General features: G+C 51.4%; 1 protein-coding gene and 2 long non-coding RNA genes across 9 annotated transcripts; 1 reads left to right on the forward strand and 2 right to left on the reverse strand.

The window, feature by feature from the left end:
- Nucleotides 1-29,196: 29,196 nt before the first annotated feature.
- LOC132646309 (uncharacterized) lies at nt 29,197-42,058 on the reverse strand. 3 transcript variants are annotated; one of them, XR_009584461.1, is made up of 3 exons: nt 41,906-42,058; nt 40,062-40,330; nt 29,197-38,805 (listed from the first exon to the last, which is right to left on the reverse strand). It is a non-coding gene; the product is annotated as an uncharacterized LOC132646309 (long non-coding RNA). The 3 variants fall into 3 exon arrangements; XR_009584460.1 differs by having other exon boundaries at nt 29,197-38,809; XR_009584459.1 differs by having other exon boundaries at nt 29,197-40,330.
- A 22,371-nt stretch (nt 42,059-64,429) lies between these two features.
- LOC132646310 (uncharacterized) lies at nt 64,430-72,930 on the reverse strand. Of its 3 annotated transcripts, XR_009584462.1 has the most exons (4): nt 72,793-72,930; nt 68,726-68,872; nt 66,113-68,555; nt 64,430-65,916 (listed from the first exon to the last, which is right to left on the reverse strand). It is a non-coding gene; the product is annotated as an uncharacterized LOC132646310 (long non-coding RNA). The 3 variants fall into 3 exon arrangements; XR_009584463.1 differs by lacking the exons at nt 64,430-65,916; nt 72,793-72,930 and adding an exon at nt 70,608-70,670 and having other exon boundaries at nt 67,615-68,555; XR_009584464.1 differs by lacking the exons at nt 64,430-65,916; nt 72,793-72,930 and adding an exon at nt 70,454-70,587 and having other exon boundaries at nt 67,615-68,555.
- On the forward strand, nt 69,379-118,045 carry Jade2 (jade family PHD finger 2). 3 transcript variants are annotated; one of them, XM_060363742.1, is made up of 12 exons: nt 69,379-69,508; nt 79,154-79,211; nt 81,707-81,801; nt 95,042-95,199; nt 99,341-99,501; nt 100,104-100,315; nt 101,618-101,785; nt 103,021-103,137; nt 104,321-104,785; nt 109,619-109,736; nt 112,426-112,557; nt 113,460-118,045. In XM_060363742.1, exons 2-12 carry the CDS (start codon nt 79,154-79,156, stop codon nt 114,281-114,283), a joined length of 2,508 nt encoding a protein of 835 aa, XP_060219725.1. In that variant the 5' UTR covers nt 69,379-69,508; the 3' UTR covers nt 114,284-118,045. The 3 variants fall into 3 exon arrangements, with proteins under 3 accessions (XP_060219725.1, XP_060219724.1, XP_060219726.1); XM_060363741.1 differs by lacking the exon at nt 69,379-69,508 and adding an exon at nt 70,807-71,184; XM_060363743.1 differs by lacking the exon at nt 69,379-69,508 and adding an exon at nt 71,837-71,958.
- The last annotated feature ends 6,874 nt before the right edge of the window (nt 118,046-124,919 follow it).

Genomic DNA, 124,919 nt, shown 5'->3' on the forward strand with positions numbered 1-124,919 from the left:
TATCTCCCCTTCCCCACCACTGGGATTTCAAGTACACGCAACCACTCCTGGCTTGTTATGTGGGCTCCAGGGCTGGACATGGGCCCCATGCTTGTGTTGACTGAGCTAGGCACTAATTCTTATTTATTTGTTTGTTTGTTTATTCAGTTATTTGTTGTCTTCCCCCTGCAGAGATCTCCCATATTCACCCGGGACCCTGGATTCCAACTGTTCTCTGTTGTCGCCCGCTGTCTCACCTACCAGGTTTTCCCGGCCATCCTCTGCCCTCTGAACCCATGGCCTAAGGGCTGGAGCTTTTTATTGGATTCGAATCTTTAATTACAGGAGCCACACATGCTTGTAAAAACATTCCCACATTACAGATGTGTGCTCAGCGAGGAGAGTATGTCATCCCGACCTCCTTCCCTAGAACTCACTGTGGGTCGGTGGATGGGCGCACGGGTACTGGTGGGCTCTTTGGGACCTTCCCTAGCTACTTGAGGTGGGGTGGCGAATTAGGGGTGGGAATGAACACTCAGTGGAAGCTTCCAGAGTGTGGTGAGATGAGGACTTAGAAGCCAACCCCCCGAGGTCAGTCTGTGGGACCTCTTGATTTCTTTTACAAGACAGTTCAAAGCGCAGAGCCCCAGGGAAGCATTCCTAGCTCATGTGGGAATAAGCATTCTAACTCACCCAAGAGCCAGAAACTCAAGTTCAAAAGGCACACAGGCCTCCAGAGAATACCCTTGGCCTAGCATAGCCAGCCAGAACAAGCCTAGGCAGAGCTGAGTCCAAGACTGGCCGCTTTCTCATTGTGGTCACTTGGTGAGGAGGAGAAGGGCAGGGTGTGTAGCCTGGCCTTTCTTCCTCCAGGCTGGTCCCCTGCCCGGGAGGCCCTTGACCCCCAAACTACGGATCCATCATAAACCTTAAGAATCGTAAGAATTGTAGCTGTGCTGACATGTCCTTCTCCAGGGGAGAAGGAACTGAGGTGTGTTAAGACCATGTTAGGTCACCCTACCCCAACTTAGAGATGGCATGGAAGGGCCAACCAAGGTGTTAGCATTCTAACTAAGACTCAAAAGAGAAACAAGCAGAGTGGCCAAGAAGAGGGGAAGGTAGCATCCCCTCAAGAGTGGCCACAGATGATGGAGGAGCTGACAGTTGAGGATGTGATGGAGCCGAGCCAACTATTGGGGTAAGCAGACCCTCTCTGCTGGGCCAAAATTTTGATCAGGCCTCTGTCCCAGTGATCAAGACGACTTAAGGAAAGCTTGACAGGTTAAGAGGAAGTGAATGCCTTTAGGTGAATGATAATGGTGGTCGGGACCAGGTTCCCAGCTTAGAGTTTGATATAGCATGCCAGGGGATGGAGAAAAATGAGGAGGATTCAGGCTTGACAGTCAAGGATGTGTACCCTATAACACACACACAAGCATTAAGCATTGCGGCTGTCAAGTGGGCTAGACCCACCGTGGGGAGCTAAGGGCCCTTCCTCAAATGAAGGCCATTGGAAGTGTTAAGGCCTGATGTGGCCATCTCATCTGCTGAAAACAGTGAACACCTGCCGCAGACTTCCATTTGGGCATATCATGTTTTGAGACGCTGCTAGACACCACAGCCTTGTTGCCCTAGGCACAGAGCTAGTCTCTTCCAGCCTTTATCCAAGCCGTAGGGTCCTGCCGGTCAGGAGCTCGAGGGGCCTTCAACATATGTGGACTCATTCAAGTTCGTATCTGAGCTCTCTGGGGTCTCTGAGGGTTCAATGGTGGCCCAGTAGGGTTCTGGGATGCTGTCTGAGGCCATGAAAATTAGGGCTCTGTGCAGTGGGCACATGCATTTGGAACCCAAAGTCTCCGATTCTCTAGTTCCCTGAGTGACTTCGACATGGCTTCCCTCTCTAGGCCTCCCTACCTGCAGGCCCAGGGCTGTGGCTCCCACTGTCCGAGTCTTCCTCCTTTTTTCTCCAGTCTGCCTGCTCACCCTTGCCTTTTGTGTTTTTCTGAGAAAGATATCACCAGCTTCCCAGGTCAGCCTGTGAGTAGAGTCCCTCCCGAATTCTATTCTATAGAACAGAAGTATTCTGTTCCTTCTTCCCATTCACCAAGGGTGTCCGTTGGTCTGTTACCTCCTCAGACTGTGGCCCACTCGACTCTGTATCCCCAGCACCTGCCCAGGGGCTCTGTCTGTGGTTTGGATGCTGAATGAATAAATGAGTAAATGAATGAGCAGATGGACAGATTGCCTTTGAGGAAACAAAAAGCTCGGGCCAACAAGGCGGCTCAGCAGGTAAAGGCACGTGCTGCCAAGCTTGAAGACCCGAGTTCAATCCTCGGAATCCACCCGGTGAAAGAAGAGAACTTAAGTTTTCCTCTGACGGAGCACAGTGGTGCGCGCCACTAAACCCAGCATTCAAGAGGCAGAGGCAGGTGGATCTCTGAGTCGGAGGCCAGCCTGATCTACAAAGGGAGTTCCAGGACCAGCCAGGACTACAGGAAGAAACCCTGTTTCATAAAACAAAAACAAAAACAAGTCATCTTCTGCCCTTCACAGATTTGCTCTGGCGTACGCTTGCCACTCTGCCTGGTGGGGGGAAGGGGAAAGCATTGCGCTCATGAAGTCACAGAAGTTGTGGCTACATAATTCCTACACAAGGTCAAGTCAGGGGAGCCCTAAGCACAGAGGAAGAAGGGGTTCGCAGGCCCCACCCCTGGCCATGAAGTAATGGCTATGGCCTCTGAGGGAGGAAGTGTCTGTTTGAGGATGTGGCCCCCTCGTAGGCCCAGCACACTCCAGTGGATGCCCCGCTCTGAGGAGGATATGGGCGGGACAAGCTGGACTCGACGGGTTATCTTAAAATAGAGGATACGAAGCTGGGGGTCGGGTGGGGACGTGGGGGCGGATCAATCAGGAAGGAGTTCGGGTGACTATGACAAAAATACACCGCAATGAAATTCTCAAAGACTTAATTAAAATATGTTAAAAAGAGGAAGAGGAGGAGGTTGGGCTTGGTGTGCACCACATTAATCTCAGCAGTGGAGAGGCGAGGCAGATGGATTTCTGTGAGTCTACGCAGTGGATTCCAGGCCAGCCAAGGCTCCATACAGAGATTATACCTCAATTCCAAAAAAAAAAAAGGAAAAAAAAGGAGAAAGAGGGGAGAGAAGAGGAAGAAGAAGGATGAAGAGAAACAGGAAGCTCGACTAGGTTTCTTCTTGTCTTCACTCTGAGACAAGGAGAGGGTTTGACACTGCGTCTACTTCTGTGTCTAAAGTGGCTGGAAACCCGGTCCTCACAGCCTAGGCAAGCACTCCACCACTGAGCTACACCCCAGCCTGTGGGTCTGTGACAAGCCTCACATCTCTTAAGTGCGCAGCTGTGGTGCAGCCTTTCTGAGGCTGAGCCAGAGGTCTAGCTTAGGGCCTGGTGAGTCATCTCCCAAGAGTATAGGGTGCACAAGGCCACCTATGGCAACCTCTGCTTTCACTACCGCAGGTAAGCCTCACCTAGTGAGAGCCTTCAAGAGTTCAAGAAGAGAGAATGCCTAGCAAGTGTGAGGCCCAGGGTTGCAGCCCTAGCCTGTTCGCATGCACACACACACACACACACACACACACACACACACACCACGCTACAATTACCAATCTGATTCTTCAGCAGGTAACTCTTTCTGGCTCTGTCAGGGTTAGGAGGTGACAGGGCTCCGTGTGTGTGTGTGTGTGTGTGTGTGTGTGTGTGTGTGTATCCATCCAGTGTTGGGGACGGAACCCAGGACCCCTTACAGGTAAGATCAAACTTTCTCTTATTGAGGGACAGCCCAGCCTCCTCCATCATCTTGCGGAGACACCACGCAGGGCAGCTGGCTCGTGGCAGGAATGATTTATCTAAAGATAGGAAGTATCACAAGATGTCCACCCGCTTCCAGCACACCACTAGTGTCCCTGCTGTGATCTGAGTGTGAAGCGTTGCCCACAGGTTCACCTGTTTGAACACTTGGTCCCCGCTGGTTGTCCTGCATTCGGAGGCTGCGGGACCTTTGGAGGATGAGGCATGGAGGTGGACCACTAGGGGTAGGATTTTGAAGCTTATGATCCAACCTGTCTCCAGCAAATGCTCTGGTTCCTGGTTCGTCACCCACGAGGGGCCTATGTCACACACTCTCCCTGTCACAAGCTCTGCTGTGCCTTCCCTACCATGGTGGACTATCCCCTCTTAAGTCACGAATCCAAATAAACCCTCTCTCTCTTCAGTTGCTTCTGCCGGGCATTCTGTCACAGTTCTGAGGAAACGGCTGCTCCTATGAGCTAGCTGGGATGCTCTCCTTCCAATCAAGCAATAAAGACACGGAGAGCTGAAGACCCGGATGAGGGGAGGAAAAGGATAAGCATACAAGGTTCACTATACTGTGACAATGTCCTGGTCGCCTCCCACCCCTAGTCCTCTTTCTGAGGGCAGAAGTCTTGCAAACCTTGAAGGTTTGGGTACCCTGAAGGACAGCTCTTTGCTAGCCTTGATGTACCTACCAACTGCTCAGCCCACAATTCATCCTCATTGCCCTCATGGTTGCTCAGTACCTTGGGGTACCTTAGCTGCTCCAGACCCTCCTTAAAATTGAATGGGTGATGCCAGGCAATGGTAGTGCATGCCTCTAATTCCAGCACATGGGAGGCAGAAGCAGGCAGATCTTTAGGAGTTAGAGGCCACCCTGGTCTACAGAGCTAGTTCCAGGACAGCCAGAGTTACACAGAGAAACCTTGCCTCAAAAAGCCAAAACAACTGCAAAAATGTCCTCTTTTGGCCCCACAGACACCAGGCATGAACATGGTGCTCAAACAAACATGCAGGCAAAACACCCACACACATAAAACATACATTTAAGACAAATTTTAGATTCGTATAATATTTCAAGAGATACTATTTTAGTTTCATTTTTCTTGCTGTAATGAAATACCCTGACAAATAAACAACTTCAGGGATTTTGTTTCATCTCACAATCCCTGATTTTAGTCCATTATTGTGGGGGAAGTCAAGGCAGGAACTTTAAACAGCTAGTCATATGTCACCCTCAGTCAAGAGCAGAGAGAAATGAACACACACACACACACACACACACATTTTGTGCTCCACTCCATTTCTCCACTCTTAGGTCAAGATCCTTTCTCTAGGGGGTGGTGCGACCCATGGTGGGCTGTGTCTTTTCCATCCCAATTATCAGTATCACACAGACAAGCCCACAGACTAACCCAACATAGATCATTCCTTCTAGAGACTTTCTTCTTAGGTGATTCTAGGCCAAGTTGACAGTGAGAGCTGACCATCCATCTCAGCGGCCTCCACAGCCAAAGAAGTCTTGAAAACAAGTAATGTTGTAGCTTCCCGTTCCTGACTTCAAAAACTGCAAAACGACATGAATCAAAACAAAAGGCTGTTGGTGTAAAGACCAGCATGACAGACCAGCACGAAACAGAGCTCAAGAGGAACCCACATACACGGTTTTAGTGAGAAATATCCTCCGTAGGTCCTCCATAGACTCATGTATGTGACAGTTGGAGGGTTACAGGACCTTTAGGGGTGCAGACTTGCTGGAGGAAGCACATCACTGTAGGCGAGCTTTGAGGGTTAGTCTTCTTCTTGTGAATGAAATGTGATCAACCAGCTTCCTGCGCCTGCTGCCGTTTTCACTCTAGCCAGCCAAAATAATAAGCTGTGTTTCTCAAGCTACGGCTGGTTAGGGCGTTTTAACACAGCGATAGGAAAGCACCTGGTGCAGGGCTTTGCTGTGTGTTGTCGTTGTTGTTATTTTTAGCAGTCTTGCTCTAGACCAGGTTCTACTGACCCTCCCACCTCAGCCATCCAATGTTGGGAGTGTGAGCCATTACACCCTGGTACTAAACGATTCTTGATAAGAATGACAAGATCTCTCAGTGAAGAAGGGGCAGTCTTTCCAACAGACAAAGCAAAATTGGACCCTTGGACCATGGGCAAGTATTAACACAAAATGGATCAAAGGCGTAAACACAGCCTGGAGAGAAGGCTCCATGCTTGAAAACATTTTCTGCTTTCAGGGATAGAGTTCTGCTCCCAGCACCTACACCCAGTAGCTCAAAGTCACCGGCAGCTTAAGGTCTAGGGAATCTCATGATCTGACTTCCATGGACATCTACATTCACACAGCACACTCACAAACAAACAGACACACACACACACGTGAAGAAGAATATTTAAATAAATATTTCTTAAGGTGAAAATTGTCCTGGGGAGATGGCTCAGTAGGTAAAGGCTCTTTTGCTGCCAAGTCTCATGACCTGAGTTCAGTCATGGTTCAGTCATGGTGGGAGGAGAAAACCAGCTCCCAGAAATTGTCTTGTGATTGTCACTGTGTGCATGCAAAATAAATAAATAAATAAATAAATAAATAAATATTGATGGTAATTTTCACTTTATGTATATTTTGCCACACAAACCTGGTCACAAGGAACCTAAATCCTTAAGCGCCCTTCAAAGGGACTTTACTCCACTTCCTTAGAGACCATGGGGACAGGCAGGAGACTGCCAACAGTCTGAGGACTGTCATTTCCACACTGGACCACAACCACCTCTTATATTTATCCCTAAGCTGCCCTCCCATCTTTCATAGTCCAGCCGTGGTCCTCTCCTGCTTCCCCAGAATGGGCGTCCAGCCCTCCCTGCTCCTACCCTTCACACTGGGGTCCCCATTCCCTCCTGCTTCAATAAGCTTGCTCTCTTGACCTGAACTCTTTCCTCAAGGGACTCAAGCCTCTGCTGGAAAGGAAGCAGAAACTGACAGCAGGTTCTCAGCCCATCATCTGTAAGACAGGCTTCATTGTTTGTTGAGAGAGGTCTCACCACGTCTCTCTCCTGGTGTTTGCAGTAAGTGTTGGCTAAGCAAAATTGTGGGGATGAAGTACGCTTTCGTGCAATTATTGGTGCCAGGGCTCCTACGAAGCTTCAAGGTGTGTGGATTATGACAGCCGTAATGGCTGCTGCTGTGTGGCTTACTGAAGAGCAAGCGACTCGTGATTTTAGAACTATTTGTCTAATGGAAATCCATATTATTCTGTAACCCCATCGTTTTAATAAGGTAACTGCTAGAACTATAGAGCCACTATGTAGACCAGGCTGACCTTGAGCTCACAGGGATCTGCCTACCTCTCCCCTGGGAGGTCTACTTTTTTGTGTGTTTTTGTTTTTTGTTTGTTTGTTTTTTGAGACAGAGTTTCTCTGTGTCCTGCACTCACTTTGTAGAAGAGGCTGGCCTCAAACGAACGCTGAGAGATCGGCCTGCCTCTGCCTCCCAGGGTGCTGGGATTTAAGGCCTGCACCACCACCCCCTAGGGAGGTCTGCTTCTAACGGTCTGAGATGTCTGGCAGAAAGCTCTCCAGCACAAAGGAGGATGCACAGTAGGCACTCAGTAGTTACCGTGTTGCTGTGACTACCTTCCTTCGTAGGAGCCTGACCTGCCCCTATGCTCTCATTTACCCTCACCCCTTGAGATGCAGCTGCACCCTTCCCTACCACAAAACCTTCTTGTCCACTTCAGGTCCTGCTGACCTTCCCCATGGAGCATCAGAGAATTTAAGAAAAACCTCAAGGGCGGGGATGTAGCTCAGTTGGTAGAGTGTTTGCCTAGAGTGCACGCGGCCCTGGGTTCTGCCCCTTGCAGACAAGAAGATTGAGGTCAAGATCATTCTTTGCTACGTTGAGAGTTTGAGATCTGGCTGGGCTACGTAAGGTATGGTCGCAAAGAAAAGAAGGGAGCTGGAGAGATGGCTCAGCTCCTACAGAAGCTGCTCTTACAGGGTTCAAGTCCCAGCACCCATGTGGCAGCTCACAACCACCTGTAACTCCAGTTCCAGGGGATCCGATGCTCCATGCCACCCTCTATGGGCACTGCATGGACATGATGCGCAGACCTACATCCAGCCAAACGCTAATACACAATTTTTTGTTTGTTTTTTGGTTTGCTTGAAACAGGATTTCTCTATGTAGTCCTGGCTGTCCTGAAATTCCTGTAGACCAGACTGGCCTCGGACTCAGAGCTCTACCTTGCTTCTGTCTCCTGAGTGCTGGGATTAAAGGCTCGAGTCACCAAGCCCTGCTACAATATTTTTTTTAATCTCAAACACAACAAAACAAATGAAAAAGAAGACAAAGCAGCAGCAGGAGAAGAAGAAGGGGAAGGAAAGGGGCAGGGCAGGAAACACTTAATTCCATGGGGGTACATGGAGGAAAAATAATTTAGTTAATTTATATCTCAGGAGAGGGCCAGGCCTATAAAACCTGCTTGGTAAGAGGAGCAACAATGGGCAACAGTGATTTGACAATGATAACAATGACGATGAAGATAGGCTGCAGTTATTTCACAAGTCTGTGCTATATGCGCAGTCTTTTCTTATTTGTTGCTTTGTTTGTTTGCTTGTTTCATTGATGAGGACTGAACCCAGGGCATCATGAATGCTAAGCAAGCATTCTACCTCTGGGCTGAAATTGTGACCCTATATTTACTATTCATTCATTTGTTTATTTAGGGACAGGGTCTTACCCAGCTCAGGCTAACATCTCCAACTTGCTTTGTAGCTGAGGATGACCTTGAAATTCTGATCTTCCTCCTGCCTTCATGTCCTGGGATGATAGGTGTTCAGCATGACTGTTTTGTTTTTTTGTTTTTTTTTTTTCAAGACAGAGTTTCTCTGTGTGGCCTTGGCTGTCCTAGAACTTGCTCTGTAGACCCAGGCTGGCCTATGAACTCAGATCTCTGCTTGTCTCTGCCTCTTGAGTTCATCATTTAATTCTTGGGATTAAAGACTTGTACCAGCACTGCCCAGCTCACCATTACTGCTTTTGTATGATGCTGGGGATCAAAACACAGGACTTTTTTTTATGTGCATGGGTATTTCCCCTACATATATGTATGTTTGTGTGCCATATGGGTGTCTAGTGCCCACAGAGGCCAGAAGAGAGCATCAGATGCCCTGAAAGCAGAGTTATATATATTTGTGAGCTGCCATGTGGGTGTTTGGAATTGAACCCCAAACTCAGGACTTTATGCAGGCTAAGTGAGTCTTCTACTAACAAAGCCACATCCCTATATTGTACTGATGGTGACTATTAGCCTCATAGAAAGACTTGTAATAAAGAATATGAGGATGTAGAGAGATGGCTCAGCAGGTAAGAGTGCTTTCTGTGTAATTATGAGAACCAGAGTCTGATCTCAGCATCTGGGTAGCAAGTTTGCTTGCCTAGAACCTCGGAGACAAGGGGCTAGAGACAAGAGGGTCACCAGGACTTGCTGGCTTCCAGTCTATCTAAAAAAAGCCAAATCCTACTTCAGAGAGAGACCCTGCCTCAAGATAATAAATGGAGAAGTACAGAGGAGGACACCCAACACAGTCGATAGGTGTGAGTGCACACTCACACAGATGCACACATATTATCTTAGTTACTGTTGTGTTGCTGTGAAGGAATAGAATACGTATATTCTATTTTATAAGGAAACTAACAAAAGAAAGCATTTAACTGGGGACTTGCTTACAGCTTCAGAGAGTTAGTCTATTATCATCATGGCAGAGAGTGCGGCAGCAGGCATGGAGGCTTGGTGCTGAAGAAGTAGCTGAGAGCTGCATCCTGACCTACAGGAAGCAGGAAGAGAGACAGAGACAGGGAGACAGAGACAGACTGGGCCTGGCATGGGATTTTGAAACCTCAAGGCCCACCCCCAGTGATACACCTCCTCCAACAAGGCCACACCTCCTATTTCCTTCTAATCCTTCTCAAACATTTCCACTCCTTGGCGCCTAAGCATTCAAACAGATGAGCCTTTGGGAGGCATTCGCATTCAGATCACCACATAGACCATACATACATATATATATTCATACATAGATTTAAAAAAAAATAGAAATGTAAGGAGCTGGGTAAGAGTGGTTACTGCACAAGCATGCAGCCCTGAGCTTGGATCCCGAGCACCCACACAGAAAGCCGAGTTGGGTCCTGTGGGTGGAGAGGAGATAGAGAGGAAAGGCAGAGACAGGAGGGTCTCTGGGGCCCATCTAGCTGCCAGCTAGATGAAAAATAGCTCCCACGTCAGGGAGAGATCCTGACTCAAGGGAATAAGATGGAGAACCACAGAGGGAGACACATGATGTCCTCTGGTCTCAGCATACACGTGGCACGTGCAACACACACACACACACACACACACAGAAATATGAAAGTGGGAAGTAGTGGCACATGCCTGCCGTGCCAATGCTCATGCTGGGGCAGGAGGATCATGAATTCATGGCCAACCTGAGGCAGAGAGTAAGAATAAAATCACATCCTTACTCATTTTTTTAATCTACACATAAACACATTCCCCCTCCCCACCCCACCTCCCACACAATATGACAATAAAAGGCGGCAGATGCCAGGGGATGGATTTAGCAGAGGAGCTCAGAACCCTGGAAAAGTCGATACATTTGAACCTTCTTCCTCGTATATTTACTTGTTTGTTTGTTTGCTTGCTTATTAAGACAGGGTTTCACTATGTAGCTCTGGCTGTCCTGGAACTCACAAAGATGTACCTACTTCCACTTTCCAAATGCTGGGATTAAAGGCTTGAGGCAACATGTCAGACTGTATTTATGTTTGAGATGGGGTCTCTCTATGTAGTTCCTGGCACTCACTCTGTAGACCAGATTCACCACATAGACTTCACGGAGATCCACCTGCCTATTCCTTCTGGGTGCCAGGATCAAAGCCCAGCTCACTATGCTCAGCTTGCAATTTGTTAAAAAAAAAAAAAAAACAACAACAACAACAAAAAACTTTAGTGCAAAAAACTTTGCCAATAAATAAAAACATTACGCACCAAAATTAGCCAGATCCGAAGTCTATACAACTTAGTGAACCTATGCGCAGTTAGCACTGACATTTGCAGTGGAAGCTGGGAAGCTTTAAATTAAATTCTACATTGTCAGGGTTGACAATATGTGATGCATTTACCCACCACCCAAAACAAAAAGCCCATGACAGAACCAGAACTAGAAAAACAATTAGTTTCATGTAGTTATTCATACCCTCAAACACATTCAATAATCATAACCAAATGGTATGTTTAAAAGAATCTGGGGTCACAGAGAATGAGCTCTGTGTCTGGGTGTAGCGCCTACAGGCACTAGGACTCGAGCTGGGGGCAGGGACGTTAGCCAAGGAGGGACGCAGAAACCGGAGGTTTCCAGCAGCAGAGAGACCACCACACTTCCACTTTGAGAAGCTTACTCTGGCTGTCAGGCCAAGAAGGAACATAGAGGGATTGAGAGATGGCTTAGCACATTAGAGCAGTGACTGCTCCTTCAGAGGACCGGGATTCAATTCCCAGCACCCACATGGCACCTCACAACTGTCTGTAATTTTGGTTCCAGGGGATCTGATGTCCTCAGACAGACAGACATGCAGGCAAAACACCAATGCATATAAAATAAAAGAAATTAATATGTGTATAATAACATATCTTTTATATAGATGTGTGTGTGTGTGTGTGTGTGTGTGTGTGTGTGTGTGTGTGTATGAACATTGAGGAAGATGGGTAGGAGTATGTAGCCAGGGAAGAGGCCACTGCAGAGTCCAGAGACAGGGAGCTGGCAGTGAAAGTGCAGGCAGATGTAGAGAAGGAAGGAGCCAAAGGCTGCAGCCAAAATGGCCATGGCCAAAGGCCTTGCTATACAGGGATCATGGATGCATGGGAATGGGGTGATACCAGCTCCTGACACCGGCCCAGAAGAACAGCACGAAGAGAAATGACTCTAGGGTCTGAAGAACTGGGTTGCTTTCCCCGCTCTCTCCATCTCCACGTGGTTGCCTACTATTGTCAGAAAGCTTCCTGAGGGCTTGGGTTGTGGCTCAGCTGGTAAAGCACTTGCCCAGCCCACGCAAAGTCCTAGATTTGGTCTCCTGTTACAGCATAACCTAAACACAGTGGTGCACACCTATAGCTCCAGGACTCAGGAGGTGAAGGGAGAAGAATCAGAAGTCCAAGGTCATCCTTGGCTACACAGGGAGTTTGAGGCCAGCCTGTGCTACATGAGACTCTATGTTAAACAAAACAGAAGAGAGAGAGAGCCCTGTGAGAAGTTCCAGCTGTAACTGGAGCTCTGTTGCACACCGCCTTGTCTGCCCAGAGCTGAGGAAATCATGGCATGAGAGATGGGCTGAGGCCAAGGGCCTGAATGGCAGTCATGCCTCTTGCATGACCGCTATCAAGCGAGCCAACTCCTGGTGCCCAACAGACTCAGAACCAGACAGCTCGTGCCAGGGTGCGTGGGCCGGGGCAGTCAGCACAGAAGCTTCCTGCCCCAGGCACGTCAGGTCTGTACAGGTCTTCCGTCCCACCTCTGGAGAATGCTCTCACATCAGAGCACCCCCCCCCTCCCCGGATCCCTACCATGGGCTCAATAGGCTTTTCCTCTGATTCTTTCAGAGGTGGGAGGCAGAGGGCAGAAGCTGTGATCCTCACACCAGACACAAACCCTGGGAAATTACTCACCCCGGAGGCAAAGTTTCAGAAATCCTGGCCAGGGACCCAAGCCCCATGGACAGTAAGAATGTCTAGTCAGCAGGGGCTCTGGTGTTGGAGTGGGGGTGGGGACCTCTAAACTTGGGTAAGAAACTGGAGGTTGATCCATGGGCTGACTCACCCTTGACAAGGAATTTGTACCTCTCCTGATCAGTTTGGAACTCTGAAAGCCCTCAGTCTTACCAAATTGACCTTATTTTATTTTTCTATTTTTACTTTTTTTTTTTTTTTTGACAGGGTCTTATGTATCATAGGCTGGCCCCAAAATTGCTATGTAGCCATGGGTGACCCAAGGATGACCTTGGAACTTCCTCCTGCTTTCACTTCCTGAATGCTTGGATTACGGGGATGAGCCATCATGTTCCGTTTATGAGAAGCTGAGGCTTCATACATGAGAACACGCCATCTACCAGCTAAGCCACATCCTTAAGACTTAAGACTGAGTTTACATGTACTTGGGGTCCTATTAGTGGCTTCCTGATTTATGGCCTCCATCTTGCCCCCCTGGAAAATGCCAATTGGTGGTGTGTTGGCCTCTGTTCTAATGCCTGCTCCCCAGCACCCCTTAGGAAATTTCCCAGTCTTGGCTTCTCATGGGCTCCTCTGTCCCCAGGAAGCAGGATCTCATGACTAGTCTGCTCAAGTTCCCTTCTCCACTTTCTTCAGAAAGACAGAAACCTCTGTGCTCTGCACACTCAGCTTTCGTGGGCCTGGCTCACAGCCACGTGTGCTACAGTCACTGCCTGCCAGAGAGTAAATGGAATCAGGTGGCCTAGGTTCCAGCTGCTGGGTGGAGGGAGGCCAGGAAGAATGATGACCCACGGAGAGGAGGAGGCCCTCAGAAAACAAGAGATCGTCAGGAAGGAGTCCCCAGAACCTGCAGTTGTTGGGGGACAGACAGGTAGTGTTCCTTGGAGTCTGAGGGGACAGCATTCTCATGACAGAGCTTGAGTTTTGCTGAGCCTTGCAGGGTCAGGCTAGCCAGAACCTGAGAGACCCTCTCACACATTGAGAACCTCCCCCAAGGTCTGAGACCTTGGGTCTCGGTCTCACTTTGGCCCCTTGTCAAAGCTGTGTGGGTCACCCACCTTGTTTCAAAATGATAGTTTCCACCTCTGTAAAAAGCATGTCATGATTCCAAGAGTGCCAATGGAGTCCGTTTTATTCCCAACTATCTCTTGTTCTCTACTTGTCACTCTCTCCAAAGCTCCCCTTCTTCTGTAAGAACAGCAACTCTGTCACTCAGAAGGTAGCTGCGGGGTCTGGAGCTGGAGAGACAAAGGCTCAGCAGTAAAGAGCGCCAGCTGTCCTTGTAAAGGACCTGGGTTCAGTTCTCAGCACCCACATGGAGCCTCACAACCATCCAGAACTGTAACACCTTCTTCTGACCTCCACAGGCCTGTGGGTGGTGTCTCCGCGAAAGCAAAATCCACGTAAGGAAACCTTTTTAAATTTACTTTACATATCCTACTGGTATTTATTATTGTTAGAATTTTAAAAATAAATACATAAAAGAAGGCAGCGGAGGCTCCATCATGCTGCCTATCTCCCAAGCCCCCAGATCTTTCCATAGGAGCCTTACACACAGGGACCTCCAGACAGTTTCTTCACTGTGTTATTCCCACGCTATTTCCAGGTGGTTCCATTTCACTGGTCCCTAAAGACATCAACACAAATGCTCCTTTGCTAACACAAGACTGGGCTGTCACAGGTCCAAGCAGTGCCACTCAGGTCCGCTGCCGCTAAGCCACGCCATCCTGTATTTCATGTGACACCTGTTCCCTCTCCCTGCACACCAGACCTGTTGATTGACTCAGAAGAAGGGTGTAGACAGAAAGAAGCGCTAGCCAGTTTGTGCCTGACCACTAAGAATCTCACTAGCAGGTTTGCCAAGTGCATGGCCACTAAGGATGTCACTCTGGCCAGTGGCATTTATGCAGAAATGGTCTGAGGCTCAGCTCCATAAAACTTCTCGAGGAGGGAACTCCCTCCAGGTCCAAGGGAGACAGAGAGGGATTACACAGGTCTGTAGGCCTTAATGAGATAAAGGCTGAAGGCCTCTCACGTTTAAGGGAAATAGACTGTTGGGTTTCCTATCAGACCCAGAAGCCAGGAGCTGGTAATAAATCAAGACCAGAAAAGTGATGTTAGTACTTCAAACGAAATTTCCAAGCCCGGGAAACAATTGAGCATTAAAATCCATCGAAGGGAAAAAAAATCTATTAAAACTTCAAGAGAAATGCTTTGCTATAAATTAGGTTTCTCTGCCAACTGGGATAATTCAATAATTTCCCCTTGACATTCTCAAGATTGCTCTTTTGGGGGGGGGGGGGAATTATGATTCGTTGAAGTCGGGAGCAATTTGTTTCCGAAGACAAAGGTGGTGCGAGCCTGTAACCCCAGTGCAAGGAAGCTGGCGGAAGCTGGGGCAGCAGCTCAGGTGGTAGGCTCACCCAACAGGCACAGAACCTGGGGTCCGGTCCCCAGCGTAAGCCAGGCATATGCCTTAAGTCCTGTTACTGAGGAGACAGAAGCCAGGGGATCAGAAGTTCAAGGTCGTTCTCGTTCATTGATGAGTTTGAAGCCAGGCTGAGGTACATGAAACTGTGCAAAATAACAATAAAATAATAATAATAGATGGTGATGATAGACAGACTGACTGACAGACAGTTAGATGTTAGATATAGCTAGTTAGCTAACTAGCTAGCTAGATAGATAGATAGACTGACAGACAGACAGACTCAACAAGGAGCGGAGGTGGCAGGAGACTTAGACTCCCATGGGTGACTTAGTCCAGGGAATTGATGTTCCACAGTGGAGAGATGTGTGTCACCTCAGTTGGAAGCTGGCTAAGGGCCACGTTTTTGACAGCAGAACAAGTGAGGGGCTGAGGCAAGTCCTTGGGGTCTCCCAGAGTCTTCTAATCCCCTAAGGTTTAGAGTTTCCCAACTCTGGAACCTTATGGACCCAGATCCGGCCCCAGGTCATAGCATGCCTGAGATACCTTCTTTAATTTTAGGGGTGAGGGGCTGTGGGCCCTCCCAATTTGCTTTTGCTATGCAAAGCCCCCTCCTGAAACACACTCGCAAGTCTCTTATCCATTGGGGGCCTCCATTCCGGCACTTAGGGATTCTGGTCTCTCTGCACAAGATCCAGCAGAGCTGTGGTGCCATCCTGTTGGCTAGAGCTGCTCTGGCTGATCAGGTTGGCTGAAAGAGGAGGGAAGGAAGGTGCCCCAGGCAAGGCAGGGATCTTTGAGACCTAGGCACAATGAGCCTGGCCATCCAGGATCTGCAAAGCACAGGGCTCTGGAGACCCTCCCCCGCCAATGGAAAGTCCCAGGGCCATGCCCTGTGCACAGAAGCTGGCTCTAGCAGTGTCTGTCTTTAGGACACAGGTTTCCTGAGCCTCTCTTAATCCTGGAAACCCACCCTGCTCAGGTTCCCTTCTCTCTTCTCTCCTCTTCGTAGCCTTGGGAACTGGCTCTCTCCAGGAATATCTGGGAAGGATGCAGTTTGCCTGCAAAGCTAGGCCAGCAGATGGGCTCCAACCCTCATCATGCTTGGTCACAAGAGTCATTCAGTGCTGTGGCCTTCCCAGGAAGAACGCTCGGTATTCAGATTCCCTCATCTTGCAGAGACCCTGAGAGGTAAAGTGATTTTTCTTTCCTAAGGTCGTCATGCTTTTCTGAGAAGTCCTCTGAACCTAGGCAGGGGACCAGTTCAGACCATCTCAACCACAGAGTAGGGTCCAATCTCAAGGTTTCCTCTTCCCTCCCCTCCTCAGATGTTCCCATGAACCTCCCAGAGCCACAAACACCGCAAAAACTTGGTCACTGAGACCAAGGGGACACACCGCGGCAGAGACACACAGCAGAGACATGCAGTGAGTTCTCTTTCCAGCTACTCTGTCTCCAGAAGTTAAGATCACAGGGCTCAAAGGGGAAGGAAGCGGGAGAGCCTGGGAAAGTTTCGTCCACACAGCTGTCAGAACCAGCCTTGAGGCGGACACTGCTTGGCTGATAGCACAGAGCTGGGGCCTGACAGGTCATCTCATCTGATCCCTGCCCCTTTGAGTTGCTTCTTCCAAGGACACTGCCCACTCCCTCACAGGGCTTCCCATTGGTGTTTTCTGTTTGGTTTGTTGTTATTTGATATGGGCTCTCACTGGGTAGCTTTGAGTGGCCTGGGATTCTCTATGTAGACCAGGCCAGCCTTGAACTCAAAGAGATCTGCCTGCCTCAGCCTCCCAAGGGCTGGGATTACAGGTGTGTGCCACCATGCCCTCCTACCCTACCGCATTGGTTTTTGCTTCTTGATCTTTTGGAATTCAGTCTCTCTCTCATCTCGTCTCACTATGTAGACCAGGCTAGCCTCAAAGTCACCTGCTTCTGCCCACCGGGTGCTGGGATGAAAGGCCTGGACTAACCCGCCTGGCAGTGCCTTTCTGTAGCACTGCCCTGGTCTTGCTCCCACACCTGAAAGAGACAGCTAATGGCCGCAGAATGGCAGGGGCCTGCTGCCGGCCCGTGTCATTTGAGACCCATGTCTCAGGTCTCAAAGACTTATCTATGAGCAACACAGATCTGGGCACCAGGGGACCCAACCTTGCACGGAGGAGTTTCCTGTAGAGAGAGGAGTCCGGGTTGGGTTTTAGTTGCTTGGAAGCTGCAGTCCAGTCACTCATTAGCTTGGCCTCTCTGTGCCTCAGTTTCCCATCTTTAAAAGGAAGGTAAGTTATCACCACAGAGTGCTCTTGGTAAGTGCCAGCCTTTGTCAGTAACTTGACACAGAAGGGAAAACCCTTGGGAAACGCAGGCTCTTCTGAAAAGCTGGGCGTGGTGGGCCGGCCTTCCCGGAGCGGGGGGCGGAGCGTCCAGACACCCTCACCCCTACCCCCACCCCTACCCCCACCCCTACCCCCACCCCTACCCCCACCCCTACCCCCACCGCCGTCCTTACTGCCGGCGGGAGCTGAGTCACCGTGCGGGCTCGCCTGGTATCCTCGTCTCTGGACTTCGTAGTCCTGAAAGCCCTGACTCTATCCTCTAGGCTACATCCAACTTGCGCCAGGTGCCTCCAGGAATTCTGGAAATGCTCCTGGGGGCCCAAGGAGTTTGGGGTGTGGAGGAAGCAGAAAGCCTCATTCTCGTCGTTCTAGAGAATTCCAGGAAGCCCTTGGGAATCTCCCTGGCACCGCTGGGCACCGAGCCTATCTTTGCGCCTCTTATCTCTGCTTCCCTGGGGGGCAAGCTCTGTCTCTACAGAACCCCCTGGAAATGCACCTGCCCCAGGGTTGAAGGGCCGCTCCAAGCTTAGAGAAGGACGCCAGAAGAAAGGATGCTGGAGGCAGAGGACTATCCGAGCCTGGATGGGGAGACGGGCGGCTAGGGCTCCCAAGCGCCCCGCCTGTCTTCTCCCAGCCCCCAGGACTCCAGGGGAAGTGGCGGGTGGGGGAGGGGAACCAGGCTGACAGATTCTGTAAACAGAGCCGGTTTGGGCCTCAGCCAAGGACTGGGTGTCCTGGCCCAGGCTGGGTGTGAGGCCCATCCGTGGCTCTCCAGGACACCCCGCCCTGCCCAGCTGCCCGGGGGTGCCCGGCCCACGGCCAGCTCCAGCCAGGATGTGCCTGAGTTTTGGGAAATAGCCAGTTCCCTTCTGGGGAATGTGCCGTGACTGAGCACTCCAGGAGAGGTGCGGTGGGAGGGGTCTTCTCTCTAAGAACCGCCGTTCATCTTTCGTTTACACAGTATAAAGTTCAGGGACCCAGGCAGCCTCGGTTCCCGGTTCTCCCAACACGCCAGTGCTGGGTTGTAGCCACACCCCTGTTCCATCCTTCAGTCCCCAACTCGAACCCCCTCTTCCTCTCTGTCAGAGGCAGAGTCCTAGGTAGTGAAGCTGACCAATGGATCTCCGGTTCTGAGAGAGCCCTTCAAGACATGGTCCCGCCCCCGGAGGTTCTTGCCAGATGTGGTCTGCGGTGCCCATGACCTCAGAGAGGCAGAGAAAGCCCTGGAGAGGGAGGCTGGGGGAAAGGCATGCTTTCGGGGTGACTCAAGCTACAATGTCAGGAATTGGAGGGGAGGAGGTCCCTAGCGGTTATTTATAGATCTTCTGTACCCCAGCAGGTGGAGGCCGCAGGGGGCCTTACCTCGTCTAATGAGGAGAGGAGTGGGTGTATCCACCGCCCACTCACACCCACCGTACCCACAGTGGGAGGAGAGGAGGGGGTGGCCAAGGGCTGGGGGCGGGAATGGCTGCTAGGGGATCCTACAGAAAAATGACCTAACAGCCGGGGATGTACCTCAGATGGTAGGATGCTTACCTCTGGAGAAACTGGGTTCAATCCTAACATAAACGGGGCAGCAATCTCAGCGTCTCGTAGAGGCTGAGGGTCAGAAGTTCAAACTTATCCCGGAACTACATCTTGCTACTTGGGGAGTTTGAGGCCAGCACCGGCTATGGACTCCATCTCAAAAGAAAAAACTAGTCAGAGATTGGCATGGGAGGTAGGGGAAGACGGGTCTCTGTGTGTTCAAGGACAGCCTGGGCCACACAGAGGGTTCCAGTCCAGCCAGGGAAACACAAATAAATCAAAACAAAACAAATGACTCCCTCCAACAACAGGCCATTTGCTGTGGGCTTTCTCAGAGCCTTTGTTTCAGTCACTAACATCTTTGCTCGTAGAAGGTCCTTGTGCTAATTTTTGTCACTTTACTACAACCTAGACTCAAGTGGGAAGAAGGAATCCCAACTGAGGAATTGCCTCCATCAGAATGGCCCCGGGGTCATGTCTGTGGAGCATTTTTCGGGATTACCAGTGGGGAAGGGCCCTGCCCACTGTGGGCGGTACCACTCCTCATGCGGCAAGGCCTTTCCCACTGCGGGCGGTGTCATCCCTCGCGTGAAGGGTCCTGCCCACTGTGGGCGGTGTCATTCCTCCACAGGTGGCAGGTGGGCCTGTGCTGTATAAGAAAAGTAGCTGAGCAAGCGAGGTGGGAAGCAAGCTAGAGCAGCTCTCCTCCACCGTCTCTGCTCTTGCTCCTGCCTTCGGGTTCCTCCAGCCTGGGTTTCCTTTGATGATGGACTGTAACAGGTAAGATTGAAATAAACCCTTCCCCGCAGCAAGCTCCTTTCTGTCACTGTTTCATCACAGCGACAGGAAAGCGAACTGGAATAGCCTCCTCCCACCTCAATCCCTCAGAACTTGTTTGAGACCCGGTTTGTAAATAATTCTTACTTGCTGGCTCTGACCCAGATGGAATGAATGAGTATGTAGATGTAGGCACCTAGAAAGTCAGACTCAAATGGCTACCTCCTCCAAAGCCAGTGAACTTGGCTACCTAGTGAACTTGAGGCCAACTTAGGTTACATGAGACCCTGTCTTAAAAAAAAAAAAAAAAGAAAAAAAGTTTGGCAGACTCAGAGAAGTTCTAGGTTCTAGACCCCAGTCAGTTGCCTTCCTAGACCCAGTCTCCAATTCAGCATCTGAGCCTCTCAGTTTCTTGCTTGTTGGGAAACTGGTGGCAGCCTGAACAGATCACATACTCCTCAGAGGTAGTAGGTTATGGCAGGGGCTGCGGCTTGAGGCTGAATTTAGAGTTTATTCTCCCACCAAGACATAGCCTGAGTTCGGCCCTACAAGGCTACACACCTGAATCCATAAAACGCACCGGCCAATGCAGGCCTCTAATAACGAGCTCTCGTCACCACAACAGTACGACAGCCTGGGCCGCACTGCCCAGCGATCCCTTAACAAGGTGGAGTAACACCAGGAGGACCTGCGCCTCTGCTAGGGGGCAGAGGGTAGCTAAAAGAGCTAGCTGCAGAGGAAAGAGAGTGGAGACTTGAGGTGGTGCTCCCCATGTCCCCTCAGCATCCCTCGGGGCTTCCGATAATCCCCAGAGCGCTAGGCCAGGGGCTGCAGGTTTGACATTTTAGCAGGTAGTAAGTGTGTGTATGTGGGGATGGTCAGACTTCAGTGTCAACTTGACTAGGTTTGGAATGGCCTTGGGTATCTCTCTGAGGCAATTTCTAGAAAGGTTTAACCAATGAGAAAAGACCATCTGAGGTGGTTGGAATGGGAATGGCCCCCATAGGTTCAAATATTTGAATGCTTGTGTGCCCCCCCACCTCTGCAGTTGATGGATATGTTTGGGAAGGATTAGAAGGTGTGGCTTTGTTGGAGGAGTGTCACTGGGAGTGGGCTTTGAGGTTTCAAAAGCCCAGATCATTCCCAGTAGGCCTCTGGGTCACACACACACACACACACACATCCTGAGTGTGGGCAGTACCCTATCATGGGCTGAATAAGGGGTGAAGATGGAGAGAGTGAGGGAGGCACTGGCATGCATCTCTTGCTGCCTTCTGCCTTTGGAAGCAATGTGACCAGCTGCCTTGCCCTATTGCCCTCCATCATCCCCTCCACCTGTGAGCTGGGATAAACCCTTACCCCCTTAGAAAGCTTTTGGTAGGTGTTTTCAACTAGAGGAAAGTAATGAGGGACATGAGGCAAATGGGCTGTGGTCCTGCTGGGTCCCCTCCCCTCACAGGCTTCAGAAGCAGGGAGAGTGCCCTTCACCCCTGCCGAACTTGCAAGTTGCTCCGGGAATCTGAGAGCTTCAATGTGGCAATGCTCCCTTGCCCTGAGAAGAAAGTGGTCAGCGGGAGTGGACATCATGAGGGAAGGGGTTCAAGGTCAGGCTGGATGTGGTTTCCCAGGTGGCTACACTTCAGTGGCAGGCGACTGGCCTGGCCTGTCTGACCAATGTCAGGGAAAAGGGCTGGTGAGGCAGGCTGGAGAATGGCACAGTGTCTTACGGCAGAGTAAACGCCCGGCTCTCACCCGTCCCCACCTGCCTTCATGGCCGGCACAGCCTCCAGAGCTCTCTCTGTGTGCCCTCCTTTCATCTTTGCCTGCCACTTCCCATCAGCCAGGTGTAGCTTTGACTGAGATCACAAGAAACGTGGCTCAATTGCCTTGTTGTGGTAGTTTGGGGGCTCGTGAGACAGGATAGCACTCTGTTGCCCTGGCTGGCCTCAAACTCACTGTGTAGACTAGGCTGGCCTGAGACTTGCAAGGATCCTCTTGTTTCTTCCTCAAGTGCCGGGTTTAAAGGCATACACCAGGGCTGGAGAGATGGCTCAGCGCTTAAGAGCACTGCCTGCTCTTCCAGTGGACCAGGGTTCGATTCCCAGCACCCACATGGCAGCTTACTACTGTCTGTGATTCCAGCATCCACCCTCACACAGTCATACATGCAGGCAACCACCGATGTGCATAAAATAAAAATAAATAAAAATTGTTAAAAAGGTGTACACCACCTCATCTGGCATAGTTTTCCAGCCTTGAGTGCTAGACAACTGGCTCAGGAGCTAAGAGGACCCCAGGAGGCTCACAACCATCCAGGACTTTGGAACCTCTGGAACTGGTGTCACAGGCAATGGTGAGCCACCATGTGGGTACTGGGAATGGAACCCAAGTCCTCCACAAAAGCAACAAGTGCTCTCAAGTACCCTGAGCCATCTCTCCATCACCAAAGAACACACATCTTTTAAAATAAAAATAAATGAAGTAAAATTCTCAAAAGTTACAGTGGTGTGTGCTTGCTGGTCAGAGTGCCAGCCTGAACCCCATGGCAAGACACCACCTCAGAACTTTGTTCTGGAAAGGAAAGAAAAATGATACTTACATTCTGTTATGCAGCTATACCATTCATCAGTTCACGGGCTTTTGGGATTTTTTTTAATGCTTTTTTGATATTATCACCATGGCTGCTATGCACCCTCACGGGTAAATTGCTGGGTGGACACGTTTTCACTTCCCTATAACATGTGTCTGGGAGTCGCCTGCAGGATCATACAGGAACCCAGTGTTAACTGTTTGTGGTTAACCTCTGTTAATTGCCTTCCAGGGCAGCTAGGCCGCTTTCCACTCCTGCAGCCGTAAACCAGGGCTCTAATTTCTCCACGTCCTTGCCAACACTTGTTACTGTCTGTCCTTCTGAGCACAGCACCGTAGTGTGTGAAGCCATACCTCATTACGGTTTGTGTTTCCCTGATGACTAGTGATGTTTTTGTGTGCTCAGTCTCATGTGGGCTGGGAGTTGAACCCAGACCTCCCGTACAGCAGTATCTGCAAACCTCGTTCGCTGTTTTTATATCTTCTTTGGAGAAATGCCAGCCTCTCTCTTTAGCCCGGGCTGGCCTCGGACTTGAGGCCATCCTCCTGCCATAGCTTCCCAAGTGCTGGGAAGAGAACAGGCAATCACTGCAGCCTTCAGGACGACTCTCTCGCCAGGGGTACACTTTGTGAGCATTTTCTGGTTGCCTTGTGTCTTCCTTTTCAGTTTTTAAGTGTGTTTTTCCTGCGTGTACGTCTGTGTACCCTGGGTGTTCCAGGTGCCCTCAGGGGCCAGAGGAAGGTGTCAAATCCTTTAAATCTAGGGTTATAAATGGTTGTGAGCCACCTTGTGGGTGCTGGGACTTGAAGCCAGGTATTCTCTGAAAGAGCAGCTGGTGTGCTTAACCACTGGGCCATCTCTCCAGCTCCAACTGCCCTTTTTCTTTTTTTTTGTTCAGTGTGTGTGTGTGTGTGTGTGTGTGTGTGTGTGTGTGTGTGATGTGTATTCACATGCATATGGGCACACGCATGTGTAAGTACGTATGAACCACAAATTCCAATGCTTTAAAGGTTCAAAGTCTCTTGACTGTGGGCTCCTGTAAAATACAACAGACTTCATGCTTATTACAAAACAGAAGAGTCAGTGCATAGGAGCAATCAGATCAAAACTGCTACGGTTAATCTTGACTGTCAAGTTGGTTGGGTCTGAAATCACCCGAGAGATACGCTGCTGGGTGGGTCTGTGAGGACACTTCCTGGAAGGGTTAACTGAAGGGGAGAGTCCCCTGAATACACAGAGGTCTGAGGGGAAAGCCGTGCTTCTGTTCCCTGCACACATTCACTCCTTGCTGGTGAGTGGATCTACACTGTCCTTGCTGCTGCTGCTGCCCGTCCCTAACAGAACCCCTCCTTCAGCCTTCCAACATGGACGGAAGTCCAGTTGCTCTCCAGGAATCCAGGGCCTTCAGCGCCCGATGGAGACTACCGAGTCCTCCAGCCTCGTGTGCTGTGCAGCTGACGACATGCAGGCCAGCATTGAGCAAGTCAAGAAATTTGCATCTCGTGGGTTCAACTGTAAAGGGTTTACCTTAGCTGGGCTCACTGAGGGCTGGATAGGGTCACAAGACTCTCACCTGAGTGTCTAGACGCTAGCCTGCCACATGCTGTACGGAACTCTGCCTCAACTGCACGTGGCCTCAGTGATGGGGCTAGAGTATACTAGGCGGGGAAGAGGAGCAGGGCTCCGTCTGTGCTGCTGCCGGGCGGCGCTCATCCCTGCTGGGTAAAGGCGTTCCTGCAGCCTGTTCCCTCATCCCCGGATGTAACCCCTCACCTGTGCTTCCTAAGAAAGCTCATTGGTTCAGCGGAACCGGGTCTCAGTTTGTCGGTGGGACCTGTCTTAGTTACTTTTTCACTGCCAGGATAAAATAACACGGCCAGGGCAACGCTTGGAAGAGGTGCCTGGGGGCTTGGAGCCTCAGAAAGCCGGGGGAGGGGGAGGATGGAGGGGCTGAGAGCTCACCTGTGTGAGAGAGAGAGACAGGGGCAGACAACTGAGAGGAGCCTGGGCTTCTGAAACCTTAAAGCGCCCCTCCACCCCAATCCCCACCTACGATATCCCCGCTCTAACAAGACCACACCTCCTAATCTTCTCCAAAGGGTTCCCCCGCTGAGGATCAAGTATTCAAACTGTGAACCTATGGAGGCCACTGCCATTCAGACCACCCTAGGACCTCAGGAGGAGGGTCAACGCAGTCTTCACCTCCCCCGGAAAAGGGTCTAAGCAGCCCCTGCCCATGCCCTTGACTCCTCCTCACAGCTCTGTTCCTCTAGAGATCCAACACGGCAAGAGACTGGCCAGGGAGCCTTTCTCGGCTTGACTTCACTGATCAGTGTGTCTCAGCCTCCTGCCAGGAGCACACAGGCCTGGTTGATGTCACTTTGAGTCAGTTTTGAAATGAAAACTTGATTTTCTTTTCTTTTTTCTTTTTTTTTTTTTACTTCATTTTGAAAAATCCTGATTTTATTTTTTTGCATATCCATACAAATATTAGGATCAGTTTTCACCAGTTTTTGAAAATAAGTCAAGTTGGAATTTGATATGATTGCAACGAACCTGTGAATCAACTTAGAAAACACTGTATGTAATCAGGGCTGGAGTGACGGCTCAGTAGTTAAGAGCACTGTTTGCTCTTCCAAAGGGCCCAGGTTCAAATCTAGAACCCACATGGCAGCTCACAACTGTCTATAACTCCAGTTCCAGGTGATTTGACACCCTCACACCAATGCACATAAAATAAAATTAAATAAATTAAAAAAAAGAAAACACTGTAATTGCAACATTAAATCCTTTTTGTAAGTGTATATATTTTATTTATGTGTGTGTATGTGTGTGTGGATGCAGTTGTCCACAGAGGCTGAAGGGGACGGAGGATTCCCTAGGGCTAGATTTACAGGTGGTTTTAAGTCATGAATTCTGGGACCAGAACTAAGGTCCTCCACCAGAACAGCAAGTGTTCTTAACCACTGAGCTCTCTCTTCAGCCCCCTTAAATCTCTCTCTCTTTAAGCAGAGTCTCGCTAGGTAGTCTCAGTTAGCCTGGACTCACCGTGTAGCCAAGGCTAGCCTCAGACTCACAGAGATCCACCTGTCTCTGCCTCCTGAGTGTCGAGACAGAAAAGTGTGCACCACCTCACCCAGGTAAGTGTTTCTTCTTCTTTGACAGTTTCATACCTTTACACGTGTAAGGTTGTATCCAGCTACCACACCTTCTCCAGCTCTCTCTAGCTGCCCTCACCTCGCCTTCCTCCCAGCTCCACGCCCCCTTCCTTTCATTGTCACTAACAACCTGAGGAATCCAGTTGGCACTGCCCATATGCCCCTAGGTATGTGGCCATCTACTGGGGTATGTCCGCAGAGGAGAGCAACCCTTCCTTCTCCAACAGCTGATAGCTCCTCCAGCAGGGACGGGACTTCCCTTCTCCCCGTCTACACTGGAATTTTGACTGCCTTGACCTTTGCGCAGGCAACCTCAGCTGCCGTGAGCTGATACATGCAAGAGCCGCAGTGTGCCCAGACGTCAGCTTTCCACGGCTCTCCACAACCACCAGGCCACTATGGCTCCAGTGAGTACAAACTGCCAGCAGGTCAGCGCCGCAGCATGCGGGGTCCAGGGCCTGGCTTATGCAAAGGCTCAAAGCTAGTTAGAGAAAAACAGACTCTGAGAGCTCAACGGTGTTGGGCCCATGTGTCTCAAACTCCACCATCCAAGAAACTCTGTGGAAGAGCTTCAGGCCCAGGGTGGGGAGGAGAGGGAGCAGAGAAAGTGTAGTTAAAATTGAAAACCCACCCAGTTATACTACAGAAAGGTAATCACCGCTCATATCTGGGTATATTGCCTGTTTTCTTTTTTTTTTTTCTTCTGTCCTTATGTGCTTGTTAAAATACTACATTGGCCCCATAAGAGGTATAGTATGCTCGCTTGCTTTTAACATTCCGTTTGCAGTCTACAATGGGAGATCATTCCTCTATTAATGTACAAAGAATGGGGGCCAGGGGTTGATCTGGGAGGAAGAGGGTCAATGATTCAAATACATTGTGTATATGTATAACGCTCTCAGAGCGTTAATCAAGATACTATATTTTTAAAAATATGGGGTGAGGAGGGATGGAGAGGTGACTCCAGAGGAAGCCGTGGGCTCCACCCCCAGCACCTCAGAGGGCAGGAGCGGTGGTGTGTGCCTATGATCCTGACGATACTCTGGAAACTGGGGCAGGAGGGCTACGTTCAATACCATCCTCACATGTCCATCAGGCTCAGGTACAGCCTAGGACACAGGAGACCCTATACTATTTCAGCTACCTATTCATTAACACAAGATTTAAAAAAAGTGAAACTTGCACCAAGAAGTTCATATTACCTTGGCATACAGACAGACAAAAATACCACACAGAGAACAAACCAAAGACTAATGTCTCACGGCAAAATCAACATTGAGGCTATCAGCACGGGTCCGAGACAGTTCAGAGCGTGAAGGCGCTTGCTCCCAAGACTCTCATTCTGAGTTCAATCCCCGATACCTACACGGAAGGAGAGACCCACTCCTGCAAGTTGACCTCTGACCTCGCCCTGTGTGCCATGATGAACACACACCTGCCCCACCCCCACAATAAAAAAAATTAAGGTAAAATGTTTTTTCAAATCCTCAACCAAATTCAAGAAACCAAATCAGTTTTGTTAGACAGCTTTCACTTGCAAGGATGATTCATGGTGAGCACCATTCTGTGATTTAGAGATGGTTTAAATAGGATTTGAAAAAATATATTGTGAGATTTTAAGATTATGATACGTACCCATTTCCTCGTGGCGAATTGAAATAATAGCTGAGGCTTATGTGCACAGCTCAGGGTCACGTGGTAACTTCCCGATGGTTATGGGGCTTTTCGCTGATCATAATGTCTTGTTTTACTGTATGTCTAACTCACCTAAAATTTATTATTATTATGTATTACGCTCTAATGACTATCCATTTCAATTGTTTCTTAGAAGTGACTCATTATTTCCCGAGAATCATTTCCTTAAGATTGATTCCTAGAAGTGAGTGATTGGGTCAAAGGGGAGATGTCAGTGTTGGCAAGGTTCACTGAGACCGGGTGACGCGGTCTCAGTGATAGGTTTGCAGCACGGACATGAGGGCCTCTGGCACCCATGCAAAAGCCATGTGTGGTCGTCTGCTTGGCACCCCCTGTGCCTGCAGCCTCAGATCTAACGTTGTGGTGTCAGAGTGAAAACAGTACCTGTGGGATTGCTGGGATTTGCTGCCAGCCTAGCCGAAAGGGAGGGAGCTGCAGATTCAGTGACTCTCTCCCGAGGGAGCAAGGCGGACAGAGGGTACCCAGTGTCTGCACACGCATTCCCCACTCCTTCAGACCCCACAGGCACCCACGTGCACACATAAAGACACACACTTCTTCAAGTACACTTCCAATTTTCCCCTACTGCTTCAGCGACACTGTGAATAATTATGTTGAAAGAAATTCTTGTTGGGACAGGCCCACCAAAAAAAGTAAGGTTTTTTGAGTACATGCCTTTAATCCCAACACGCAGGAAGCAGAGGCAGGTAGATCTCTGAGTTTGAGGCCAGCCTCGTCGACAGAGGGAGTTCTACGACAGCCAAGACTACACAGAGAAACCCTGTCTCAAAAAACAAAACGAAACAAAAGCCAAAATCAAGTTAAGTTTTTGGAAAATCCCATAGGAGGCCTGGTTGTGTGGTGAGATGGAAGAGTGTTTGCCTAGGACACATGAGCGTGAGGCCCTGGGCTGAGTCACTTACACCAATAAAACACCAAAACCAGGGAGAGGACCATTAAACTAAACATATATGATACACACACACACACACACACACACACACACACACAGGCTAGGGGTGTAAGAGTGCTGGGATTCTGGAAAAAACGTAAAAAAGAATACATAAATAGTAAAATTAAGGACTGGAGTGTCAGCTCAGTGATAGAGCACTGGCCCTGAATTTGGTCCTTAACACTGAAAAACAAATTAACACGTTCCCTTCGTCAAAGTGTCCTTAGAACGTTGGCATAAAGCCAAACAAAGTGGTGTGCATCTGTCGTGTCAGAGGAGGCTCAAGGTCAGCCTTAAACACATCATGAGTTTCAGGCTAGCCTGGGCTACATGAGACCCTGTCTCATAAGAGGACGTACCTGCACCACATAATTAGTAGAGAAGCTCTATTGCTTTATCTGCTGACCCCATAACAGTAAAAATCTTACCAAAAAAAAAAAAAAGTATGTGCTGGGTATGGTGTCTTGCCTATGTTATACTAACACGTTGGAAGCTGAGGTTGGAGGATTGCTGCACGTTTAAGGCCAGCTTGGGTTTTATAGAGAATAGCAGGTCAACCAGGATTGTATAATAAGATTCTATCCCAACTACCCCCCCCAGATAAATAAACATCCATGGGTAGAGCTAAAATATAACTGAAAGAAAAAAACCGTAGCATGCTTAAAAGTCCCAAAGCGGAGATGCATTTCAGGGAGTTTCACTCAAATAAACTAGAATGACGAAAGAATGAATGTGAGAGGAGTGGGGTTTGCCATTGTCATCTCGAGACAGAGTCTCCAGGAGCTCGTGTAGCTCAGGCTGGCTTTGACCTTGCTAAACTGTCAAGACTGACTTTGAGCGTCCGGTCCTCCCCCCTCCACGGGCAGAGTGCTGGGATTGGGGGTGTGCCCCACTGTACCCAGGCTGTGCAGTGCCGGGGATGGAAGCCCTAGCTTTGTGCATTTGAGGCAAGCACCCCAGTCACTGAGCTCCAGCCTTTTTATTTCCGAGACAGGGTCTGTTGGAACCCAAACAGACGCTCAAACTTGCTACGTGGCCAAACGTGGCTTTGAACCCTGTCTTTCTACTGCCACCTCCCAAGTGCATGAACACAGGCATCAGCCGCCAAGCCTGGCTGCACAAGAGAAAAAAATAATTAACTACAAGTCAAGTATATAATAGAGAGAATTTTTTTTTTATTACTATACTTTGATCATCAATTTAAAAAGATTAGTAGAGCCGGGTGTGGTGGTGCATGCCTGTGATCCCAGAGGAAGGTGAATCTCTGAGTTCGAGGCCAGCCTGGTCTACAAAGTGAGTCCAGGACAGCCAAGGCTACACAGAGAAGCCCTATCTCAGAAAAAAACAAAAAAGAAGAAAAAAATCAGTGCTGAGAACTGAAACCTACAACCTTGGGAGTACTGAAATCAGTGTGCTCTTTCACAGAATGTGATGGCTTGTGCCTGTGATCCCAAGGGAGTTTGAGGCCAGCCAGATCATCATGAGGTGCAGGCCAGCCTGGAAAACTAGAGTGAGACTTTGTTTTAAAAAACGAACAAACAAACAAACAAACAAACAAAAAAAAAAAAAACACCTACTGGACCACAAAATTAACCCCCAGCAAGACTTCAGAATGAGAAAACTCTGATGAGACTATTAACTAAAAACAAATAACTAAGCCAGGAATGGTGGCTCGCACCTTTAATCCCCACACTCAGGAGGCACAGGCAGGCAGATTTCCGACAGACTGAGCTAGTTCCAGGACAGCCAGGGGTACACAGAGAAACCCTGTCTCTTAAAAACAACAACAGCAACAACCACAAAGAACAAATCACTGAGGACTGAAGGAGAGCTCACTCCAGGAGCTTCCATGTACATCTTAAAGTTGCTGAGTGGAGCTGTCGGGGGAACGTGCTCGCCTGGAAGCACTGAGCTGAGCTGGGACCCCAGCACCAATGACGGCTGGATCGGGAAGTGCAGGGTTTAATGAAAGGACTTGTCCCAAAAGATAAGGTGTAGAATGAAAGGAAGACACCCAATGTTGACCTCCGGATTTCCACATGCATGTGCACACATGCTCATTCTCACAAATGCACACACGTGCAGGCATGAACACACGCATACCATCCAGACAGCGTAAGCAAAATAAAGCCAAGATACCAAGAGGATGTGATGCGTAGCTTAATGTCAACAGCTCTGAAAGGCTCAGATGAAATGGAAAATTCCTAGAAATAACGAATTATCAAATGACTCATGAAGACATGGAAAACCACAATATCCTATAAATCCTGTAGATTCAAACAGCAATTATGAATCTGCAGTCAGCTGGGTTTGGTGGTGCTCACACGTAATCCCAGCATGTGAGAATGTGGGAGATAAACTCCAGAGGATCAAAGGCTCAAGGCCAGAGCCTTTAAGATGGCTCAGTGTGAGCGGTGCTCACCTGTAAGCCTGGATCCGACCTCTGGGCCTCTCGTGGTGGGAAGAGGGAGAGGGGTTAGACTTTCCTACAGGCTGTCCTCTGGTGTGTGCACTGCGTTACACATGCACTAAATAACTACGTGATTTCTTTCAAATTCAAGGCCAGTCTCAGCTACATAGAAAGTTTGAGACCAGCCTGGACTACTTTAGAGTCCATCTCAAAAAAGAAAGAAAAGAAAAGAAAGAGAAGAGGGAAAAGGTAGAAGGGAAGGAAGGGAGGATGGGAGGGGAGGAGAGAGGGAGAAAGGAAGAAAGAGAGACAAGAGAGGAAAGTTAGATAGCTCAAAGGTGGTAGAGTGCTTTGCTTGACTTGTATGGGGCCGTGGGTTCGATTCTCAGCACTGCATAAAACAGGCCTGGTGGCACACACCTGCAACCCCAGCCTCTGGAGGGGGAGGCAGGAGGATCAGAAGTTCAAGGTTTTCATTGGCTTGGCAGCAAGTTTTAAGCCAGCCTTAGCTACATGAAACCCATTTTTTAAAATAAAAAGTCTTCCCAGGAAGAAAACTACAAATTCAGATAGCTTTATCTTTGGGTTGTGTTGAATGTTCAAGGGGAAAAAAAATATCCCATGATTACACTTCCGAAAGCTTAGGCATTTCCATCTGAGGAACAGAAGGCATTCTTAAGTCACCTTATGGAGGTCAGCATTGACCCTGACCTCCAATCTGAAAATCAATAAGAGAATTAAAGGCCAGTTTTATTTATGAACACAGCTATGAAATCCCCAAATAAGTTTAATGAACAGAATTTGCCAGACATACAGGCATAAGAGGAATGACCACCAACTTATATTCCAGTCTAGGAATGTAAGGTTTGGTTGATGTTCAGAAAGCAGTCTGTGTAACTGATCAGGACAGACTTCAAAGGGAGAAAACTCGGCTGGTTATCTCAATGGAGGCAGAGAAAGCACCCGCTACAACCCAGCACTGATTGGATTAAATGGGTGAGTAATTTAAAAAGTCTTTTGCCAAACCAGAAGTGGAAAAAAACTTCCCTAATCATATAAAGACTGTCTTTAGGGGCTGGAGAGATGGCTCAGAGGGAGAGAGGGAGGGAGAGAGGGAGAGGGAGGAGAGAGAGAGGGAAAGAGAGAAAAAAGGAGGAGAGGGAGGGAGAGAGAGGGAGGAAGACAGAGAGGCAGAGAGAGAGAATGAATTCCAGGCTGCTATAATAGTTTCTGAATATTGATTTTTTAATATTTATTTATTCTTTTTTGTTTTGTTTTGTTTGAGATAGAGTCTCTGTAGCCCTGGTTGCCCTGGAACTCACTATGTAGACCAGGCTTACTTCAAATCAAACTCACAGAGATCCATCCATCTCTGCCTCTTGAGTGCTGGGCTCCCATGTCACCATGCCCAGTCCTTTTAATCCTTTTTTTTTTTTTTTAAGTGTGTGTTTGTACCTGAGTGGACCACATGCATACCTGGTACCTAGGAAGGTCAGAAGAGGGCATCTCATCTCCTGGGTGATTCTTAAATATTTTGCATTTATTTACTCTCGGGGCAGGAGGTTGGTGAGTTCGTCACACCCTAAATGTGGAAGTCAGAGGACAGCATGCAGAACTTGGTTGTCTCATTGCCCAGCGAATGTCCTGGGGACCAAACCCTGGCCACCAGGTTTGATGCCAAGTGTCTTGACCCTCTGAGTCATTGCGTCAGCCCGGTTTTTAATTCTGATGAAATCCAGCCCATCGGTTCTTCTGGTTTGTGTTCTTAGCATTTTATTTAAGAAGATTGACGGTTTCGGTTCATAAACGGAGGTTGGTGGCTGGTCTGGAGCTTGTGGGTTGGAAGAGAGCGGGTCAATTGTACTCCAAGCTGAGAAACCGCCCTGGCATCGTTCGTGAGCAAGGTCAGCCCACGGTTTAGCAGCTTCTGCTGAAAGTCAATGGGCTGCCTATGAACGGCTCTCTACAGCATTCCCACATGCTTTGTGGAATTTTATTTATACCTGTGTTTTGCCAGCGTGTGTGTATGTACACCGCGTGCATGCCTGGTGAAGCCAGAAGAGGGCGCCAGGTCCCCTGGAGCTGGAGCTGCAAGCTGGTCTGAGCGTGGATGCTGGGATTGAAAACTGTTCCTCTGCAAGGGCCGACGCTCTTGACTGATGCCGGGCCATCCCTCCAGCCCCTGTTTTTGATTGTGAGACAGAGTCTCACATAGCCCAGGCTGACCTCACACTTGCTGCGTTCTTAAGGATGACCTTGAACTCATTCTCCTCCCTCTACCTCCCAAGTGCTGAGATTATATAGCACCACACCTGGTTTTACACAGTGATGAGAATCCATCCCAGGGCTTTGAGCATGCAGGTCAAGGGTTCTACCAGCTGATCCGCATCCTCATCTGAACACTAGCTTTTAATCCACCTGCTCTATCTGTCCCAAATTGTACCCTTTACCTCTAGATTTTGAGGGCAAACTCCGTTTGTACGCAGATAAAGCAAGATCGTATCGTGTCAGGACAATTCTCTTTCGCTGTGGTGAGTTTAGAAGTAGAACATGGGATTAGCATAGCTCTGGGTTCATTCCCAGCCACCCTCACCCCACACACCCCAAAATAAATAAATTCCCTATCTGAGCCACATCTGCTCTTAGGAAGATCCATCTGAGACCCCACACCTTCATCCACAAGCTAAGGAAATCCCTCCTCTCTGCTCAGCCCCCATCCTGCGCCTCTGGCCCTTGTATTTTGTCCTGGCCATATCCATCCCCACACAGTACTCAAAACCTCTGTCCTCAGCCCCGGCATGGTGGTGCACACCTATAATCCAGCACTTAGGGAGGCAGAGGCAGGCAGATTTTTGTGAGTTTGAAGCCAGCCTGGTCTACAAAGTGAATCCAGGACAGCCAGGGATATACAGAGAAACCCTGTCTCGAAAGAAAGAAAGAAAGAAAGAAAGAAAGAAAGAAAGAAAGAAAGAAAGAAAGAAAGAAAGAAAGAAATCTCTGTCCTCTATCAGCCCAGGGACTCACTGCCCTTCTCTGACTTCATTTCTCATCACCACCCCCTTTTCGTGGCTCTCTGAATCTCAGACGACTCCCGTTCCCATATTGTCACCCCCATTTCTGATTCTCCCCATCACTTTCCTGCTCCAACATGAAACTGCCTTTAAGGACATCTGTTCCCCTTTGGTAGCCCATGTGGCCCTTGGGTCTAGGTTTGGGGAAGTTCAATTATGAGGATTTTCTTTTTCCACAAAGGGAGGTACCAGCATGTTGTGAAATCAGTGGTTTCAGGGTTTTGTTTTGTTTTAATTTGAGACATGGTCTCATTATCTAATGCAAGCTTGCATGAGAGCCTCCTGCCTCAGGGTCCCCAGGACTGCCATTACAGGCAGAGGCCACCGGGTCCAGCTCACTGCTTTCTTGTGTCACTTCCTGTTTCTCCTCCTGCTTAGAGAGATCAGCAGATAATAGCGTCTGTGTGAGTGCGTTCAGTCCTGGGGGCCATCTGGGACAGGAGATTCCTCAGAAGCTAACAGGCCTGCCAGCCTCAGGGCAGCAACAAAAGGTGGAAGGTGAGAAAACCATCTTCAGAAAGTTGCCCTCTGACCTCACTCAGTGGCACGTAAGCACCTGCACTCCCACACATACATAACTAATTAAAAGATAGCGATGCCAGGAGCAGGGGCTAGCTCACTGGTAAGGGGGTGATGAGGTTGACTCATGTGCTCGAAGCCCTGAGTTTGATCCCCAGAAAGAGTGAGAAAGATCAATGGTTGAATGTCATCAGTGGTTGAATACAGTGGTTCTCTTAGCCCAGGCTAGCCTCAAATTTACTCTGTGGCTGAGAGTAGCCTTAAAGCCCTGATCCTCTTGACCACCCCCTACCCCACAGCTCGTCCCTCCTTGCGTGGTCCCCCCTCCCCCATCCCACTGCTGGGACTACAGGTATGTGAGCCTGTACAGCCTGTACCGGGGTACGACTGTTGTTGTGATTGTTTGTTTTGGTTTTTTTTGGTTTTGAAACAGGGTCTTAGTATTAGTCCTAGCTGGCTTGGGAGTCACTATATGGATCAGACTGGCCTGTAACTCAACAGAGATCCGCCTGCCTCTGCCTCCTGAGTGCTGGAATTAAAGGCATGTGCCACCACTACCTTCAATTTTTGATTCCAGCATTCAGGTATACAAACAGCTCTCTCTGTCTCTCTCTCTCTTTCTCTCTCTTTCTCTCTCAGTCTCTCTGTCTCTGTCTCTGTCTCTGTCTCTTTCTCCCTCCCTCATTCCTCACCCTCCCTCCCTGCCCTTGTCTCCTCTTCACTCTTCTCCCCTCCTACAGCCAGGCTTCCAAGGAGTGCTTATCAGTCAGCGATCCCTCCACCTCTCATGAATCTCGCTCTCCCATGGACATCTCCCTTCTCTGCAGCCCACCCTGCCCCGGTACCCCAACTCAACCCTTCCCCCTGAAATCCATTGATTAGAGCAAATATCTGTTACCCTCACCTGCCCAGGGTGCGACTTCACTCCTGCCCCAGCCTGGCGGCTGTGTCCTAACATTACCTATTGATCTTGCTACGGTACACTGTCACCTGGCAAAGGCACAGCCCTAGTAAATTCAGCCCCGGATCCCCGCACGGGTCCCACGGGGGACCAGAGCTGAAGGTGAAACTCCTACCTCGCCTACCAGCCTCCATTCCCTCATTGCTTATTTGTTTTGCAGACCTAGAGGCGTAGATGCCTCAGCATGCTCTCCCCCCACCCCACCCCCTGCCCCAGCTGCAGGCTCAGCCCCCAGGCCCCCTCAGAGGACCACAACTGCCCAGCCACCACTCCATCCCTCAAGTCTATTCACACCCGCTCTCCTAGACGACTGCTTCACACCTCCTCCTCCAGCTCACTCTCAGCTGACAACCTCTTCCGATTTTGCTAAGAAAATAGAAGCCCTTGGCGCAGAAGTTCTCCTGGCTCTGCTGCTCCCCACCCACCTGCATCTGTGCCCATCCGCTCTGCCTTTCCTCCCACTGAGGCAGCACCCACCCCTGTCCCACGGCAGGGCAGCCCTGTTTCTTGTTTCCTTCTCTCTCTCTCTCTCTCTCTCTTTCTCTTTGTTGTTGTTTTTAGGTGGTGGTGGTGGTGGTGGTCTCATGCAGCCCAGGCTAGCCTTGAAGTTGCTATGAAGCCAAGGCTAACCTTGAACTCCTGATTCTCCCCCTGCGCTCTTTCTTCCGAGCTCTGGGATGACAGGCGTGTGCCACTCCGGTTGGGTGCCAGATACGAACACCACCTGCCTCTCCAGGGCTCCATGCCAACACTCACCCTCTCCTCACCATACTTCCCTGTCTCTCTGATTATTTCCACCAACACAGAAAAAGCCTGTGATTTTTTTTTTCCTGAAAGGAAAAGTTCCTCATGACCTTAGGCTGTCAAATACCTTCCTTCTTTCCTCGCCCCTCTGTGACAGGACTCCTGGAAGGGCTAACCCTTTGGACCTCCTTCAAGCCCTCCCCTTCTCCCTTCCCTACTGTATCTACTCCTATCTGGCCCTCCACCCCTCACTAGTCCAAAAAATGCCACCAAAGTATCCTCTCTCCATATCCTTAAATTCCGTGGTCGATCGTTGGACTTACCCTTCCTTCTGTCTCTTTAGCACACAAGAGTTCATCTTGGGCCAGCAGGACGGCGCTTGAGGCCAAGTTTGATGGTCTAAGTTCAATCCCTGGAACCCGTGTGGTGGATAGGGAAACCCAACCTCACAGGCTGTCCTCTGACCTCCAAACGCATCACACACACACACACACACACACACACACAAGTAAATAAATGTTTCTTCAAGAGAAAAAGAGTTCTCATCTTTCATTGGGGCGTGGTGGGTGGCTGACACAAGAGGGTCTTGAGTTCAAGGGCACTCTGATCTGAGAGTGAGCTCCATGCCTGTCTGTGCTGCAGAGTGAGACTCTGTCTCAAAAACAAATATGGGGGGGGGAGGCATCCATTTTTCCACCTTGGCTCTGCTAGCAATCCACCCTTCTCCTCCCCTTTTGCCCACATCCGTTCTTTTTCAAGGCACAGCCCTTGGATATCTCGCCTCTACCTACTGTCTCCATCCCAATAACCTCCTCCTGGCTTTAAGCATCACTTAGCTGTTAGTAACTTCCAGATATATACGTGTGTATATATCCCACATCGCAGCCCGAACCTTTTTCTGAATTTCATTTCCATTGTCTCCTGAGGCTGACTCACAGCCACCCCTAACAATCAGGCTCAGCTTGCCAAATCTCCCAGTCCAGAGCTGGCCCACTTTCCCACAGACATTCTCAAGCTCTCTGTTCCACATCCAGAATGCAACAGCAGCTCACCCAACATGGCTGCCAGTGGGCCCTCCCCGCCCTGGGCTGGCCCAGTAGGCTTGGTGTGAGGTTCTCCAGGATTGGGGGCCACAGCAGCTGCACCTCTCATCCGGTAGGTAGGTCTCACAGACACAGGTGTGTTCGTATTGACACTTGCACACCCACATCTCACCTCCTGCTTCCTCCCCAGATGTGGGGTGTGATGGCATGCCAGGAGGACATTGCTGAGGGCTTAGTCCTGAAGACATGGCCATTCCATCTTGTGGCTTCCGTGTCATGCTGATGTGAACTCTTTTCTGAGTTTCTTTGTTTTTAGGACCCATGAAAGTCCTGGTGGAGACCTCTGGCTCCGGACCTACCAGATTTCTGTTTGTTTGATGGCTTCACCTGTCTTATTTTTAATTTTTTTAAGTAAATTTATTTATCTAATGTATTTATTTTGAGACAGGGCCTCATTCTGTAGTTCTGGCTGGCCTAGACCTCTTTATATAAACCAGGCTGGCTTGGAACTCATAGAAATCCACCTGCCTCTGTCACTGAGTGTTAGAAGTAAAGGCATGTAGCAATACATTTAGCCTTTTTTTTTTTTTTTCTTTTTGAGACAAGAACTCTCATATCCCAGGCTAACCCTGGGTTTCACGTATAGCTGAGGATGACCCTGAATTCCTGATCTTCCTGCCTCTACCTCCCAAGTGCTGAGACTACAGGCATGTGCCACAACCCCCCCCCCCCATTTTATGGAGTGTTGGGGGTGAACCCAGCGTTGTGTGTACATTAGACAAACATTCTGCCAGCTGAACCACACCCCCAGATCTACAACCTGACTTTCAAGGAAGGTGTACCCCCCTGGCCCAGGACTCAGAAAAGGGAGCTGTCTGTCCCTGAGTGGGCTTCTCAGCAGCAAATGGCAACACAGGCTAACTTCCCCTCCCAGCACAACCCATAGCTACAATTTACAGACCAAGAATTAAGGCCTGGAACACTCAACGCCCTGCGGTCTCCCAGAGTGGGAGGGAGGCCCCTGCAGCCCTCAGAAGCCAGGCACTCCGGCAGCAGCTACCCCGGGGTGAAGAGGCATTCTCCGGGTCATGCTAATCTGCTGTTTCCTCGGAGTGTCTGGCTGAGGGTAAATTGAATTATTTATCTAGTCCTGTGTGCCCGTGTCACTTCCCCAGACAACCAGGTTATTCATGACTCTACACTCTCCATTTCAACATGCAATTCGCAATGAAATTTGACGGATCAGCAATACCGTAATTAGTTGCAAATGTCTGTGCTTGTATTTGTCTGGTCTAGGGGCTATTTCATTAAAGTGACGGAGGCCAATAGTCTTTGCCCTGGGACATGGGATGAGCAGCAGTTGTGTCATGGGGCAGGCCCAGGCCCAGGCCAGGCTGTAAGAGATGGAAAGGACTCAGAGCTGTGGCACCAGAGACGTGGTTCTGCCTCCCGGGTTTCTGTCGTTGGTTCTTTATCCCTCTGTATGTGTATTTGTTTAAGTCTTCTTATACTTATTTATTTACTTGTTGTGTGCACAAGTGTGCACACATGTAGAGACCAGAGGACAACTTGAAGTAGATTCTCTCCTCCCACCCCATAAGCCCCGTGGATTAAACTCTGATTGTCATGCTTGGCACTAGGCATTTTTCCCACTGAGCTGTCTTGCTGGCCCTATTGATTCGCTTGCTGATACAAGGCTCCTGTAGCCCAGGCTAGCCTCAGACTTATTATGTAGTGGAGGCTGATCGTCCAAAGGCGGCCTCCCCAGTGCTGGGATGGCAGGTGTGCATCGCCACACCCTGCATTTGGTTTTCACCCGAAGCTGCTTATTGGGGTCTCCCAGGGTTGAGTAGATGCCACCAGAAGGAACGGGAGCCATCCTGAAAGCCTCTTCTGCCTGCCTCCCCGGATCTGCTCACGTGCCTCCAGTGACAGACACTTCCAGCCTGAGGTAGCTCCGCTTGCGAGTACATTCTCCTCGCCGAGACTCCCAGCGGTGGGTTCCCAACCTTGCTCCTGTCTCGATTCAGAAAATAAATTGCATAGGCTCAGAGCTAGGCGCTAAGCCTGAGCTGAGAGCAGAGGGTCTGCTCAGCCATCCTTCCTTGGGACTGTAACAGTCAGTGCTCCTAGCTTCATGTCACCCGACCCAGGGATTTGAGCGTGCGAGGGACGTGCTCTGCCACTGACCTATGCTCCGAGTCCTGAAAAATGCCTCTTAATTAAGTAGACTGACAGCAAGCATGAAAACAATAAGACAACCAAGAAACTCGGAGAGTCTCTGGGTAGGGCTGACCATGGCTCCAGGTCGGATTGCAGATCAGGCTCTGTCAGGAACTTGATAGCGCCTTCCATGGAGGACTCTCTGCGGTCCTGGCTTTTGTGGCCTGCCAGCTCATGTGCCAGCCCTTGGGTTTGACTGGCAGAGCCTGTCCTATGCCCTTCTCTGTGATAAGTGACAGGACACAGCAATTCTGGCCTCCCAGGAAGAAGGCTGCGATTCTGAGCGGCCAAAAGGAAAACGAAGGAACAAACCAAACCCAGTGCTGAGGTGGCCTGAAAGGTACAGCACTCTAAACGCCTGCAGACAATTCACTTCCTCGAAGCAAGTATTTCTGCAATACCAGAGGGGCCAGAGCTGTGGTCCCTTGCCCTCGAGACATGGTGCACTCAGAGGCCAGGCAGTTGACTCTGAGGGAATCTGGGAACCCAGATTACATGGTAATAACAGGACATTAGGTCCTGGAGGAGTGAGCTAAGGGTGGGTGCTGCTGAGGAAACGCCTACTTCCTTGGTGTTGGGCAGCAGCACCTGGATGCCTTAACCCAGAGCCAGACCAGAGGAATCCGTTGGCGTCCACCTGTCCCCTATTGATGGCATAGTTTCCCTGCTCCGTCTCCAATCCCCCTTTTAAGAAAGATCCCTTCTCACTCCTTTTTTAATTGTGGGTGTAGGTGTGCACATAACAGCAGATATCCACGGAGGAGTTACAGGTGGTTGTGAGCTGCTGGGCACTGAACTCGGGTCCTCTGCCAGGAGCAGTTCATGCCCCCTCTAGTCAATCCCCAGCAGCCCACTCTTTACCTGGGCAGCTATTACACCCCTGGCTTCCAGCTCCCGTGCTTCAGGTGGGGTTAACTCCCTGCCATGAGAGTCACTCCTGAGCCATGCCTCGCCGGGCGGAGCTAGATCTCGCCTACAGACAGAGCTATGGGGCATCTTACCGGTCTCGGCTCACCCTGTGCCGGGTGCCGAGATGCAGAGAGCCTTACCCACAGGCAGAGCCGTGCAGCGCCTTTTTCAGAGTACGAAACCGCCGAGTGCTTTGTGCTTGGCGCAGAGCTCCACAGTGTCTTCCGGATGGTGCAGGGTGGGTTAGGGTCAACTCGGGGCTTCGGGACACCTTCTGAGCTGCGCAGAGCTGCACCGTGGCTGGTTTGGAGACGTCCATGATCCCAGGCCAAACCGAGCGGTCCACACGGAGCCAATCGTGATGTTCTCCATTCACCTGGGCACGTCGGTGCTGCTGCTACCACAGCGTCTAAGAGAGGAGAGACGGCTCAGCAGGTCACAGCGCTAGCCACACCAGACCCGCCACACCAGACCGGCCACCAACCTGGAGCTCGGACCCAGAGGAGGTTAGTGCAAATGTGAGGCTGGCCTGGTCTAGCCAAACCCTGTCGAAAACAAACAAGAAAGACAGCCACCACCAAAAAAATAAACCGTTTAGAGCTGGGGAGCTGGCTCAGTTGGCGAGGTGCTTGCCAGTTTGAGGCCCTAGCATCCACGGAAAAGCTGGGTGAGGCGCTACCCGTTTGTCCTCCAGCACTGAGGTGGAGACAGGTGGGTCCTGGGTTCGGCGAAAAGAAAAATACCGTCTCAAAAACGAACGAGGAGGGCTGGTGAGAGGGCCGAGTGGGCAGAGGAACCTGCCACCAAGCCTGATGCTTGAGTTTGATTCCCAGTGAGGGTGAGGGAGAGAACCCACTTCTATCGAGTGGGTTCAGGGGAACAACTTCAGATTATCAGGTTTGTCAGCAAGGGCTTTTACATTGTGTGTGTGTGTTTAATAGAATGCTCAGCCGAGCTGCCTGTATAGAGTTGAGAAAACTAACCTAGTTCTATTTTAACATCTATTAGAAAACTCTTCCTGGAGCCTGGAATGGGCTCATGGCTCAACCCTGTAACCTCAGCACTAAAGTGGCCGAGGCAGGATGACTTGAGGACAACATAAGTTGCATAGCGAGAGCCCGAGATTCCGTCTGGGTGTGGAGAAGGAGAAGAAAAGGAGGAGAGGAAGAGGAGGAAGAGGAAAGAAACGGCCAAGGGCTGGGCTGCCAAGTCTCATGAGTTTGCTTAGTTCTGTCTCCAGGACCCACACTGAGGAGAGAGGGAACCAACCCCCACAAGTTGTCCTCTAACCTCCAGACACAACAAGCGTGTACACACACCCATGCATGCACACACACTCATTCACACACAATAAGAAACTTAATAAATGATTTTTAAAGGAGGCGGGGCTGAGAGTGTAACTCAGTGGTAGAGGGATTACCTAGCGTGTGCAAGGCCCTGGATTCAGTTTCCAGCATCAATTCCCCACACACAAAGACCATATACACACTTACACATCACACTCACACTCACACTCACACATAGGCACATTCACACACACTCACACATACACACACACATACACACCACACATATTCCACACAAACACACACCAAACACATACACACCACACACACGACACAGACACATACCACACAGACACACACCAAACACATATATACCACACAGACACACACGACACAGACACACACCACACAAACACATACACAGACACACACCACACACAGGCATGCACACACTCACACACACACACACACACCACACTCCTAGAATCATGGTGCTACTTGGCCCAAGTCCCACCAAAGTCAGGCTGCGTGCAGGCAGCAGGCAGTAATAACCGCAGTGGCCCCATGGGCTAGGACAGAAGATCATTTGAGTCTAGGAGGTAGAAGCCAGAAGCTCGGCACAGCACATCTGTAAACAGACCAGCAAACCAAGGAAAAAGTAAAAAGACGGACCCCATGGGGCTGGAGAGGTGACTCACCGGTCAGGAGCACTGGCTGCTCTTCCAGAGGACTGGGGTTCAATCCTAAGTGCTCACACGGCAGCTCGCAAGTGTCTGTAACTGCAGTCCCAGGGGACCTGATGTTCCCTTCTGGCCTCCACAGGTACCAAGCATGCACATGGCGCACTCACATACCCACAGACAAAATACCCATGCACCTAAAATTAATAATTAACTAACTGAAAAGAAACTTGGGTAGTCTCCAGCGCCTCTCACCAATGGTCCAGAACCTAAAGAGGTCAAGGCAGGCTGCTGACCTCTGTCACTGTCCCCAGAACAGTAGCATGGTGCCAGCCTTCGAGCCCAGACCCTCACCCTAAGAGATGACTCCACCTAAACCTTTAGAGAATCCTTTCCCGAGCAAGATTCCCTAGCCCCTAGCCAGGAGCAGTGGCCCACACCTTTAGTCCCAGCACTCGGGAGGCAGAGGCAAGTGGATCTCTGTGAGTTCCAGGACAGCCAGAGCTACATAATGAGGTCCTTGTCTTGAAAAAAAAAATTTCCCTCAAAACAAACAAACAAACAAACAAACAAAGTGATTTGGGATAGGTAGGGAAGCCCCTTTTCTCCTGACAGCTTTATGTGACAGTATTAAGGTGCCCGACCCTATGTGTGCTCACCCACAGTCAAAAAACTAGGCTTCCAGGGACAGCCTAGCCTAAATGTCCTGACTCCATCCATGTTCTGATCTCGGCTGGCCCTCCATGCCACCTGAGTGGGCTCAGTGGCCTCCCCTCTAGGACTAAGGTCTTCGAAATTATTTGCATGAGGTTCCTGGCACCCAGTAGACCTGAGCTCTAGAGTTTATTTATAGGGTCAGCCCACTCCCATCTCATAGAACATCATCTTGGAGCCCTGTTTGGGAGCTGGCATATACAGGTTTTCCCTTAGGCAGGCCTGACTGCCCCCTTACCATCACAGAGCAAATACCTTTGGCTCCATAGTCATGGCAACAGAAAAAAGTACAGGTGACTGCTGTTTCTGGACCCCAGAGGAGAGGGGGATTCCTCCCACCACTCTCTCTGCTTCTTAGCTGTGCTTGATCTTGGGGAGGTGCTAGAGTATATAGGAAGTAGAAAGTTAACTGAAGACAGATGCAGCTTTGTGAAGCCAGGATGGGACTTTTCGTGACTGTTTTTGAGTCGTCCAACCCCTCACCCAGGCCCCTATACGTAAGCCCAATAAACCCATTGATTCACAGAGTCGGGCTCCAGTGAAGCAGCTTATTTGGTTTGTGGGTGGTGCCTGATCTAAGACCGCTGTTCACGTCTTCAGAGGAGAGGTCTCATGACGCTTTGGCCAGTATTTGCCAAAACTGAAAAGCCGAAAAGGGTGGGACTGATCGTGGTAGCACACACCTTTAATCCCAGCACTCGGGAGGCAGAGGCAGGCGGATCTCTGTGAGTCTGAGGCCAGCCTGGTCTACAGAGTGAGTCCCAGAGAGCCAGAGCTACATAGACCCTGTTTCAATAAACAAACAAACAAATAAATACGTGATCTGTGGATGTAGTTGCCTAGCGTGCACACGGCTTTGGGTTAGATTCCCACCATTGAATAAACGGGGATGGTGGCCATAAAAAGCTAGGATCGGGAATTCAAGGTCATCTTCAGCTACGTAGCAAATTCAGGATCAACAAACCTTGTCTTTAAAGGAGGGAGGAAAGAAGGAAGAAATAGGTTGAGAAGCTGCCTCTCTGCTAACACAAACCACTCTAATGACCTCACCTGCAGTTTCAGCCTATCATAAAAGCAATGAGCTGACCCCATCCCCACCCTGTGTAAAATATTTAGCCCTCACCTCCAATGTTAAACGCAGGGAACCCCCTTTCCCCAACAGTTCATTCCTAACTATGTATGTCTGGCAGAGAGGCACACTGTCATAACCCCTCCCCCGCAAAAAAAAAAAAAAAAAAAAAAAAAAAAAAAAAACATGTACAATGTGTCACAGCCTAAGCTGGCAGCAACCCAGGATCCCATCAGCCCTGGAATGAATAAATAGTGATATAGTCATAAAAACAGAATATAGCAGGAGGCTGGGCGAAGCGTTTTATCCTCCACAACACGAGTGAAGAGAAGCCGGGCATAAAAATAGCCCGTACTATAAGGTTCCATTGACAAAGTTCAAAAATAGACGGAGCTTCTCTGTGGTGGCCGAGTCCGAAACAATGGCCGCCCTTGGGATGTGACTGGAAGAGAGCACAGGAGCCTTGGGCCGCAGGCATTGTTTCCGCTCCTACGGGAGAGGTGGCAGGATTGCAGCATTTTGCGCGTTTTCTGTGTGTATTTATACTTCAATTAAAAAGTGCACTTAAGAGGCCTGGAGAGACGGCTCAGAGGGTAAGAGCACTTGTTCTGGCAGAGAACCTGGGTTCAATTCCTGGCACTGACATGGCAGCCCACAAGTGGAGGCCGTGCCAGTTCCAGGGGCTCCAACAACCTTTCCCGACCTCTTGGGGCACCAGGCATGCACACAGGGCACGCGAACAAAACATTCAGACACGGAAATAAATTCTGTTTTGGTTTGGTTTATTTGTTTTTGCAAGATAGGGTTTCACTATGTATGTCTGACTGTCCTGGAACTAGGTAGACCAGGCTAGCCTCAAATTCACAAAGATCTGCCTGTCTCTGCCTCCCCAGGGCTGGGACTAAAGGCCTGCCCCACTATGGCTGGCTCAAAAAATAATTTTTCTTTCATTTTTAAATTTCATCTAAGCTGGGTGTGAGGGCACACCCGTGTAGTGTGAACATGAGATACTGTCTTCAAACACACACACACACACACACACACACACACACACACACACACATCTATCTATCTATCTATCTATCTATCTATCTATCTATCTATCTATCTGTTCAGAGCACTAGGTGCTCTTCCAGATGACCTGGGTTCCATTTCCAGCACCTACATGGCAGCTCACAACCATCTTTGACTCCAGTCCCAAGGGATTCACTGTCGTCTTCTGACTTCCTCTGTCAGGCAGGCATGCAGGTTGTTCGCAAAACACTCGTACACATAAAATAAGTAAATCTCTCTCTCTCTCTCTCTCTCTCTCTCTCTCTCTCTCTCTCTCTCTCACACACACACACACACTCACACACACACACACACAGAGCCTCTGTTGCCCAAGCCACTTCATGCAGGAATTCCAGGGACAACCCAGCATTAGGGCAATGCAGTTCAACCTGTGTCAACCTCTGTTGTCCTTGATTCTCTCAAGCACTCAAACCTGAGGTCAGGAAGCAGAGTTCTGGGACACAGGAAAAGAGAGAGGTGACCTAGGTCACAGTCCTAGGGGAATACAGAAGCATCTGAAGAGGGCTTGTCCTGGCACTAAGGAGGCTCAGCAGAGGTTGGCTCCCCATAGGCCTTTCAATGCTCTGGAAAAGCATTTTGGAGGCCAAAGGAGCATATGTTCACAGTTGTGCCAGACAACTTGTTCTAGGATAGCTTGGACTACGTAGTAAGACTGTCTAAAGAAAGGAGGAAGGGAGAGAGACTGAGATGGGGGTGGGGAGAGATAAAGAGAGAGTGCACCTGTGGTAGAGTGAAGGCAGGATGGGTGGAGGGGTTGGCCTTGGCCTTGAGCCCAGTCTCTCTCTGCTGTTTGAACTCTCAAAGCTTGTCTACTTCCTGCTGGCTCAGCTCTGCTTGCCGGCACTCAGGGCAGGCAGTCTGGGCACCTGACAGGTTTCCAGGGATGGGGGAGGAGGTGCTGGACTGTGGCCCATCTACACCTGCTTTCAGGGCGAATACTCCCATCCCCGTGACCAGATACAACAGAAAGAGGGAGCCTTGGAAGCTTCCAACAGCAGGAGGCCCTAAGGATGTCAAGTGCGCCATGAATTCTTCGGGATCCCTGAGGGACGTCTGAATGGGATGAAGTTTCTGCTCTCAAGCCCTATAGACAGCCACCCAATGGGATGAAGAGATCCAGGGTTGTGTCCTGATCGGTCCCACAGCCGTCCCTGTATGTGGATGGTTGGTTGGAGAGGAGAGGCATGTCTGCCTAGAAGTCTAGACCATGAAACCGGAGAGGACGGCTTCCTACTGCTCTCCCTTCAGTCCATTGTATGGACAGGCAAGTTGAGTCACAGAGGAGACTGCTGCCTGGGTCCTGCATTGCAGCTCATGCACGACCTTGGCCGCTCTAGGTGCCAGCACAACTGCAGCAGTTCTCCTGCCCAGCTTGGAGTGTTCTAAGTTACACTGCCTTCTCTCTCTCACACACACACCTCTGCCCTGATCTAGAACCAGGGTTCTAGAGCAGAAAGGGTGAGCCGGGGAGTCACGCTGGCTTTGTAGCTCATGAGTCCTGACGGTTGACCTGTGGGGACTCAGTCACGTGAGTGGAAGCAGCAGAGACCATATGCAAATGACTAGCATAACTAGGTCTCCTATTCATGTGTGCTGAATCCGAAATTTGAATTTCATGTAACTTTTTCAAAAAATATGTTTATTTTTATTTTACATGTTTGAGTGCTTTGATTGCAGATATGTCTGTGTTCCATACACATGCTTGACGCCTGAGGAGGCCAGAAGAGGGCGTCACATGGAACTGAAGTTACCATGATTCCCACCACCATGTGGGTGTGGGAACTGACCCTGGGTCCTCTGCAAGGGCAGTCAGCACTTTTTCTGTTGTTTTTGTTTTTGTTTTGAGACAGTCTCACTATGCAGCCCTGGCTGACCCGGAACTTGCTTGGTAGACCAGGCTAGCCTCAGACTCACAACAGAGACGTGCCTGCCTCTGCCTCCCCAGTGCTGGGATTGAAGGTGAGTGCTACCACACCCAGCTGCAGTAAGCATTCTTATTTTTATGTTGTGTGTATGGGTGTTTCGCCTGCATGCATTTCTGTGTCTATTGTGCGTGTCTGTTACCACTGGAAGGCAGAATGGAGCCTCAGGTCCCTTGGGAGTGGACTTACAGGTGGTTGAGAGCCGCCATCTGGGTAGTGGGAACCAAACCAGGATCCTTTGGAAGAGCAGCTAATGCTCTTAACCACTGGGCCATCTCTCCAGTCCATCAAACAGGGAAGCCGAGGTAGGAACTCAAGGCAGAAGCTGAGGCAGATGCTGTGGAGAAGCATTGGTAACTGGCTTGTTCTCCATGTCTTGCTCAACTTGCTTTCTTATACAACCAGGACCATCCGCTCAGAGCCTGCGCACCCCACAGTGGTCTGGGCCCATCCAACAGACATGCCCACAGGTCAATCTGATGGGGGCAATTCTTCAACTGAGATTCTCTCTTCCCGGGTGACTCCAGTTTGTGCTAACAAAAACTAACCAACACAGGTAGAAAGAGCAGAAGTTCAAGGTCATCCTGGGCTATAATGAGTTCCAAACCAGCCTAGGTTACAAGAGATCTAGTCTTCAAAACAAAACAGTGAAAACTGCTCCTAGATTATGGGCTATAAAAATAAATGCATAAATAAATAAATAAATGCCCTGGGGTAGGCCAAATGTGGTCTTCGGGCCATAGTTTGTCAGTTCTCTATTCTAGAATGCTCTGTCATGGGGTTTAGAGTGCCAATCACCACAGCCCATAAGTCATGGGTGGTGATACAGTGGCCAGTAGCTGCGGTTGGCCCCGGACAGATGATTTCCTAGGAGTTGGGATTTTAGGTGTTAAAGCCAGGGCAGTACCAGGCAGAGCAGACAGCTGGTCACCCTATTTGGTAGTTGTTAACTCAGAGGAACCAGGCGTCAGGAGACAGCCAGGTCTCTAGTATGGCCCTCTGGGGTCTGCCCACACACTGCCAGTTCCTTGGGTCCTTGAGTTGTGTGGTGGGGCCTTGTCCCATCACAGCTTGCCCTCCGCAGGGAGCTGCCCTCTCTTCCCAGCAAGGAAACCTCTGTGGTCAGGGCCCTCTCAATAGGCAGGAAGTTGAATCATCAGCTTCGGTAAGGTTTCTGTGGCGTGTGGGTCGGCCCCAGAGCCCAGGCTTCGGGCCCAGTGTCTGGCTCCAAACTTTGTTTTCTGTTTTCTCCAGAAAGGAAAGCTCCAGAGTGAGAGTGTCTGATAAAGCAAGAGCCACGGGGTCATGCACGTGTGAGGAGTGGGTTGATGTGTCCCCAGCTGTGTGGCTTTCGGTGACTCCCTCACCCTCTCTGTCTCTAAGCTTTGGCTGCTAACACAGAATTCTGATTCTCAAAATTTTGTCAAGAGTGAAAATATGAGCAAAGTGAGAGGGTACTGGATTCCAGGAGACTCCCAAGTTTAGCCGAGACAAAGCATGCTTTTGCAAACATCCTTGTCCCCAGCTTCGGGACAGAAGCTGAGCAGGTACTCCAGTACAGACTGAGGAGGCTCAGGAAAGATAGTGTCAGGAGGTTGGGGGGTGGGGTGGAGCATGAAGGGAGAGGCCCTGGAGGGGCAGGCTTAAAGCACCTCCTCCCAGCAATAACAGTAATAGCACCTGTTGCTTCTATCGTCTTACTTATTTATGCACACATGTGGTGATCACAAGACACCTTCAGGGGTCCATTCTCCCTTTCAACGTGTGGGTCCCAGGAATCAAACTCAAGTCCTTGGGCTTGGCTGCAAGCACCTTTTCTGACTGAGCCATCTTACCAACACCAACCTGTTGTGGGCTGAGGATAGAGTGTCTGCACAGCATGGAGGCCCTGAGTTCCATCCCCAGCATGGGGGGAGGGGAGGGGAGGGGTGGAAGGACAGGGACTTGCAATATTCCCAGCCCCTGGGTGATAGCCTTTGATTCTCACAATGACTTTTAAGATACCGGTGGTCATTACTTCCAGAGAGTTAGGTACCTGAGGAATGTCACTCACACAGCTACCCAGGTGGGGCCACCATTGACTCCAGGGTCAGAATGCAGTTTTACAGCAGGATTAAGAGAAGGCATGAGCTTCTGAGGGAAAGCAAGCTTAGGGATTGGAAGGAGTGTCCTCTTCAAAGGACATCAGAGAGTATTAAGAAGTTAGGAAGTGAGCTGGAGAAATGGCTCCGTTAAAAGCACTTGCTGCTCTTGCAGAGAACCCAGGTTCAGTTTCCAGCACTCATAACCACTTGGAACTCCCTTTCCAGAGGGTCTGACACCCTCTACAGGCCTCAGGGGTGTCCACAGGCATATACCCAGAAAGTAATTAAAAAGGTGGCTTAGGGGGCTGAGGCCTTGGCTTGGTGTACAGCTATGAGGCCCTGAGGTCAACACTCATAAAGTTGGACGTGGCAGCACAAATCTGTAATTGCAGCTCTCCTGCCATCGAGGGGAGTTCACCTGTGCCCCTGCAACAGATCACCCCCACTGAGCTTGCCGGAGGGGGTGGGGAGGGTCAGGAGATCCTCACTTGAGTATCCAGCTCCCTGTTCCCAGTTGTGTATGCAAATCTATCCTAATCACAGTAATCATAGCACCTGTTGCTTCTATCGTCTTATTTATTTATGCACACATGCTGATCACAAGACACCTTCAGGGGTCCATTCTCCCTTTCAATGTGTGGGTCCCAGGAATCAAACTCAAGTCCTTGGGCTTGGCTGCAAGCACCTTTTCTGACTGAGCCATCTTACCAACACCAACCTGTTGTGGGCTGAGGATAGAGTGGCCAGGGATAGGAGCTAGAGTATATAGTTCTGGAAAAAACGGGGGCGGGGGAGGGGCTCATTCCTGCTGGGCAAAAGCTTTTCAGGTGATGCCTGCAGCAGGGAGGAGCACCCACAGCCCTTTCAGTAAGAAAAGCCCAAAATACCTCATGGATTCCACAGAGAGAACTTTGGCTGTCTGTCATTGGGACCTTTAGAGAAGGAGCAGACCTTGTTTGCCAGGAAGATGCCGGAAATCTTCCCAAGGGAAGGAATTGTAATAACGGAGGCAGAAACACAGAGACAGGAGAATCCCTGGAAGGTAGACCAGATAGCCCAGGAGGACTGCCACCCACAATTGTCCTCTGACAAATAGACACCATACACATACACACAATGGCGCAGCACAACACAGGCACACCCGCACTCAACACGCATGAGTGTGCACACACATTACACACACGAGGAATACAAATGTTTTAGTGTCTGGGTGACTGTGGATATGGGTCAATTGGTAGGCTGCTTGCTTGGGTTCAGTCCTCAGTCCATTAACCAGGCATGGTGACACACCCCTGGAATCCCAGCATTCAAGATGCTACATAGGGCGTTAAGAAGAGGTCAGGTTTGCTGGGCTGGGGTATTAATACCAATACAATGCCAAGCAAGCAGCCCCTCCCGTTTCAAGGGTGTGCCTTGGCTGTCCCTGTATGTGTTTCACGCTTAGCATGGATGCCATACTCAAGATGGACCACAAACTCCAGGCACAGGGGGAGGAGATAATAAAGGCACAACAGGGCTTACCGTCTTTAGTAGAGGACCAAGCCCACCAGGGGCTGGTTAGTCCGCTCCATGCCATTGGGAGACAGCCAAACCCAGCTGAGATTGATACCATCTGAGGAGCTGAATTCAAGGTCTCGGAAGCCAGGCCTGGCCTAAGGCCAGGAGAAGGCTGCAAGAAACGGATGGGTTCAAAAGCTTCCCTCTGGGCCCTGTGTGGTAAAGTAAATGGCCCTAAAGTAGAGTGCTTCCTAGGAGAAGGGCAAGATGGACGATGCTGAAGAAAGAAGTCAACCCAAATGTCTCAGCTTGGTCTCCTGAACAGGCTCCTGCCAGGTGCAGAGATGGCTTGTCCATCTGAGCAGCAGGTTCAAAGCCCTGGGAACTCATTCTCTCCTAGGAACCACGAAGCCTCCTACAAAGCCATTCATCTAGGAAGCATTTTGCTTGTGGCAGCTGTGTGATTGTTACCTAGAAGCTGTTAGCAGAGATGTTCCAGAGGCATCCACAGCCTCAGGACATCTAGGTGGCTGAGCAAGCCAAGCCTTAGATTGGAGAAGGGGAAGAAATGGGGAGCAGGGGCCGAGGCTAACCTCTGACACCCCACTTAGGACTGTACCAAACATCAGGAGCCTTGGGACCCTAACCATTCCTGAAGACACTAGTTTCTACTAACTGTCTATTTTGGGCATCCCCAGACTAGACTAGCGGTTCAGCCCTGAAATAGTTCTGTATTGGACATGGCTGGCTCACCCTCCTAAATGAGACTTTGAGCCCCTGGGGCATCTAGTGGTGAGCATGCCTCACTGTGTTCCACTCCAGAGACGCAGGAGTAGCCGGGGCCTCCACCCAGAGGCCAAACTCCACAGCCCCACACGCGTGGGCTGAGGGCAAGTGGCCACATGGTGCCTGCAGCCAGGTCTGTCCTGTGCTCTGTCCCTGCCCAAACCTCCTCCAGGCCCAGCTCTGAGCTCCACCTCCCGGCAAGAGAAGCTGGAACAGGATTGGCTGGTTGAAGTCCCCGTGGGACTGCCCTGTGGGTGCTGCAGAGAGCCTCTCCCAGACTGCCAGCCTGGCATGGGGCCCCGTGAGCTGTATCTTCCCCAGTCCAAAGGCCACCAACAGCCAGAGGCTCGGAGTGCACCTAGGGCTGATCTCCAGCCAGGATGGTGCATATGAGGAGAGAGGGCTGGAGGGAGGGAGAGCCCCAGAGATGCAGGCATCCACAAGGAGGTTTGAGACCTCTCCAGTTGCCAGGCCAGGCTTCCCTCACCTCAGAGCCTGCCGACTCTGGACAAAGCCCCACAGACTAGCCCATCCCTAGCTTGGGTGGCAGTTCTCCTGTAAAACTTGAACCTGCTGTCAATAGTCTGTTGAGCTCCTGAAGGGGAAATGCCTAGCTACTCCCAGGGCATAAGCCTTTGTGGGGTGACAGAGACAGGCAGGTAAGGGAGATGGTTGGGTCAGGGCTCCTTCAGCTGGCTTGTAATCCACTGTAGCCCTGGTCAAGGTGGGGCCCAAGGGGACTCTGTGGGGCTCTAATTGGCTGGAGGGAAACCATAGGAGGGATCCAGAACACAAAAGCCCACCCAGCAATCAGGAGCTGCTGAGTCCTGGATAGCTTTGCCTCGGTGTGCACCCTCTGGTGACAACATCCCAGACCAGGTGGGAAGTTGGGCAGGGACGGTGAAAGGTAATTAGAATCTGACCAAGGGGCCAGATGCAAGGCTTCTAAGGCCAGGCTTGACACGGGATTCTAGGAGGATGCAAGGAACTATGGGGAAAATGCATACCTGCGCACAGTGCAGTGGATGAAGTGGACCTTCACTCGAGGCAGGCACCCACATAGCCATGTTAGCATCAGAGGGGTTCCCTGGAGACCTAGGTTGCCAACTGTCTTAGTTAGAGTTCTATTGCTGTGAAGAGACACCATGCCCATGGCAACCCTTATTAAAGGAAACCACTGAACTGGGGCTGGCTTGCAGCTCCAGAGGGTTAAAATTGTCATCATGGCAGGAAGCATGGCAGTGTGCAGGCAGACTTGGTGCTGGAGACAACCGAGAGTTCTACAACTCTACTGGCAGGCAGCAGGAATAGCAAGTGAGCCAACCAACCTGGCTTGAGCTTCTGAGACCCCAAAGCCCACCGCCTAGAGATATGCTTCCTCCAACAAAGCCACACCTACTCCAAGGCCACAACTCCTAATAGTGCCACTCCCTATGGGCCTATGGGGGCCATTTTTATTCAAACCACTACACCAACTGAGAAAGGAAAGCTGCTGAGCTAGATAGGATGATGAATGCCAGAAGGCTGAGGCAGGAGGATGGTGAGTGTGAGGCCATCTGGGATACATTTTTTTTAAGTTGTGCATGAAAAGGAAATAGCCAGTCATCTGGCCTGAGCTCTATCCTTCGGGCCTTTGCTCACTGTTTTTGCTCCGTTGTGTCCCAGTGTGCCACCCTGTAAGGGGATGTACTGAAGTCCTAATCACTGGTACCTGTAAGGACTGTGGAAGCAGGGTCTTTGCCAACTTAATAATTAAGTGAGATCGCTGGAGTAGAGTGGGCTCCTATCTCATATGACGAGTATCTTTATAAAAACAGGAAAATTTGAAGCTGAGGGTAGCGGTGCAGTGGACCTGTTATCCCAGCACTCAGAAGTCTGAGGCAGGAGGATTGTGAGTCTGAGGGCAATCTGGGCTAAACAATATATGCAGTAAGTTCAAGGCCAGCTTGGGTTACAGGGTGAGATACAGTCTACTGGAAAAGAAAGAAAGAAAGAAAACAAGAAGAAGGGGGAGTGGGGAGGAAGAGATGAAGAGGGGAGGAGGAGGGAGAAAGAGATGAAAGTGATGAGGAGGATGACTGGGTATATACAGATAAAGGAGAAGGAAACACATAAGCACGAAGAAAAGACAGCCATGTGGTGATGAAGGCAGAAACCACAGAGATGTGGCCACAAGCCAACGAATGCTTGAAGCAACCAGAAGCTGGAAGAGACAGAAGCATCCTCCCCTGACTCAGGCATTAGAAGGAAGAGGCCTTGTCAACACTGATTTCTGGCTTCCAGATTCCAGAGAGAATGAATGTCTGTGACTAACTCGTCCTTTTGGTGGTACTTCATTACGGCAGCCTGAAGGAGGTAACACACCCAAGCTGGCTCTGCTCCCTGTGGTGCGCCCTTACCCTGCCTCTTAGGGCCCACCATCACCTGCCCCCCCATCCTTCCCTATGTACCTCAACTCTGAGCCCTTCCCTCCTCAGTAAATCTGTAGACTTGGCAGGTAAGTTGGCCTCCCTGCACAGTCTGCAGGCCTTTGGAGGGTGGTCTGACCTGCAGTGAGACACGTGATAGCTAGCAGGTAGCGGGTGGCTAAATGGATAGTGAGACCACCGTAAGTGCTGGGTATACCTGCATAGCCTGCTCAAGCATGGATTAGGGACACAGCAGTCTTCAGAGAGCATTCAGCATTGTCTACGAAGCATTGTCTATGGAATACCACCCTCTGGTTCCCTCCCGGACCTGTGTGATTCTGAGCAGCCTGGGGAAATTCCTAACCTCTCCTTTCAGCTGAGCCCTTGGCTCTTGGAGCTAGCCACAACATAACTAGTCAGGTCTCTCCAACAAGGGGACTGTGTCTGTGGCCGATGACTCATGCACTCTGCTCCATCCCGCAACCTTGGGCGGGACTTGAGCTGGGGAGGGTGCCAGCCAGCTCAGGCTAGGAGCTTGCATCCTGTTGCCCCAACCCAGTCCTGCAGAACAGAGTGTACTCAAAGCTCCAGGACAAAACTCTGGAAGCAGAGAGCCGGCTCTCGTTTGGACTGAGATCCGAGTGATGAAAAGAGCAGGCAGGGGAAACAGCAAGTTCAAAGTTCCCGAGGTAGGAATGCACTTGGCACAGTCAAGAATTGAATAGAGCAACGGGGGAGTCAGGAGAAGCGTTACAAGGGAGGTCAGGATAGGCGTGGGACTAGAAGGGTCTCACCTGAGCAGTCCAGACCAGTCACCCATGTTAAGCTCCTTAATTTTTTTTTCCCGAAACAGGGTTTCTCTGTGTACCCCGGCTGTCCTCAAACTCACTCTGTAGACCAGGCTGACCTCAAGCTCACAGAGAGCTGCCTGCCTCTGCCTCTAGAGTGCTGGGAGTAAAGGTATTGGCCACCAGGCCCGGCCTAACTAAGCTCCTTAGCCTTTTAAGACTTACTTTTTCATTTCATTTATGTGTATGTGTAGGGATGCCCAAGTGAGTGGGGTACATGTGGGAGCAGAGAAGGGTGCCAGATGCCTGGAGCCGGGGTTACAGTTGTGGACCACCCAGCCTGGGTGTTGGGAATTGAGCTTCGGTCCTCTGCAAGAGGCGCAGTGGCCTTAACTGCCAAGCCATCTCTCCAGACCCAATGTCCTTATTTTAATCATCTCTGCAGAATCTGGAACATATTCCCAGGTTCTGGGGCACACAGTGACGTCGATGGGGTAGGCATTGTGTCTCTTCTTACTTCCTTTGCTTCTCCCATCCTTTGTCTATTCCCTCTGTTGTTAAGAGCACTGGCTGCTCTTGCAGAGGACCTGTATTTAGCTCCCGACACCCACACAGTGGCTCACACTCATCTGTAACTCCAGTTTAGGGGGTCCAGTACCATCTTCGGACCTCCTTGCCTACCCGGGACACACGTGGTGCATGTCAAATAAAAATTAAATCTTTAAAAAAAAGGGGGGGGCTTTACCTCCTGAACCTCTTGCTGACCACAGGGCCCCTTTTCATACTGTCATCACCAACCCACGCATGTGTAAGCTGTGCAGTCATCCTGCCTCGACCTCCTAAGCACTGGGATTATAGAGACGCCCCACCAACTCTGGCAGGACCATTCTCCTATAGACTTACTCCAGGCTGCCTGGGCCGCCACTGTGCATAAATAATGCAGACTCACTTGAACTGGATGTTGATCTTAGATTAAAATGTGGGTAGAAAAGTGTATCTGCTGGGCAAGCATCCTGCGCATCAGATCACAAATCCTTAGATGGAAATTATTTTTAGGTTGTCTGGGAAAATAGCTCCAGAGACGGGGGCTCCAGAGACGTGGCCTTAGGCTTGTGTGGGCACGTGCAGATAAAAGGGCAGACACAGATGCATATGTACGAGTACCCCCTCCTTTCCATCAGCCTCCACATGAGCATCTCCTTCCTGGCTTCCCTTCCCTTCCCCTCCCCTCCCCGCCCCTCACATGAACAGACGAATGCAGGCAGCAACTTAGGTCCTACTACATCTTGTGTCCTGTTTCCCTCTTTCTTCCTCTCTTCTAAATAAACGGGGAGGGGCACACTGGACAAGCATGCCAAGACATGTATGTGGAGGACAACTTGAGCGAACTAGCTCTCTCCTATCACGTAGGTCATGGGATTTGAACTCAGGTCATCGGGCTTCGCAGGAGGTTCCTCTACCTGCTGAGCCATCCTCCGGTGACTGCTTCCCATAAGGAATGCCTGTCTGTGGGGGAGTGGACACAAATACCTACTGGCTTTTGTTTAAGCTCCAGGAGCAGTTGGGGATAAGGGACATAAGAAATGGAGTGTCTAGGGACAGAACCTCTCCGGGGTAGAATGCACTGCAGGTGCAGTGCTCTCTGTCTGTCCCCACCCTCTCTCTGAGGCTCTGGATGGACCTCCAGTGCCTCTTGCCACAGCCACAGGTCCTAAACATCCAGGAAGCAATGCCCAAAGGAAGAACATTTGCCCCTCAGTCCCACAAGAAGATTTCAAAGCAGCCACCGTATATGCTGGAGCACTCCCCTCGGCAGGAGGTTGGTCAAAAGCAGGACTAAAGGCCAGGAGGCCATTCGTGAAGACTTGACTGGAGTGAGGCATCTCAGGACCTGGTGGGACTTACTGCTTAGTGGCCACACTGAGCCCTGATTCCATCCTTGTGCCTGCTGTGGTTTGCCCTTCTTCCCTTCGGGAGTACAGGGGCCTAACCAGCCACCTCCCTATAACCTAATGCCTAGTGGAGGGTAGGCCTAGAACAGCAGATTCGAACCTGAGCACATCCCACACCAGGATCCACCAGCTCAGGGCCCAAACCCTGGCCTCCTCTTCACATTCCTCGCCACCACCCAGGCTGGACATGAACTTGGTCTGTGGCCCAGGATGACCTTGAATTTCTTATTAAAGTTTTCCTTCTATGACATTTGTTTCTCTGGGTGTGGGTGTGGGTGTAGGTACGTCTTCATGGATCATGGAGTGCACGTGGGGATCAGAGAACAACTTAATTAAGTCACTTAAGTCAGCTCTCTCCTTCCATCACCTGTATCCCAGGGATGCAACTCAGGTCATCAGGCTTGGTGGTAAGTGCCTTTATCAGCTAAGCCATCTCAGCCTCCAACTTCTGATTCTCCAGCTTGCACCTCCTGAGGACTGGAGTTTACAGGTGTGTGCCACCACGTTCAGTTGATTTTGGTGCTGGGGGCTGAACATGGGCCTTTGTATGCTAGGCAAACACTCTATTACCCAAAGAACACCCCAGCCCTGAGTGGGTTCTTAGCAACTGTTCAGGCAATGAATTATGCCCACCTTTGTCACCCCAGGGGCCGGATATATTTCACCTAAATATACGGGGAAGAAATAGAACCTTACCTGCCAAAGGAGGGAGCGTCTTCTGGAGGCCAACCTTCTCAGCAGTGGCTTCACTCCACCTGATCCCCCAGTCCCAGACCCACCTAGCTGACCAAGGCCCTCAGAGCATAGAGAAATGGGGTTTTCTTTGTCCCTGCTGGGGCTCAGACTCCATGGGAAGGCTCTAGAAGGAAGATAGTCTCTGAAGCTGGTCTACCTGGAGCAGCCCAGAGTGAGACTGTGATTCTAGGTACCAAAGAAAGCCAAACAGGCCCAGGCTACACAGATCACAACACTTGAGGCAGGTGGGTGGGGCAGGACAGTCCATCCCAAGTGTCTTGAAGTTAGTACCATTGTCCCTTAGCTGAAGGTCTCTTCCTCAGAAATAGCCCTACTCCATGACCAGCTCACTCCTTCCCATCTCCCAATCCTTACCAAAGGCAAAAATCATCTTGATCTGTATTTCCCTGTTTCTCTGTGTGTGTCTTCCCTTTTTTTTCTAGACAGCAAAGACTGTTACACAGGCTGGCCTTGAACTCACAGAGATCCTCCAGCCTCTGCCTCTAAATTTCACTTTTAGATAGGGTCTCATGGAACCCAGGGTAGCCTCAGACTCACTACAGAACTGAAGATGACCTTGGACTTCTGAGCTTCCTGCTTCTATCTCTCAAGTTCTGGGATTTCAAGTGTGTTCCAGTGAGACTGGAGAGACGGCTCAGGAGTTAAGAACACTGCTCTTACAGAGGACCTGGATTTGGTTTCCAGCACCCACATAGGAACTTTTGACTGCCTGTAACTCCAGTTCCAAGGGCTCTGATGCCCTCTTCTGACGTATTGGACTCCTGCACACATCTGGTATACATAAACTCATGCAAGCACACGCACATACAGATAAATATAATAATTAAACCTTTAAAAAGCACAAAGCAAGCTAGCACACGCCTGTAGTCCCAGCACTCTGGGAGGCAGAGGCAGGCAAAGGTCGAGGCCAGCCTGGTCTACAAAGTGAGTCCAGGACAGCCGAGGCTACACGGAGAAAAACTGTCTCAAACAAACAAACAAACACACTCACACACACAAACACCACAAAGCAAAGCCAGACCTAACGGTACATGCCTTTAACCCCTGCACTCAGGAGGCAGAGGCAGGTGGATCTCTGTGAGTTTGTGGCCAGCCTGGTCTACATAGAGAGTTCCAGAACAGCCAGCTGGGGATGCTGTGGAACTGCTGATCCTCGCTCTTCTGTCTCCCATGAGTTGGTATTACAGGAGCAGACTTCTGGGCGTAATTGTTTTTCTGAGGTGTTGAGATAAAAGGCTGGCTCTCAGGCTGGGGTGCAGCTTACGGCAGAGAGTTACTCAGACTCGGCATGCTCCAGACACTCGTGACCAAACCAAAACTAAACAAAAAAGGAGGACTCGTTAGGCAGGCATTTTGCTTTATTGTGAATGAGGTGGTATGGTACCGCGTATCCTGAGGCTTGCTTGCCACCTGAGGCTTTTTTTTTTTTTTTTAATGTGTATGTGTGTTTTGCCTTCGTGTATGTCTGTATAGCACTTGTGTGTCTGGGACCCATACTAGTCAAGGAGGGCATTCTAGCTTCCTGAAACTGGAGTGAGAAATGGTTATGAGCCGCCATGTGGATGCTAGGACTTGGACCTTGGTCCTCTGCAAGAGCAGCCAGTGCTCTTTACCACTGAGTCCTCTGTCTCACACAAGGGTGCTCCTTCCTTGGCATCTTGTTCACTTTGCCTTGTGCTCTGTTTAGTTCACCCTCCCAGGAAGGTCTCCTGTGCTCGTGTCAGAAGTCTCCCCAGAGGAGAGTAAAATTGTGTATTTTCTCCTCCTCCCTGAAGACCGGCTGTTCCCAGCTTCACCTCAGAGGGCTCCTGATACGTTCTTCCTGAACGAAGGACACTTTGTCCATGGGAGAGTCCCCGAAAGACTAACCTGTCTGGTTCCCTGCTACTGGCCTCTCTGGACCATCTTTCCCCAACCCTATCCCATCTGACTTGACATCTGCTATGGTTTACAAGTGGCACATCCCCCGAGGATTCATGGGTAGGAAGCTTAGTCCCTGGTGTGCTGCTGTGGGAGGTGATGGAACTTGAACAAGATTGGGCCTGGCGGGAGGTGTTTGGGCCACTGGGGAACCTGTCCTCCTAAGGGAACGCTGGTCGCTCAAAGCAAGTGTGCTGCCGTACAGTCCTGAGCTTTGCCTGAAACCCTTCCCTGCTTCCAGCATACGATCTGTCTTTCACAGAATTCCTATCACTGTGAGGGCTGTCAGACATGAGGTTCCCACCGGAGCCATGCTGAGGCCAGCACCATGCCCTTGAGCTCCCAAAACAAGGACTGTGTAAACTTGTAGGGAACTGTTTTGTTTTGTTTCTTGCGAGGCCAGGGCTAGCTCCTAGGGCCTTGGGTACACTAGGCAAGCAATCCACCAGCAGGGTTACCTCCCCAAGCTAAGGTGTGCTTTGTCACAGAAATGAAGAATGGAGGGGCACTCCATCTAGATATTCTTCTCATGAAACTCTCTTGGGCTGGGTGTGGTGGCACCTACCTCTGATCCCAGCACCCCAAGGGCAGAAACAAAAGATCTTTGCGAGTTCAAGGCCAGACTGGTCTTCACAGCGAATTCCAGGACAGAAAGTGCCACATAATGAGACCTGTCTCAAAAAGAAGAAGAAGAAGAAGAAAAAAATTTTTTTTGACCATTTAAACCCTATTTTCCTGAGGCATTTTAGCATTTCTATTTGTTTGCTTGTTTGTTTAAGACAGGGTCTCAACCTGGAGATCACTACGTAGTTGAGGGTGGCCTTGAATTCCTCCTGCCTCTACATCTCAAGTGCGGGGATTACAGACGTTCCCCTCCATGCCTGGTTTATGTGGTAGTAGGGATCAAGGTCAGGGCTTTGTGCATGTCGGGCAAACACTGTACCAACCAGCTGTATCCCCAGCCCGTGAGCTTTTTGAAAGGTGAGCTATTTCTAAGGCCAGTCCCTGCCCTTGTGACTGAGTATGGGGACAGTCTGGAAGTCTGGCACTGGGGAGAGGCTTGCTCTGATTTATCAGAGACCCCAGGGGAGGTGAAGGACCTCTGCTTGCACAACTCAGTTTCATTTCGAACCAGTACTCTGGGTTCCTGGTGGCTCATGAAGGGGGCTGATTCCCTTAGCCCAGAGTGGGGTATCTCACACTTGGACTGCCGTTGGCCGCTGATCTGACAGGAGTTACTGGCTGCTGCCAGGTTCTGGAGAGGTGGCTGGAGGCCCCAGGGATCTCCACTGCCTTCTGCCATCTGTGGCCAACGGGCTAGGTCTGAGAAGATGAAAGGGGACAGGTGGCCTGGCTGGCACATTATCCAGACATCTCCTGGGACTGGTCAGGACCATCTCTGAACTGGCTGACTGTGGCTGCGGAGGGGCACCGCTCTCAGCCACGCACTGTCGTACACCCAGGCACAGCTAAGCTCAGATCTTGCCAAGGCAGAATCTTTAGCCACAGGCTGCCTTGAGTGGCTTTTCACTCTGTTCCAAGTCCCAGCTGTAGTTTCTCGGTGGCGTCCAGGAGGCTTAAACTCTGGCTCTGTTTTCTTCTGAAGGTTTGTTTGGCACACAGTAGGTACTCAGCAGCTACTTATTGAATAAACAATGGACTGATAATCACCCTTCAGATAAAGCCACACCATACTGCCCACTCTAGACAGAAGAGAAAGAATTCTAGAAATATTGATAAAGGGAAATATGAGGGCTGGGAATGCAATTCAGTTGGCAGAGTCCCTGCCTATCATGCACAAGCCTCTGGGCTGGCTCCCCAGCACCACATAAAAGCAGGCATAGTGTCACACACCTAGAATCCCAGCACCTGGGAACCTGGAAAGTAGAAACAGGAGGATCGGAAGTTCAAAGTCATCTTTGGCATCCTCAACTACACAGAGAGTTCAGAACCAGCCTAGGATACATGATACCCTGCCTCAAAAAAAAAAAAAAAAAAAAAAAAAAAAAAAAATTAAAAATTAAAAAAGACAGCCAGAGGTGACAGGCTCTGCCTTTATTCCAGTGGTTCGGAAGCCATCTGTGACTTTGAAGTTAGACAGGGCTACATAGTGAGACTGTCTTAAAAAGAAACAAAAGGAAGGAAGGAAGAAGGAAAGAGAACAAAGCTTATTTGTGTCCTTACAAGCATCTTTCCAGATTCCTGTCCCCACAGGGAGATTTCTTTCCCCACAGGACTCCCACAAATTCTTCAGGAGCCCTAAGGTAAGAGCAGGGCTCCGATCTGGCGTACTAACCTCCATGCCCTTTCTATTTTCAAGGGTGACCGCTGCTGCCTTTGGGGGAGCTTATGAGAAATACAGAACTCTGAAGCTCCACCCCAGGCTTCCTGAAGCAGAACCTTCCCTTGGAGAAGCTCCTGGTCATCCGTGGACTTGTTATCTTTGACCAGACACTGCCCTGAGCACCAAGTGAGTGAGTGTCAGCCCGGAGCCTGCATAAGGACTTCTCAGCCCACCCCATCCTCGGAGGCAGGCTGCTGGCAGCTGCGGCTGGCACATCTGGTGCTCCTGCCTACCTTGATGACTCAGACAAATGACTGAGTCAGATCGTTTGTCTCTCCAGCCCTTGAATGTTGCCTGGAACATAACAGGCACTCAATAAATATTCAATGCATGAATGCTGAGCAAATCTTATGCTATTTTTTTCAATTAAAGCACTTAGGGTACCAGGGACCTCTGCTTCGGTACATAAATCGCAAGTTATTTTAAAGGATTTTTGTGCTCTCAGTAAAGACTCCTGGAAAAACATCTATTGTCTAATGGGCAATTACTGACCTCCAGGCCAGTGTCTGACACCCACGTTCACAAACTCCATGTTTTATAAAGGATGGTTCCTAGGCAAGAACTTCAAGAATGACCAGGTAAGGAAACTGGAGAGATGGCTCAATGGCTAAGAACACCCGATGCTCAGGCAGAGTCCCTGGGTTCAGTCCTCAGTACCCCACAATGTCTTACAACCACAGGAAACTCAATTTCCAGGGGATTTGAAACCTTCCCCTGGCTTCGGTGGGCACCAGGCATGCCTGTGGTGTGGTGTACATAAATACATGCATGCCAAATACTCAGAAACATAAAATAAGTGAATCTAAGAAAAAAGAATGGCCAAGCAAAGGGGGTCTGGGGGTAGTGTGGTTCAGAATTAGGGTGCTTACCTAGTATGTATATTACCCTGGGTTCAATTCCCGGCCCTGTGTGGTGGTACATATCTGTAATCCCTGCAAAGGTAGAGGCAGGAGGTTCAGAAGTCAAAGGGCAAGCTAGAGAGATGGCTGAGAGGTTAAGAGCACTGGCTGTTCTTCCAAAGGTCCTGAGATCAATTCCCAGCAACCACATGGTGGCTCACAACCATCTATAGTAAGATCTGGTGCCTTCTTCTGCACAGGCACACATGCAGTAAAATAAAGAAATAAACAAACTTTTAAAAAGTCAAAGGGCAAGTCATATAAGAATTGTTTTTAAAAATGATAAATAAAGTTCAGGGTCATCCTCAGCTACAGATCAAGTTCACAACCACTAAGATCCTGTATCAGCCAGGCCAGGTGGTGTGCACCTGTGATCCCAGCACTCAGGGATGCAGAAGCAGGCAGACCTCTGTGAGTTCAAGGCCAGCCTTGTCTGCAGAGTGAGCTCCAGGACAGCCAGGGCTACCCAAAGAAACCCTGTCTCAAAAAACCAAAAATAAATATAATAAAATGAAGAGATAAAAAGAAAATAATAACCATCAAGTAAGGCAAGCATGGTGACTTGAGCCTATAATCCTTGTATGTGAGAGACTGAGGCAGGAGGATTACTGCAAATTCAAGTATATCATGGGTTGCATAGTGAATTCTAGGGCAACCTGGACTACAGTGTAAGACTCTATCTCAAAAAATAGCAAGAACAACTAGGTGATTGTTGAAGATGTAGATCTATAGATCCCTGGGCCTTATTCTAAATCTGCCTATTGAAAACCTGTGGGCAGCCAGGTGTGGTAGAACACTTCAATCCCAGCACTCGGGAGGCAGAGGCAGGCAGATCTCTGTGAGTTCGAGGCCAGCCAGGTCTACAGAGTGAGTCCAGGACAGTCAGGGCTGTTACACAGTGAAAGCCTGTCTTTAAAAACAAAAACACAAAAACAAAAGGAGGAAGAGAAGAAGGAGAGAAAAAAACAAACAAACAAAAAAAACCTGTGGTATCAGGCTAGAACTATGCCTGTCTGTCTGTCTGTCTCTGTGTGTATGCCGGAGATCAAGCCCAGGCTGTTGAAATCTTTGAGACAGTCTCATTTAACCCTTGAACTTTCTGTACGATTGAGTCTGACTGAACTTCTGATCCTCTCTGGCATTCACGAAGTCATGCTTCCCACCAGTCCCTACCACTCTTTCTTGACACCAGTCAAGTTATTGCTTACTTCCCTTTACTGCTGTCAACGGTGACTTCCATGCTTCTGAACCTTGAGATTCTTATTTTTATTAATTACAGTTTATTCACTTTGTATCCCACCTGTAGCTCCATCCCTACTCCCCTCCATGTCTTGATTTTTTTAAGACAAGGTTTCTCTATGTAGCCTTGGCTCTTATGGAACTCTGTTTAGACCAGGCTGGCCTCAAACTCAGAAACGTGCCTGCTTCTGCCTCCCCAGGGCTGATGTTAAAGATGAGGGCCGCCATGCTTGGCTTTTTTTTTTTTATTATTATTTTTATTATTAAACAGGGTCTCCCCATGTAGCTAAAGCTGGGGCGGAACTCCCTACGTAGATCAGACTGGCTTCAGCCATGTACTGACTTACCGGTGTTAAAGGCCCGTACCACCATGCCCAGCTTCGCAGTAAAATATTACCTGATCCTTCAGCAATTTGGGGCAGTACGTGTTCACAACTTTCCTCCCATCTGTTTGGATGCTTCTTGAACTGTTTAGTTTCTAGATTTATTTTTAATTCTGACTCAGGATCTCATGTAGCCCAGGTTGTCCTCAAACTCAGTATGTAGCTGAAGATGACCAGAACTTTTGATTCTCTGTCTCCACCTCTCAAGTGTTGGTACTGTAGCCACTCGCTACCGCATTGCTTTACAGGAAGCTAGACATGGAATCCAGGGCTTTGTGTGTGCCAGGCAAGCCCCCTACCAACTGAGATACATCCTCAGCCCCTTCTTTCTCTCATTCTTAATGATACCTTTGCTGAGCCCGCCTCCTCCAGATCTTAGTCTTTGCAGTGTCCAAGGGCATCATCCTCGGACATGCTCCACTTTCCACCCTTCTTTGATGCTCTCATAAAGCCCCACAGCTTAAAACATCACCCATCAGCCCCACTCTGCCCATGTTGAAACTACCATGTCCAGCTGCCTACAAGAAGCCTAAAGACAGGCGTTCAATAGGCACCTCAGACTTAATATGCCCACAGAGGAAGACCCTTCTCCTCCTCAAACCTCCTCCTTCCTCTTTCCCCATCTTAGGTACTAGCAACTCCATCTTCCCATTGGCCCAAGACAAAACTCTTACAGCTGTTCCTTTATTTAAAACAAAATCCAAGTTATATTGTATTTGTTTGTATGTATGAGGGTGTGTGGGGGTATGCATAGGCTTACACATGCTACATCATGTGTGTGAAAGTCAGAGGACAACATGCAGGAGCTGATTCTCTCACTCCTCCGGGTAATTTGGGAAATTAAGCTTGGGTAGTAGGAGTTAGTGGAAAGTGCCTGCTATGGGGTCTCACCAGGCCTTCTGATTTTTTCAACTCCCCTCTCTCTCTCTTCAATCAGCAAATTCTGTTAAAATACATACAGAACTTGTAGCACATATATTTTAAAATCTATTTTATTTGGGTTCTTATTCTTCATTCTCCCCCCCCAACAATAGAGGGGGAAGGAGGGACTCAGTTCTCTTTAGCTACTTCCTGCTGGTTAGGGTCGTTGGGTTCTTTGGGGAAAGTCCAATCTTCATTTCAGGATCTCTCCAACTTCTTCTCAAGAAACTGTAACAACAGCAGCCAGGAGCAGCAGAGGAGAAACAGCAGCTTCTACTTCTTTTTTGGAGGCCCCTGTCTCTCTCCTGGCTCTGGCATTTATTCCCCCCCGCCTCAAGGTCCCTCCCCAGAATTAAACTATCTGCAGCTGGCAGAGATCACGCCCTTTTCAGAGCCTGCTTCAGTCAAATAGTCTGCTGTTGTGGACAATGTAGGGCAGCCCAATATCCCACACCTGGGATTAAACCAAAACCATGTTTATGTAACATAACTGAGTTTTTAAAGACACCAAAACTTCCATTACAAGAACCTGGCCACTTTGGCCATTCTCACTGCTACTACTCTGGTCCATGGCAGCATCCTCCATCCTAAACGCTGCTCCTGCTTCAGCCTACTCTCCCATGTGACAGCCGAGTGACCTGTAAAACCTAGTGTCAGATCATGACCCTCTTCTGCTCAAAAGCCCCATCTCACTCCAGCAAATGCCAGATCCCTTACAAGGTCCTACAAGGCCCTACACATTTCATCCTTTACAGAGAGGACGCTATGAAGAGCACCTTCCTGCCTGCTAGCCCTTTAATTTTGTTTGTGCCACGGACTCAAGTACTCTGATACCTATGAATTCCTCTGGAGGCTAACAGCTTTACTATTTTTGCAGTGGGATGCTGAGAGTTGAATCCAGGACCTTAGGCAGCCTAGGCTGACCTCAAATTTGCTATGTAGTCAAGGATGACCTTGAACTCCTGCTCCTCCTCCATCAGCCCAACAGGTGGTAGGGATAGTTGGTATGAGCCACCATCCTGCAGCCCTGGGAATAGGTTCTATGGATTGTGAAGAATCCTAATTATATTGAAATGTGGAGATCAAGATATTTTCAAAACCTATAACACAGTAATGTGTGCTTTATTAAGTCACAAGAACAGCATAATTTGAGGTAGTGATGTGTAATGGTATTTTAGGCTATTAGTAACAGCTGTAACGGAGTATGAAAATACCTGTGATTTCCACCAGCAACCATGTCACAGGTGCGGTTATTAGTAGAGACTTCCTGTCCCTATTTGTAATTGAGAAACAAGCCACATTTTAGTGATGGAAATGAAGACGTGAACTTTCTTCCCATCAAGTCAAGAACCCTGAATTCTACCCACAGGACCTAAGACCCCTGAATTCTACCCACACACCTATGAAGAAGAGTGTCCCTGAATATCAGGTTAAGAAGCCTGGTTTTAGAATGCTCCCCCTTCACCTACCGGCTCACTCCTAACTTCCATCTTCTCAGACCATCCAATTTAAAACTGCACCCCCTCGATCTGACACCTCCTTCTCACCTCCGCAGGCACTGCGCATACATGAAATAGACATAGATGCAGGCAAGACATCCATACATATAAATTAAGAATAAATCTATTAAAAATAAAATTGTACCCCTAATACTGTTCTGATTTCCAATTATTATTATTATTATTTTTTACCTTAGCACTTAATTATCTTCAAACATACCTGCAACCCCAGCATTTGAGAGTCTGAGACATAAGGGTTGCAGAGAATTTGAGGCCAGCCTGGGCTACACAGTAGAGTCTGAGGCTAGTCTGGGCTCACACTTGATTATTTAGTGAGTTCCTACCTTAAAAAAAGGTTTGCTTTTTTTTTTTTCAGTGTCAGAGAGATGGCTCAGCAGTTAAGAGCGCATATTGCTCTTGTAGAGGACGGGAGTTCTGGCATTTCAGTCAAGCGGCTGACAAAGCCTGTAACCAGCTCTGGAGCATCTCTCTCCTCTTCCGGTCTCCACAGGCACCTTGCACACACACACATATCCACACACAGGCACACTCATATACCTAATTAAAACTAAGATACAATTAAAATTTTTCTTCTTTCTCCTTTCCCATTTTTTTTTTTTTTTTTTTTTTTTTTTTTTTTGCGGGGATGGGTGGGTGGAGAGTAATTCCACTCAGTCTGTAGTCTCATTTTGCTGTCTTGGCTGAGTTGAATTTACTCTGAAGTCCAGGCTAATTTTTTAAACTCTTGGTAATTCTCCTGCCTCAGCTTCCCAAGTGCTGAGATTATAGGTGTGAACCATATGCCTGGCTAAATGAACTGCATATTTGTTTAATTAAGCTGTGTATCTCTGTCCTTCAGAAAATAGGTACCAAGCGACTGGACATTTATGACTCTTTCATTTGAGCTGTGTCCACAGCACCTAGACTGGCCATTACCATGAGGCCTTCAACAAATAGAACAACAACAAACAACATTATTACAACAACAACAAATGGGGCCTTCTCCACAGCCCTTTCTCATTTTTTTTCCCAGCAAGAAAGTTAATGAGTGGTTTGTGAGACTTTTTAATAATGATTAAGGAATTAAAATCAGCTTCACAATTATCATTTTGTTAATACTTTCAAGGTTAGCCTTAGACAGTAACACAAAACTAGGGGAAACCCAAGGACTAGTGGGGATTTTGGTCCTAAAAGGATGGTGTTTTCTAAGAACTCTTTAGGAGGCCCTGGTCTGGCCCCAAGTTAGAGAACTATGTCAAGGACTAAATAGAGCAGTCATTCTTGCTAGGATCAATCATTATGAGACTATATAATAACTACTTTTTTTTTTTCTGTTGTGTAGCAAGAGGCAATTAGAGTGATGCCAAGGTCACTGGGACTTAAGTGTCCATATACCACTGCTGGCTGTGGGATTACTGTCAAGTTACTAAAACCTTTCTGAACAGGATTTGTGGGCTTTTATGTTGTTGTTGTTTTGTTTGGTTTTTTGAGACAAGATTTCTCTGTGTAGCCCTGGCTGTCCTGGAACTCAGTCTGTAGACCAGGCTTTGAACTTAGAGATCCACCTGCCTCTGCTTCCCAAGTGCTAGGATTAAAGGCATGTGCCACCACTGCCCGGTGTCTCTGGATTATTTTATAGTTCCTTGCCAAGACATTTCCCCTTTCCAGTTCATGGGCTCCCGATGGCCAAGAGAAACAGCCTGTCCTGTCCTCTCCTGCAGAGACACTCCAGGGAAAAGACCAAGCCTGTGGGTCCCTGCAGACTCTGTCTCTATGTATTGTGTCTCTACCTACATCCCATCTACCTACATGGCTGACACTGTTGTCAGGACCTTGACCATGAAGCCCACTGTTTCCGTCCACACTGCATGCATCTTCAGAGTTAAAATAGAGAGCATTGTCCTCTTGCTCTTGCCTAGCATGGGGAAAGCCCTGGGTTAATCCTAAACAACAACAGCAAAAAGAAACGCAAGGGCTGGGGAGATGGTTCAGTGGTTAAGCGCACTTGCTGCCCTTCCAAAGGACCAGAGTTCAGATCTCAGGACACACATTAGGTAGCTCACAACCATCTGTAACTTCAGCTACAGGGCATCCCACGCCTCTGGCCTGCTTCACCTGCATTCCTATGCACCTGCCCACATACAGACACATAATTAAAACTAGGTGCACACACACCTACACATAACTAAAAATAGTTTTAGAAAAGTAAATAGTTCTATAAGAAAGACAACACCGGTCCAGCACTCCTGGTGGACTGTGCATTCTTAGCCAGGTCTCGATTTACTCCTACAGGGTGGAAATTTACATATTCATACACACGGGTGCGCACGCGTGTGGACTCTGGAATCCTCAGCTCACCCAGGTGAGAACAGATCCAGAGAGATTCCTTCACTGGCCTGCTTCACACAGCCACCTGAAAAGGAAAGCCAGGATTAGAAGCCTTTTAGCAAGCTGTTAGAGGCTCCCAGGCTGCCAACACCTGTTAGCAGACATTGACCTTGGCCTGGGAAAAATCTTCTCAGTGGACCACTGAGAACCAGAGCCAGGGCTAACTAGGAGGTGGTAACGAGCCCCTCCTCTTACCAGACAAGCCTCTTCAAACTTTGTGAATGAAGGCCAGAGAAGAGAAATTCTGCTGGTGGCTCCCTTTGAGTTCATATTTCTTTCTTGTTGCAAAAAGCGCTTATTTCAGCATCCATCATGCCCCTCTTTGTTGCATGGACAACCTCCCTGTCAGAGGATTTGAGCTGTTATGAGTTTGTTTATTATTAGATTTATTTCTCCTATAAGCAAATGTGTTCACAACATTCCATCGGGGAATCTTCTTAATTGTCACATAAATGTCATCTTATGTAAATTGAATATTTATCTTTCCATGCAAGGGGGGGTTGGGGTGAGGGGGAAAGGAAAAATAAACAACCTTCAGTCTTGGAGAAGGAAAGGGATTTAAAAACTCATCCACCTGCCTTCAAAAACAAAGATGAGTTGGGGGGTGGGGGTGAATCATTTGATTATCTCGGAGGAGGCAGAAAACGTTGACAAAGATAAGATGCCTTAGGGATGCTGGGCCAGGCTTCCCCAAACCTCGGCCCAAAAGCAGCCAACCTCCGCTGCTGAAGTATCCCCAGGAGGCAGGAGGTTGCCCCCCACACGCCTACCCATCCAGGAGGCCTGCCCTTTTCCTTCCTAGAGAGAAGGTGAGCTCCCCGGGCGCAGCGGGTTGGGTGGGTGTGGCCCGCAGCTCAGGGAACAGACCCAAGGCTCCGCCACTGCCGGCTAGCCGCCCGACAGCCCGCCCGCCTGGCGAGCGCAGGCTCTTCTTCCAGAAACTGCGAGGATTGGAGAGCACTGTTTGTGCACCACAAGGTCAAGTCGGGAAGTGGAGTCGGAGGAGGAGGGGCGAGGAGGAGAGGGAGGGGAGAGGGGCGCCCCACTTCTCCGCCAAGTACCAGCCCTGGGAAGTTGCCCCCTCGGTTTTTAACCCTTTGCGGTTAGGAAAAGGCACGAGGCCGGAGGAAGAGGGTGCCAGGGTGCAAACTCCTTCTGAGGCTAGGATATGTTGCCTCCCTGCTAGCCACCCACCCGTCACAGCGCGCCTCACCCCCCCCCCCGGAAATGCAGGGCAGCACCGGGCGCCAGGAGGCACCCGCGAGGGGGAGGGGACAACGAGTCCAAGAAGGGACCCCCCCCCACGGACAGCCCCTCTCTTCCGGAGGTCGCTCACAATTTCAAGTTTCCCTGCCTGGGATGCTAGTTTGCATTTGGTGTGGGTGGGGGAGGAGGACCGCGCCCCCTCCCCCAGCCCCGTGCGCGCGCCCCTCCCCTGCACTCCTGCCAGCACTTTCTGCTCACTTCTGGCGCTGCAAAAAAAAAAAAAAAGAAAGAAAGAAAAAAAAAAAACGCCACGCGATTTCTCCGATTCCGATTTTAAAAACCAGCGATTCCGAAACCGGGTGGAGGGCGAGGGTCTTCCAGCCCCGGAGTCCCGGGGGGTGGGGCGGGCGGGCGGGCGGGGTACCCCGTGCAAGCCTCGTTTCCTCCGCGAGTGTCGCCTCCAGGCTGCTATTTGCAAAGAAACGTCTTTTTGACGCAGGGAGAAATGGCAAATTTTAAGTACGTCATTAATATGGCGCCAAAAGATTTTTTTTTTTAAGTATAAGCTTGCCCTTTTTTTTTTTTTTTTAAGGTTGCGGGGGGCTCCGCCTGGGTCCGGGGCGCGAAGGGGGCGGGGTGTGAGCAGAAAGTGCGAGTGTGCGAGCGGAGGGGCGGGGTGTGTGTGTGTGTGTGTGAGTGTGTGAAGTGTGAGCCGACCTGATGGGACTTGCACGGGCTCCGCCGGCGCTCAGGCCCGGCCCTGGGGACAGGGCGGGCTGGGGGCGCCCCGGAGTCCACGAGGAGTCCGGGCCCGCGTGCAGGCGGTTGGGGGACCTGCAGGGCGCCCCCCCCCCGGGGCCCGCAACGCTACCTGGGACTGTCGCCGGAGCCAAACAACTGGGCGGGGAGGGGGGGGACACGGAGGGGGGTGCCGGGAGCATAGATCTGAGTGAATTAGAAAAAAAAAGTGGCTACTCCCCCTCCCTCTCCTCTTGCCCGCCCCCACCCCACCCCCACCCCAACACATTTTTTTTTTTCCCCTCAAAAGAGATCACAAGGAAGTCTTGGTTTAAAAAGAAACAGAAACATACACAGGGGGTTGGTGAATGGTGCCGACCGCGGCCATCGCAGTTGGAGGCTATTTTTTTTTTTTTTTTGGAGGTGGGGGGGTTGAGTAGCGTTCATGGAGTTACTTTGCGCCCACTCCTAGAGGCACCAGCTCGGGGCTGAAGGGCTGACTGTCTTCCCAGCAGGGGTGCGGGGCTGGGGGGGGGGGGGACGCCGCGGCCCGGTCGCCTCCCTCGCCACGACCCCGGATGGATGCGCGCCCCCCGCCCTCCCGCGCCGGCCCCAGGAGCTCCTGGCTTCGGGAGCATCCTTCCCGCGCCGGCCCCCGCCGCGGCGCGTAGCCGAGGGCAGCGCCCCTCGAGAGGGCACCGCGGAGCAAGGTAAGAGCCAGCCTCCGGCGGATGGGCCCTACGCATCTCCACGGCATTATTTTGTGGGTTTTTTTTTTTTAACAGATCTGCCAGTGCTCCTCGATCCTTCTCTCTCTCTCTCTCTCTTGCTCGCTCGCTCCCTCTCTCTCTTGCTGGCTGCCTGTTCTAGGAAGCCAGCGCGCGCGGGGGGTGGGGGGGGTGGACGCACAGCACCGGGGAGAGAGATTGCGCATGTTGGTCAGCCGTGTTTTAAAGAGTACGGTGCGGGGAGGCTGAGCGGGGCGCATGCAACAACTTTTGGAAGGGTGAGCCTGGCGACCTTTATTAATGACTGCGGCAAAGCGCCCCTGGGCCGGCGAGGGGACGCGGGCGGGTGGGGGCGCTGGGGCTGCAACTTGCCTCGCGGGCTCCGGCCGGCCCGAGGGGCTACGGCGCGACTGGGGTGCGGGGTAAGGGAGGCCGAGCGGCGGGGCACGGGGAACCCGGAGCTATCTGCCCTTCTGCCTCCCCGAGTTTCATTTTGTTGATAACGCAGCACGTCTGGGGTGCCGAACCGGGCTGAGCCGATGCACATGACCCCGTGCTGGGCTCACGTGCAGCTTGGTCCAGTCCTAGACACCTTCCGGGGGCCACCGCCTCCGCCCTGCGCCCCCTTTCCAGGCTGGGTGCACGCGGGCGCTGCACGCGGGGGCAGCATGCTCCGTGCCTGGGCTCAGAGGCATTGCACAAATTAGTTTTTTTTTTTCTTCTTCCTCTTTAAGGGGCGGGGGACAACCTTCCCAGGTGAGTGCAGGGTGCGCAGCCCAGGCAGGCAGGGTGCGTACCCGGGTAGGGGACAGCAGCCCTCCGGGGCTGCGCGGGAGTCCGGCGGGGGAAGAGGCGCTGCGAGAGTGGAAATGTACCGGCGGCGGCGGCCGGAGCGGCGGGTGCGCGCTCGCGGGGCGACGGCAGGGGGCGTGGCCCTTGTTTACCTTCTCCCAACTCTGCTGGTTCGCGTCCCGCTTCGGGGACGACTCTGCAGCCCTCCCCCTCCCCCGCCCTCCACCCTTACACTCTGGGTGGTACCTGGGAGCAGCGGGCAAGTGGCGGGCCCTGCCTAAGACACACGCACCTGACCCCCAAAATGAGTGACATTGCAGCCCCCGCCCCCACCAAGCGCTGCTGCAGTCCCTCTGCCGGATCCCCAGCCCCGCCCCGCCCCCGGCAGTGGCATCTTCCCGGCTCACCTCCTTCCTCCTCCTCCCTCCCTCCTTCCCACCCACTTGCCTGCGCCTGCGGAGCGGCTCTTGCTCGCCCACTCCCCGCCTGGGTGCAGACTTGTGGTTCCCCACGGTCCCTTCCCGCCCATCCCTGGGTCCTGAGACACCCCCTTCTCCGGGCAAGGGCTGATCCTGGGTCAGCTTGGCGACTGGTAGCTGTTCTGCCGGAGGGTGAGGACGTCTGCAAAACCGGCTTGGAGGCTTCCCTCTACCTTCCAGAGAGGCCCAGCCAGCCCAGCCCGGTCCCCTTGCTGCACACCTCTGCTCCGCTCAGCACCCCCGCCCCCACCCGGGGCTCAGCTGCCCTTCCCGGAGTCCCCTAGACCCCTCCCCCGCCCTGGGCGCCAAGCCCACCCACCTCCTGGCACCGCCCCCGGCCCGAACCGCCTCTTGCCCTTCCTACGCCTGGGCCGGAGCCCCCCGCAGCCACCTCCGGCTCCTCCTCCCGGCTCCCGCGGTCGGAATCACGCCGGCGCGCCTCCAGCCTGCGTGCCCTCTGCCTGCCGCCAGGGGCAGGCTGGAGGCGCACAACCCTCTTCTAATCCCCTTAGCCACTGCAGCCGGCCTGGGCACTTTTTTTTTTTTTTAAACCAGCTTGTTCTCAGGCCTCCTGCTGGGGGTGCGGGGGAGGGGCGCCGGATTTCTTTATGCCCGAGGGTGCATTGCACTAGCTATCCTGGGTCTCTGCAGATTTCCAAACCTCACCCTTACCCCTAGCATCCCCCCCCCATCTGCAGGATTCCGAGGTACAAAGTTTTACCCAGAGGCAGTTTGCAAGAGGTCAATGGGAGGAATTATGATTGTTTTCAGAGAAGTGACAGGGAGGTTAGGGAGGGGCGGGTACCCCCCATTTTGAAATGAAGAGTTCTGAGCTTGGAGGAACTGTTAGGATACCCCTTTAATGTTTTTATTTGCAAACAGACCCGAGTTTAGGAGGTGGGTTCTCTTCCCAGAGTGGCTCTGTCTCCCTCCTCTCACTGGTAAAATTCCCAGTAGGACATTTGGCAGAAGAGCCAGTCATAGGACTGCCAACCGGGCCTGGCCCTGTTTCCTGGGTTCCTAGGGTGCCGACTTCTTTTTTCCCCTTAGGGCCCCTAGTGAACCACACCAGCCCTCCAGGCCCTCTTGTCCCATCTTCCTTGGGCGGGTTGGAACTTGCAGAGCAATCTATTGAGCAGCGGAGGAAAATAACAGAATAAACTGTAAGGGGGGGAAGGAATGAGTAATAAAACTGACCCAGTCAAGGAGGAGGGCTTTCATGTTTAGGCTGCGCTGTTTGCTTTTTAGGTCACAGGCTGCAAAAACAGGCTTTGATCCGAAGTAGGCGAATAATTTATTGAGAAAGTTTTCTTGAGGGGGGGATGCTTGTTTGATCTGGAGCCCTCTCCTCGGTTGTTCCAAGTGCTGTTGGCTGCTGTTTTGAGTGGAAAAGCATTTGGTTCCACAGCAAATGCCTTTTAGAGGGAAGTCCTCACCCTACGCAGCAGGACTTAACAGTGAATGTTGGTTTTGAAACTGTTTGGCCAAGGGTCCCCCCAACACTCTTAGAGATGAAGTGTTTAAGGACAGGCTTGTTTGGGCTTTGGATACAGCAAATGTTTCCAGAATGTTTTCCCAATCCAACATGCTTTTCCTTTCCCTAAGTTGCCTGGCAAAATGGCCAGTGACTCCTATCCAAGAGGCTGTCAAAGATCTCAGCCACTTAGCTCTCATTGACAGCATATGTGGGGGTCCCCAGGTCCCTGTTGTACCTTAATATCTAAGATAAGCCTTTGACACTGACTCCCCTGCCTTTGATGTTTGTGTTTGTATTAGACTAGAAGGTGGTTGGTTGTCTTACGCCCCCATCGAACGCTTCACTGCATGTGCAGCAGGCTGTCTGGAGATCTCCCGGGTGTTTAGGTTGCATGGGAGGAGGCCAGGCCACAGTTGGGTGGAGGATAACTTTGACTCGCCATACACTCCCCCCACCCCCCACATGGGACCTGTATCACATGCCTTAAACAGTTAAATGGTCTCAGCTCAAAGCTTTGGCACCAAGGGAAGTTGGTTCTGGAGCCGTAGGCAATCTCTTAGCTTCCCCTCAGAAATCTCACTGGCGTTTGGAAAACTTCCATCCGTACTGGGAACTGTGGTAAGCCTTCCTACAGACTTGAGCCCCTTGACAACAGAGTCAGCTAGCCCTGGGTTCAAATGTAGTTTCCAGCTGTGGGAAAGGCCTGTAGGTCTCAGTTTTCAACCAGCAGGACTGATGGTAATTCTTATCTATGATCAAAGGAAGGAATAGGATGTATTAAGGACTAAACCTGGGGCTGAGCATGTAGTTGACGGCCGAGCACCTGTTGAGCAAGCACAAGGCCCTGGGTTCAATCCCCAGCCCTACTATGAAAAGGGAAGGGGGAAAAAAAGGCAAAGCCCACAGTGAGGCGAGTGGTAGCGCCCACACAGTATTAGCCACTATTACTCTGTTAATGAACCGAGGCAAGCCAGTTTATTGTATGCACTGTGGCCTCCGATCTGTCAGTCCGCAGGCCAGAAAGCCATCTCCTCTGCAGAAGAGACGGGAGGCATCTAACAGGTGCCCATGTGGGCAGCTGGATTTAGAAACCATCCGCTGAGTTTTGCCCTGCGGGGGAAGAATAGGGTCGGGGAAGTACCAAATGATAAATTAGACAGAACCCATCACGCTCTTGGGATCTCCCTGGTTGGGTCTTAGAGCTAGGGCAGTGGAGTAGCAGGTAGGCAGTGATGTGGTAGGAGGAGAGGGCCCAGGCTCCCCTCCCAGCTTGGAGAAGTCACGGGCGGCAGCCTTCTGCCCTGTGTGCACGGGATCATTTTTTTTGTATCTACAATTATTGTCCCTGAGAAGGCATTAAAGTTAATGAGAGATGGGAAAAGAGTGGGGCTGTGACCCCCGTTTGAAGCAGTTTAAGAGTGTGCGAGCTCTTGTTTTCTGAATGTCTGGCCTTCCCTGCACAAGGAGGCTCTGAGGACAGGTTTTCCAGCCGAAATATCATTAAATTGTATTAGCATCTTATTACACACACGCCTTCGCGGTCTGCCTCAGACAGGGAGAGTTTTTGTTTCTTTCTGAGAGATTGTGTCTGGAATGGTAAATTGCCTGCTTGAAGGTCCCCCCCCCCTTTTTTTTTAAGGAGGATGGAATCCTGCTGTGTGTGTGAGAGTAGGCCTGGTAGCCTCTGGAGAGGAGAGACCTGGAGGCCAGGTTTGGGGTGTTTTAACTGCCCCAGGGAGTGGCTGCAGTAGCTGGCCTGAAAGCCCCACTGTTCCCAGGGTCAGCTGGGAGGGCGTTAATGGAAGCCCAGGGTGTTTATTTGAATTTATTTGCAGAGACATCTTTAAAAGAGACTGGCACTGGGCAGTGGCGTTCCAGGGCTAGAACTTTAGTTGGGGCTAAGGCTGATGGCCCGTGCTGCCAAGAAAACATCTGCCACCAAATTGCTGCCCTATTACTGAGTTGACATTGGTCATTAGCCAGGAGCCCAACCAAATAAAGCTGCCTGGAAAATGTGTAGGGTCAAGACAGGGAAGGAGGACTGTGAAAACAGGAGGGAATCTTGGGCTGGGGTGTTGGTTTCTGCCAGCAGCAGGCCGGCCAGCTGGGCTGTGTGGTCCTGACACTCCAAGAGGGGAGGGGAGGGGAGGGGAGGGGCGGGAGCATGTTCAGGACTCATTATACTGGGTGCACTGTGAGAGTCCCTGGCGTTCACACAGGGATCTAGCCAGACATGCTCCTTACTCACTCCCCCGAAGGACAGTTGGCAAGTACCTCGACACACTGATGGGTGCTCTGAAGACAGAGAAACGGGGAGGCTAATTTCTCTAAATAGGGTAATGGTCAAAAAACGGACACTGGCAGCTGCTGCAACTTGTGCCCGGGTCTGGAAGCATGGAGAAACTTCAGCTTGGGAGAGGGAACAGAAAAAGAGGCCAGGGGCTATGACTGTAGCTCAGTGGGAGAGTTCTCTCCTTGCGTGCATGAGTGAGAGCCTAGGTCCGGTCCTGCTATTGCTGCTGTGCTGAGATGGAGTGAGCTCTGGGTCCAGATTGTTGTAGGCTCCTGCCGGGATATGGAGAGCTAGCCATGGATCAGCTGGAAGCCTGTAAAAAGAGTTTAGGGGGTGGTGGGGAGCGTGACAGGATTTAAGCTTTGAAGGTCTCTTTGGGTGCTGTGTGGAGTTCGGGGTCCATGAAATCGTGGGAGTGAACACAGATGGGCCAGGTGAGAGGTGAGGTGGGCATGGGGCAGTGGGGAGAGTGGGTGTGTTGGGGGCTTTCCAGAGGTCAACTGTGGCTCAAAGGTGGCACGGGGGCCTTGGGCCGCCGCTCCACTGAGGGCACCCTGGTCTCCCATAGTGTAAAGGAGAGCTTCCCGTGTGTGCTCCTATCTGGGGAGGTATGGGAAAAGTGCAGCGGACCCAGAAGAATGGCAAAAACAGATCTTTCTTGCTCAGACTCTCCTTCACAGATAGGACTTCAGGAGCACTTCTCGTCCCTCAGCATCGAGTGCCGTGCACCTCTGAAGTCCTCTGTCAGGGCAGACCATGACTGGGAAGAGCTGGGAGGGCTTGTTAGAGAGGGAAAGCCGGAGGCCTGGTTGACTGAGCAGCTACCCCACCCACCCCCACCTATTGGCTGACTTAGCAGTGTCCGTCCCTTTTCTGACCAGCGGGCGGGCCAGGTGTTCTGTGGGACAGAGGGCCTCCTCATCGAGGTGGCTGGGTGTGCAAGCTGACAGGTCACCTGTTGGTTTCTGGGCAAGGACCCGGGACTGTAAGGAGGGTGTGGACAGCCACAGTCACTGCCTGTTCTTTCCAGGGGGCTGGCCCCGGTAGGGCTATCCATTCTGGCCCGAGGCAGCCAGGCATTTACTAGCTAGCATCCCTGTGGCGCTGCAGCCGCCCCACTCACTGTATTGAGAGTTCTTCACACTCATTTAGTCTCGCCAGCTGATTCTAGCCAACAGACGTGTTTAGTTTGGCCCTTTCAGGGTGTTCTTCAAATTCTGAGTTAGTTGCCAGCATTTTAAATTCAGGAGATATATGGGGAAATCAGATCCAGTTTACCTCCTGGGGGAAGTATGTCTTTGCCAAGACCTCTGGCCTTGTGAGGGGTGGGGTGAGGATTTGAACCCAGCACTCCTAAATCCATAGCCTCCCCCCCCCCCCCCGCACCTCTTCTTCCTGGCCTGGAGGTCACACCTGGGGGGGGGGGGGGACTCGTGCATTCTAAACACGTGGCTGGCTACTACCGAGTGCTATCCTCGGCCCCTAGCCAGCTGTTAGTGCTACAGGAGATCCTGGTTTGGAAGTACCGTTACTCTCCGCTGAAAGTGAGAGAGAATTCCATTGTAGAAGGAATTGGACAGGTGACACCCCAGTGACATCGAGGCTAGGCCAAGTTTGGGCTTAAAGCCACAGTTCTTTTTAGAGTCAGTCTTCCTCACATCCTGAATGTCACGGAGCGCGATGGCTTTGGTTCTGGGCTCCCTCTGCTGCAAAGAGGCCCCGAAGTCTGACAGTCAGGGGTTGGCTCTTCTGAGTCCATCACAAACACTGTCACCTTAGTTAAGTCACTTGACCCCTGAGCCTGAGTCTCTTAGACTTAAGTTAGAGGGAGGAAGTTGTCATACCTACCAAGGGCCATTCTGGGAGCCCCGTAGGGGTCCTTGAGTGCTAGGGGACATCCTGCCTGCTGTAAGGGGCTAGGCCTTCATTACTGGCCCTGCCTCTTGGCTTGCCTGCACTGCCAGGTGCCCCATCAGGCACCCTCCCATTCTGTGTGTGGGGGGGGATTGTGGGTAGGAGGCTTCTAACTGAGGTTAAGGGTAAAACAGGAAAGCTCAGAGGTCTGGGTATTCGTCTTCCCCGCTTAGTGAGTGGGTATTTCAGGGTCTGTGTGGCACCGCAGGTAGAGACCAGTGGGTGTTGAAGGGCAGATTCTTTGTACAAAGGGAGCTCAGGATAACCTCAGGAATCAGACCGCAGACTCCAGGGCTCAGGGCTCATCTCCATTCAGCCAGTTAGCAGCAGAATGGGGCAAGCTTCCTCTGTAATCGGGCCTGAAGCTTACAGCTCACCAAGCTGTTAGGAGCTCCGCGCTGTGAATGAGGCTGTGAGGGAGCTGCCCTTAGTGTCTCAAAAGTTAGATGGCGTACAGGTGAGGTAAAGCAGGTTGTATTTTTATCTGAGGATGGACAAACGATGTCCCATTTCTGCTCTCCAGAAGCCACCATGCTCGGGATTGGGCCGCAGTGATGGTTTGTGGCTTACCTTGACAGTATGGTCCTGGAAGAATCATTCTTTTTTTTTCTCTTCTCCCTCCTCCCTGTAGGGGGCGCTCGGGAGGTATCTGCTGTGGGTCACTCTGGTCTGCTTATTTCATTGAATGGGAACCGGGACTTGAGTGGTCATTGTCACCTTTTGGTTTGTGCCCGCTGGCCTCCCTTGCAGTCTTTTTTACACCACAGGGCAGACTTCTGTTCAGACTTCTGAGTTCCTTGGGGCCTCCTTTCCCAATCTCTGGCCCGGTGGGTGGCTACGGAGAGGATGGAGCTGGAGGAGAGGCAGGGACCTTATACTTTCTCCGCATGGAAGTGTGGGTTGAGGACGTAGGTGACGGGGTGTTTTCCAGAAAAATTGAGGATTTCCCCCCAGGTGTCTGTGAAGATTATGACCCTTCTTGCCCTTTTGTTGCAGATGGAAGAGAAGAGGCGAAAGTACTCCGTCAGCAGCGACAACTCCGACACCACTGACAGTAAGGCCCTCCCCCCTGGCTCTACAGGGACAGTGGTTAAGTAACACTGGCAGGAGGCTGGCTCTCCGTTCAGCTCAGCCCAGGGCCACATGGGTGAAACCAAGTCGGGTCAGGATCCTCTGGCCCTGGGGTGGTCAGTCCCTCCCTTCCCAGGGGCCTCCCCTTTTTTCTACCGCCCTGCCCTCTAGGTAGGCCTTCCTCTGATTGGAATAGATTGACTCCTCTGAGGGCATTTGCTGCTGGCTGATGGTAGGGGAAAATGAATCCTTTGGCTTTCTCTCCAGTCGGGACCCTTTTAGAAGTCTCTACAAAACACACACGAAACCCTGTTGCCCTTTGTTCTGATCAGTTAATTATTATGATAAGTAGCTTCCTAACCAGTGGAAGACTCTGATCAGAGGATTCCTGTCATGTTCACCGCTCTGCTACCAGCTGTAATCCGACACACAGTAGGTGTTCTATAAATGTGGGCTGAAGAAATTAACGAAGAAGCCCAGCCTTCATGGAATCCTGGCAGTAGGTTTTCAGAGGTTGACTTAGGTAAGGGGTGAGGGTGTCAGGTGTCCAGGAGTGGAGGAAAGGCCCCGTTGTCAAAGGGCAAATGACATGTTGGGAGCAGAGGGGGAGGTTTGTGTATAGTAAGAGCTTCCCCTCCTGGGTGGTGACAAAAGGTATTCATTCTCCGATGGCCCAGGAAGCCAGGCCTTCCAAGCCTGTTGGATTAAGGAGTTCCGTCTTCATGGGTTAGAAGATGCCGGAACTACTTCTTAAGGAGGAAGCCACACTGCTGGGAGGCTGAGCCCGGATCTCTAGACCGGGTGAAGTAATGGCATCTACAAGGCCCTTCTAGTTCCAAACCCCCATACTCCCTAGCAACCAGGGGATGGATAATACCCAGCCCTTCCTGCCTCCAGGCCTTCTCCACTGCCCTGTGAGTCTGGCCCTGGCTGTAATCTGCTCCTCCACTCCACCCCTCCTGCTGAGGGAACAGCTTGATCATGGACTTGGAGCCACTCCCTCGATGTCGGTTCCCGCCACTGTGCCCACCCGTGGCCACTGATTCCCATGTTCATCAAAACACTTGGATCTTGAATTTGTTGTGGCGGTCCACTTCTTTAATCCCAGCACTCGGGAGGCTGAGGCAGGTGGGACTTTATGATAAGAGGTCAAGGCTGGCCTGGTCTCTATAGCAAGTTCCAGGCCTGGCTGAGGAAGACCCCTGGGTCTTCCTGGTCCTTCTGGCTGAGTCCATTGCCCTGTTGTCTAGCAAGGGCCTGTGACTCTACAGTCATGGCTAATTGAGGAATCCCTTTGGACCATCCTAAGGCTATAGATATGGTATCCTTTGACTAGCCTTTAGAGGAGAGTTCATCTCTTCTCCCGTTATTCATGTTGCTCTCATGAATACTACAAGGTTATTAACTTACAAAAGGAAAGGTTCTGAAAAGCCACACCACCTCCCATCAGCATAGTCCCAAGGACAAGGTCTTTTGAGGCACTCGTATCTGAATCATCACAACTCATATTAGAGGCCAGCAAGAATCCCAGCACCGAGGAGGCTGAGGAAGGAGGAGCGTGAGTTCGAGGCCAGCCTATCTTAGTCTCTTTCTGTTGCTGTGACGAAGTCCCCTGACAGGAACAGCTTAAGGAAGGGTTTATTTTGGCTCACAGTTCGAGAGTCCAGCCCGTCGTGGCGGCAAGAACTTGATGCACTGCAGTTGGGAAGAAGAGAGATGAATTTGCTGTAACTCAGCTTTCTTCATTTTATACATTCCAGGACCCATGCTTGGGGTGGAGATGGGGGGGTGCAGCCCACTTTTCGTATAGGATCCTTCCCACCTCAGTCAACCCAGTCAAAATAGTCCCTCCGAGGCTTAGGCAGAGGGTAACTGACCCCTCCCAGGTGTGCTGAGGCTTATCTGCTAGATGATTCCTTATCAAGTTGGCATTGACACTTCATTATGGCACACCCACCCACCTCTTCCAGGCCTGCAGAGATCAAATCATTTGCCTGAGGTGACCAGTAAGTAGGAGGCTGACTTGGGTCTAGCCTGGCAGTCTACTGGTCTGTTCAGATTCTTACTTCCCTATGCCCTCCCCCCCTATGCCCTCCCCTGCTTCTGCAACCCACTGGGGCATCCAGGACTGCCATGGGGCATCTAAGCTGGGGCATACTGGAGACAGGGCCTGGAGTGTTCCAACATTCCTTGACCAAGTAGGAAGCAGAACCTCAGAGAGGGCCGGGGACTTCTCTGGAGCCACAGAAGCAGCTGGTAACTGCCTTTCATTTCTTAAGGCCCGTTTTCAGTGGTTGAGCGAAGGAGCCTTTGCATTTCCATTGGTCTTTGGAAAGATTGGGGCCCAGAGCAGGTACCAGTGCCTCCCATCTTCTGATCCGACAAGCCAGGACTCTCCTTGAGACTTTGGTCCTCTGTGTGGTTGGGGTGCCGCTTCTGACTCTTCAGGACCCCTCATGGCCTGTGTGCTCTCTGCAGGTCACGTGATATCCACATCAGCATCAAGATGTTCCAAATTGCCCAGCAGTACCAAGTCGGGCTGGCCCCGGCAGAACGAAAAGAAGCCCTCAGAGGTAGGTAGCAGTGCTGGGGAAGGTTCCGGGAAGGATGAGGCTGGGGCGGGGAGGTGACTAGAGTGATACCTGTGGGGAGTAAGAGAACGAACTGAGGAGATGCACGGAAGGCCATGTGTTCTCGACAGAGGGCCCACGGCCAGTATGGCAGGATGGAATGAATGGGGGAAACCAGTTAAGTCCAAGCCGTGGTTCCCAACCCGTGGGTTGCGACCCCTTGTGGGGGGGATTGAATGACCCCTTCCCAGGGGTCACATATCAGGTGTCCTGCATTTCAGTTATTTACATTATCATTCATAACAGTAGGAATGGTACAATTATGAAGTAGCAATGAAATAATTAGATGGTTGGGGGAGAGTCCCCACAACATGAGGAACTGTATTAAAGGGTCACAGCATTGGGACGATTGAGAACCGCTGGCCTAAGCCTTTCCTCTTGACCTGAGAGAATGTTTTGTGTGTTCCTAAGTGGGGCAGTGACACAGTCTGGTGCATTTGTTGTTGTGAGACCAGGTCTCTCTTGGGTAGCCCTGGCTGGCTTGGAACATGCTGTGTAGGCCAGGCTGGCCTCAAACTCAGAAAGAGGGGTTTCCTGGTCTGCAAGTAGAGAGAGGTGTTTCTGGCTTCTGTGGAGGGGGGGGTCCCTGGCACATGAACCAACAGCAAGCCCCTTCCTGTAGCCGATGGAAACCTGCATGCAGTCCTGCTTGGGACTTTGCCAGCAGGGCACTGGGCAGAAAAGAGGCTCTTGGTGTAAATATGGCTGTGGGAGTGTGGAGGGCTGTGCATTTTCACCCCTGTACTTTTCACATGCAGCTGTTTTGCAGTTGGGGTGGGGTCCAGGACCATGTCTTTTCCCAAGCCACCCCCTCTTTTCTCCTGCTCCTACTCCGCTGGGATCATCTGGTGTCAATTTTTACCAGCCCCTAAATGTGTAATTTGGGGTGGTCTTCCTGTATGCACGTAGGTGCTCTTCCCCAGAGCTTTGTATTTAAAAAAAAAAAAAAAAAAGACTCCTTGAATCCCAAAATGCCCTGCTTTAGGCCCTTCCCCTTGGGAGGTGGGCTTGGGACCCTGTGAGAGGGTTCTCGCAGCCCTGATAACTTTCGAACTTGGGTTGGGTAGAAGTGTATGGAGGTATTTTTGGGGGTGTTGTGAACGAGGGAGTTGGAAGCTGGGGCTCTTCTGTACCCTCCTCCTTAGCTGGCTACATGGGAGGACAGTGTACCAAATACAGTTTGGGAAGCAAATACAGGATGGGATCTTGGCAGGCTCTGCCTCTTCATGAATGAGTAAATGGTGTGATCGGTTTTGTTTGTTTGTTTGTTTTTGGCTCTCCTGGTCCTCCGAGGCAGGAACTGCCATCCTCATTTATTGGGGATGTTGCCTCTGAGAATCCAGCCTTTCTTCAACTTCCCCGTGGTTCTTGAGTATTGGCATGAGGTGGGAAACTTCTGAGGGAACCATCTCTTCTGCTGCCCCGCCCCCTCTAAGCTAGCAGGGCAGGAGAGGTGGGGGGGGGATTGTCTTCTACACTGGCTGGGATCAACCTTGGGAGGAAACAGGTGTGTCAGCAAGGCTGAGAAGAAAGAACAATTTGCATGGGGCAGAAAATTCCCCTGCCTCTTGGGTTTTCCAGCCCAGAGGCTTTGTACCTAAAAATAGACTTGAACCTCTGTAAGGTGCCTCCTGGGGACTAGCTGTGAATGGCCGGGTCCCAGCCCAGGAGCCCCTGCAGGTGGCTGTGATGTCCACCCAGGAGGACTGAAGAGTCTTCCCTGCCTTGAACTGCAGCCAAACCTTTCCTCCCGCAGCAGGTTGGAGAGCAGCCTGAGAGCTTTTTCCTTATCCCCTGAGTGAGAGGGTTGAGCCGTGGCCGGTATAAATTCCAAGTTATGGCGGGGCAGAGAAGAAAGCATGAATGAAAGCTTCCAAATGATTTGGCTCATAAGAGGGTGGAGAGAAAAAGCTAGGACTTGGCTGCAAGCGTGTGCACAGGCTCTGATGAATGACCTGGAAGCAGAGGGCCTTGCTGGTGAGCCTGGGTTAGGAGGCAGAGGCTCCAGGCACCCTAACAAAAGGGGTTCTGGGGAGCCCTGTCTGCCCAGGGCCCTATGGGATAGTTGCCAGGCTGGTCATACTATGCACTCTTACTGTGGCAGTATGGTGCAGAACTCCCCCCTACCCCTGGTGGCTGCAGAGCTGAGGAAGCTACGGTTCCTTCCCTGTTTTTATTCCTAAGCGTGTCCAGTAGTGGAGAAGAGAACTTAAGGACCTGTGATGCTTAGCTTTGCATACAGCAAACTGTAAAATGGCAGAGGGGTAGGTTTAGGAAAAAACAGAAAAATACCCTTCCTTGCCTGTCTATGGGGTGCTCGTCCCACTTACATCCTATTGCTTACATCCTATTGCTGAGGGTGTACATCCTTACATCCTATTGCTGAGGGTGTTTTCACTTTCTTGGCCAGATCCAGTGCCTGAGGGCAGGGAGCTAGGCATCGGGAAAGGGCTTCTGTAGAATGTACAAGAGCCCAATTCTCTCCTCTAGAGACACTCATTCCTCAGCAGAACCTACAGAAGCCGGACTGTAGGGTCCCAACTCCTACGTTCCCCATTCTGGGATCATTCGAAGTGGCCAACTTCTCCTGACATCTACCCATCCCACTCTCTTCTTTGGCCTGGGGCCAAAGAGCACTGACCAAGAGTCAGGACCCTGGACAGGGCTGAAGTGAGCTTTCCCATATGGCTTTTCACCCAGGCTCCTCCCTGAGCAGAAGGGAAAGGGAGGGTGGGTTAGGAGTCTGCTTTTTCCTGGTAGAAGGAAAGGGGGCGACCAAGCCAAGGTCTCAGGCTTCTTCTCTTAGGCCTTTTTGTGGGACTCCCACAAAGCTGAAATCTGCCCCTTGGACCTTAGATTCGGAAAGAGGGGCACCCCGTCTGAGGAACTGGTACTGTGTAAACTCTGCTGGAGCCTTGGAGTTCTGGCTTGGGCTGCCTTGCCCAGTACTGTTGGCATCTTACCGCTTCATCCCCATGGGTCATGGCTTCATAGACTCTGAAGTTGAGTTGCAGTCTGAGGTCATCTTTGCTATTCCAGCTCCAGCCATCTACCCCCAGGTAGAGGCCAGTACTTAGGTAGGTAAGAGCCTTCTTTCTGGGGAAAAAGTTGAGAGGTCGGCTTTAATTGCCCCAAGTGGGGCTTCAGGCTTCTTGCCTCCAGCAAGCTTCCTAAGTGGCAAACAGTATCTTAAATGAGGCCAATAGAAGGGGCTTCTCACCCATTCCCCCCTGGCTGTTGTCATGCTGTCCCCATGAGAGACACACACACACCCTTGCAATGGACAGGTTTCTTCTGAGCCAGAGGGCTACCTGGGGGTGCTAAGGACGGTTCTGAAAGAGACCTGGAGACCTGCCCTGTGGTTGGTGCTACAGGCTGCGTTGAGCCTAAGACTGAAGGACGGGCCAAGCAGTGGGGATTTCCCCTAGGCCACCTATCTAGAGGCAGGACTCTGTGTGTCAGGGAGCCTCTGCTCCTTAGTAAGGTCAGCCAGCACAGAGGGTGCCTGGGAGGCCTGGCTAGGTGTGGGTGTGGGTGTGGATGTTAGGGAATTCTTCTACTGGGAGAAGTCTAGCCTGCTTTGCCTCTGAGGAGTTTTGGGATGCTTGGCAAGGGACTCCTCTCTCTCTCTGTCACTCGCTCTCTCTCTCTGAGCCTTGAGATCAACATCTGGAGACCCTTGTTCTAGGGATATGGCTGCCTTTTCCTGATAGCCATGGAACCCATGGGAGGCTGTCTTTGTTATTATTCTACTACTTGAACAGACACTGTGACCAAGGTGACTTATAAAACATCTAATTGGGGGCTTGCTTTATAGTTTCTGAGGGTTAATCCGTGATCATCATGGCAGGAAACTTAATGGCTGGCAGGCAGGCAGGCAGCATCAGAGCAGCAGCTGAGAGCTCATATCTGACGTGCAAGCATGTGGCAGAGAATCTGGGCCTGCTGTGGGCTTTTGAAACCTCCAAGCCCACCCCTAGTGATATACCTCCTTCAACAAGGCCACGCCTCCTAATCCTTCTAAACAGTTCCACCAACTAGGGACCAGGCATTCAAATATATGAGGCCGTGGAGGCCGTTTTCATTTAAACCACCAGAGATGAAGGTTCCAGAAGAGAGTGGGATGGGTAGATGTCAGGAGAAGTTGGCCACTTCGAATGGTCCCAGAATGGGGAACGTAGGAGTTGGGACCCTACAGTCCGGCTTCTGTAGGTTCTGCTGAGGAATGAGTGTCTCTAGAGGAGAGAATTGGGCTCTTGTACATTCTACAGAAGCCCTTTCCCGATGCCCAGCTCCCTGCCCTCAGGTACTGGATCTGGCCAAGAAAGTGAAAACACCCTCAGCAATAGGATGTCCCTAGGTGTGTCCTAAAAAGCTGTGTGAGGAGACTCACTGTCCAAGCCTTGCGGCTCTACTTAAAACAATAAATAACTACCAAAAGTTAAGATACACCCTGAGAGAAAGATGATACAGCCGGTCTGTTAGGTCAGAAACCAGGAAATAATCCTGGAGGCACAGGGATGACGCCTGGATGCCTGGAATAAGATAGTCTCTGTCAAAACAGCAGTGAGGGCTGGGACTGCAGCTCAGTTGGTGTGATGCCTTCCTGGTGTGCATGAGGTCCCGGGTTCGATCCCCAGCACTGCACAAATGTCCTGAGGGCAGGGAGATTTCATGTTGGGCCATCAGAAAGGCTCAGTCCGAGCAGGTCAAAATGGCTGCCAAGCAAACCCGGCCACCTGGGCTGAGTCCCTGGAACTCAACAGATGGCAGGAGAGAATTAAGCCCAAAAAGTTGTCCTCTGGCCTTTCTAAGTGCTGTGGCACACCCCTTACACACACACACACACACACACACAGCATACACACAAATACGTGAGAGATTCAAAGTCCTTCCTGACCACACACAAGCTCGAAGCTAGTCTGGGTTACGTGAGACCCCGCCTAAAAACAGGTAAACAGACCGATGATGGCTGGGAGCACACACTAAACCTTAGGTTTAGTCCCCCAGCACTGAATACACCAGGCATGGTGGTGCGTGCCTGTAATCCCTGCATTCAGGAGGTGGAGGCAGGAGGATCAGATGTTCGAGGTCATGTCCACTATGTAGCAAATAGAGGCCTGTCTGGGCTAGCCACCCTGACTCCAAACAGACAGACGGACAAAGGAAATCGATATGGCATCCTGTGTCATCGCATGCAGAATGCTCACACACTTAAATAAAAGAGGAGAACCCCCCCCCCCAGGAAGTTCCCTGCTTGTCCCTGTTAGAACTAGCTTTCTAGCCAGTTGGGTGGGGGTGGGGTACACGCTTTTCTTCCAGGGTGAGGCACTTGTTCTCCGAGACTTCACCGGGGTGGGGTGGGGTGGGGTGGGTGTGGGGTTGTTGGGGATGGTGAGGGCCACGTCCACTCCACATCTTAAGTAGAGTCAGAGACGGAGCTCTTCCCCCCGCCAGCTGGAAAAACCTCCCGGCCTCTGGGACTTGTCTTGCAAAGGAAATGTGTGTCGTAAATTCTCTTTAAGAGCAGGAAGCGCTGTTATCCTCATGAAAATAAGAGCAGGAGATGTTGAGTGGTTTTCCAATTTTTTTTTTTTTTTTTGAGCGCCAGTGGTAGCTTGAAGCTGGAGCTGCATGAGGGTCACTATTCCCCTCAACCCGTCTGGGATTGCATACCTAATATGTAATGTGAATTTTCTCTTGGCTGAAAAACTGTATCAGGTTCCAGCCCAGAAAAGATTGCTTGAAAGTTGAAATAAATATCTGGCTGGCTGGGGGTGGGGGTGGTAAGTACTGGGGGGGGGGGGCGGGACAGGGCTGAAGAAAGACCCGTAGCAAGTAGTTTGTTCATGCCCGAGTTTTAGTCTTCACTCTGTGAAATAAGGGGACCAGGCATGAGGGTGGGCCGCGCAGGGAAACTGTTTGGCAGGTGCACTTGTGCCTTAGCATCACAAAATGTTACTTCTGACAAGACGGGGCACCCGGGAAACAACTGTGATTTAAAGGAAGGTTCCTGGGGTTGGAGAGATGGCTCAGCGAGTAACAGTGCTGCTCTTGCTGAGGACTGGAGCCTGGTTCTTAGCACTCAAGTTGAGTGGCTCACAAGCACCCCAAACCCCAGGCCAGGGCATCCAGCACTCTTCTAGCCTCCATGGGTCCCCGCTCCCAAAGGGCATACGCACACTCACAAGATTAAATCTCAAGGAAATGAATTTCAGAGAATGCCGAAGTAACTCCGTGGGTAGGAGGCCTAGCGTGTGTGAAGCCCTGGGTTGGTTTCCCATAAAAATATGGTGTGTATATGTAATCCCCAGGGGGGTGAGGAGACAAGGGGCTAGACAGTTCAGTTGCCCAGCCTGGGCTACCTAAGGCCTCATCTTAAAAAAAAAAAAAAGAAAAGAAAAAAGTAAATAAAAAAGCAAAGTTCAGGACAGATCCCCAAAGCTTCCTTGGGCAGAAAGGATAGAAGTAAAGAGACGCAGGTCCTCGCCAAAGCCATTTATATTGGCTTTGGGACAGCGGTCAGGACCCATTTCTGGGTTCTCCCTCCATCCAGTCCTACATGCATACAAACATTGTGCCTGGTAGGAACTTTCCAGTTAGCTGTATTTCTGGGGAGGGGGAGGGGAGGTTGTTGTTTTGTTTGTTTTGTATTTATTTACCCACTCATTCCACAAGCTTTTCCTCAGGAGTTACTACACGCTGAGGATGGTGCTACAGAATAGACACAGGAAAGACTGGACATACAGGCCACGTGCAGTGCCTGTCTTACGTGGCTTATTGAAGGAGATTGTCATCGGCAGCGTGTGTGTCTGTGTGTGTCTGCGTCTGCATGGGTATGTGATTTAGTTTACATTGAAACTGGGTGGCCTCATACTCACTGGATAGCTGTGGACAAGTCTTGAACTCATGATTCCCCTGCCTCTGCCTCTCGTGCTGGGGATTCAGGCATGCACAGGCTTCCTGCATGCTGAGCAAGCGCTGCATGGACTGGTCTACACCCCCAGCTCCTGTGTAACAGCATTCGGTGCTCTTTCATAAGTAACCAGACTTCCCCAGTCGTCCAGCATCGGAGAAAAGGAAGCAGAGAACCTAGCTTCCGTGGTGAAGAGTTTCAGGCTGATCACACCCGGCCCCTTGACGTTCTCTGTGTCTCCTGGCCTAGTGTCAGCGTACTTTGAAAGCTGCCCAGTGTCATTATTGGAGTGACGCAGGTCACTCCAATTCCACAGATACTCCCTCAGAGCCAGTTTTCAGCCCTTTCTGGGCAGCAGGTACAGAAAACAAGTAGCCTATGGTCTTGGGGAAAGGAAGTGTAGGGCAGGGCCGTGTCCTGAGCTCCCGGGTAACGTCCTCACATGTGGGAAGAGAGGGGTCTTTGCACCCCAGGCACGTGGGTTGGTTGGTAGAGTTTGAAGCCTTTGAGGAACCTTCGTTTGGTTAGAGAAAGCTACAGTTAATATCCCCAGCAGCTCAGCAGAAGTTGGTTGCTAGGCAGCGGACCTTTAAAGACAACCAAAAGAGAGAAAACTAGTAAACATTCATATCCTAAGAAAATTGCTTGTTTTCCAAGCCCCTCAACTTTTCTTGCCACAGCAAGAATTCTGCTCATCAGTGTCAATTTTATTCTATATTTAGTTTTCATAAATTATTCAAAGCAGTTTTAGGAAAATCATTAAGCGTTCTCCAAACCTTAACCTCTGGTAGTTCAGACAGAAAATATGGAGGTTGGGAAACAGGCCATGATGTTGGCGATCAGCTGTCTACCTACTTGGGAAGGTGACTGTGAGTATTCAGCTGTAGCCTGCACCTGAAACCAGGGTGTTGACCCGTGGAAACACCTGGAGCCTGCACCCAGCATCTGCCAGGCCCTGTGTGCAGCCTTGACCAGTATCTTTTGACCTAGCCGGACCTCACTGAGCTCATCCAGCAGGGAGGATATACCAGAAAAGCAGGAGATTGCAACAACAGGGACATTGGGCATTGTAGACAAAGCCCAGGACCCTGGCTGCTTGAGAGCAAAGGTTCCTGCAAGCTTTGAGGAGGCCAGGTGAAGCGGGCCGGCCCCTCTTTGTCAAGGGTGCAAAAATGCTTGGCTGGCTGTGAGGACAGTGGCAGCCACAGGGAGCTGGGGAGCTGCATTAGTCAGCCCCATCTGTTGCTGTCAGAATACCCTGACGAAAGGAACTTGAAGGAGAAAGAATTTAGTTGTGGAGGGGGAAGTCATGGCCCTTCAAGTCTGGAGCTTCAAGTCTGGTCACTTTGCAAGAAAGTAAAGAGGATGGACGTCACCACCGCCTGGCTTGCTTCCAACTTTTTTATTCAGTCAGGAACCCCAGCCAGTGGAATAGTGGCCCCCAGGGTTTAGCTGGGTCCTGCCGCTTCAGCTAACCTAATGTAGATGACCCCGTGAGGTTGACAGTATTAACACAGAGGCCTTCCTGAGGACTTGGACGGGTAAAGGCCTCCAGATTTGCATATGGTTCTACTGGAATCCACCTGATTTGGCTTCATGCTAATTCAGAGTCCCTGAGCTAATTCAGGTCCGCTTGGATCCTAAGAGGGCGGCGAGGTGGAGGCAGTGGTAGCTACGTATGAAGACTGTAAGAGCAGCTCTTTCTGGGTGTGATGGGGGCACACCTGTAATTCCAGATTTTGGGAGGCTGAAGCAGGAGGATTTTGAATCCAGTCTCAGCTGTGCTAAGGAGATTCTGTCTCAACAGCCAAAAGCCTTCTGTGGGGTCTCATGCAGCCCCTCAGTACGTAGCCGAGGATAGCCTTGAACTGATGAGTGTGTGTCTGTGTCTGTGTCTGTGTGTCCGTGTCCCATACAAGTCACTGAAGGTCAGATGATAACCTCTGTGCCCCAGTTCTCCTTCCACTGTGGTCCTGTGGAACTGAGGGCAGGTCATCAGGCCAGTGTGGAAAGTACTTTCACTCACTTGAGTCACTTTTCTTGCCTAACCTTGAACTTCTAGATTTCCTGCGGCCACCTGTTGAGTGCTCAGGTTACAGGTGCTGGGAATGAACCTATGGTAAGGCATTCTAGGTGTTAGGATTTATATAAAAATGATGCCACGCATATACAACAGATCTCATATGAAAGCGTTTATTCAGGGTAAGGGAAGAAGAAGAGAGTTAGGGCCTCAGTGAGCCATGAGGGCAGAGAGACAGAGAGACAGATATGGGGGTAGGGGGGTTCCCAGACAGAGAAACAAAAGCAGAGAGAACAAGAGTGGAGAGAGCAAGAGAGAGAGAAGGTGGGAGTGGCAGACGGGTTATATCAGAAGCACCTGGCCGAGGTAACATTTAGGACACAGGTACTGATATAGGACATTGTCAGAACCCTAAAGGCCCCTAAGGGCAGGGGCCTGCACAACATGACATTCCTCCCTTTTTGTTTAATTAAAAAACGATGCGCTAGGGAGGGGTAGCGAGGCATGAGGACGTTGGGCTGCTTCTCATGCAAGGCAAGTTGAAGTATATAAATGTAGGTTCATTGGAGGCAGCTCTTGGCTGCCATGTGGGGGGGGGAGTAAGAGCACCAAAATATTTAGATTACATGGTGAAGAGAAGGGGAAGCCCCTGCCCTGGAAAGTTCAGGGTAGGGGGTGGAGTTGCCAGCCATGCCCAACAGCAGATAGGACTGAGGAATGCTGGGGGAACCCAGGAACCAGGTCCTGGGCCTGAAGCACACCATTCCAGCCTTTTGTTGATAAGTGGATAATGGGTGAAGAAGTCAACTATTTTGGATACTTCCTGCTGGCTCTGGGGCGGTGATAGGGAGGCTAAAAGGCTGAACTGTTGGCCAAGTGCAGGACGAGCAGGCTGTCCAGGATCTGTGAGAACATCCGTGGCTGGGGAGCAAAAGTGCAGGTTTGGCTTGATGAGGTCTTAGAGGTTAGACTGGAACACGTGGACAGCTGCTTCAGCGCTGTCTTGGATGTGGGAAACACCTGAGTCTGGCAGGATAGTGGCAATTATAAGGGCAGAGACAAAGTTAAGTAGGTTAAGGAGAAGATCCCTTTAGGTGTACTTTTGAAACTTTTGGGAGAGCGAGCAGAGATGGAAGAAGAGACTTGAACGTGGGAACCTCCATTTACCCAATCGCTGGCAGTAATTCTAAAGGTCTGGTTTTGGATCTGCCATCTAAGGAATACTGAGATGAGACCAGGTTTGGTTGCAGAGGCCTGTAAACTCTTACAGGCAGCCCTGTAAGTGAGCACCAAGTGTAAGAATCTGAAGTTCTCCAGAAGACATCCCAGAGGAGAATCTGAACCACTGTTAGCATCTATATAAAAATGATGCCACACACTTACAACAGACACTGAAAGAGTATTCGGGGCAAGGGAAGCAGAAGAGAGTTAGGGCCTGAGTGAGCCATGAGGGCAGAGAGACAGAGAAAGACGGGAGATATGGGGGGAGGGGGCACCTTGACAGAGAAACAGAAGCAGAGAGAGAGAGAGAGAGAGAGAAGGTGGGAGTGGCAGACGGATTGTGTCAGAAGCACCTGGCCCATGTGATGTCATAGGATGCAGATCCTGACATAGGATGTTGTCAGGACCCTAAAGGCCCCTAAGGGCAGCCCAGTTGACAGTAGGTGCATACAATACAGTGAGCTACGTCCCCCCGCTGAAACACAGGTAAGCTCGGCTCTTAGACTGCTGCTACCTACTGAGGTGGCTGCCACCTGCAGTGCTAGCTCTATGTTTCCCTGAGGAGTCCTGGCTAAAACGGCCTCTAGTGCGTCATCACCTTTTCCCTGATGAGGGGGACAAAACTTAAAACTTGGACCAACATGCTAAATTAGGACCCCAAGTTGAGCCCCAGGTCCCTTCCTGTTCTGAGGACCCTGGAGTCTTGAGTCAGGGCAGGGCTGCCTCTGCCAGCGTGACCTGGCACTCTGGTCACTCCCAACTGCAGCACCGGCTCTTAACTGCACCGCTGACGGCAGAGCGATGTAGGACAGGAGAGAGGACAAGAAACACGACACAGTCAAAGCAGGCAGCTTCTATGTGTGTGTGTGTGTGTCGGGTGGAAAGTCGCTCAGCCAGGTACCCTGCAGTCCCAGAGTTGTCGGTAAGTTAAGGGCTCTGAGGAGGTGACTGTTACGATACAGTCCAGAAGGAGGACTGTAGTTTTATCTTTGGGACAAGGTCCTCCTGTGGTCCATGCTGGCCTGGAGCCTTGTAGAGGGGGTCTAGAAACTGTCGTCCTGCCTCCATCCCCCACGTGCTAAAATTAGAAGCACGCCCCACCATACCCAGTTTTACATGGTACTGGAGACCTCGCCCAGGGTTTGTCCATGTTAGGCAGTCAAAACTGAGCTACATCTCTAGCCCTTTTGTTGTTGCGGAGGTAGTCACGGCTGGTCTGGAACTCACTCCATAGACCAGGCAGTCTGGAGGCAGTCCTCCTGCCTCTGCCATCAGAGTCCCGGGACCTCAGCCAGGCTCCAGCAGGGTATTTCTAGCTACGTTGCCTCTTCAGCGGTTGATTTGTGGATGGGGTGTCCCAGTTCAGTGGGTCCCTGTGGCATCAAAGCTGCAGGGTCTGGGAGGTCCCACCAGTGAGAAGTTTGAGGGAGTTCTACATCAGCTCGGATCTGGGTTGTACTAGATCCTGTATTGAGGCTCCTGGGGAAATAACCGAGTCTCAGCACTGCTTTACTGCTTTACTCTCCAGAAGCCCCAGCGGGGAAAGCCTCTCACCAGCGTAAAGTCGACTGCCTCCTGAAAGTACCTGGTGCCTGGCGTTTGCACTCTTGTCTTAGCTCTCTTGCTGCTTGCTAATAAGATATGCAAATTATCGGGGCTGTGAAATCCTAGCCACATTCCATCTTCTGTTTAATTAGCATTTAATCTAATCTGGTTTTAATTTTTTCACACTGGCACCCTAATTAAATGTTAGGGTGTTAGTCTTAACAATTAAATTATATTGGCAAATAGAGTCTTCAAGAAACTTGACCTTTTTTCAAGTCAGAGCCCTCTCTAGCTGGATGCAGATATTAATTAGATTCTGTGAGATTCTGCTTCTAGGCCCATTGGTAAACCCATTCAGCTGTTTTCCTGTGGATGTGGCCCTTGATCCCACAAGGCACACCGGGACTTGGCCCCAGCAGGCACTGGGTTGCGGCAGGCAGACGGGTTTGTCAAGAGGATTGAGAGGCCCATGTGAACTGACCAAGCCCCCAGGACTTAGACTTCAGCAGTGGGCGTTGACTTAGTGAAAGGGCCTCACGGGGCAGGTGGGGCTTGGGCCTGGAGTGTGCTAGAAGTGGTTTCTCCCGTCCCGTTGACATGAGCTTGCCCTTACCTTGTGACACTCAAGGGATGACCACTGGGAAAGCTGGCACTTGAGTGAGTCCCGGGTGTCTAGCGGCACCCCTGTGTTCCACAGCAACCTCTGGGGGTGGGGTGCAGAGGCGGGAGGCTTCATCATTGCCAGCTGGGTAGCAGTTGGGAGGTAGCAGACTGAACTATGGGAAGAACAAGTTTTCTAGTGAGGGAGCAGGTCAGTGGCCAAAGAAACCCAGGAAGTGGGAATTCCGGATAGGCTTAAGGATGAAGGAAGACAAAGGCCTTCCTCTCCTACCACATACCAACCAAGGGTGGGACTAGAGAGTCCTGCTTCTTGGTGAAATGGGTAGTGTTTCTGAGAGAACTTGGTAGTCCTTGCTCATGGAAACTTCCCAAGCCCCAGCCTCTTGCTTTACTCTTTGTCTAAAATTTAAGTCTTCCTTTCTGGCACTAGAGAGCCTTGGTTTATATGTACATTTGTGCGTCTGGCTGCAAATTTGCACACATATTTTAGACGTATGGCACAGAACACTCACAAAGCCAGTAGTATTGGGTTCCTACTCTATTTGTTCTGTTTGTCTGTGTGTGGCTATGGGAGCCAGGAGGCCAGGTTGGGACCGTTGGGCTGGGGAAGAAAAGGAGGCTGCTTTTTTGGTGAGGGACTTACCAGTTCTTGGCTTTCTTTCTCAACCTGTCTCTCTATTCTAGGAGGCAGAGGGCAATTTGCAGGAATCTCCTTTTACCGTGTGGGTCCCAGATTCTGAACTCAGGTCAAGGGCCTTTAGCTCTCACTGGCCCTGCTTTCATGCTTGCCTGCTCCCCTGGCCAATGAAGCCAGCCTCTCTGCCGTATCCGGTGACTCCTTCCCCTCCCACCTCTGCCAGGTTTTCCGGACAGACTTGATCACAGCCATGAAGATCCCGGATTCATACCAGCTCAGCCCGGATGACTACTATATCCTGGCCGACCCATGGCGACAAGAATGGGAGAAAGGTGTGCAGGTACCTGCTGGAGCGGAGGCCATTCCAGAGCCTGTGGTGAGGTGAGCCAGGTGGCCAGGCTAGGACCACTGGGGCAGGGGATGAATCTGAGAGGCTGCTTTTTGGTGAGGGGCCTACCAGTCCTGGGATTCCTCCCCAGCCTGTCTCTATGAGGTGGTTAATTCTCACACCAGACAACAACAACAACAACAAACATTGGTTCAGAAACACTGGTTGGGTTACCTTTGAGGATTTGGGCTTGCACTCAGCTCTGAAGCCATATTGCATTGGTCCAAATTGCTTCTTACTGTCAGTAGGACCTTGAGCCAGAAATGTAATCTTCCTTGTTTCTGAAATAAGGGTGATACCTGTTTTCCTTGTGGCTGGAGAAGACTCAGGATGTGAGCTGCCTATAAGCAGACGTAACAGAAATGGCTAGGGTTCGAAGGTTGCAATTACATCAGACAGAGCAGATGAGGGAAATCTCCAGACTTTTCCCCATCCCTTACAATGAGAATAAGCCATGTTGTTCTGAAGTACTTTTAAACCATCCTTTAAAGCAGCTCTTAGAGGATGGAGCCTGGTACCCATCAGCCAGTAGAGGCTTCGGAAGAAGTTGGTGGTGTCAGCCCTTGAGGAATCTGTCCTTCTAGGGCCGGATCAGAGTCCTCAAGGGCTTCATAGCCTGCTGGTCTTGTGGGCAGGGACTCTTGTCAGAATTTAACCACATATGGTCTTGCCTCAGAAGTGTTTTCCTTTTGCAACCTCAGGGGACTGGTGGCCTGGCCTCCCTGTCCCACCAGCTCACCTGAATTGATCCACTCATGTTAATATTTCTTCCTGGTGTTGGCCGCCTCTTGGCTTTTGCTTGAGGACAAGTAGACAGAGCTTGGGGCAAAGGTCACAGCTATCCCCTCCTTTGACATTGGCGCCATTGCTTCCTGGCAGCTACACATATGAAGAGCCTGATTCATGGCACCCCTGAGCTAGAACCACAGGGAGACTCAGCCAAACTCTGTGAGAGACTGGATGTGGGAAGGCCTTTTCTCCGGGGACTTAAGTGTCTGGGCCCTCTGAGAATCAGGAAGCTGGAATGCCTGAGGACCACACTGGGAACATAATGAGGGGTAGATGGATTGGTGGGTGGGTGGGTAGGTGGATGGGTGGATGGATGGATGGATGGATCCCCTTCTAGGGCCTGTAACATGGCCCAAGATCCTAGTGGGTTTCATGCCCTGACCTTGTCAGTCAGGAGAACCATGGCCTGACTTCTCTGAGTTACTCTGCTCCACTGTGGAACGGGGATGATTTTAATACCAGTGCCTACCTGATGGTGTGGAGGTCAGGATTAAATGAGAACTGTGTGTGGCATGACAGTTTATTGCACTTGCCTCCACCCTGGTGGCTTGTGTGCTGGTGGCTTATCTGATGACGTGGAGAGGGGCCGTGCTGTCCTGGCCTCCTGAGGTCCCAGCATCCTTTATCTGATTCAGTTGCTTTGTTGTAGCCCAGGTGTTTTTGTTTGTGTTTGTTCGTTTTTTGAGACATGGTCTCGTGTCCCGAGCTGGTCTTCCTATGTATCCAAGGATGACCATTACACACACCCAGTATCTGCGGTGTTGGCATGGACCCCAGCACTGTTCGTGCTGCATTGGGTAAACTCTTTACCAACCGAGTGCATCCATAGAGGCTCCGTATACTCAGGAGATGTACGGAGGTGGGCAGGTGGGTCCGGTCTCCCAGAGATCAGTGCTATCACCTCCCCGGGTCCCTCCCTGCTGCACAGCCTCCTGGAAGCAGCTACCACGGAGGATGCTGAGCACCTCCCAAGTCAAGCCTGTCACTGTCATTCGGTGAGCACATTTGCAGAGTGCATAGTACTGTCCCCAGTTTATAGATGAGGAAGTCAGGAAATTCTGGGGAATTTCCTACGGGGCCTACGAGGCCGCTAGGCCAGGAAATGACAGACCACAGGAACAAACCCTGGGCTGTCCCTGTGAGGCCTAGAGTGAGAGCTCTAGGTGTACTCTCCATGTTCTTTCCCCAGACACTGTCCCAGCCTGACTCCTCTGCCCTGGTTGTGTTCGCCTTGTGGTCTAAAATGTGCCATCAGCGTTTGCGCTGTCCCTTTAAACACGGTCCAGGGCAAAACCAACCTGGTGTCTGTCCACCTCTCTGGGATGGTCTCTGCCCTCTCGTGTAGGTCTTGAAGAAGCATTCCTTCCACCCCTCTGAGGCCCGTTGCCACCGGCTGTGTCCGAGGGCAGGATGTTGGCTTAGGGTCAGGTTAGTCCATGCCTGGTGGGAGTTTCTCTTTCTGGTGTGTGTTCCCTGGCCCTCCGAGGGCTGGCCAGTGAAGCGAGCAGGTGTGACTGGTACTCGGCAGTAGGTAGCTGTTCAGACGGGGATGCTCAGTACACTTAGGGCACACACAGGGCTGCAGTGTGACAAAATTATAGGCTGTGCTTTCAAGAGATGCTCATTTTGGAGTGACAGTTTCTTGGGAAAGGCAGCGTTTGTTTGGACTGAGGACATCGGTGTTGACCTCTCTTTGGGATCGCCTGCTTGGCGTGGGAGGAGTCATTGTCACCTCAGACTCTCAAGAGGGTTTCTCATGTCCAGTGGTGGTACTGACCCTTAACTTTTGACCCCTTTACTGTCTCCTTGTCTGTAAGACTTCCAAGCCTACGGTCTTTCCTCCCTGCTTGCACTCTGCCTCACCGTGCCCAGCATTCTTCCTGTCCCCTTGTTGACACCAGGGCACTTCCTGAAGCCGGGGGCCCTCCCTAAAACTCAGCCCTGTCCCTGTGCCATCTTGAACCCTCCCCTCTCCTGCCCAGCCTGAGCTGAGTCACAGCCCTTGGCCAGCCCTGCCTCTGACCCCAGGAGGCCTCCCGGGCAAGTGTGGGGCCTCTCAGGCCTGGCGGGGCTGGCCAGATGGAGGCCAGGCTCCAGATGATAACCATGGCAACCAGTGGGTATGGGAAGGGCTGGCATTTTGAACTGGCCTCAGAATCTGACGAGGAGCACACAGATGCGTGAAGAAGGCGACACCCGCCTGAGACAAAATGCCCCTTATTTTTCATTTCAGGAGCAGAAAGGTGACTGATGCATGCACACGCACACACACATACACACACGTACAGTCAGCCCACCCCACTCCCTGACTGACACTTTGCTAGCAGATTTCTTTGTGTTAATCCTTGCCATCCTCTCACAAGCGCCTACAGTAGGTTGTGATAATGGTATCCTGTTTGAGGGGGGAGGACCTGAAGGAATGGCCATTCAGGGTGCCTGCAGCAGGTCCCTGGCCCTGAAGGAAGACTGATCTGGGATGGGAACTTTGGAAGGCAAGCTGAAGCAGTAAGAAGCATGATGCCTGTATGGTTCGTGGGGAGGGTCAAGGTATGTGGCCACAGCCCTTGTTTGGTTTATCAAGATAGAGTTTCTGTGTGTATCACAGCTTTGACTATCCTGGACTCATTTTGTAGACCAGGCTGGCCTCAAACTGACAAGAGATCTGCCAGCTTCTGCCTCCCACGTGCTAGAATTAAAGGCGTTTGCCTCCTCACCCAGCTATTTGGCCACAGGCCTTTAATCCAGAAAGCTCTCTCTCCTGGGTTGTACAGTAAAAACCCTGTGGAGCTTAAACTTCTGGGAAGGGGAGTCACACTTCAACTTAAGACCATGACATCCACAGGCCCTTGGTGAGGAGGAGGCAGGGATTATGAAGCTGTGTAGTTAGTCATTGGTCCTAGCCTGGAGGGGTATGCCAAAGGGTCTAGAGTCCAGCTGGCTCTATCTCACCTGTCCCCGAGTAGTTGACACGGTGTATTGCCCAGGATGGGCCCTTGGGATACCTCCTGCTGACCCAGGCAGGGCTGATCTGGGTTGGGAATAGCCCTGACTGGACAGGGCAGATGCTACTGTGGTGGGCCAGGGCTATCTGACATCCCCTCATGGACTCTACCTCTCCCTGACAGCCCTTAGGCTCCACTAGTCCTGTCTATCTGTAGTTAATGGAGTCTGTAAGGCAGACTGGCAGCAAGGGAAGAAGTGGAGAGGGGGATGGAAATGAGGGATGGGCCCAGTGAGGCATGAGCATCTCATACCTAACCCCGGGCTACCAGTCCCTCAGCCGGCCTGACCGAAGCGGACAAGCCAAGGCTCCTCCCTTTACCACACCCATTCTTGGTTTCCCAGGCTCCTCCCACCACTGAAAGGCCCCCCTGTGCAGGTGTCCCCGGACAGCCCCACACTTGGCGAGAGTGCCCAGCCTTACTGGCCAGGAGGCAGCCGCTACGACCTGGATGAGATCGATGCCTACTGGCTGGAACTCCTCAACGCAGAACTCAAGGAGATGGGTAGGTGTGCTCCCGGGCGTGCGAGTGCAGATGGCAGGGGGGGGTGTCTTCCTCCTTCCTCCCTGCCCCCATGGTGTCTGCAGCGGGGCCACATCCCAGCGGCTGCCACGGGGGCCACATCCCAGCAGCTTTGCTGACAGGTGTGGGTTTCACTGCCTCTGTCAGGAGGAGGTGAAAGTAGCACGTGATGCACGGGGCTCGACGTTGCAGGAAGTGAGCTCGCAAGGAGAACCGGGCGTTAGTGGGCCTGGGCCTCCCGGGTGAAGCCTGACAGGTCCCAGGAAAGACCAGCTTGGCCACTGGCCACTTGGTCTGAGATCATATACCCGCAGTGCACACAGTAGCTTCCTCATGGAGCCAGGTGCATGGCAGAGAGACACACCCTACATTGTATGTGCACGTGTGTGAGTGGCCATGGGCAGGCGGTTGAGATGGTCAGGACCTTTGGGATTAGACGGTCAGGTTGTCCCTGGAGCCGAGGCCCGGGTCGCCACTGTAGGTGGATGGGTGGAGCCTTCCCCTCAGCACCGCCAATAGGTTTGCCCTGATGGCCTCGAAGCCCGCTGAACTCCTAACGGTGTCCCGTGCCGTCCTGCCCACAGAGAAGCCCGAGCTGGATGAGCTGACGTTGGAGCGTGTTCTGGAGGAGCTGGAGACCTTGTGCCACCAGAACATGGCCCAGGCCATCGAGACGCAGGAGGGGCTGGGCATTGAATATGACGAGGACGTCGTCTGTGACGTGTGCCGCTCCCCTGAAGGCGAGGATGGCAACGAGATGGTCTTCTGTGACAAGTGCAATGTCTGTGTGCACCAGGTGGGTGGACCCTGTCGCCGTCCCTCATACGCCTGACCCCGAAAGAAAGTGAACTGTTTATGATGTTACTTTCGGGTAAAGGCACTTGCTTGAAATAATGGTGACATGAGTTCAGTATACCCATATGAAGACGGAAGGAGAGAACGGAGTCACAGAGCTGCCCTCAAGCCTCCACGTGTAGCCCGTGGCCCGCGGTATTGTGTCCCCAATGAATTAACTTAAGAAATACATACAGTACATCTATGTTAGAGTTCTTCTTACTGTTGTTACTGTAACAGAGCTAGCCAGGGTCCCTTCCTTTTCTTTTCTAAGATTTTATTTTATTTTTTTAAGAGTGTTGGGGTTGTATGTGCAAGTATGGGTGAGTGCCTCTGGAGACCGGAGGTAGCCAAGCTGTCTGGAGCGGAAGCCAAAGGTGGCTATGAGCCTCCTGACATGGGTACTGAGAGCTAAACGCCAGTCCTCTGAAAGAACAGCAAGTCGCTCTTAACTACTGAGCTATCTCTCCATCCCACTGTCACCCTTCATTTTGTAAAAGTTATATCATCATTTTATGTGTTATGGGTGTGTTTTACCTTGTACATCTGTGTCTGATTTCCAGGAAGGCCAGAGGGAGGACATTTTTTACCACCTGGAATGACAGCTGAATATGGTTGTGAGCCGCTACTGGCCTGCTAGAAACTGAACTTGGTTTCTATGCTCTTAGCTGCTGGGTCATTTCTCTAGCTTGTAGCGCCCTTCCTTGATCTTGGGTCCTGAGACTCTGGGTCCTTTGCTATCTCCAGGCCTTGTTTCCAGAAGACCTGACTTGGACTCAGGAGACCCACTCTAGCCCATCTTTGAGGCGCATGTACCCACTGTAGCTGAATTAGATAGATCCTAGGAAGCTGAGAAGCAGGGACTTGAGCTACCCAGAAGCCTTTGGGCCTGTGTGTCTCTCCTACACCCGTGGCATGATGGGAGAAGTGGGGGGTGGTCACTGTCACCACAGGGTACTGTATAAGAAAGAGGAAAGCTTGGACCTTAGTCTTGGGGAGACTTAGAATCAACTTTGTATACAATTTAGGAAGCAAATGAGGCTTTTCTTAAAAGGCCCATGCTGGTTAGGAACCTCTGGCTAACACGGGGCTTCTGACGGAGAGCAGCCCTGACCTCTTTCCCAGAGGATGGGCATGCACACCCTCTGGAAGTCTCTGTGTCACCCAGTGTGGCCCGGGGACAGAGCTGACACCATTGGCAAGTCACTGACCAGAAGCTTCCAATCTGCCAGTGCTCTGACCCATGACCTCCACTCTGTTCCAGGCATGCTACGGGATCCTCAAGGTGCCCACGGGCAGCTGGCTGTGCCGGACGTGTGCCCTGGGAGTCCAGCCTAAGTGCCTGCTCTGCCCCAAGCGAGGAGGAGCCTTGAAGCCCACCAGAAGCGGGACCAAGTGGGTACACGTCAGCTGTGCCCTGTGGATTCCTGAGGTGTGTAGGTGTGGGAGGCAGAAGATTTCAGGGAATAGAACGTGGGGACAGGGGCATGTGGAAAGCTCAGGTTGGGCCTGGCAGAATTTAGGTGACAGACTGCAGGGAGAAGGAGATGCTGTTGCTTTCCCATGAAGATGCAGAGAGACGGGTCTAGGAATAACTGAGAGCATTGTCTGTGGACCTGGTCACAGGTTGGGGGCAGTTTCTGTCAGGAAATGGGGTAAAGAGCCACTGGGACATTCAAGAGGGATGATTTGAGGTTCGGCCTCAGTCAAGTGGCAATATGGCAGGGTCAGCCAGGTGACTCAGATTATGGGATCTGTCAAAAGAAGGCTTTGGTTAAAATCAGAATGAAACCAGCCTTGGTAGCATATGCCTATAAATCTATCACTTGGGAGATGGAGATAGAAAATGAGTTCAAGGTCGCCATCAGCTTGAGTTTGATACTAGGTTGGCCTACATGATTCTCTGTCTCAAAACCCTAGTCCTGTGGCTGGGACCACATGGAAAGGCCGTGGACAGCAGGCTGGGTCCACAGCAGCCATCTTCGCCAGAGTTTTAGTCAGTTCTTCCGTTTTAAGATGTTTGTCCGTTGCTGTCCAAGCCTAGAAGCAAGCTAGGGGCTCCTGTCAGCTTGCAACCCTTCCCTTCTTGTTCGTCAGCCCAAAGGTTCCCACTGGGGTCTTCCCTGCCATACTTGAGTTAATGGTTACTTGTGTCACATCTGCATCTTGAAGGCCAGGACTGCCTCTCAGCATCCTCTCTCCTGGTTACAAGAGACAGACTCACCTATTGAGGACCCCATCCTTGGGGACTGGCAGGATGGCTCAGCAGCTTAGATGCTTGCTGCCAAGCTTGACAACCTGAGTTCACTTCCCAGGACCTACCTAGTAGGAAGAGAGGACTGACTCCTGCAAGTCGTCCTCTGACCTCCACACCTCTGCTGTGGCATACACGAACACACGCATGCACACCCCTGTCTCAAAGCCCACGGTCCCAGGCTCATGCTTCTCCTTGCCAGCTACCTTCTTCCACCCTCCAGGGGCTAGTTCCAAACGAGCAGGTGCTTGATTGGGCAGAAAGGTGGGGGACTCAGACCTTAGGCTCTGCACGTGTGGAGTCAGGGAGAATTGAGGTTTACAAGTTGGGCCATGGCTCTGCCTGCTCACTACCTGGCCACAGCTGACAGCCTCCCAGCTATGGCCTGACGCAGCTCCCTGTGTTCTGCACAGGTCAGTATCGGCTGTCCAGAGAAGATGGAGCCCATTACCAAGATCTCGCACATCCCAGCCAGCCGCTGGGCCCTGTCCTGCAGCCTCTGCAAGGAGTGCACAGGCACCTGCATCCAGGTATGTGGCTTGCTTCCTCCTGCTGCCCAGAGCCGTCTCCTGACCAGGTCTGAGGTAACCTTACACACCGCTAGTTACCACCCACCCCCTGTGGCTGCACCGCTGATGGTCCCGAGAGGCTTAGGCCCGGGTCCACGTTACTGTTTCACCCATGAGGAAGGTACGTTTGTTTTCGTTCGTTCCTCCTCGGGCTTCCAAGGAATCGGGCCAGACTCCACCCATGGAGTGCTGAGAAATTGGCTTTCCCCATGAGAGCAGGCTTCCCTGGGCTTGATGATACACTGGCCTTTTAGACTGCAGTCCTGACATGTGAGTGGAATGGAAATCTAAATCCCTCTCCGGCTTAGCAAATGCGCCTCGCTGAGCCAGTGCCCGGGCCTACTGGTCGACCTGTGAGGGTGGCTCCCGTTTTGGTGGTCGTCAGGATCACCCGAGGCTTTCAAAACACATGAACATGAGCCCCACAGTGCTGAGCCCCATCTGGAGGGAGCTGTAGATTTGCTTGGCTCACGGAGCAGGGGTTGCCGGTCTCTGGTCTCTGCTGTGGGGTTGGAAGGCCCCCTTTGTCCCTCTCGTCTCATTGCAAATAGGCCTCCACTCATTTATCAGACCTCCAGAAGGCCTCTGGACACAGTGGCAGCAATACCTGATGTTGGGTACATCATTGATGAGCTAGTGTCAGCAGTCCTGCCCCCACCCCAGGTTAGGAGAGATGGTCCAGCCTTTAGCTGTTTGGATAAGTAAAGGTAGGAATCCAGCTGCTCCCAGAGAGCAGAGCTGGGCCAGACTCCTGAGCTTTGATGACAGCGCAGTAGCGGAGGCTGTGAGCCTCCTCGGGCTGCTTTTTTTTTTTTTTTTTTTTTTTTTTTTACCCCTGCCTTCTAATCCCAAAGTCATTTTGCCCACAGAACAGTGCATCTTGTCCCCATGTGAGCGGCATCGTTACCTTCTGACTGTTGGCTCCCTCAGCATGTCTGGGATTTGTTCTGTTCCCTTTCCAGGTGCTGCACAGCTCCTGTTTCTCCTACCAAAGCTCCTTTTAATGCTGTGGGAGGTCGGAGCCCATGCCATTTTATGTAGGCTCTCCCCGGCATCCTGGTGCTCCACGGTGCCCTGGATGAACCCCTGCATTGCCCCACCAGGCTCCTTTAAAGCCTGACACTTGCCTTTTCCCTCTCCCCAGTGTTCCATGCCTTCCTGCATCACAGCATTCCACGTCACCTGCGCCTTCGACCGAGGCCTAGAAATGCGGACTATATTAGCCGACAATGACGAGGTCAAGTTCAAGTCACTCTGCCAGGAGCACAGTGACGGGGGCCCTCGGAATGAGCCTGCTTCTGAGCCCGTGGAGTCCAGCCAGGCCGTTGAGGACCTGGAAAAGGTGACCCTACGCAAGCAGCGGCTGCAGCAGCTAGAGGAAAACTTCTACGAGCTGGTGGAGCCAGCTGAGGTAGCCGAACGGCTGGACCTGGCCGAGGCGCTGGTGGACTTCATCTACCAGTACTGGAAGCTGAAGAGGAGAGCCAATGCCAATCAACCGCTGCTCACGCCCAAGACCGACGAGGTGGACAACCTAGCCCAGCAGGAGCAGGATGTGCTCTATCGCCGCCTGAAGCTCTTCACCCACCTGCGGCAGGACCTGGAGAGGGTGAGTAACCCTGGCGGGTCAGAGGTGGGGTCGCAGCCAGGACTTGGGGGTACGAAGGCTGCCAGGATTAGAAGGCGCACTAGGATGAGAAATGCTTGGTCTTTGAGACTGTCTTGTGTCAGCCATCTCCCAGGCGTTGGTGAAGGTGGCCTGTGGGGACAGGAGGCAAGGATGCTAGTACCCAGTTGCCTGCCATCTCACTTCTGTGGATGGTGACCGAGCCTGAAGGAGCCAGTGTTACTCAAGATGCCTCTGTCCTGAGGTATTAAGAGTAGGGATTGCCTGCCGTTTGCACGTGCCTTTAATCCCAGCGCTTGAGAGGCAGAGGCAGGTGGATCACTGAGTTCGAGGCCAGCCTGGTCTACAGGGCGAGTTCCAGGACAGCCAGGGCTACACAGAGAAACCCTGTCTTGAGGGGAAAAAAAAAATAGAGAGGAGAGTAGGGACCGTCCAGTTACCAGGCATGCTGGTGCTGGCCAGAACTGGGCAGGCAGCATGGATGGTGGATGGGATTCCCTCAAGCTGCCAGGCAGAGAACAGGATGACAAGATCAGGCAGTCCCCAACAGAGGCATTCCAGGCCTGGCCTGGGTGACAGAGTCGAACACACTCCCATCTTTGTTCCAGGAGACAGGGCAGAGGCATGGCTTGGTCCCGGGTGGTATATGTGGGGCTGAGAGAGACACACACATTTGGATCTGCTCATCAGTGCTGTGAACCCAGGAATTGCTCTGGACATTAAGTTCTAGAGTTCCGAGAACTGTAGAATCATGTCTCGGTATCCTTCATGGACCCAAGCACGTGATTGGAAAGCCTCAGTGGGATTAGGTGGTCGGCTGCTTTCCCTATCTGTGCCTCAGGTGATCCAGTCTGTGAAGTGGGCGGAGCATCCCAGCAGGCGATGTGCTGTGGAAGGAATTGCACTAGGCTTCCTCACTCTCTATATAGCTGCCCTGGGGCCTGGGCAAGGGAGAGATGACCCTGGTGGCCGGAGTGGGAACTGCTAAGGTCAGAAGGGAGGGTGCTTCAGCCAGGGCAGGGGGGAAAGCTGGCTGGACCATAGCCGTCGCTTCCTGGGCAGTTCAGCCTCCCCCAGTCTCCACCCCCCAGGTGTCCAGTGTGAGTTGCTGTCCCTCTTGGTGCTTGCCAGAGGCCCCCTCAGATGTTACCTCATGGTCTGTGCAGGTCAGGCCCCGGTGTGTGGCTCCCACCTGACCTAACCTCCTGGGGAATAAGTGAGGAAAACCTTCCCTTCCTCAAGAGGCAGGTGCAGTCCAGTTGGGCTCAGGAGGCTGAGATGCTAGGAAACCTTAGAGAAACTTGTCTCCTTGGGCTGGAACTTGACTTGGGATTTGAACTTACTTGGGGATGGGGCTCAGAAAAAGCAGTATTGCTTTTTTCCAGTTTTGTAGATTTTCCTGAGCAAATGTGTTCTTTTATCATTTCTCTGTCCTCCCAACCCCAGAGTCAGCTACTTACGGGGCCACTATCCAAGGCTGGCAAGGGCTGGCGAGCAAGCTGCCTGGGTAGGCTCCAAAGGGCACAGGGTAGAGAGGGCTGCCACAGACCCCTCCAAAGGCAGGTGATACCTACCTGAGCATCTAGAAAGAGGGGTGAGTGCCCAATGGAACTCTGTGAAAACTCTTGGAGGCTCCAGACAGGAGACCCTCTCCGAACTGCACTTCTCAGCAATCCTCAGGGCTGAGCACTGAAGAAGGAAACTAGCAAAGATAGCAGGGAGACCCAGGCTCAGGTGGCCCAGCATCAGGTCCTCTTAGGACCACGTGTTGATGACTTGAGCCAATGAAAAGCACCAGGCTCCGTAGTGGCAGTGGCCTGGCCAGTAGGCCCAGTCTCTGACCATGGCCCAGGGCCAATAACAGCTGAGAGTACTCCGCCTTTGACTGGGCACCAGGCCAGCTTGGGCCTGCTTCCGTAGTGAAGGTGCAGGATAAGGCCGGAGTGAGAGGCCTTGGGTGGTCCGGCTCTGCGGATTCCAGACCTCCTTCTCCCCAGCTCTGTGACTTTCTCTTTCCTTTTCCATGAAATGGCAATAGGGATCCAAGTGACCCTGGGGTCACAGAAGGAGAGTGTTTCGTTTTGTTTGAGGGTGGGTCTCACCCTGTAGCCCAGGCTGGCTTCACCCTCCCAAGCACAGGAATTAACAAGGATGTGAGCCCCTTCCCTAGCCCACTGCTGGCTCCGTAAGCGGGTCAGCTCTCAGGAGAGAGGTGAAGCCTCGTATCCCAAGGGTGGCCTTGGCGCTCCAGCATGGGCATCTTTCCTAATGGTTCAGGAGCAGGGCTGCCACTGGCGTGAAATCGATTTTACGGGCAACCCAGAAGATACGCCTTCCTACAAATTCCAGCCACAGGCCTGGACCTTGGCAGGCAGTGTGGACGGGCACGGCCACCTCAGCGTCCAGAGTTATTCACGGCTGACAGAAAAATTGCAGGAGTGGACATCAGTCCTGCAGATGCCGGCTCATGTCCCCTAGCAACCACACTGGCTGTCAGGCCCTGCGGGGACACGGTTGTGGTTCTTGCTACAAGTGTTATTCTGAAGACTGAATGGACCTTGTGCGCGAGCCAAGAGGGTGGCTGGAGCTCTCAGTCACACATCTGCACTCAGATGAGCAGCCTCGCCCCTGCTGCTCCCCCAGGGCTGGAGAGTAACAGTGAGAAGCGGATCCTGGCCTGTTCTGATGTTGCCACTGGCTTCCTTGTTAGTCCCTAGATTGGGGTCCCTTGCCAAAATCCTTCACAGCACTTTTCTGGTGAACACAGCCACTCCATTTCCTACCTCCGTTTGCCGGCCTTTTGTCTTTATTCAGGCTTGTTTAAGGACACCAGTCATGTTGCAGAAGGGGCCCACCCCATCCCAGATGACTTCATCTGAGCTAATTTTATCTTCAGAGACTTTATGTCCCATTCTGAGGTCCCCGGCAGGAAATCTTGGGGAATTCAAACCATATAGAGGCCCTAGAAGGTGTAGGTCCGGCCAGGAAGTGGTCTCATTTGCATTTCAAGAGCATTGTGGAGGGACAGTTTTACTATCCCTGTGAAAAGATGGGGGAGGGGGGAGGGGGAGGGAGAAGGGCGGAACCAGGCTGTGAAGTGAGCTGGTGTCCCTTACAGGGAAGGACTGACTTGTACTGATGGGTCCGTTTGTGGGTGTGGGCCAAGAGGGCAGGTCATGGGGATGACTCTAGTTTTCAGCCATAATCCCTCCACAATTCCCCTTGGGTCACAGGGCACCCCAAAGAGCCTCCTCACCCCCTACCCCACCCCATATTCCCCACCCCAGAGGTTTTACTTCTCCTTGCTGTTCTTACATTTCTCCACAAGGTCTAGCTAGGCCTCCTGCTGCGCTTAGCTGTCCCTTTGTCCAGGAAGCCTTGCAATCTGGTCTCCCCCTGGTCCTGGGAGTGCTTCATTGCAGTCTCTATCTGCTTTCTACAGTGTTTTTCCAGAATGTAGGAAGACTCAGAGCCAGGCTGAAGTGAAGGGTTGTGGAGACGAGGTTGGTTGGAAGATGGACTGTGGTAGGAGGTTTACAAGCTGGTACCAGTGGTTAAAATGCCCGGGTATCCCTTGAGGAAGGGGCTGGACATGGGAATTAGTGAAGCTGTGGTGGGTGATGGCTGGACCATGGCAGCCTAGTGTTCATGTTCATAGTGCAGGTGGGGAGTACAGGCGTGGGATGTCACAGCAGAGTCCATATTGAATCCACCCTGTTGATGCTAACGGCTGGACTGGGTCTTCTAGAATCTTCTTCACAACCAGTCTCCGAAAGGAGGAAGGCCACACTGGCTGAGATCTGGTCATACCACCTTGAGCCAGGAGGAAGCATGGAGTCATGCTGAGAAGGAGGGGTTCTGAATTAAAGGCCACCCCAGACAGCTTAAGGACAGGTAGACCTCAGAAAGACTAACAGACCACCTGGGGGGTAGGTCAAGGGGGATCCTGGTGAGAACAGGATTCAGGCTGATCAGCTGTCGTCAGCTAACTCTCCCTGTTTCTGGAAAGCTCCGCATGATTCCAGACCAGATCAAGGGAGTGTCTCAAGGGCTGAAGCCTGGCCCCAGAAGGGGGGGGGCACCCTGAACAAGCAATGACAGGTCCACCTCAGACACTTCCAGACTGTGTGCCTGTCCTCTAGGCTAAGCCAGACAACTTCCAAACCTATTATAGGGACTCTTTCCCCCTGGCCTGAGAGAGTCTGGGGGTTGCTGTCCTTTATGAAGTAAGGCATGGGGCTGGAGAGGTGGCTCAGTGGTTAGGAGCACTGGCTGCTCTTCCAGAGGACCTGAGTTCAATTCCCAGCAACCACATGGTGGCTCACAACCATCTATAATTTAATCTGATGCCCTCTTCTGCATGCAGGTGTACATGCAGATAGAGCGCTCATATACAGAGAGAGAGAGAGAGAGAGATATGAAGGCAGCATGTTGCTGTGGGTATGAGGACATTGGCCTGAGTGGCATGGCCCCAGTGTGGCAGGGAGGCTTGGGAAAGCTCTTCTGCCAGGTTGTGGTCATTTGAAAGTACAACGATGCTGGTGCTTTGGGGCTGGCCGGGGGTTTTACCGTGATGGCCGCATCTGAAGAGCTGCTTTGCCGGGAAAGGCAGGTGTTGGACAGGAAAAGAAGGTTGCCAGGGTGAGACCAGGTAGTCCCTGCGCACTCAGGGTTGGGGGGTGAATTCTCAAACATCTTGGGCAGGAGGGAGGTGGCAGTGTCGGCCCATGTTCAAAACACTGCTTTCTCCAGCAGCGAGGCCCCTCGAGATGGCCGATCTAGGGTGGGTGAGCAACCTCTCTCGTGTCCCCTCAGGTCAGGAACCTGTGCTACATGGTGACGAGGCGCGAGAGGACGAAGCACAGCATCTGTAAGCTCCAGGAGCAGATATTCCACCTGCAGATGAAGCTCATTGAGCAAGATCTGGGTCGAGGTAGGCACGGCACCTTCCCTGTGGGGCCTGTAAGGGCCCGGGGCCAGAAGCCATCAGCCCGCCCCATCTAATCCCATCGCAGTCATCAGTTCCATATGGGAACCTGTCAAGGGCCTGGTTGTGTTGACAGGCGGGGAGCCAGGGTTTGGACTGCAGCTTTGGAGCCTGCCCTTGGGTACATCACTTGTTCCTTGGGATAGCCCAGTTCCAGTCGTGGCTTAGCTTGTGCGCGGACAAGTGCACATCCTCTGTCTTCTTGGCTCTGCTGGGCTCTGGGCTCACGTGATTGAGGTTCAGGCCCTGATTGGCTGTGTTTTCTTTGTCCTCTTCCCTCCCCCACCCCTGCCCCCCGGAAATAACATGGATTTAGCAGATCGAGAAACCAAGCACCGAAGTCTTGATGGTGACTTCAGTGGTTTAGTTGCGGAGTCTTAGGGACATAGGGCAGCAGGAACAGGTAGACAGAGCTTTGGAAATGTGGCTGCCACTGCCAACTCAGCCTGTGGGTCATTCTGAGACTTGATTGGAGGAGGAGGAGGAGAGCTGCTGGGTACCATTAGGGAAAGGACTGTCCCCTTCTCTGCCAGTAGCTAAGTTGTTCCTCCTTTGGGCTTACCAGCCAAGTGTGGTGTGGTACATAGCTGTAAACCCAGTGCCTAGGAGCCCAAAGCCACACGATTTTGAGTTCAAGGTTAGCCTGTGCTACGTAGGGAGCCCCCTTTTTCGTTTGTTTTTGTTTTTGTGGTTTTTCAAGACAGGGTTTCTCTGTAGCCTCAGCTGTCCTGGGCTCACTTTGTAGAACAGGCTGTCCTTGAACTCACAAAGATCTGCTTCCCTGAGTGCTGGGATTGCAGGCGTGCACCACTGTGCCTGGCTGAGCTCCTCTCTTAAGGGAAGAAAAAAAAAAAAAAAACAGAAAGAGGAAGTGGGGCTGGAGGGATGGCTCAGGGGATAAGAGCACTGGCTGTTCTTCCAGAGGACCAGGGTTCAATGGCTGGCACCAATGTGGTGGCTCATAGCTGGCTGTACCTCCAGTTCCAGGGCATCTGGTGCCTTCTTCTGGCCTCTGAGGGTCTGAGGATGTAGCTTACGTAGGGCACTTCCCTGGCATGCATGAAGCCCTGGATTTGATCTCCAGCACTGCTTAACACCGGATGTCTAGGGCTAGAGAGATGGCTCAGTGGTTAAGAGTACTGGTTGCTCTTCCAGAGGTCCTGAGTTCAATTTCCAGCAACCACAGGCCAGCTCACACCATCTATCATGAGATCTGGTGCCCTCTTCTGGTGTGCAGGCACACGTGCAGGCAGAATAATGTATACATAATAAATAAACCTTAAAAATCGAAACAAAAACCAGATGTACAAATGCACTTGGAAGGTAGAGACAGGAGAATCCAGGGCTCCAGGTTATCCATAGCTATGTAGCAAGTTCAAGACAACCCTGGACTATATAAGAACCGTTTTCTTACCTGTATTTGTTTTATGTCTGTGAATGTTTTGCCTGCATATCTATATGTGCATTACATGTATCCCTGGCGCCCGAGGAGGTCAGAAGAGGTGTCAGATCCCCTGGGACTGGAGTTACAGGTGGCCAGTGAGCCACCGTTCAGGCCCTGGGAATTGAACGCAGCATAATCAATTACAGAGGTCAGAGTAGGTGATGGCCTTGTGGAACTGACAGCTATGTGGCCTCTGTAGAGCTTTCCTGTCCTCATACAGCAGCGAGCGCGTAAAGTCATGTCCCAGGATGTTCGGGGGTAGTGGTATTGAGGGGAACACTACAGCGCTTGGAGGAGGCCACACGTGTTCAGGGAAACTGGGGTAGCAAAGCAGGAATAGCACCTTCTGGCACGGGATCCGGCACACCAGAGGGTCTGCACACCCCACCCCACCCCCGCCTAGAGTCTGGGGACTCGAAGCTCCTTGCCCTGGGCAGGAACAAGCACCATTGTCCAGGGCAGTGCGTCTTTGAAGAAGACTGCTTGACGCCTGCCTGAAGTGGACATGCCTGTGGGGAGGGGTGCTTACACAAGGCTGTGGCGTAACCAAGGCGAGACATGTAAGGTCTTAGGGGCCTTAGAAAGTCAGGCGTGGGGCTCATCTTACATGGCAAGGACACTAAGGTCCAGGTAGAGGCTCTGGGGACTCAGAACAGCTTTAGGCACACCTTTCTACCTTTGGGGTGGGGGGTGGGTGCAGCCTTGCCTGTCCTGGAACTCACTCTCTAGACCAGGGTGGCCTCCAATTCAGAGATCCGCCTGCCTCTGCTTCCTAAGTGCTAAGATTAAAGGCATGAACCACCACCACCTAGCCTTCTTTTAACATTGTTCCAGGAAGGCCTCCTCCCTCTGCTGAGCAGTGGAGGGCTCTTTTTTTTTTTTTTTCCTGCCCTGTATCCAGCTCCTTATCCTGGCATTCAAGGCCCTGCCCTGTCCATCTAACATTCAGTCACTTTTCCATCCCCCAGAACTATGAGTTTTGAAGGTCACTTAAAGCCCAGGTCCCATGAGGACTTCCTCTCCCTGCTCCTAGGTCCTTCTTAGAGTTGTGGGCAGTTACCCTGTGTCCTACCCGAGCTCCCCATTCCTACCATACTAACTCTGACCTTGGCACCACGGAGGACAGGCACAGTTGTTGAAGGACCAACAACTGGGCTGCCATTCAGGTCTAACTCTCTTTCTCTAACACAGAGCCTTCTGGGAGGAGAGCGAAGGGTAAGAAGAGCGACTCGAAGAAGAAAGGCCGAGAAGGTCCCAAGGGCAGTAGCCCTGAGAAAAAAGAGAAAATGAAGGCTGGGCCGGAGTCTGTCCTGGGGCAGCTGGGTAAGTGAGGAGCCATTGCGGCCTGGCAGACATTTCAGCACCCCCCCCCCCTTCAGCTTTACCCCATGTCGGGGCCAGCAGCCTGAATGAAGCACAGGTGGCCTCACAGAAGAGCCACTCAGGCCCGTCTTCTTGGCTTCACCTCACCTGAGATCCCAAGAGATGCTAGCTGGATGGAGGCTGCATTCTGCCAGCTCAGGGGCTGCCGGGGTGCTGGATCCTCCCGGGGGTCCCTAGAAATCATTCCCGTGCTGGGAGGGGAGGACTACAAGAAGTCTGTGTCTCTGTTCCAGTCTGTCAGAGTCGTCAGTCTGTCAGAGTCGTCAGTCTGTCCTGTGTCCGTTCCCTGCTCTAGCCCCCATCTACCACCATGGCCAATGTGGCTTATTCGATCCGCAGCCAGTTTTTTCTTGAGCTATACAGAGACCAAAAGAAGTGACAGCAAGCCCCAGTCAGTGACAGTAGATCTCACAATAGACCTCAGTAAAATGGGCCCCAAAGCTGAAGCTGGTCATGGCCTCCCTGTCTCAGAGACCTCTCTATCTGGTGGTTCTCTCCCCCACCACCCCACCACCCCCAAGCTGCTGGAGGGGCTGCCTGTACAGATGCAGCGCCCCCTGGTGGCCTCTCTGCTCTTGCCACTTTGAAACTCCAGTGTTTGAACAAGGAGCCCACCACTTTCTTAACGCTCCACAATTTACAAAACCAGTCCTGGGGTCAGTCACCCTGGTGAGCGGGGGCTGGCGCTGGCCCCGCTCTTTGCTGGCATCGGTCGGAGGGGTGGACAGAACCAGGGTGGCTTGCCTTCGTGGGCTGGTCATGTTGAGCCACCTGGAAGGGTGGTGCGCACAGCTCACGCACCTGCGCCCTCTCACCTTGCCTTCTATCCTCCCGTTCTTCAGGTCTGTCCACCTCGTTCCCCATCGACGGCACTTTCTTCAACAGCTGGTTGGCACAGTCGGTACAGATCACGGCAGAAGACATGGCCATGAGCGAGTGGTCTCTGAACAGTGGGCACCGGGAAGACCCCGCCCCGGGTCTGCTGTCGGAGGAATTGCTACAGGATGAAGAGACACTGCTCAGCTTCATGAGGGACCCCTCGATGCGACCTGGGGATCCCGCCAGGAAGGCCCGAGGCCGCACTCGCCTGCCAGCCAAGAAGAAACCCCCACCACTGCAGGATGGGCCCAATGGGCCCAGTGCACGGACCACTCCAGACAAGCCACCCAAGAAGGCCTGGGCCCAGGATGATGGCAGCGGCAAGGGCATGCAAGGACCGCCCGCCAGGAAGCCACCAAGGAGGACGTCTTCTCATTTGCCGTCCAGCCCTGCAGCTGGGGACTGTCCCGTCCCAGCAGCACTGGAAAGCCCCCCAACCCTGGCCTCCGAGAGTCTGGATGAGACAGCCCCCGTGGCTTCCGACTTGAATGTCCAAGTGCCTGGCCCTACAGCGAGCCCCAAGCCCTTGGGCAGGCTCCGGCCACCCCGAGAGATCAAGGTCAGTCGGAAATCTCCGGGTGCTAGGTCAGATGCTGGGACAGGACTGCCATCTGCTGTGGCCGAGAGGCCAAAGGTCAGCCTACGCCTGGACGCCGAGGCTGACGGCTACTTCTCTGATGAGGAGATGAGTGACTCTGATACAGAGGCAGGGGACAGTGGGGTACAACGGGCTTCCAGGGAGGCAGGGGCAGAGGAGGTAGTTCGCATGGGGGTACTGGCCTCCTAACTTGCCCTGGTCCCCCACCAGGTCTCAGCCCAATCATAACTGCCGTTTCCGACTGCTGAGTGTCCCAGACCCGCCACACTGTCGTGGTTTTATTTTTAATATAGAGAGAGTTCTGAGTTCCACTCTGTTGTCTTTCCTCTGTGCTGGCATAGGACATTAGGATCCCCGGGGCATAGCCACGGGGACTATGCCAGGTTCTATGTGCCACCCCTGTCCCAGCCCACGCGACATCGCTGGGCCTTCTGGCTTGATGTAGACGAGGTGAGGGAGAGAGAGCTCAGGGCTCCTGCCCACTGCCACTGGGTGACACAGACTGTCGTTAGGGCATTATTTCATGGCAGATGGGCCATCCCAGGGCCTACCCCGCCTGTGTCCCCCCAGAGTATACTGGGGGTCGTTTTGGGTGGGGGGGGTCCTGCTGCACTCCACTGATCCCTAAGGAAGTATGACAAATGATTCCCAGCCAGTCTATTCACTGTCACAAGCACAACGAGTTTATATGAGAAAGCACTGAGGGGGTGGTGCAGGGGGCCCCCACTGGCTCCTGAATAGCCCATGACATCTGAGGCCCGTCCGCCCACCCGCAACCCCCCCACCTCCCTTGCTGCTCTGTCCCTGCCAGTGCCCAGCCCAAGCAGCTCTGGGAAGGGGTTCCCAGGATCCTTCCTGAGCAGTGCTCTTTACTCAGGGGACTTCCCAGACAGCCAGCCACCTGTCCAGGTGGAGGGCTCCAAGGGAGGGCCAGTGCCCGGCTCGGGGCGTGGGGCTCAGATCAGCCCGCTGCAGAGAATCACTCTGGGGCTTCAACTTCCTTTCTTCCTTTAGGGCCAGTCTGGGCCGCAGTCTGCTCTCCGCATGGAGCTGGCCAGACAAGACCGTTTGCCTTTTGACGTTTCCTAGCCCTGCTAAGAGATGAGCTTCCTCGTTGGTTTCCTTCTGGAAACATCCTTCCAACAGGTGTAGTGGGATCCCGGGGCCCAGCACAGGCCAGTGTTGGCCTGCCAGGGCTAGTTGAAGAGTTGCTGGATCTTCCTATATTCCTCTGTCCCTTGACGCCTTAACCCTGTTTCCCTCCCTTCTGTACCCTCTTTCCTACCTGTACACCCCCCCCCCAAAGCCTCCAGGTAGTTCTGAAGAGTTTTGATGGAGTGGCCCCAGGGTGATAGATAGCTCAGGGAACAAAGGAATTCCGTGAAAACAGTTGTTTTGTTTTGTTTTGTTTCTTTCTTTTACGAAATTACTCTTGGGTCACTTCCGCCACTGGTAAAGCCAGAACTTCTCCAACCGGAACCTTGCAAAAGTCCAGTGAACCAGTCGAATCATTCTGAGAATGCCAAAGAATCTTTTGACCATAATACACAGCACAGCCCGGACCTGACAACTGTCAACTTGAACTTCCTTTTCAAAGGAGTTGGTTAGCAGCAAAGTTCCGAGATTTGGATATTGCACACACCCCCAGAGAAGGGCCCAAGGCCTCTGAGGAGGCTGCCGCTGCTGCTGCTGCTGCTGCTGCTGCTGGTTTACGGTCCCTGGGCTAGGCTGCTGTGAGCGTGGTCCTAGACTCTGAGGACTCCTCCACTTCCGGGGGAGAACCCTGACTGTGAATCCAGCATGGTTCCCCCATCGCCACCACACAGATACACAAAGAGCAGATACTCGGGACTCTCACCCACCTCCACTCCGAAACTATCAAGGTACGACAGTGAGCTTGAATGAAATCGGAAGCAAACAAGACAACTTTGGTTTTGGTGGCTTGGACGAACACGTCTAAGCCAAATGGACTCCGAGGGTGGGGGGCGGGTCTCCAAGGATCCTGGGTATCAGGATGGCATCGGCTACCAGATAGACTTAGTCTGCCTGCCTGTCTTGGTCGTAGTGACAGCTCAGTGTCAGTGTCAACACCCCCACCCCGGTCTCTTGTTTACTGCCTTTGAACAGACCTTCCCTACCCCTGTGCTTTGGGTCGCAACGGGTCACAACCTCGTCTGCTGGATTGCCTGGTGGTCTGACCTGCAGGACACAGAGGGCATGGGGCTTAAAGAACAACCAAACGCTGCAGGGTGAGGGAGGGGATGGCCCTGGCCAGTCTGTCCCACCCCGGGCCAGGGGCTGGGCTCTAAGGGGAGACATTAGTGATGGGTGGAGTAAACCACGGTCTGGGCTGCTGGCATTCTTCCACCGGGGCCTGGACTGGGCAGGCAAGTGGGGAGAGCTTCAGAGAGCCTCTGCTGCTTCTGGCCTCTGTGTTCTGTGCCTCTCGGCAGCTGGCTCCCGCTTTGAACTCTGTGTGTCCACCAGGCCCTGCCTGCCACATAGCCCCCACCCCCCGTTGGCCGTTACAGTGGCTGGTTAGCAGACCCCTTCACCAGGCCAAGCCCCACACAGTCTTCATCCGGCAGCTGTCCCCACTTCTGAAGTGTCCCATTAGGCTGCAGGGAGGACAAGGCTCCCCTAGAGCCTCGCTCCTTGGTTCCTCCCAGGCCACACTGTCCATCGTGTGGATCGCTTTGCCACACATAACGACCGAGGCACCTTTTCCAGGCCAGAGACGGTTCCCATTCTTGTCCACATCCACTCCCCACCAGAAAGGACCCCGTAACTCATTCTGGCTCTTGTACCCCATCCCATCAGTCTCCTGGCTGCCTTCCACCTCATCCCCTCTCATCACAGGACACAGGCTAATGTGCAAGGAAAGTATTTTTGTGTATCATAAGTGTATTTTGAAACAAGTAAAGAAAAGAAAGATAGAATGCTCGTTTACTTTATTAAATGGGCTCTGACTTGGTGAGTGACGTGAGAGTGAGTCTTTGCAATGTAAGGACCTCAGGTTTGTTGAAGAAGACAGCCACCCAGGTTCCCAGGCATAGGTGTCGGACTGTGTGTGTGTGTGTGTGTGTGTGTGTGTGTGTGTGTGTGTGTACAGCAGAGCGCTGCGCACGTGTGTGTGGCAATGCACGGATACCCTATGGGACTTGCTGGGGTTTCTAGAGCTTCAACTGCCTGATTCTTCAGGAACGTTGGCAGCAGGTTAGACTTCGGGTTTCCTCGCCATTGCCACCTACGGCCAACCTGTGCCCATGCCTGAAGCCCTGCGGGACAATATGTGATGCCTGCAGTAAGGTCCTTGAGGAGGCCACTCTCCCATGTCCTTGGCCCAGCTGGCCACATTGGCCGAAGAGCCAGAGGTTTTGGAGTCGGGGACCTTTGGTCGTTCTTTAAGCCACTTCCTGCCGCCTTCCCTAGAGGATGTGCGCTCGTGCGCCACCCAAATCACACGAGGGATGGCGGTGGGGAGGGTGATATGAATGTCACAGGAGGAGACACCTTCTGTCTTTGTTTCAGAAAGTGATGTGCCATTTGTTAATATACAAGAGAAATATTGAAAATATATTGAAAAGAGCAATTTTAAATTATTTTTGGCTTATGTTGCAATATTTATTTTCTTGTATTAGAGAAGATTTCTTTGTAGAGAAAAATGTATTTTTCATTACCGCAAAGACCTATTTCTCCTTTTTGTACATTGTCCTCGTTCGCAACCCTTAACGAGCAATAGAATGTCCGGCCACGCCCACCTGCGTGGCCACTGCCCACTGTGCCCTGCATGATTGTGCTGCTGCTGCCGCTGCTGCTGCTGCTGCTGCTGCTGCCTAGTTTCCAGCCCCGTCCTGTCCTGCTCACTCACTGGGGCTGTTGTCTAAGGAGCCCACTGCACTCCTCGTGTGTTGGCAAATTCAGTTAATAAAGCAATGTTTTCTGTGCTGACTGCTGTGAGGTTCTGTTGCACGGGGGCGCGGAGGGGTGTCGTTGAACACTGGGGAATCCCATTACAGGCCTACAGCAGTGGGCTCCGCAGGAGTCCCGAGTTCCAGTAGTGCATGCAAACATTCAGATTCAGTGCACGGCACGGGCTGTGCCTGAAGGGGAGTGTCTTTATTTTGTTTCATTTATTTTGGTTTTTCGAGGCAGGGTTTCTCTGTGTAGCCAAGGCTGCCCTGGACTCGCTTTGTAGACCAGGCTGGCCTCGGAACTCACAGCGATCCCCCTGCCTCTGCCTCCCTGGGTGCTGGGATTACAGTGCACCACCTGCTCCGCTTGGGGAGTGTCTTTAATCTTCAGTGTTAGCCCCTGGCATTCAGGGTCAGGGATGAGGGTAACAGTAAATCACACCTCCAGTTAGAGGTAAAGTGCCACACTGAAGGGAGGGCCGCTGGGTCCTGACGCCACCAGCTGGAAAGGATAGGAGGGCCTTCTCCAGAAATCAACGGAGAATTCCACCGTTGGCTACTTTCGTCATTGCTCAGCACCTACTCCTTGCCGTGCTCTGGGGAGGGCTTCTGGCGCTGGCTGAGTGTTCACGCTCCAGTGGGGACACAGCACAGGGAGGGGACCTCTGAGGAGGCCCCTTCCTGTAGTCGTATGTTGACCACATACTGCTGAGCTGATGTGCCCACCCAGCCTCCCAGTGTAGACCCAAAGAACCTGTTAAGTGTGGCACGCGCTTGTGAGGGGGAGGTGGGAAGATCCGTAGTTCATCCTCTCAATACATAGCAAAGTTCGGGGGATGCTGGGAGTTGGGTAGTTATCATCTGAGGTCAGTCCCCAAAAACTTGCTTAAAAAGATAGGCCTGGGATACCTGTAATCCTGAGCACAGCTGCCCGCTGGCGTCACGTGTGCACAGTTGGACACATACAACTGGTGTAAATTAAAAAATCCCAACCTCGAGATGATGTGAGGTAATACAATAGTAAGATGAAGTGAATTCTCTATTTCTGGGATTTATGGGTTATGGTGAGCCACAGGTAACACACAGATAGCAGAACTGCCATGGGCTGGGCACCCTAGCTCTGTGGGCAGAATGCATGCTCAAAGCCCCAGGTTCCATCATTCCTACCATAGCTGCCTGGGATGTGGGGAGACACGGTAGATCCACGGCATCATATAAGTGGAGCCCTGCAGCAGCTGTCTGTGTCTGGCCCCTCATCTCGTAGCATAGGGCTCGCAAGGGTCGCCATGTGTAAGGATTCTCTGTAAAGCTTTCCGTCCCTCAGAGACGGGGTCTCCTGGAACCCAGCTGACTGGAACTCTCTACAGTTGAAGATGACTTTGAATGAGACACCCTGCCTCTCCCTCCTCAGGGCTGGGATTACAGTGTGACTACCACACCTAGCCATCAGTGCTGACTCAGTTACCATCATGTGAGCCCACTGGGGAGTGGTGGGCCTAGGGGGAAGACTATTGGGTCCCTGGGGACACGCCCCTGAAGGGAGTATAGAGAGTCCTTTCCATGTTTCTTTGCTTCCCTGGTCACAAGATGAGGCTCTGCCACGCCCGCCACTTGTCCCCATGATGCCCCGCTCCACAGGCCCAAGAGCAACAGAGCTCGCCAGACTGAAACTTCTGAAACCATGAGTCAAATAAGCCATCTGTCTCGGGGGTGTCCTCACAGTGACAGAAAGCTGAGTAGCGTATGATGGACAGTCTTTTCCTCTTTTGAGACAAGGTTTAGCTATATAGTCTGGGTTGGCATCAATCCCACAAACCTCTCCTCAGTCTCCTTAGTATCTGGGGTTATAGGCACAGCGCAGTATCTGGATCATGTGAGATATTCAGAATATCCAAAATTACAGAGACAGGAGTCGGGTGGTGATTGCCAGGGACTGGGAGAAGAGGGTGAGGGGTTGTTGGGTGGGCATAGTGATGGGAAGTAGGCGGGGTTCAGGGGAGCTGGTGCTGGTAGATGTGGAGATGGTTAAAATACTGTACTGCACTCGGAAACCACTGGATTCCTTCTCTTGTTCTACACATGATGTTAGCCAAAAGACCAGGAAGTGACTGTTTTCTTTTCTTTGTCTCAATCCCAGAATTGTCACAGTTCTATAAAAACAGTAAAATGTAGGGGCTGGGGAGATGTCTCAGCAGTTCAGAGCACTGACTGCTCTTCCTGAGAACCTGGGTGGTTATCAGCTCCCACACAGATGCTCGCAACCATCTGTAACTTCAGTCCCAGGGCGTCTGATGCCCTCTTCTGGCCGTGGTGGGCTCTGCATGCAGATGGTGTTCGGAGCACGCAGAGACGACACCATACACCTAAAATAAAAATGCAAAAAAAAAATTTAATCATATGAAAATCTAATCACACGTCATAAGAAGCACTCTGCTGCTTCAAATGCCACACAGATGCTTTGTTGCAGTGACACAACGCGAATATTTGAAAAAGGGAAATCCTAGTCATCGGGCTGGAGAGGTGGCTCATCCGTCAAGAGGGTTTGCTGAGCTTGCCCCAAGGTCAGTCCCCAGCCTGTGTCTGACGGCTCACAACCGCCTATAACTCCAGCTGGAAAAGGATGTGGCACCCTCCCTCCTCTGACCCCCACAGAGAGACACACAAAAACAAAGAGGTGGTTTTGTTCTTTATTTTTTTTTCTTTTTTTTTTTTTTTTTTCTTTTTCTTTCTCTATATCACCCTGGCTGTTCTAGAACCCACTATGTAGACCAGGCTGGCCTCAAACCCACAGAGGTCTGCCTGCCTCTGCCCTGCCTCTTGCGTGCTGGGATTAAAGGTTTGAGTCACCATGCCCAACCAAAAAGAAATCTTTATATATATATATATATATATATATATATATATATAAAGCCAAGAGCGACAAAGCTGGCCAGACTGAAACTTCTGAAACCATGAGTCAAATAAGACATCTGTCTCGGGAGTGTCCTCACTTTTATATATATATAATTTGGCATTCCCTGTACACTGGCAACCCCCTTAAGGTCTTCCACCTTGACCTCCAGGCTCCCTTTTCATCACGAACCCCATATCCATCACCTGGCTCTCTGCACAGTGCTTTAGGACAATATTTCTGACCCAGGAGTGAGAAGCTCTTCAAGTTCGAGCCCCTAAGGCAGACCTCATGCTCAGGAAGATGAGGCAGCTTTGTTACTGCCCTAGTGCTGGGAAGAGGCACCATAAGGATGGCAACTTATAAAAGGAAGCATTGAATTTGTGCCTTGCTTACAGTTTCAGAGGATTAGCCCATGGTCGTTAGTAATTGGGGACCAAGCATCTAAATATATGAGCCTATGGGGACCACTCTCATTCAAACCACCACAGTAGGTGAGAGCCTTCCAATTTATTTTTAGGTGTGTGTGTGTGTGTTGCCTGCATGTAAATACGAACATCACACACACCCTTGATGCCCGCAGAGGCCAGAAGAGGGCATCAGAACTCCTGGAACATGATTTACGGAAGATTGCCATCTACCTTGTGCTACGAGAGAACAAAATGCTCTTCTAACCTCTGAGCCAACTCTCCAGGACCTCTAGAACGGTTTTAAACCTCAGGGCAGTGGGATGAGGTGGCTGGCTGGCTGGCAGATGGAGCTGGGTGAACCTCCAAACTAGACTCGGGCAGAAAAAAAGTCGGGGGGGGGAGGGTGTGGAATTTAATCCCATGCAGGCTGGGTCTTTGCCCAATCAAAACACGACCTGGATCCTGACTCAAGTGTTGCTGAGTGAGAAGGCCATTGGAAGCACAGGATCCATTAGGGGAAATGATTGGGCAGTGAAACTCTCGCCAGGTCTGGAGTCTCTCTGTGCAAATCAGCTGTAGAATACTTGTCTAACATGCATGAGGCTCAGGGGTCCATCCTCAACATGGTGGGGGTGAGGATGGGGGCACGAGGGAGAGTGAAGGGAATGAAGCCGCCCGAAAGAGTGGGGATTTGACAACTGACAGAACATAGGAAGCTCTGGCTTCCAGACCCAGCACTGGGGTGGAGGTGTTGGGGAGGAGGCAGGAGGACCACAGATAGTTTATAAATAAAGCAAGCAAGCCATGCGTGGCTGTCAGAGGGAAGGGGGCCCAGGGGTGCTAAAAGGTTGACATCTATAAAGCCTGGGCCTCTCTGGCAGCTTTTGAGACATATGTTCTGAGCGGCATCCATTCTAAAGCGGGCTTCTGCTGTGTCCACAAGTTTGTATCAGCAGGCAGCCCCCCCCATTCTTCCTCCCTCCTTGCCTTCCATCAAACAACATGTGGCCACCTGAGTGCAGAACATGCGTTTGAACACACCGTGAGAGGAAAATGTGAACCTCCAGTGTGGATGCGCTAGAAAGAGACTCCTGTGGGCCTTGAGCTCCTGGAGAAATACGGGCCTGCCTTCTGGCCCTTTTGAGCTGGCATTTCTTCGTTTGGTAAATGCCTACCCGGGCCATTTCTACCAAGAGGCCACCTAGATGTGGATTCAAGGTCACTGAGATGGAGTGTTGGGGTCGAAGTTTATCAGAAGAGTTAATTGATGCCACAGACAGACAACAGCACTATGGACAGACAGCAGGGTGGGAGCTCTGAAGAGAGAATCCAGGTCTGTACAGCACAAATAGGGCTGGGGTTTGGGGCTTCTTCTTCTTCTGGGCATGGGAGTGCTTCTGCAGCAAGAATCTTCAGGCTCCCATGCCAGGGCAGGGAAGGGTTGGAGAACAGGATATGTGGTCAACAACACTCCCTTCGGTGTAAACTCACATCACGGGTGTCAAACGGGCGCCTGAAGTCTGTTAGCTAGAAATGGTAAATGTGAGAAGCGGATGGTTGCCGCCCGGAATGTGGCCTGACCGGCAGCCTGGGCTGCATTCTAAGATCAAATTCTTTTGGAAAAAAAAAAAAATATCTGTTTTATTTTTGATCATATGTATGTGTCTCCTTGTGGGTATGCACACATACACTCTGAGTTCCCAGGGTTTCAGATCATCCAGAGCAGGAGCTACAAGCAGTTAGTTGTAAACTGCCCAAAGCGGATGCTGGGATCCAACTGCTCCTCTACAAGAGCACAACACGCCACCTTTCCAGCCCCTTTAGTATTCCGTTCTTACAAAGCACACAAAATGACGATGCTCCAAAGGTACGGAGGGAGAGAGTGCTGGCAGCCTGGCTGCTGCCCGGGGGCAAGGCGGGCAGCTGGGTTTGTTTATCAACTTGCAGGTCCTGGAATCAGAGGTGGTAGCCAGCCCTGTTTGTTTACAAGTTCTCCACCAGGACAGCTGTGGTCTGGGGTCAGGGCAGGTACTGGCCTTGTGCAGTTCCCTGACAGGGGCTTGTTGGAAACAGCTGGTGAGAAAAAAAAAAAGATGAAGTCCAAGAGGTGTACATGACAGTCAGCTGCTTGGGTCAGCTGTCAGGTTTCTGAGCGCCTCAGGCTCTCCTCAGCTGTGGTCACCCAGCACACCTGAAACCTTGTAACCTGAGCTAGAGCAGGGCAGACAGGGGACTCTGGATTAGACCTCCTCCTTCACCCTCCCCCCAGGAATGTTCCATTGCTCCGATAGACTGTTAACGATCAACATGAGACTCAGGTCTGCCAGAGACCTGCAGGGAGAACCAAGGGAGAAAAGTAGCTCGGCAAAAACCACCCACCTCACCCGTGGGATGCCCGCTGCTAGTTCCAGGATCCAAGAGGTTAGTTGGTTCTGGTATCAGGTGTTTGGGATATTGGGCTGCAAAGACCCTAGCTCCTATCTCCAGCCACAGCGTTTCTGCCCACCCCTTGCTGAAGAAGTATCTTCCTATCTTCCTGCCTCCTGAAAGGTCTTGGATAAGGGTTGCACAGGACTAACTTCCAAGATAAACCGCTGCCACCTTCAGACATGCTGATGGGTTTCCTTGCAAAAGATCCATCATACACAGAGAGAGGGGTTGGGGAGGGTCATGGGACCCTCACCTGACTATCAAGATAATCCTCCTAGCCAATCATACCACATTCTTTCCGAACTAAGTGTAACCTCGGGGTCTCGGGAGGCTGAAAGCAGGGGCCTCTGTCTATGCAACCATAGAAGCCATCATCCATTCTAAGAGCGCACCTTCTGGTGCCAAACTCCTTTGTGACCCCTCAGCCTTACCCTGTGAGTTTGTAAACTCATTGGCTCCCTAGGGTGAACTTTGGTGGAATCCAACTTTGGCTCGTCTTAGGAACCTAATGAGGAGCAGGGTGAACGATTCCTAGTCCCCATCCCGAACCCCCTAGTGAAAAATTCTCTTCACTGATATGATACAGGACACTGAGGCAGACATTGCCTTTGGAGGCCATAGGATTTACTTAACACCACGGACAGCCAGAGGGCTGTGAAGAGAGGGAATCAGAACCGATGTGGCAGAAGTGGTTTATTTTGTATTTGTATTTCTTGAGACAGGGTTTCTCTGTATAGCCCTGGCTGTCCTGGAACTCAAACTCAAGACATCTGTCTGCCTCTGCCTCCCTAATGTTGAATTTAAAGGCATGCCAGGCTTTCTTACAACTCTCTGAGGAGAAAGGTTTCAGAGCACAAGTAGCCAGGCTCTCCAATTCCCAGGCAGAAGAAGGGAAAGGGGGTGGGGGGTAGAGCATTTGGCCTCCAATGCATCCTTTGGCATAGATTCACCTCCCTATGTGAGAGAGATTTTTAGTCCTAACTAAGGACTCACAGAGTCCTCAGCCGGGCACCGGCCGGGATCCATGGGAGGGCAAGCTTGTAAGCTTGTGTTGTGGCCTGAGCAGCAGCTGGGTTTGTAAAATGGTATTACTATTTGTTTTTATTTTACGTGTAGGAGCGTTTTGCCTGGGTGCATGTAGGCGCACCTGTACATTCCTGTTAGTTGGATCAGTTAAGACT

This window comes from Meriones unguiculatus, chromosome 11 (genome assembly GCF_030254825.1).
Source record: "Meriones unguiculatus strain TT.TT164.6M chromosome 11, Bangor_MerUng_6.1, whole genome shotgun sequence".
NCBI lineage: Eukaryota > Metazoa > Chordata > Mammalia > Rodentia > Muridae > Meriones > Meriones unguiculatus.

What these genes read in the sequence shown, in the direction of transcription:
- Jade2 (XM_060363742.1), top strand. Translation starts at nt 79,154, where the DNA reads ATGGAAGAGAAGAGGCGAAAGTACTCCGTCAGCAGCGACAACTCCGAC. An exon ending in CGCAGAACTCAAGGAGATGG is followed by an intron (nt 99,502 to 100,103) that starts GTAGGTGTGCTC and finishes TCCTGCCCACAG; the next exon opens with AGAAGCCCGAGCTGGATGAG. An exon ending in TGAGCAAGATCTGGGTCGAG is followed by an intron (nt 109,737 to 112,425) that starts GTAGGCACGGCA and finishes TCTCTAACACAG; the next exon opens with AGCCTTCTGGGAGGAGAGCG.